The sequence below is a fragment of the Lycium barbarum genome, chromosome 5 (assembly GCF_019175385.1).
Source record: "Lycium barbarum isolate Lr01 chromosome 5, ASM1917538v2, whole genome shotgun sequence".
NCBI classification, from domain to species: domain Eukaryota; kingdom Viridiplantae; phylum Streptophyta; class Magnoliopsida; order Solanales; family Solanaceae; genus Lycium; species Lycium barbarum.
The window spans coordinates 127,708,602-127,821,732 of NC_083341.1; the positions used below are offsets into that span (position 1 = coordinate 127,708,602).

The 113,131-nt window shown below is 35.8% G+C and overlaps 5 protein-coding genes and 1 long non-coding RNA gene across 7 annotated transcripts; 1 reads left to right on the plus strand and 5 right to left on the minus strand.

Moving 5' to 3' along the window:
* Positions 1-24,203: 24,203 nt before the first annotated feature.
* LOC132639774 (uncharacterized) lies at positions 24,204-27,140 on the minus strand. The gene is made up of 4 exons (XM_060356197.1): positions 27,129-27,140; positions 25,886-26,606; positions 25,576-25,796; positions 24,204-24,971 (listed from the first exon to the last, which is right to left on the minus strand). The coding sequence occupies exons 1-4, from the start codon at positions 27,138-27,140 to the stop codon at positions 24,204-24,206; spliced, it is 1,722 nt and encodes a 573-aa protein (XP_060212180.1).
* A 2,025-nt stretch (positions 27,141-29,165) lies between these two features.
* Positions 29,166-30,161, minus strand: LOC132642707 (uncharacterized). The gene is made up of 2 exons (XR_009583308.1): positions 30,052-30,161; positions 29,166-29,513 (listed from the first exon to the last, which is right to left on the minus strand). It is a non-coding gene; the product is annotated as an uncharacterized LOC132642707 (long non-coding RNA).
* Positions 30,162-36,951: 6,790 nt separating this feature from the next.
* LOC132642708 (uncharacterized) lies at positions 36,952-37,932 on the minus strand. The gene is made up of 2 exons (XM_060359770.1): positions 37,836-37,932; positions 36,952-37,303 (listed from the first exon to the last, which is right to left on the minus strand). The coding sequence occupies exons 1-2, from the start codon at positions 37,888-37,890 to the stop codon at positions 37,014-37,016; spliced, it is 345 nt and encodes a 114-aa protein (XP_060215753.1). The 5' UTR covers positions 37,891-37,932; the 3' UTR covers positions 36,952-37,013.
* Positions 37,933-46,014: 8,082 nt separating this feature from the next.
* LOC132641496 (uncharacterized) lies at positions 46,015-50,274 on the plus strand. The gene is made up of 2 exons (XM_060358519.1): positions 46,015-46,580; positions 49,460-50,274. The coding sequence occupies exons 1-2, from the start codon at positions 46,132-46,134 to the stop codon at positions 49,905-49,907; spliced, it is 897 nt and encodes a 298-aa protein (XP_060214502.1). The 5' UTR covers positions 46,015-46,131; the 3' UTR covers positions 49,908-50,274.
* Positions 50,275-50,695: 421 nt separating this feature from the next.
* Positions 50,696-54,285, minus strand: LOC132641497 (thioredoxin H7-like). Of its 2 annotated transcripts, none has more exons than XM_060358520.1 (6): positions 54,046-54,285; positions 53,826-53,948; positions 53,413-53,539; positions 51,459-51,568; positions 51,128-51,250; positions 50,696-51,057 (listed from the first exon to the last, which is right to left on the minus strand). In XM_060358520.1, the coding sequence occupies exons 1-6, from the start codon at positions 54,187-54,189 to the stop codon at positions 50,896-50,898; spliced, it is 789 nt and encodes a 262-aa protein (XP_060214503.1). In that variant the 5' UTR covers positions 54,190-54,285; the 3' UTR covers positions 50,696-50,895. The 2 variants fall into 2 exon arrangements, with proteins under 2 accessions (XP_060214503.1, XP_060214504.1); XM_060358521.1 differs by having other exon boundaries at positions 50,696-51,036; positions 54,046-54,284.
* Positions 54,286-67,928: 13,643 nt separating this feature from the next.
* On the minus strand, positions 67,929-69,050 carry LOC132639775 (thioredoxin H2-like; the record flags this gene model as incomplete). The annotated part of the gene is made up of 3 exons (XM_060356198.1): positions 67,929-68,247; positions 68,355-68,477; positions 69,003-69,050. Coding segments are annotated over 3 exons (312 nt in total), but the record flags the coding sequence as incomplete, so codon positions are not given.
* Positions 69,051-113,131: the final 44,081 nt, after the last annotated feature.

Genomic DNA, 113,131 nt, shown 5'->3' on the forward strand with positions numbered 1-113,131 from the left:
TGTCCAAGTATGTATAAGACACGGATCCCATGAGGTCGGGTATGGTATGTAAATGCTATGTATGTGAAATGACTATGTATATAATATGAATATGAATGTGAAAAGACTATGTATAGGAATACGGATAAGGACATGTATACGAATATGAGCACAAGTATGGTACGAGTATTACTATGGGATACGAACGACGATGTATGCAAGTAAGCGACATGATGATGATATTACTGTCTCCCCTCTTATGTTATCTTCATATGATATCTATTATGCTCTTATATTGATGTTGATCATGCTTTACATACTCAGTACATTCTTCGTACTGACGTCCTTTTGTTTGTGGACGCTGCGTCATGCCCGCAGGTGCGCAGGGAGACAGATTTGATCCTTAGCTGTCTGTTCGGAGATTTCATAGAGAGCTCCATTTCCTTCGGAGCCATATCTTTTGGGTACTCATTCTTTTGTGTATATAATTATGGGCATAGCGGGGTCCTGTCCCGCTAATGTGATATGTCATACTCTTAGAGGCTCGTAGACGTATGGGTGTGTGGGTAGATGTGTTTGGCCTTGTCGGCCTATGTTTTGTATATCATTTTGTCGGCCACGTTGGCCCATGTACATTGATGTGGCATAAATGCCTATGATGATATAAATGTGCGGTTGTCCATATGGGACTAGTTGACGAATCAATGGAAATGCATGTATAATTATGTGGCTCACCTAGATGTAAGTAGAAGAGTAGGCTAAGAGGGTGCTCGGGTGGGTTAGCACCGGGTGCTCGTCGCGGCCCCGAGTCGGGTCGTGACAAAAGTGGTATCAGAGCAGTTCAGTCCTAGGATGTGTCTACGAGCCGTGTCTAGTAGAGTCTTGGTTATGGGTGTGTTGCGCGCCACACTTATAAATGAGAAGTTGAGGACATCTTAGGAATATATGACCTTCTTTCTTCATAAGAATCATGCGATAGAGCTCTGATGTAAGAAATTCTTGTTCTTAAATCGTGTGTTGTGTATTTCAGAGATGCCTAAAAAGAAAAAGGCTATAGCAGCCCAAAAGGGCAAGACGGTGGCAGAAAAGCGGGCCGAAAGAGCACCGCCACCGGTAGTAGAGGAAGATGAGTCCCAGAGTGCGGCTCAATCTCAGTCCTCCCAGACAGTGCCTATTACTGAGGAGCACGTGGGAGCCTCAGCCCCAGCTCCAGCTCCTCCACCGAATGCTTCAGGCCAAGATGTGAGAGAGGCCATTAATTTGTTGACTCAGTTGGTTGCGGCCCAGACTCAGAGGCCAAGCACAGGGCAAGGTGACAGGACTGTTAGTGCAAGGGCCCGTGACTTCATTGCTTTGAAACCCCCGGAATTCTTTGGGTCGAAACTGGAGGAGGATCCCCAGGACTTTATTGATGGTATGCTAAGGACGCTCCGGTTGATATATGCTTCAGACACTGAATCGGTGGAGCTAGCGTCATACAGATTGAGGGATGTCTCAATCCAGTGGTATACGGTTTGGATGGCTTCGCGGGGAGCCAATGCACCTCCGCCGGTATGGCAAGAGTTTGTCGATGCTTTTCTCCGTCACTACATGCCTCCAGAAGTTCGGCGAGCTAGGGCCGATAAATTCTTGAATCTGAGGCAAGGTAGCATGAGTGCTACAGAGTATAGTCTCCGCTTCAATTCCTTGGCTAGGTATGCTTCGGCCATGGTAGCGGATATGGGCGATCGGGTGCACCAGTTTGTGAAAGGCCTAGGGCCACACTTGATGGATAAATGTTTGACTGCGTCCCTTCAGGATGGCATGGATATTGCACGCATTCAGGCACATGCTCAGGAATTAGAGGAACACCTACAGCAGCGGAGAAATGAACGTGAGCAGGATAGGGGCCATAACAAGAGGGCCAGACCTTCGGGTTCGAGGAGCGAGTCCAGGGGCGGACACAGACAGCAGTTTCCCAGCCATTCGGGCATTTCTATGACCAGTACACCTCCACAGTTCACGGGGCAGAGATTTGACAATTCTACTCGTTCCGAGCCGAGTCAGGGTTATTCGGGGTCTCAGTTTAGAGGTGATTCAGGCCAGCCAAGGCCACCCGTACCACGATGTTCTCAGTGTGGAAAGTTGCATTGGGGTCAGTGCCGATCAGGTTCAGATGCTTGCTATTCATGTGGTCGGCCAGGCCATATTATGCGTGATTGCCCCTCAGTACATGGTAGAGGTAGGACCCATCCATCAGGGTCGGTAGCCGGATCTTCGGCATCTGTACGCCCTACGGGGCCAGGCTCACATGCGCCAGTCGGCCATGGTAGAGGTAGAGGTAGAGCTCCCAGTACTAGCGGTCCTCAGCACCGTATTTATGCTTTGGCTGGACGCCAAGATCTTGAGTCTTCTCCTGATGTGGTCACAGGTATATTATCGGTATTCTCTCATGATGTATATGCTTTGATTGATCCGGGCTCCATATTATCATATGTTACTCCATATATTGCGGGTCGATTTATAATTGAGCCGGAGTCTATCAAACCTTTTGAGGTATCTACACCGGTGGGTGAATCGTAATAGCTAGTCGAGTATATAGGAATTGTGTGATTGTGATTTGTGATCGTCGTACCATGATTGATTTGCATGAGCTAGAAATGGTAGATTTTGACGTTATTATGGGCATGGATTGGTTGGCTTCTTGTTACGCCAATGTTGATTGCCGAATGAAGATGGTTCGTTTCCAGTTTCCGGGAGAACCAGTCTTAGAATGGAAAGGGAATGCGGCATCACCAAAAGGTAGGTTTATTTCCTATCTAAGGGCAAGGAAGATGATCACGAAAGGGTGTATTTATCACCTAGTGCGAGTTCAAGATGTAGAAGCTGAGTCGCCGACTCTTCAGTCAGTTCCGGTAGTGAACGAATTTCCGGATGTGTTCCCGGAAGAGCTTCCAGGCCTTCCTCCCGAGCGAGAGATAGATTTTGCGATTGATGTGTTGCCAGACACTAATCCCATATCTATTCCTCCCTATAGGATGGCACCCGCAGAGTTGAAAGAGTTGAAGGAGCAATTGAAAGACTTGCTTGAAAAAGGCTTCATTCGGCCTAGTTCATCCCCATGTGGAGCACCCGTATTGTTCGTCCGGAAGAAGGATGGCTCCTTGAGAATGTGCATTGATTATCGGCAATTGAATAAAGTGACAATTAAGAACAAGTATCCCCTCCCGAGGATTGATGATTTATTTGATCAATTGCAAGGTGCCAAATGGTTTTCAAAGACTGATTTGAGGTCCGGGTATCACCAAGTAAGAGTTAGGGAGAACGATATCCCTAAGACAGCTTTCAGAACAAGATATGGCCATTTCGAGTTCCGAGTAATGTCGTTTGGGCTAACTAATGCACCGACAGTGTTTATGGACTTAATGAACAATGTATTCAGGGCCTTTTCTGGATCGATTCGTTTTTGTATTCATCGATGACATCCTAGTGTATTCTAGATCCAAGGCAGAACATGTGGATCATTTGCGAATTGTCCTTGGAGTTCTTCGAGCTCGAGAGTTATTCGCGAAGTTTTCCAAATGCGAGTTTTGGTTGAACTCAGTGGCATTTCTGGGCCACATTGTTGCAGTTGACGGTATTCGAGTGGATAGCCAAAAGATTGAGGCAGTGAATACTTGGCCAAGGCCCACGACCCCTACGGAGGTTCGTAGCTTTTTGGGTTTAGCAGGTTATTACAGAAGATTTGTTGAGGATTTCTCTTCTATTTCTGCACCTCTAACCAACTTGACTCAGAAGTCAGCTAAGTTTCAATGGACAGATGCTTGCAAGCGTAGTTTCCAAGAGTTGAAAGACCGACTGACTTCAGCCCCAGTCTTGACACTTCCAGAAGGATTGGAAGGATATGTTATTTATTGGGATGCTTCAGGCGTCGGGCTAGGTTGTGTATTGATGCAAAATGGTAAGGTGATTGCGTATGCTTCTAGACAATTACGGAAACATGAGCAGAATTATCCTACCCATGACTTAGAATTGGCCGCGGTGGTCCATGCTTTAAAGATATGGAGACATTACTTATATGGTGTCCACGTGGATATTTATACAGATCATAAGAGTCTCCAGTACATCTTCAAGCAGAAAGAGTTGAATTTGCGGCAACGACGATGGCTAGAGTTGCTAAAAGACTATGACGTCGAAATCTTGTACCACCCCGGAAAGGCAAATGTTGTGGCGGATGCTCTTAGCCGTAGGTCGATGGGAAGTCTAAGTGATGTACGACCAGAAAAGAAAGAGATGGCCTGTGATCTTCAGCAGTTAGCTAGCCTAGGAGTCCGAGTGGTGGACTCCGGTAGCAGTGGAGTTATTATTCAGAATTCAGCAGTTTCATCGTTAGTAGCGGAAGTAGAAGAGCGACAATATGAGGATCCCATGCTAATGCAATATAGAGATACACTCCCTCAGAAGGAGGAGTCATCATTTGACATTTCGGAAGACGGAGTTCTCCGATGTTGAGGCAGGTTATGTGTTCCCGATGTGGCAGGTCTACGCCATCAGATCTTGAGAGAAGCTCATTGTTCCCGTTACTCCATTCACCCTGGAGCGACGAAAATGTATCGTGATCTTAAGACTATATATTGGTGGAATGGGATGAAGAAATACGTACCGGAATTCGTAGCTCAGTGTCCTAATTGCCAACAAGTGAAGATAGAACACCAAAAGCCGGGTGGCTTATTGCAAGCTATAGAAATCCTAACTTGGAAGTGGGAAGTGATTAATATGGATTTTATTACAGGGTTACCCCGTTCTCAACGTAAATATGATTCTATATGGGTGATCGTGGATAGGCTCACAAAGTCAGCGCATTTCTTACCGGTCAGAACGACCTATATGGCAGAAGATTATGCCAAGCTTTATCTTAAAGAGATAGTGAGACTCCATGGCGTTCCGGTATCTATCATCTCCGATAGAGGGACTCAGTTTACAGCCAAGTTTTGGAGGTCTTTCCAAGAAGGTTTAGGGACCCAGGTGCGCCTAAGCACGGTGTTTCACCCACAGACCGATGGGCAAGCTGAACGTACTATTCAGACTCTTGAAGATATGTTACGGGCATGTATGATAGATTTTGGAGGAAATTGGGATGACCATTTGCCACTCATCGAGTTTGCTTACAATAACAGTTACCATTCTAGCATTCAAATGGCACCGTATGAAGCTCTATATGGGCGAAAGTGTAGATCCCCAATTGGGTGGTTTGAAACCGGAGAAGCTAAGTTGATAGGGCCAGACTTAGTCCAGCAAGCAATAGAGAAAGTTAAGCTCATACAAGATCGGTTGCTAGCGGCTCAAAGTCGTCAGAAGTCCTATGCGGATAATCGTCGAAGAGACTTAGAGTTCGAAGTGAAAGATTGGGTATTCTTGAAAGTGTCGCCAATGAAGGGCGTGATGAGATTTGGCAAAAAGGGGAAGCTCAGTCCCCGGTATATTGGGCCATACGAAATTGTGCGCAAAATAGGCAAAGTGGCCTATGAACTAGATCTACCTCCAGATTTGGAGTCAGTCCATCCAGTATTTCATGTTTCGATGCTTCGGAAGTGTGTTGGAGATCCTACGAGGATCGTCCCAGTGAATGATATTCAAGTGACAGAAAAGTTAACTTATGATGAAATACCCATTGCCATATTAGATAGGCAAGTACGGAGGCTTAGAAACAAAGAAGTGGCCTCAATTAAAGTTCTGTGGAGAAATAACAATCGAGAGGAAATGACATGGGAAGCAGAAGAGAATATGCGATCCAAATACCCACATTTATTTCAGCCCTTGGAAGAAGTCCAAGATGAGACGTCAAAATCATAAGGTATGCATATGTTCCTTTTATACATTCAGGTCGTGTGTGTCCAAATTTCTAGTGCTGTTGTATTATTGCCCTGTGAGGCATTGTTATTGTGGGTTGTTGTGACAGGGTGGTAGTGCCACATTACAGAGGAAACTCTGGCGAAATTTTTATAGAATTCCCCAAGCCTTTAACATTCGAGGACGAATGTTCCTAAGGGGGGTAGAATGTTACACCTCGGAAAATTTCCCGTTGGTACGCAAGTAAATGAACTAATGAGGTGTGCGAGGAGTGCGAGTGTATAATGTTTCATGGGAAATGTATGTAAAGGGATGTGGACGATTAGAATGAAAAGTCGAGAAATGAGAAAAATTGAACGTTGGCAAAACTGCCCAGTGGTCGTATATTGCAAAATACGGACCGTAAAGTGCAATACGGTCCGTAAACTGGCAGTCGTAAACTGCCATGCAAAAGCTTCAGTTTTCTGCCAGTGGTCGTAAAGTGCAAATACGGACCGTAAACTAGTATACGGTCCGTAAACTGCCAGGTCGTAAACTGGCATACCAAACTTCAACTTTCTGCCAGCTGAGGAAGAGGTATAATACGACCTGGTGGACGGACCGTAAAGTGATTTACGACCCGTAAACCATGGTCGTAAATCACCATGCATGCAGGCCAAAGTTTCTGGTTCTGCTTAAGCTTAAAAACGACCACGAGGGACGGTCCGTAAACTGAAATACGGACCGTAAACCTCCATGGACGACCACTGTTCACCCAGCACAGATTTTTCAATTCATTAAATATGAGGATCAAGACTTGTCTTATTTCATTTACAACATTACACCACTCCTCTCTAGAACTTCCCTCTACATTTATTTTATGAGTTTTCAAGGATTATAAGTCATCCATAACATTAAGACAAGTAAATCAAGGATAAGGGATTCATCAAGGATCATCCAAGTCAAGAAATCCAAATGGAGAAAAACTAGGGTTTTGCTCAAAGAAGAGTATTATCAACCAAAGCTTGTTCCTACAACTTCTAAGGTAAGATTCATGATTTTTACAAGATGTTTGAGGTATTGGAGAATTAAAATACATGGATTGTAGAAAATGTGGTCAACTAGGTCATGAATGATGAATAGTGACATTTTGAGAAATAGTTTGAATTGAGTTATGAATGTTGTTGTGTTGTGATATGAATGTGTTATAAATGGTATTAAGATCATGAACTAAACACTTTAGACGAATGGACGAAGATGGGTGTTATAATCATGAATGTGGGTGAATTAGAGGCAAATTGAGGAATTCTAGATAATGTGGATAATGTGAATGACTAATGGCCATTGTTATGATATTAATGAAGGTATAAACGCTAGCATTAGAAGGGAACGTGCAAGCATAGAATAGTTCGACGGAAAGGTATGTAAGGCTAACCCTTCTTTCATAAGGCATGGTTCTTGGCCAAATTCCTAAATTCCTCTATATGAGTATGTTGTCTTCACATGGTTGACATTCCGAGGTCATAAGCTCACGGCCCTTGATATGTACTATGCTTATACTACGTTCCTCGTATGACGAGTAAGTCTATAATGTAAATGTAACGATAATGATGAGGATAGTAATGATGATGAGAGTAAAATGAGACTAGAGATGCTTACGAGCTACGATATATGTGTATGTGTGCCTATGAAGGGCTATAATAAGACCCCGAGCTTATGATGCCGGGTAAGACTATATGTATATGACTATGTATAAAGTATGTATACGATTACGAAACGCGCGCACACCTCTGCAGAGGGTACGGATAACCCTGATGCCTTGGTAGGGCCAGGTATATATGACCTTGAGCCTTGGTTGGCCAAGTATGTATAAGACACCGATCCCATGAGGTCGGGTATGCTATGTAAATGCTATGTATGTGAAATGACTATGTATATAATATGAATATGAATGTGAAAAGACTATGTATAGGAATACGGATAAGGACATGTATATGAATATGAGCACAAGTATGGTACGAGTATTACTATGGGATACGAACGACGATGTATGCAAGTAAGCGACATGATGATGATATTACTGTCTCCCCTCCTATGCTATCTTCATATGATATCTATTATGCTCCTATATTGATGTTGATCATGCTTTACATACTCAGTACATTCTTCGTACTGACGTCCTTTTGTTTGTGGACGCTGCGTCATGCCCGCAGGTGCGCAGGGAGACAGATTTGATCCTTAGCTGCCTGTTCGGAGATTTCATAGAGAGCTCCATTTCCTTCGGAGCCATATCTTTTGGGTACTCATTCTTTTGTGTATATAATTATGGGCATAGCGGGGTCCTGTCCCGCTAATGTGATATGTCATACTCTTAGAGGCTCGTAGACGTATGGGTGTGTGGGTAGATGTGTTTGGCCTTGTCGGCCTATGTTTTGTATATCATTTTGTCGGCCACGTTGGCCCATGTACATTGATGTGGCATAAATGCCTATGATGATATAAATGTGCGGTTGTCCATATGGGACTAGTTGACGAATCAATGGAAATGCATGTATAATTATATGGCTCACCTAGATGTAAGTATAAGAGTAGGCTAAGAGGGTGCTCGGGTGGGTTAGCACCGGGTGCTCGTCGCGGCCCCGAGTCGGGTCGTGACACAAGTCTAGCCTTATATTTATCAATTGTACCATTAGGTCTCAATTTCTTTTTAAATATCCACTTCCTACATATGGGTCTAGAGCCTTTAGGCAAATCATGCAAGTCCCAAGTGTGATTAGAAACTATAGAGTCTAATTCACTTTTAATGGCCTCTTTCCAAAACATAGCATCTATTGACCTCATTGCTTCATCATAAGTTTTAGGGCTTCCTCCATTAAGTAGATTGACACTAATTCATCATTTAAAACATCAATATCACAATTCTCAGTCAAAAAAGCAGTAATAAAATCAAGACCAAAAGTTGTCTCAATTCTACGTCTTTTACTTCTTCTAAGTTCAATTTCATGCTCATTATCAACAACATTAGAAGAAGGCACAACATGAGAATTAACAGATATAGATGTAGAGGCATTATTTTGCACATCACTAGGCATATTATTTTTCAACGGGAAAACATGCTCAAAAAATCTTGCATCTCTAGATTCACAAATAGGATAATCATTCAAAGACATAAATCTATAAGCAGCACTATTTTGAGCATAACCAATAAAAACAGTGTCAAAAGTTTTAGATCCTACATTTACCCGTTTGAAATCAGGTAGACCAACCTTTGCCAAACACCCCCACACTTTCAAAAATTTCAAGGTAGGGGAAAACCCTTTCCACAACTCATATGGAGTCTTGTCTAACTTCTTATAAGGGACCCTATTAAGAATATAAAAGGCAGACAAAACAACTTCCCCCCACATGTTGTCAGACACCCGAACTTAAAAGCATAGAGTTCATTATTTCCTTAAGGGTTCAGTTTTTGCGTTCAGCTACACCATTTTGTTGGGGAGTATAGGGAGCAATAACTTCATGTATAATACCATTTTTCTCACAAAAAGCTTCTAGAGTATTGGTACTATATTCACTGCCCCTATCAGATCTAAGTCTCTTGATTTTCCTGTCTAATTGGTTTTCTACTTTTGCTTTGAATTTCAAAAACATGCTTTCTACCTCATCTTTAGACTTAAGAAGATATACCTTAGTGTATCTAGAAAAGTCATCAACAAAAGTAATGTAATACTTCTTTACATCTTTACTAACTGTGTTCTTAAAATCAGCTAAGTTTGAATGTACTAGTTCAAGCAATTCTGTCTTTTTACTAGTAACATATTTAAATGGTTTCTTAGCATGTTTTGCTTATACACACATAGGACACTTAGAAAATTCATCAACTTTTACTGTAGAGATTAATTTCATTTTTCTAAGTCTTTTAATAGAAGCAATATTAACATGACCTAGTCTACCATGCCATAAATCAATAGACTCAATAATATAAGCAGAACTGGAAACATTTTCATTATTGATAAGCTCTTGAACAATGTTCAATACAAATAAAACCCCACTAAGATACCCCTTCCCAACACAGTCTCCTCTATGAGAAATAATTATTTTATCAGCTTCAAAAACAAGTTTAAGGCTTGCTTTGTTGAGAAGTGCTCCAGAAACTAAGTTTCTACGAAGGAAGGGTACATACAGAACATTGTTCAAGGCTAAAGTTTTTCCAGAAGATAACTTAAGAAGGATTTTTCCTTTACCCATAACTCCAGCAGTCGTGGAGTTACCCATGTAGACAGACTGGCCATCAATAGACTCCTTAAAGTTATGGAACAGCTCCTTATTAGGGCAAAGATGCCTTGAAGCTCCCGTGTCCAGAACCCAATCAGTCTTGTTAGCCACCAGATTCGCCTCAACGACCACAACGACAACAACTGCATTCCTCTCAGAGAGATTAACTTGGACAGCACCTTGTCCTCCCTGTTTCGAGCTTTGCCTTTGTCTTTGATTACACTGAGTAGCCCTGTGACCAAGTTTCCCACAGACGAAACATGGTCCCTTGAACTTCTGGATTTGGCTCTCCGGCTTGTTGAAGTGATTCTTCTTCTTCTTCTTCTTCTTCTTATTCTTCTTCTTCTTCTTCTTCTTCTTCTTCTTCTTCTTCTTCTTCTTCTTCTTCTCATTTCCCTTTTTGGGGACTTTCTTCTGTTTGCCTTTGAACCTGTCTTTCACAACAGTACCAAAAGTTTCTACAAGGTTAGCTTTAGAAGAATTAAGGGAAAAAGCTTTCATCTTATCTTTGAGACGATTTGCCTCCTCAGTCCTCATGTGACTGATCAGTTACAGAAGGTTCAAGTCCTTCTTCTTATGCTTCAGTTGGTTCCTGTAATCACTCCAAGAAGGCGAGAATTTCTCAAGCAGAACATTGTCTTGAAAAACCTTACACATCTTCATGCCCTCGGTCAGAACAACCGCAGTCAAGTTCTCATATTCATGAACTTGCTCCATACTTGGCTTATTGTCAACCATTTGGAACTTAATCCATTGGCCAACAACATACTTTTTCTTCCCTGCATCATCAGCACTATAGTTCTTTTCCAAACTGTCCCATATTTCCTTAGCAGATTTGTTAGTAACAAATAAATCAAACAGAAGGTTAGTCATGTGGTTCAGCAGATGTCCTCTAACAGTTTTGTTATCTTTTTCAAATTTCTTTTTAATAGCATCATCAGTAACAACAGTAGCAGAACTATTTTGGACCAACTTCGGTGCAAATCGTCTAATCCGGTCGCTCCCCAAGGTTCCACAACACTTCCAAACACTTGGACTAGTGGCTGGAAGTTTAGAGTTTGCACAAAGTTTTTTTCCCGGGAAGAGAAACAGTGAAAGAACTTTTATAATGAAGAAGATTATTTGTTTCAGTGTATGTTGAAATAGAGATCACTACCTCAATTTATATAGGTAAAAGGTAAGGCGGTGATAACGGATAAATCTGAAACGTCTCATAACATTTAGGGAATTAATAATAAGATTTTGTAATGTCTCCAACGTTTAAGAAAATAAAGATCGTTGTTAATGAGGCTTTAACTGTTAATTCCGGTAAGCTTATATTCAGACAATTTCGGGTAGGCTCAAAACTAGCAAAAATAATAGTTAGCAAAACCGGAATGGAATTAGGCCTTAATTATACCTCGGGGGGGGGGGGGGGGGGGGGATTCATCACTTTTGCCTGCTGAGCCCAATTCTCATGTGCGCAAGGCCCATCTCTTTTTCTAGCCCATTTACCAACCCAACAACACACAATTCAATATAAGGAAGAAAGAAAGACTTTCCTCCACCTATGTGGGACATTTGCACTTTATAGAGGAGAAAAATATGAATAAGGAAAAGAGGAATCACAAAGAAACTTTGGTTTTGCATTACCAACAAAGAATTGACTAGAATAGCAATATATAACTCTCTCAAATATACAACCGGAATGGAATTAGGCCTTAATTATACCTCGGGGGGGGGGGGGGGGGGGATTCATCACTTTTGCCTGCTGAGCCCAATTCTCATGTGCGCAAGGCCATCTCTTTTTCTAGCCCATTTACCAACCCAACAACACACAATTCAATATAAGGAGGAAAGAAAGACTTTCCTCCACCTATGTGGGACATTTGCACTTTATAGAGGAGAAAAGATGAGTAAGGAAAAGAGGAATCACAAAGAAACTTTGGTTTTGCATTACCAACAAAGAATTGACTAGAATAGCAATATATAACTCTCACAAATATTATGCAATGATAATTGAATTCAAAGTGAAATACTTACAAATAATTACTCCCTCCATTTCAAAATGTTTGTCATACTTTTAATTCCCTTTTAGTCCGTTGAAAAAAGAATGTTTCTTCCCTTTTTTGGCAACTTTTTAAATTCAACTTTCCACTAAGGCATATTTAAGATCACAAGATTAATGAGCATTTTGGTACATTCTACACATCTTTAATTTAAGACCACAAGGCTCAAAAGTCTTCTTTACTTTTTTTAAATTTCGTGTCAAGTTAAAACCAGACAAACATTTTGAAACGAAGGGAGTAATAGATTTATTTATATATAATTATATATAACGATCTAAAGGGGTTGTGCATTCTAGAGAAATGGACATATCTTTTCGACGAATGAGGTATCGAGTTTGATTTATATTTGGAAAAGAGGTCAATGTTAGATGATATCAATCGAACGGCTGAATTATTGATGACATATATATAGCAAAAGATACTGAATTCATACATGTGAACATGTAATCAAACATTTTTAGATCGGCCCTGCATGAATTGAGATGGAGGAAGTGAAAGCATCAATTTGGCAGACTAAGCTTTCATTATAATAAGATAAAATATTCGAACATATCAGACATGTCTTAATTTTGTCTTAAACAATCTCTTATACATTAATAAAATAAAGAGACATTTGCTTTTACATTAATCACTGTAGCATTCCTCACTTCACGGGCACACAAGAAAACATTGTCAAAACAATTCGTAGTTTTACCTGTGCAAGCTTCAGGATTACAATCTTGTGTAGTTTGACACTGTGATTATCCCAACACCATTTATGATGGTGATTGGGTGAACGTACGAAACCAAAAGAAATGTTAAAGATCAATAATTAAATTCATGAAAAATATTTAGAAATTAATAATGTGGATCTTTTTTCATGTTACTAATTACTACTACTATATATATTGAGACAAAAACGTTCAATCTATTATTATCGATCTCTTATAAAATTCAAAAAAATAGCAAATGAAAAATTATGTATTTGTCTATTATGCACGGAGTTAGAATTGCATGATAATGTTGCAACAAGGGGTAGAGCTAGAGGGGTGGAAGGGGTTCATCTTAACCCCTCCATAAGAAAATCACATTATAAATATAATTTTATTTTATTTTTCAAAATGAATATATGATAGACAGTGAATCCTTTTGGAGAAAATACTATTGCTATCACTAGCTGAACTCTATTCCACACTACTTAGATGAAGAGAGAGGAAAGGGGGAAACCCAACCTACCAAAATGAACAAGACAATGAAAGAGAGCAAAATGGTTGATGCCTTCTCCATTTTCTAAGCTATATCTCAATGGACAATGATGTTATTTTTTTCCCTTTGTGTACATGTGTATGCAATGTTCTGGGAGATATATATGGTGCAACAACGACTTACCTAAATATTTATGGACTTACCTAGTTTACTAAACCCCAAAATCCGGGTAACAGAACTGGATTTTTTACTTCATCTCAGGGATTGAAGCAAGGGGACCCTCTCTCCCCCTCTTTTTTTATTCTTGGATCTAAATTGTTGTCAAGACTGTTGAACAACCTTTATGAGCACCCTAATTTTATTCCTTTCTCAATGAGTAAAAGAGGTCCTCAGATTAATCACCTTGCATATGCTGATGACATTGTCATATTTAGTGCTGCAAAGAGCAAAGTGATTAAACTTATTATGAAGCAAATCAAGACTTATGAAAGAAGTTCCAGGCAGAAAGTTAATGAAGACAAGAGCTTCTTTTGTACTTACCAGAAGACCTCTAATTCAAGGATCAATAGAATTATTGATAGAACTGGCTTCAGACATAAGCAGTTTCGTTTCAACTATTTGGGTTGCCCTCTGTTTGCTGGTAGGAAAAAGATAGAGTAATTTGATGATCTTGTTACTAGGATCACTAGAAAGCTCTCTGGTTGGTCTGGGAAATGTCTCTCCTATGGGGGGAAATTACTCTTATCAAAAGTGTGCTCCAAGCTATTCCCACCTACACCCTGGCAGCCCTAACTCCTCCCAAAGGTACCTTGCAGCTCATTGAAAAGCACTTGGATAATTTCTTTTGGGGGTATGAAGGTGACAAGAACAGGTACCACTGGAGGGCATGGGACAAATTATGTGTTAAGAAGGAAGAAGGAGGGATTGGAGTCAAACCGCTACAAGAGATCACTGACTGTTTCATGTGCAAAAGATGGTGGAGTCTAAGGACTCAATCATCTCTTTGGGCTAATTTTGTCCTAGCTAAATATTGTACTAGAGTACATCCAGTTGCTAAATCCATCAATCACCTAATTGGAGGAAGATGATACAAATCAGAGACAATATAGAGGGTAAGATATTATGGCAAGTTCAAGAGGGAAATAACAACTTTTGGTGGGATAATTGGACAGGGCCAAGGGCATTGGCTAAACTTTGCGCTACTCAGTCCATTTAACCAAAATCAAAGTCAAGAACTATATCCAAGATGGGAGATAGCTAGTTGACAAGCTTCACAATTGCATTCCTAGTCATCTGATCCAACATATTTTGAAAATCCACATTGGAAACCATAACAAGAAAGACTATGCTTTATGGGATCCTGCAGCAGATGGGAGTGTTTTTTTACTAAAACTGCATGGGAGGTCATAAGAGAGCATAAACAGGAGGAATTTCTAACTGGACAGGTATGACACTCTAAACTGCAATTTAAATTTTCTTTTCTTTCATGGAGAATCATCCATAGGAAGTTACCTTTGGATGATGCTATATGCAAGTTTAATATTAATATGGTGTCTATGTGTGTTTATTGTAATCAGTCCAAGCAGGAAACCTTGCAACTTTTATTTATGGAAGGAGCAGTAGCTCAAAACCTGTGGATTACCTTTGGAGCTCCTCTAGGAATCAGCATGAACTCAGATTGGAGCATCAAAAGGAACCTGAGATTCTGGTGGCAAAGTAAAGGAAAGAGTAGAATCCATCAAATGATCATGCACATACTACCAGTGATCATATGGGAGATATGGAAACAAAGGTGCTCATGTAGATATGGTACTCAAAGGAAGATTTGGCAAAGAGGAATGGAGAATCATGTTTGGTGGAATGTCAAAATGGATACTAAGCAAGCTTTCCCTAAGTTAGTTGTGCCGGACAATTGGACTAGCTGCTGTGAAATTGTCGAGAAGTGGAAGCCCATAATTAATTGGAAAATTATTAGATGGGTGAAGTCGGACATTAACAAAGTCAAGCTTAATACTGATGGTAGCTTCTCTAGCAATGAAGCAGGTATTGGAGACATTATTAGAAACTATGAGGGCAACATGGTTATGGCATTTGCTGTCCCTATTGATTGTAACAGCAGTAATTTGGCAGAAGCCTATGCTGTCAAGTACGGAATTAAATGGTGCTTGCAGAATGGGATCAATAGTATTATTTTAGAATTGGACTCCCTTATGATAGCTGAAATGCTTCAACCTAAGACCACCAACAATCTAAAATTCAAAGGTATTATAGAGGAGATCATGATTATGATAAACCAGGTGGACTGCAGCATTGAACACTGTTATAGAGAAGCAAATCAAGTAGCGGATGGGCTTGCTAAGTATGTTGCTAAGAGGGTGGATAGTCACATTTTCACTAATTGACATCAGCTCCCTAACTCTGCTAAAAGTGCTTATCAACTAGACAAATGCCAACTTCCTAGTATTAGGATTAGATATGATAAGGCTAATTTTTTTGTAAGCTAATCAGTCTTGTACATAGTCCCAGGGCCTATCCTGTACTAACTTTTGTGGGAGCTCCATTGAATTGATGGTGCATCATCTTGTAACATTTTACTAGAAGGAATAAGATGTACATCCACTAAAGGATATAATTTATTTTTTAAAAAAAAAACCAAATCCTATCTACAGTGCATATAGAGTGTTCTTCCCAAATAGAATCTAGTTTCCAAAGAAGACTCAAATTCTAGGTCCGATTATCCAAGCTGCAGTTGTTCGTCCTTGGAGTTCTACCAAGCTCACGAATCTTGTGACTATTAGAGCTGCGCTGCTGCTGAGCATTCGCCATCTGAATCGTCACTTATCTTCACGAATTCGGTAAGACCAATTTATGTTCTTCCAAGTAATCAAAGCTGAGTTCCACTTGATTAGAACTGTAGCTGAAATCCCTCTTCTTCAATATAATTTTGATTTGAAATTGTATGTGTTAAGTGGATCTCCATTCATCTGTTGATAACTTGAAGTTATTAGAGTAGATTGCTGCTATTGAATAATTGCTTGCTTCTCCTTGTGGTTAATATCATGTTAAGCACCTCAAGCTCACTAGGTACTATGACTCCTAACCAAATTATCTCTCAAGGATTAGCTGAAGCGCGCGTTCACTTTGACAAGCAATAGTTCATAAAAAGGTTTAGTTTCTTGTTCATTTGTTAAGTAAGGTTTCTCTATTTTCTCTCTTTTTCATAAGAATGTCTCCTTTTTTTTCTCTTCTTGTGATGGTGAAAAATGTTGGGAATCAGGGCGCTATGTAGAAGCTAATCATTGCAAACCTTAAAGTACGATAAATCAGATGATAAAAAAGATATACTAAAAAGACATAATATTATAATATGATTTGGTCAAATGACCTACATAGTGTAAAACTAATATATAAAGCATAAAAACCTATTGAGAGAATTATTTCCCCCTAAACAAGACTCTTTAATGACTACATTGTGGATGTGTGTTGTATTATATAAGAAGGATTCTTTAACTTATACAGGTCTAAAACCTTTTCATCCAAGAAAAGGACTAGACAAATATGGAAGAGAATTATATTTTCCTTCCAGAAAAAGTAAAGCGACTATGGTTATACTTTGACTTTCCTTCCAGAGAAAAGTAAAACTCAAATATGATAAGAAAATCAGGGCAAAACCCTAACAAAATATAGACCCGTGACTAGAATGAAAGTAAAAATAAGAAAGAATTATTTTGTGTGATTTGAACCTCATATATAAATGCTATAGAATAAAGTTGTAACCATTAACCTGCAATTCAATTTCACCAATAAAAGACATAACCCTCGCACCACCCCCATTCCCCCCCCCCCCCCCCGCTCCTCTCGTGGGGTCGCCACAACCCACTTCCACTAATTGCAAGCCCCACCCCACCCCACTCATCATCCCCCTTCATCCTATCCCCCCCACCTCCATCATCATATCATCATAGTGTTTGTCCAAATTATATATAAATGCTTTTGGATAATTTTTGTTTTTACTTATCGAATACCAAAAAATATATAACTAAGAAAACTCCTTATTTTTCATAAAAATAGTCTTCTTCGAGCCAAGTACGCCCTTAATTTCTATATATCATTTATGAATTTAACTGTTAATCTCTTAACATTATTTCTTATGGTTTATTCTCAGGTTCACCATCATGTATTGTACTGGGAGAACTTCAAAAGTGTAAAATGACACAAGATTGTAATCCTGCATCTTGCGATCTTGGCACTGTACTTTGTGTAAGGAGAACTTGTATATGCACTGAGACACCAAAGTACCTGGCAAGTGATGGTTCATTAAGGACGAATCCAGTAAATTAATTCTTGCTCACACGATAGTGATTTAAAAACAAATGTTCTCCCATATGTTCAGCAGAATGTTTTCATGGAGTTTGCTTTTGTAAAGGTTGTGAGTGTTGACGCCAAAATTGAGACATGAAATAGATATAAAACAACAATTTATCTTTTTATTTTTTTGGTTAAGCAAGGCAAAAGAAGAAGAAGAAGAAGAAGAAGAAGAAGAAGAAGAAGAAGAAGAAGAAGAAGAAGAAGAAGAAGAAGAAGAAGAAGACGAAGAAGAAGAAAGAAGAAATATTTCTCTTATTCCTCCTCTCTGTATCTCTACCCCTCCCCCTTCAGCCCTTGTTTTGTGTCTCTCCCTCCTTCACAATTATAATACAATAAAATCTCCTTATAATGACGTTGTTTGTCTGAATATTTTTTGGATTGTTATCGAGAAATTAATGCTATTATAAAATTTAACACAAAAAATTGATTCTAAAAAGAACTTGACCATCATAATGAAATATTGTTATAGAAAAGTTTGACGGTACAAGCAAAAAATGCCTCTTAGCGAAAAGGAATGTAACAAATCCATTTAAAACTTTATTGTTTGTAACTAGACACCTTTTATAAAGGTAAAAGGGCCAAATATACCCTAAACTGTTATAAATGAGTTAATTTTACCCTTCCTTACGTTTTTGGCTAAAACATTCGCTTACCGTTACGTGTTTGACTCAAAATGTCCTCCAACTATCCATTCAAGTACTGATTGAACTCATTAATGAATGGAACACACACTGTTCTTTCAAGCATATTTTAAATGATTACAAGTTCCTAATACATGCACCAGGCAATCCTCCAATTCAGCACGCATTCATTGAAGTGAACAAGGTGGCACATAATCTAGCAGCTTAAGCAAATTTTGGCATAACTGATATGGTATTGTTATGCTTGTGATAGAGGAAACTAATTTTTGGAATGTTCTTCCTAACTTTATTTTGGGCGCTCTTGTCACGCCCTGAATCATGGCCTGGACGTAACACGATACTCGATGCCTGACTGCGTGTGACCGAGCGAACCACATGGCTTACTGAATCAACATGGGACATGTACTAACGCGGAATATATGTTAAAACATGAAAAGTCTGAATAAAGCATGTGATATCATAATAATACTACAAATACAGTTAAAATATGAGTACGGAAGTAATCTGAAAACATGATAGTGTAGCCCACAAGGTTGAACATAATTGAGTACCCAATATAAAATACTGACTAGTCTATGAAACCTCTGACATGAGCCTGAATTACTAAATTGTTTCTGGGACAAGGCCCCTAACATACCTTACTATCTAACATGACATGACTACTGAAAAGTAAAGATCGCCCCGAAGGAAGTGGGGCTTACCAAATAGTTGATATGATGATGTCCTAACGAGCAGACTTGTCGCCTTGTAAATCAATGCTTGCATCGTGAAATACAAGCCCCGCAAAAAAGAGATGTTAGTACATTTGAATTATACTGATATGTAAAGCAACCGAATGAATAAACATAGAACATGAAATAATAGAGCTGAAACTGTAAATTGAACACGAATATGAGTATCATCTGACATGAGTATAATATAACATGAGTAAAACATTTTTAAGTACATATATATTTGTGGGAGAGCCTTAGTATAACCGACAACATGAAGTCACCACGTGAGCACATGGAGTTTGGTGCCTGGCCCGACCAGCAGAGCAATCCCATGCCTTGCCAAGTATGAGACACAAGCATGACATGAAAGGATCCAATCAATTGCCTAAATGTGTCGTCCTAACTGGGCGGATCAATCCTTACCCTACTCTGGCATACGTAGTTTCAGGGTGTCTGAGCCTTTTCGGTAATTTGTACTACTCCCAAAACATGAACATGAATATAGGTGGCATCTGAGCCCATGATTTGTATAACATGACTTGTAAGCATGACTTATAAATATGACTTGTAGACATGATTTGTAAACCTAACTTGTAAACATGATTGTATGTACAATCTAACATTTCTATAGATATATAATATAATTTGATTGAAACATGAAAACGTGTAAAATCTGTAGAACGGAATAATATTGATTTGTGACCTGTATCTGAGAACCCATGGAATTCAAAACATGGGTGTTCATGGATGATTACGGCCGGATTTATGACAACTAAAATGATATTCATGAATACAAATAATGGAAACATGGTTGAACATGATGGTATACATATATATAACCTTGCACGTAGGGTTCATCGTGAATTGAGATATAATTTTCCTTAATTCTGAGGAGAAAACGTATTTCATGGATTATATGTGGTGTGGAGAGGAACAATGATGTTCCCACATGTGGATAGAAGCCCTACATACCTTAGTTGCTACAAAACTTGAAGGAAAAGTCTGAACCTTTGAAGAAGAACCCCAAGAATCTGAACTTGAAACCTTCTCAAGGTTTTTCTTGAAAACCCTAAGATTGTAGTGTAGAATCTTATTAAGAATCCATGAATAAGTGTTAGAATTACTTAGTAATACATGGGAGAGACTTACCTTGATGTGGGAGGATGAGGAGAGGAGAGAAAAGTCGTGCTAGGGCTTGGAGAACTGAAAAATGGAATAAAAATTCTGAAAAACGACACTTTAATGAACCTCGGGCTGTCTGTGTCGGCATCTGCGTTTTAGATGCGAACATACTTTTGAAACAGAATGTTGGAAACTTTGGGATGGAAAATTTGGCTCAATGCGTTGGGAAATGCGTAGCATTTCACGTTCTGCCTCGCAGACGCTTGTCCGGCGGACTACTATGTGACTCTTCAGTAAAATGGCCATAACTTTTTGTACTGATGTCTGTTTGACCTCCACAATATATGGATGGAAAGGTATTTCAAAGTCCTACAACTCTAATGGAAGAGGTTTTCCTGAATTCCTAATTAATAACGGGGTTATTCTAGCTTGAAGTGAGGTCTTGTGCAAACTCACTTGAAAACATTTTCCGTAGAGTAGCTTCTGACTTTTCTTTGTCCGAAGCATATTCTTATAACTTCCTACACCTATCATATTTGTTCCATTATATTACCATATTACGGGTCAAACCTTATCCCAAAAGTACGGGATGTTACAACTCTAAATAATGATATTTTGGGAGTAGTATCGTTAGGATTACCCCAGCACAAACACTAATTTAGAGAATGCATCGTTAAGATATTCCGCCTCTCTGTACTGAATTTACTTTCAGTCTTTATTTATAAAATCCTTCGTTTTAGCAACAACAAAAAGCTCATGTAGAGGAAATATTCTTTACAGTCGATCCAAGAGTAAGGCATATAAATCTGGATTAGGCTCCCTTCCATTTCTTCAAGTTCATAGTTAGATAATCGACACTTGTCTTGTTTTTTATTTTAAAGGCTTAGATTGAATTATTAACTTAACAAACATCTTAACTATGTTTAATGAGATAAATTTGGGAAATCAATCTCCAAGAGAATCTCAACTTCCTTAAATTTAGATATCCATTAATATTAGTTTTTGTAGTTTTATCTTTCACATCTAGCAATAAATTATCTTAATAAAATGAGATTTTGTGACTAAAGAGTAATTACAAAATTATTGCTTTTTAATCATAGAAATAATATCCTTCCCGCATTTGATTTTCTTTTTTTAAACATGTCTCTGTAATTTTAAATTTAAAAATAGTTAGTTAAGGACCACTTACGAATTCAAACTGCAACGACCCATTTGGTCGTTATAGCGCTTTTGACCCATTTACCCCTGTTGACCCTTCCCCAAGCCCTATTAGTTTGATTTTGAACGACGGGGATGGTTGGCACGGTTCTCGAGGTAGTCAAGCAAGATTTATGATGACTTTTGTGAAATAGAGCCTTAAAGTGAAAAATGTTTGACTGATAGTTGACTTTTGGATAAACGAAACTTTTTAGCAAATCCGTCGATTTTGAGAGGTCCGAATGGTCAATTACTACTTGGTGGGATGTTCACTTCGATTCCCCAGGCACTCGGAAGCATTTTAGATTATTGGTTAGAAAGTTGGTCTTTGGCCATTGGGTGTTGACCTGGTCAAATAGACCTCCGTTGGGAATTCCAAGACCACGAGTAAGTCCGTAGCATGTTTTTATGTGTGAGTGCATGTTTGATTTGTATCTGGGAGGTCTCGGGTGATTGTCGGATTTTGGGTTTGAGTTAGTGAAAAACTAGAAGTTTTTTGGTGTCTGGTGCCTGGTGTCCGTTGTAGCGGCACCATATGCACGGTAGCTATTTTGCTGTAGCGACGCTTGGCCGTTATAGCGAGTGTCTGAGGTTCGTGGTGAGTCGCTACAACAGACGGAGATCCGTTGTGGAAGACTCGTGATAGCGAGAGAAGGGCCGCTGGCACGGGCCAGCTGTAGCGGACTCGTGACCAATGCAGCGAATGACATGGACCAGATTCTATTTAATGCTAAGTTAAAACCTTTCATTTCCTATTCCTACATTTATTGTTCCTAAGCATCTTTGAGGTGATTTGAGGAGGTTTCAACTAGATTTCTCTTGAGGGTAAGTTCTCTGACCTAGATTCCATTCATTTACCTTTCTTAAGCATGAATCCTTGATAGAACATCTATAGGACTTAAGAAGTTAGATGGGTTTTGATGTGTACTTCATTATTTGTTTTAGTCTTCCAAAATGAGATTTGTTGGTGGATTTGACTGATCTAAGCATGGAATTTGATGAATTAGTAACTAATAGGCTTGAATCTTTCTTTTATGTTGATGATTTGAATAATTGAAAGTTAGGGTTTACACCCAAATTGAGGGGTTTGACTCGAATGATGATATTGACCTAATCTCGAGTTAATCTAGCAATTGAATAGCAGAACTGAACCTCTAGAACGTTGGGTTACCCATTTCACCTTTGAAATACCCGTTTTTCTCTTGTGGGCCTGTTTTCCCCCTTTTTGTCATAGTTGATTTTGATTCGAAAGATAGTATAGCAATATGAGTATTGTTGCTTCTTATTTCTAACTTAGAATTCGATAATAGATAGACTTTTTAGTATTTGGAGGCTCTCCGAAAAGGCAAGGCGAAGGTTTGATTGTTCGTGGCACCCACTCGTCTGCTAGGTAGGTTATGGCTTACCTTATGGTTAGACTTTGGTTAGCGAAGCATATGTAGAGTTAGTGATTGTCGAAGAAAGCATGTTGTGCCTTCGGGTATGAAGTTGGGATGGATTAACTAGGTTGGTATTGTTGTTTGATTGTGGGCTTGTTGCCTTGTTATGATCTATTGGCTTCTTGTCACGTGTGTGATATTAGACTTGATACTTAGTCGCCTTATCGTGATTGTGAAACTGCTATCCCTCACTTATTGGGTATTATCTTGGATAGAGGAAAGAACTTGACTTATTATTGATATTGATATTGAGATATGTGTCCATATGTGGCATGATTGATTTGATATGTTATCCCTAATCATTGATATTATGCATAACACTCATTCTCATCTTTCATGATACTCTGCTATGAGCTGAGACTTGGTACAGAAGATAATGAGAGAAGTGAGAGGCCGATGTCCGAGGTCTTTACCGGGATCGAGAGAGTGTCCGATGCCCGAGGTCTTTGCCGGGATCGCAAGACTGGTACATGTACTTCGCGGGTCCCCCATGGGTCATGACTGTCGAGGAATGGAGGTATTCCGCCAAGAGCATGATAGTACGGAGATTACATTGGTCATTGCCTATCATTTCATTGCATATGCACTCATTATTACATTCACTTACTTGTTGGATTCGGACTTGATATTTTTGTACTTGAGTTGTTATTCTTGGACTGTGTTGTGTTTTTACTTGATTGTGAGCATGTCTATTCTTTAGTCTCTTCCTTTATATATGTTGGCTAACTGTTGTCGGCCTATGGTCAGTGGCGGAGGCAGGATTTTCATTCAGGGGGTTCAAAAAATAAAATAAGCACGCTTGTGTTGGCAAATGAGCGGGTCAGATCAGGAATAACTTAAATACATAAAGTATACTTAACGAAGCACATAGCAATGGAAAGTAAAAAAGCAACTAACTTGCATGAGAGAACCTTAATAGTCCAATAATATATAAAATTTGGAATATAATTAATACCTTGCAGGCTTCTATCTAAATCACGCAGTAAGGCATACTTCCTCTGTAAATGGTTCGGAAGAGCTTCTATATCTGAGACAATGTCATCAATGTAGCAAATTGTTAGAAATCAAAGCAGAACTACACATAGGAACTAATTCCTATATAATAAATCAAGCATCACTCTTGCACAGACAATACTAAATATCATGCTTGAAGCTAGAATAGTGTTGTCAAAGGCCTGCTTGAGGCGTACATAAACCTTGAAGCTGGGTGAAGGCACCTCCGCTCATGATGAAGAAAAATATCACAAGAAAATGCCACGATATAGGTAATAAACTAAGCAAAAGCTAATAAAGTAAGAAGTTTCCATTAACAAAAGTTTCCATTAACAAAGGCAACTTGAAGATGCCATATTACAAAAGTAAAAGCTTGGGAGCTTTTGAAGCAAAAACAAAGAAACTAAGTTAGACTACACAAGCAAGAACCATGGAGTTTTACAATAGTACTCTACGAGGTTTCATATCTTGAAATGTATTAATAATAGCATCATTAGAAACATTATCAAATACATCCTTTTCTAGATAAGGCACCAAACAACCACTAAAAAAATCATCACTCATTTGACTCCGCAAGTCATTCTTGATAAACTTCATTGCTGAAAAAGCTCTTTCAACGGATGCAGTGGCAACCGGCAGAAGCAAAGCAAGTTTCACTAAGCGGAATACAAGAGGATAATTTGAATGCTTCTTTGTCTGAACTAATTTTTTCGAAAGATCACAAAGCCCTTTTAGATTGGAGAACCTTTCATCAACATCACGAACATCAATAATGTAACCTGCAAGTTGATTCTCAAGAGAACCCATATTGAATTCATTAAAGTCATCAGGATGTAATTTAGCCATTTTCATTATTTTCCTGATATCAACACTTGAAAACAAGTCAATTGGATTCAAACAAGAAATTCCATGAAGCAAATCGGTCGTTGCTTCGCCAAAACGATCTTTAAGTTCTTGAAGTTGCCAATCAATAATATTGCAAAATACCTCAACATGATAATGATGAGAGACTTTATTGTCATCAAGTCTCCTTCGTGATCTTAAAGAGCTAACATATGACTCCTCAAAGTTAGGTACCAAAATTTCATGCTTGATACAAAACAAAGACACCCTAGCAATAAGAGAACCCCATTCTTCATCCCTATACGCTTGCAACCTTATTTTTGCTACTTCAACAAGTAACATGGCATTTGCCAAATCTTGCTCCTTTTTTTTTGTAAGCATTTATTAAGCTCATTTGTGATTGCTAAAACATCACTCATCAAATGCAACATGAACGCAACCTCATATGTTCGACAAGCTTCAAGATATCCCATTGCCTTGGCTCTTTCATCCAATAATCGTGCATCAAGAACAAGTGATTCAAGAACATTAAGAATAGAGCCAAACATAAGAATAAAATTGTTGAAAGATTTAAAATGAGATCCTCAATGCGTATCACAAGCTCTTGAAAGACCAAGTTCTTAATTCAAGCCACTACTGGTTGTAAGCTCACCCCAATCTAATGCCTCTTAAATTCTTTCTTTTTGAGAATCTCGAAATTCATCCATACGCTTAAAAGAAATCCCAATACATTCAAAATATTTGAAACCAACACTACAAGTTTTCCCACTTCAATACATTTTTTCGAGACCGCAACAAGAGTTAGTTAAAGTTGATGAGCAAAACAATAAAAAGAATGGGCTGATCTACTTTCTTGCCTAATCAACATTTTAAGGCCATTGATCTCACCTTGCATATTGCTTGCCCCATCGTAACATTGTCCACGCACATATGATAGACTTAAGGAATGTTGAGCAAGTAAATTAACAATTGCCCTCTTTAGAGATAAAGCACTAGTATCTTGAACATGAACAATGTCAAAAAGCCGCTCCATCACAAATCCATTTCTATCAATATATCGTAAGACAATAGCCATTTGATCCTTGCGTGACACATCAAAAGACTCATCAACTAGTAAAGAAAAGTAGTCACCATTTAATTCCCCAAGAATAGCTTTAATTGTTTCTATCTTACAAGCACTCACAATATCTTTTTGAATCATTGGAGAAGTCATTTGATCATTTTGAGGAGCATGTTCCAGTACATAATCACGAATATTATCACACTTTTTCGCATACCATGAGAGATTTGAAGAAAATTACCCCTACTAAGTGATGATTTAGATTCATTATGACCTTGAAATGTCAATCCTTGAGTTATAAGAAGTCTTACTACATCAACGGAAGCACTTAAGCGGACCAAATACACATGCTTAAATTGACTAAATTGCATCTCAAGTGCAAAATGAATAGACTGCTGTACCCGCAATAAATCTTGACATTTCTTTTTTGACTGGTTATGTGGGCTGTTCGGTAGACCAATATGTTTTCCAAGATTCTTCTTTTTCTGCCAACTCTTAAACCCAACAGTTGAAAATATTTCACCCCCACCTTGATTGGTGTTGTAGCCTTTAAATAGATAACAATACAAACAATAGACTGTATCTTTACTAACACTAAACTCCAACCAATCATGATATACATCATCAAACCATTCAGAATTAAAACGGCGCATTGATCCAGAAATATTCGTTTGAGGATACTCATGCTGAAGCAACTGAGGTTGACAAGGACCATTAATAAGGCATGCTCTTCTAATAACATCACGATGATTTGGATGATAGTCCAAGATTGGGGTTCTTTCACCCGGATCATAATTTAAAGTACTCAAATCAAATTCTTGAGAAGAAGGTAATGGTACTTCTGAATGGTTGGCATTTGCTTCCTGGTTAGGTTGACTAGAAGAAGCTACACTTGATTTCAGTACTTTGGTAAAATAGTTCTTCACTGAACGTTGAGACTGAATCGTAAAAAGTAAGAATTTTGTTAGAACTTAAAAGAAATAAACAGTTCTGTAGACAATTTTACTCATTTAGTTCCTTCTTCCTAGAATAAATTGTTCTTCCTAAAATTAGTAATTTAAACACAGCAAGAAATCTAATCTCTACACAGTACACTAATTAATTATACATGAAACTAAACTGAGTCATTAAAATATTTCCCAAAATGATTAACTGATTAGTAGAATGACATTTTCAACTATCATATCTCCAAATACAAAAAATACTTCATGGGTATAATCTAAAAAGCAAGAGAGAAAATTTTGCAACTGATCAATTCTCAGTCACTCCGGGCAATTTGAAGCAATTGAGCTAAACTTTATAGCAAATATACAAAATTACAACAACAACAACAACATACCCAGTATTTTATTCTCACAAGTGGGGTATGAACTATGAATAGGGTAAGCAATAAAGCAAATATATAGAATTGTAGAAAAGATGAAAAAACAAATAGAGAAAGGAGGGAACTAAGAACTTACCAAAGAAGCCATGAACGGAGACCAGAGAGATGACCGACGTTAAGGAGAGGACGATGTCGACAGCCATCAATGGCTTAATCAGCAAAAAAAAAAAAAAAAAAAAGGTGTGGACATTGCACAGTGACGGATGAGAAGAGAAAGAAAACCTTTGGTTTGACCTTTGGTTTGTTTAGTATTTGACTGAGGGGGTTCGGATGAGAAGAGAAAGAAAACCTTAGGGATTTGAATCCAATTAGACTTGTCCCCTACAAAACTAGGTCGTTTTGTCCATTTATTTTAAGTAAATATAACGTTACTAAACTACGTCGTTTTGTTTAATGAAACAGCTGAAATAAAATGTTCAGAAAATATTGCAAGCGGGGCTGGAGGGGGTTCGAACCCGCATGCATCATGCAACTCTGAACCCCCTGCACCACTGAGCTGCGCCTTTCGTTTGTGTTGAGGGGGTTCAATATTAAATATATACACATAAAATAAAAATTTGGCCTTATATAAACAGTATAATTTTTTTACTGAGGGGGTTCGGATGAACACCCTGGGATATACGTAGATCCGCCCCTGCCTATGGTACCTACCAATACATAGTGTTTGTATTGATACTACCTTGCTGCATTCTTTTATGAGTGCAGAGTACGTGACAGGTTCCACATCCACTCCTCGCAACTGATTCCCGAGGCCTTTGTTATCGAGTGTCTAGGGTGAGCACATTGATGGATCCGCAGCCCGAAGACTCTTCATAATTACTTGTCTTAGCTTGTTATTCCGAGACAGTATTTCATATTTTGAGACTTGTACTTATTCCATACCCGTTGATGTAGTAGTGGCTCTTGTACTGCCTTTAGACCAGATTCCTTGGGGTTGTATTAGTATTGTATTCTGCACTTATTTATATTTATGTTTGAGACTTATATTCCTATTGTCCTATTTAATTTATTGTTGTTGAATCAATGATTAAGGGATAGTTTCGCCTACTAAGGTGGGAAATGGTAGGTGCCCTCACGACTAAGCAATTTTGGGTCGTGACACAAACGCAAATAGAAAACAATTCATTTCTAAGAAGTTCAAGATGAGATAAAAATTGACTGCCCCAAAGTACGATGTATATTTTTTAAAATTTTGTTTTATGAATTATTAGTGATATTGTTGCGAATTAAAAAAATAAAAAAATGTCTAATCAAAAAGGGCAGAGAAAGAGAAGATGATGGGGGAAAAAGAAAAGAAAAGAGGGTTACGTTGAAATTTTACTTAGTTTCATTTCTTAAAAAAATCTGAATGGAAAACTTATAAAATGAAAGTAATGATAATAGCAAGTAACAATATTGATGGTTCCCAAATTTATGGGAGTTGAGGTTTATCTTACCATTTTTAGTGAGTATTTTGATAAAATTATCTCATTAACCACAGTTAAGATGTTTGTTAAGTTAATTCAATCTAAGCCTTTAAAATTAAAAATAAGACAAGTATCAATCATCTAACTATGCACTTGAGGAAATGGAGGAAGGGTGTAATGAAGGGGAGCCTAGTCCTATAAATCTTAAGCAGTTCCGGAAAAATTAAATTACCCTCAATATTTACACGTTTTGACCCTTTTAGCATATTAAAATTGGCAAAATGAATTGAAAATATAGGAGTGAAAGCATCGATTTGTCATATTAATATTTTCATTGCATGAGTTGCATTTTCAACCTTTGGAGAAAACGACGACATTTAGTTTGTCATATAAATAAATGAATATCCAATACTAGTTATTCCCTCCGTCTCAAAATTAAGAATTTACCAAATTGCTTTTGCTAGTTTTGTATAGGCAACTTTAGAAAATCACATTTCAAATTATGTCCTCATATAAATGGAAAGTGGCGTAACCTTGGGAAAGTTGTATCTCTTAAAACATGAAATACAAGAACTTTTTTTATAACTAGCCAAGATTGAAACCACATTTCAAAACTACCACAAGGTTCTAGTTTCATCCTTCACCAACCAAAAGTAATCGTTCATAAAAAATAAAATTAATAACATAGGGACGGAGTAGAAGAAGAATGATAATTAATACTAGTATTTCTTATTATCTCATTGACACAAACAATAAGATAAAATCTTCTCTTACACACCTTCTACCATATCTTAATTTTTGTTCTTAAATACATCCAGGAGGGCCAGTACAAAAGCAAACTCCAGAAAGACAATTTGCTGTACATTTAGGACCACATTTACAATCATCATCACGCTTGCATGAAGCATCACTTGCTTTGTATTTTGGTGACTCGTTGCATATACAATTTCCTTCTAAACAAACTAGATGTTCAGGTTTGCAAAATAAGATAGAACAATCTTTTACACTTTGACACTTCAAATCGCCTTGTCCCAACACCATACGTGAAGGTGAACCTGTATATGAAACCATAAAAATGTTAAGATCAATAATTAAATTCATTGAATATACAGAAGTTTAACATGTAGATTTTTTCATGTTACTACTACGTACTATATACTTATAAAAAAAAAGTCATGACGTTTAATTTTTCGATATCATGTGCTCTGAGACGAGTTTCTGAAATTCAAATAAATAGCGAATGAAAATATGTGTGTGCGCTTTAATTTTATTCATGAATTAATTGAAATTGCATGCTAATGCTTGCAACTCTATATGTAAGGTTCTGGCTACACCAATAGTTTTTTCTTTTTTCTGCCTTCCTTTCAGTTAGGGGCATATTCCCCACTAACACAATTGAGGCGAAGCCAAAACTAGAAATTTATGGGTCTTGGCACCGAAATTACAACTCATTTTACTTATTGGGTTCACAATTAAATACTTAAACAAATTTAATGAATTTTGTAATACAAATATAAGATCTAAACAACAATTATTGGGTTTGTCTGAATGAAGGAGAGAGAGAGAGGAGGAGGGAAAAAAAAGAAGCCTAACCTAGAAAAATAAACACACAAATATAAGAGAACACAATGGTCGATATTTTGTTCATCTTCAACACAATTGCTATATCTCAAAACTCAGTGATTAGTCTTTTTGTTTTGTACAAGTCACAACACTGGTCCTGGTATATATAGATGGTGCAACAACTTACCGTTTGGATGCACTGAATAAATTACTAAAATCTAATTAAAAGATATGGTTAAGCAACAACGGCAACTTTTAGTCAACTTCCTTGGAAGGTGGAAAAAGGAAATTAATTAACTGACATTTGCATTTATTAATAGCGCTTAAATAAGAATTACATTTCTATATCAGATGCATATTGAATACCGTAATAAAATACGAGATAATTACACTCAGTATCAATTGGGGTACCAATGCTATCAAATTTACCTCATATTTGAGTTTCTTGCCCACAATAGCCCATCTTCAGTTTAAATAAAATTACTTGTCAAAAAATGACTCATTCCCCTCTTCCTCCCCCTCTCTCTCCACTGCCTCCTTCTTTTTCGTTTTTTTTTTCTTTTTTCTAATTTAAAAAAAAAATGGAGTTCGCCATTGCTTCCTTTTTTTTAAATTTTTTATTATTATTATTATTATTAAAAAAAAATTGGAGTTCGCCACTGCCTCCTTTTCTTTCTTTTCTTTTTAATTTTTATTTCAATTTGTTAATTATTATTTTTTAATTTTTTTTTGTTTTTTAGTTTTTCTTAATTTCCCATCCTCTGTCACGCCGGATCTTTAATTTATTTATTTTTTAAAATTTTGTTTTCATATTTCCCCTCTCCCTCTGTCACGCCGGATCTTTGATGTTTGAACAGTTGGTTCTGGTGGTGGTGTTGGAGTTTGCCAGAGAACGGAACTCCGGCGATGACTGTATATGAGTGTATAATATTGTATGTCGGTGTACATGGGTGTATACGCCTGAGAACGGAACTCCGGCTATGACTATATATGGGTGTATATGAGTGTATATGGGCGTATAATATTGTCTATGGGTGTATATGGATATATGGGTTATAATAGTGTATATGAGTGTATTATATTGTATGATATTGTATATGAGTGTATATGGATGTATATGGATATATGAGTTACAATATTGTAGATAGGTGTATAATATTGTATATGAATGTATATGGGTGTATAATATTTCATACGGGTGTATATGGGTGTATATGGATATAAGAGTTATAATATTGTATATGGGTGTATAATATTTGTATATAGGTGTATATGAATGTATATGGGTATATCGATTATAATTTTTGTATAATATTGTATATGAGTGCATAATATTGTATATGAGTATATGGATTATAATGTTGTATAATCTTGTATATGAGTGTATATGGGTATATGAATTATAATGCTCTATTAAAAAAAATAAAAAAAAATAAAAACATTTTTTAAAAAAAATATAAAAAAAAGGAGGCAATGGCGAACTCCAACAAAAAAATAATTTTTTTTTTTTAAAAAAAAAACGAAAAAGAAGGAGGCAGTGGAGAGAGAGAGAGGAGAGAAGAGGGGGGTTTTGGGTTAGAGCTTTGCAATGTAAGTTTTGAACTATTTTTTTTGCAATGTCAATGACCCAATCGTATATTTACGAAATTTCCCCATAAAATACTAGCTATAATTTGTTATGTTATTTAAAGTCCTTTCCAAATCTTAAGCATTGTTCTAGATTACACGAAATATTGACGTGCACTAACCCTTTTAATATATTAAGATTGGCAACACAAATTAGAGGCGGATCCAAAATTTAAAGTTTATGGATTCTCATAGTGGTTTAATTTTTTTTTTTTTTTTTTTTGTCTTAATGGTAAAACAGCGGTTTCAAGTTAATATTCTACGATATCAACTGGACTTACAATTAAATATTTATAGATAATTACTGAATTCTTGACATATTATAGGGTTTGAGCAAAAATTATTGAATTCATGTAAACATGTAAGGCTGTAACCAACATTGTATATCCGCCCCACGTGATCAATTGATCAGATGAAGGAAGTCAAACCATCGATTTGGGCATACTAAGCTTTCATTATACTCCCCCCGTTCCATTTTAATTTATTTGGCCCTTATGTTAAAAGTGGATTTTTCTTTATACTTGTCCATTTTATTAAATCAAGAGAGATTTATTATTTTATTCCACTATTATTCTTATCATTAAACAACTATATAAAGAATAGTAGTCAAACTTAGATTTTCAAATCATAATTAATAAGAATAATTTAATAAAATAAACCCTTAATAAGTAATTTTTTTAGGGGAGTGCCAAGTTAATAAGGGCCAATTAATAAAATGGAATGGGGGAAGTAATAAGATAAATGTTCTCTTCTACGTCAAACATGTCTTGATTTTGGCTCTAACAGCCAGTACAAAAGCAAATTCTAGACAAACAATTTGCTATACATTTAGGAGGACATTTGTTTTTACAATCATTGTCTTGCTTGCACGATTCATTGATTCTCCTTATAATATTACCATCATTTGCAAGGTGCGTTGCTCCTATGTCGCAAAAGCAAACTCCTTCAAAACAAACCAATTTTCCATGTTTGCAAGATGCAGGATCACAACATACGCACATGTGTGTACGTAGTAAAAGAAAAGTTACTGGCATATGCAACAGGAAGAGAAAAATGAGAAAGAAGGAGAGACGGAGGAGGCAAAAAAAAGAGAAAAAAAAAGAAACCTAATCTAGCAAAATGAACACACAAATAAGAGAGAACACAATGGTTGATTCCTTCTTCATCTTCAACACAACTACACTATATCTCAATGATATTCACAAGTCACAAGTCACAACACTGGTCCTAGGATATATAGATGGTACAACAATTTACCAATTGAATGCGCACAATAAATTTCTAAATCCAGAAGATATGGTTTAGCAACAAAGGCAATTAGTCAACATCCTTGGAAGGTGGAAAGAGGAAATTAATTAACATTTGCATTTATTAATAGTGCCTAAATAAGAATTACATTTACATTTGTAGTTCAAAATAAGTCTTGGATATTTGTGTGGCTGTAAATCATTTCATAAAGTGAATTTGTTTCCAAATTAGGAAAAAGGTCATTTATTTTGGCACGGACTAAAAAGGAAATAGGTTCATATAAATTGAAACAGAGGGAGTATTATTTTATGTAGGAATTAGTTATGCAGAGTTTAGTCATTCATATATTAGTTATTTTATCTTCTACCCAGGATAAAATAATACATAAATGCCCACGTAACTTATACATGTATTAATTCTGCGAATTTCTAAATTGCAAATCAAACACTATATTAATTTTATACATGAGTAACTCACATCCTAACCAGCTACCAAACGATCCCTAATTCATCAACCTCAAACTCTGCTTTTTGAATCATACTTCTTATATAGTATCTATGATAGGGAGACTTGGAGTTGGCTTTTAACAAATTTTGGAGATGATTTAGAGAGAAAACAATCACCACAAATCTAGTCGACTGAGGGTATATTTTTTTATTCTTTTTTGTCAGAAATTGAAGAACAATCATGTTCTTTTAGTGAAATGTTACTCTATTAAAGACATTTCTTATGTAGCCAACCCGCGGGTCAAGAATTGGTCAGGTTTAGGATGGGTTGGGTCTTAAATAAATCTGAATATTGATTTTAATTTTTTAAATATTTTTCCTAAAAATTTACAGTTGCTACGTCACTAAAAAGGTACCGAATTGTATTTTCGACTAAGATGACTATAGAAGCTAACTAGACCAAGGTGAGTGACTTCTAGAAGACAAAACAAAATTGAGTGACTATATAATCACTACAAGAAAAAAAAATTGGCAACAAATTTTTTTGGCATAGATTGATTATTGTTGCAAAAAGTACTTTTGGCAACCAAAACAAAATTGTTGCATGAACTTTTCCCAACGGCTGTTATTGCAACAACGTGCATGATGGATATAAATTATTCATGATATTTTGTATATAAAAATAAATTTTTAAATAAAACATGAATAAATATATCCTATTCTCGCATATTTTCTGACAAATTCTACAGGAAAAAGAGTACTACAGAAGAATAGAGAAGAATCAAATTGTCAAAGAAGTAAGCAAAGAATTCAATAGGTGCAACCACGAATTCATAAGTCATAACCATGGAGTTTTACATATGGGCATCAAGAAAGAAGTTGCATAATCCCACACCTATCAAGTGTTGAAATTCACGGGTATCACCGTCACTTTCATGCTCACACTCGTCAACTATGGGCATCAAAAAAGAAGTTGCAAGTCTTTCACCTGTCAACTATTGTTATACTCACACCCATCAACTATGGGCATCAAGAAAGAAGTTGCAAGTTTTTCATCTGTCAACTATTGTTATACTCTCACCCGTCAAGTAAGGTCACGGATGTGAGCACTACTTCAAGGAATGCACCCGTAGGGAGGAGACACAACATTTTCCTATAAATAGAAGCATTATTTTGCTTACAAATCATCCAAAATATTACAAGACAAAGTGTTAATCTTGTTCTATTCTCTTTTCTTTCCCTTGTAGTAAAAATATTTCTCCAAGTCTTTCAATATTTCTAGTTTCTTAGATTCATATTTTCTCTTTTCTAACTCCATAATGGAGTAATCTCTTTTTGTTGGGATAGTTGAAGCAACTTGGTGTAATGTTATATTATCTTATTTTAGTTATTCCTCGTCTTGATATTATTTAAGTGTCATACTTTGTGTTGGAATGATATGTTCTACTAATCATTATCATTACTTAGTATATTTTGTGTTATGATTATAGTTATATTAATTTGTACTTCTAACAAGGAGGGAAATTAATATACTATAATAATCACATAAAATATATATGTAATAATAATTTTTAGTCATCTATTATTCCAAATCTTTGAACTTGCTTCTTTTAATCCTAATTCTCACGGAGGGGTTATTTCAAGTTAAGTCTTAGGTTTAAATATTTATCTTATTTCTTTCCGTCTTAATTCTCACGGAGGGACAGTTTCAAATAAGTTTATTGATTTGAGGATCTCTATCTTATTTCTTTCAATTCTAATTCTCACGGAAGGATTGTTTCAAATAAGTTTGTTGATTTAAGGACTAATCGAAGAGGTCTTTATTCCTCATAACACAAATCAAGTCTAGGAACTATTTCTACTATTTTGTGGAATTTACTAAAAAAAGGTTTTATTGTCATATATACACTAATTGGATTCAACGGCTCCCAACTCTCTCTTTTAAAATAATCTTTCGAAAGTTGTTTCTTTTATTAAAGTAATTTACAAATTTAAGTCAGTACTCTCCTTTCATCAATCTGATTCTCTCAAATAGCAGCAAAAATACTACAAGTCTGTAGCATAGATTTTTCAATCTCTGTGGGACGATATCTTAAACTCTATTAGAATTTGACAGAGTACGAGCGAAATTTCCTTGCACTTTGGCCTCGTCAGTGCAACAATTTTTTTTTTGTTGCCAAAAGTACTTTTTGCAATAATAATCAATACTATGACAAAAAAAATTAAATTCTTTGGCAACAAAAAAATCATTTGCCAACAATAAAATTAAGTTGTTGCCAAATATAAAAAAAATTGTTGCGATTTCTATACTTTCTTGTAGTGAATGACCAACTATCATAAGTTGAGTGATTATCCGGGCCACTAACTCTAATATTGGAATTAGGATTGAAAAAGTATTTAAAAATATCAAATTTAGATACTTGTACCCTGTTAAAGTAAGAAACCATAGAATACACAAGGATTATCTTTACGAAAAGGGTCAAATACTCGTGTACTAACAAAAATAGTTTAAATATATCCAACGTTATACTTTCAGTCCAAATATATCCTTCTCGTTAAACTTTCGGTCCAGATATACCCCTCCTATTACACTTTGGCACAAATTTGCCCTTAATTTTGACGGAGAGACACGTGTCAAGCTCATAATCAAATGACTCATTCCCAATTTTAAATATCTAATTCCTTTAAAAACTCATCCCTTTAACCCGACTCATTTTCTTTTCTTTTCATCTTCTTCTCTTAGAAGCCAAATGCTGGTGGGAGCTTGTTCAGCGCAGCTGATACTTAGGCTCGAGAGGTGGAACAGCTGGTAACTCCTTCTCTATCTCCTGCAAGTAAAACCATATTAACATTATAATATATGAAACTGAACACGAGACAACTATCATAGTGGTCTCAAATGCTATCCAATTTTGAAAAGACAACATATCATCACGAACTAAGCAAAAACTATCTTGCAATGGAGCAATAAATAAGATATACTATAAGTCACCCTAGGTAACTTCTGAAAAGACATTCCACGGATTAGTTAACTTGCGACAATTTTTCCATAAATATTGATTTTGGGATGACCAAGATCATCTATGAGTCTTGCCGTATTGTGTCTCCGTTTTTTCCGGCGAACTCATCAAAGAAATTCAGATTTGGGTCCAAAGAGAAGAATAAGAAAATGAAAAGAAAAGAAAATGAATCGGGTCGGGTTAAACGGGTGAATTTCTAAAAGAATTGGGTATTTAAAATTGGGGATCAGTCATTTGATTAGGAGCTTGACATGTGTCCCCCCGTCAAAATTGAAAGCAAATTTGTGCCGAAGTATAATGGAAGACTATATTTGGACCAAACGTATAACGAGAGAGATATATTTAAACCAAAAGTATAACGAAACTATTTTTTATAGTATAGGGGTATATTTAACCTTTTTCCGTGATCTTTATTATAGAGATGAGATGTCGAAAGATAGAGTTAGAATCGGGACAAATATTCTTTCTTCTATCTCTCATGTGAAATCCATCATCTTGAGTGCACAATGTGCTTGTCTCTCATGCAAATTAGAAAAAAGCAAAATAACAGAGTAGCTTCGATCGATAGGGTAAAGATATAAAGATGAGGAACAAGAGAAATATTTTTATTATCATTATTCTTTGCTTAAAAAAATTAAGATAAATTATTCTCTTATATCTGATTCATGTTTCCAGTACACTCAGGAGGACCAGTACAAAAGCAAGCTGCAATAATACATATTGGTACACATTTCGGAGGACATCTTGCGGGACAATCACTATCTTTCTTGCATTTGACATCCGTTCTTGAAGAACCATCACTTGTCAGGTAAATTGGTGGCTCGTCACATATACATTTTCCTCCCATACATGATAGAATTCCACGTTTGCAAGATGCAGGATCACAATCTTGTGCTCTTGTACACTTTTGAACTTGTCCCAACACCATATATGATGGTGAACCTGTGAATATACCATAAGAAATGTTAAAGAGACCAATAGTTAAATTCATTGACAGTATATAAAAATTGAGGGTGCATTTGGTACGAAGAACAATGTTTCCTGAAAAATAATTGATTTTCTTAATTATATATTTTTTGTATTTGGTAAGTAAATAAAAATATTGCTCCAAGAGAATTTATATACTATAATTTAGGCAAACACTATAATAATGTAGATATGGTAGGTGGGGCGGAGAAGGGAGTTCTGGGAGTGGGTTGGGGCAGGGCAAAAATATGATGGAGAGAGACAATCACCATGGGACGACATATTTTTATAATAAAATATATGTATATGCCTTTAACTGATGAAATTGAAATTGCATATTAATAGTTACAACTTTGTCCTATACCATTTCTATATGAGACCAAATCATACAAACAGTTCTTTCTTCTTTCTACCTTCATTTTAGTCATAGGTCTATTATTAACCACCACAAGAAAAGAAAAACAGGAGACACTCTTATGAAAGAAGAGAGAAAATAGAGAAACCTTACCTAACAAAATGAACAAGAAAATAAGAGAAAACAAAATGCGTGTTGCCTTCTCCATTTTTTATACAGCTATGTCTTGATTAAAAAAAATTATTTGTATACGAATGCACTAGATGTCATGTGATAAATATAGGTGGTGTAACAAACAACTTACCTAACTGTTGCCCTCCAAACATATTAAATCTTGAAGGTATATAGTAAGTAACATAAGGAAATTAATCTAGTTCTTTAGAAGGTGAGAATGGAAACAAATTTAGATTTACTTGAGCTTAATATTTTCATTTTATCGTAAGATATTAGAAATCAGATGCACTTTTCTTATATTGTCATTCTTTTTCATCACAAAGCTTGCATATATACAACATATAAATTGTCACACTCCAAACCATAGTCGGGGCGTAATATGGCACTGGGTGTTTGACTGCATGTGATCGAGCGAACTAAATAGTTGGCTGAATCAACATGGGACATATACTATGCGGAATATAATATATATATATATATATATATATATATATATATAAACATGCCGAGCTGCTGAAATATCTAACTGAATAATCATAAATGCAGAATTAGTCTGACGTGTGAAAACTTAGCCAACCTGACTAACATAAAAGCCTGCCTAAACACTGACTGGCTGTTGTCCTAGTCTATGAAGCCTCTAAACAATAATAAAGTACTGACTGTTTACCAGGACAAGGCCTCCGACATACCTGACTATCTAAAATACTGAAAGACTGTAAATAAGATAACGCCCCGAACGAAACTGGGGCTCACCAAGCAGCTGATATGAGAATCTTAACGAGCAAATCCGTCGTCCTGTAAATCAGTACCTGCATCGTGAAATGCAAACCCCGGGCAAAAGGAACGTAAATACATTTGAATTGTACTTGTATGTAAAACCAACTGAAAGAAACAAATAGTGTGGGGTGCTTAGGAAAGAGCAACCCAAATCAATAAACATGAACATACTGAAACTGAAACATACTGATAGCTGAACTGAACAAGAGAAGCATAGTCATAAGTACTCCCTATTTTGAATATAAAAATCACTTGTTTTAACTGAGTTATATTCTGTGGCCTATAACCTAACAACAGAGAGAGATGAATGCATACTCAAGTCACAACATAGCAAATAAGGGGACAAGCCCCAATCACATAAACAAGGCGACAAGCCCACAAACAACATCAGCCAACCTAATAGAATTCCATCCCAACTCCATACCCGAAGGCCTAGCATGCTTTCCCCGTCAATATCTAACTCCTACATATGCTTCACTAATTGGAGTCTAACAGAAAAGTAAACCGTAACCTACCTCGATGCTGAGTGGGTGCCACGAACTATCCAACACAAGCCATGCCCTTTCGGAGAGCTTCCGAACGTTCGAAGTCTATTCAACAACGTATTCTATATTAGAAATGGAGACTAATGATACCCATAAAGCTACAATGCTAATCGAACCCAAAAACAACCCTCTTTAAAGAAGAAACCGGGCCCACAAGGGTAGAGTAGCAATTTTAGGTAAAAATCGGTTAATCCATACTTAGAAAGTCCAATACTATCCCTCAAATTGCTAATTAAACTCAATCAATCATCAAATTCAAACCTTAATAAAATATAAATAAAACCCAATTTAGGAAAAAATCCTAACTTTCCATATTCATAAACCAAGAAATTTAGAATGATTCAACATAGTATCTACTCAAACCAAGAATTCATGACTAGGTTAAATAATATTTACCAACAAAACCCATTTCCAAAGCATAAGATTTCAAGATGACAAACTTAGAGTTTACAACTTACTTTCCAACTAACCCCTTTAATTCACCATATATTCTAACTTAGACAATAGATAAACATAAATTAGGGTCAAAGGAACTTGCTCAAAGATGATTCAACTCTAAATGCTCTTCAAATCGCCTCTAGAACTCTTTAGGTTTCAATTTGGTGAATGAGAGTAGAATGGTTCGAATTGGGAAATATAAGGAAATTCTGTTCAGCGGTCCCTGCTTACGCGGTCAAGGATCCGCTTACGTGCTCCCGCCTCGACAGATACTCGTCCGCTGAGGCGGACCTCATTAATGACTTGGCATCTCGCATCTGCGGTCCAAGTCCCGCATGAGCGGACCTGCAGAGGTCAACCCCCAAACGACCAAAACCAAGTTTCCAACCAAGGCTACAAAACGCTCCCGAAAGCCTCGGGAACCGAACGAAACCTCCCACCAAGTCATAACCGACCTTCCGGACCTCATGAAATCGACAAAATTTCCAAAAAAGTCCGTTTACCCAAAAGTCAACTATCTGTCAAATGTTTTTCACTTTAAGGTGCTAACTTCCCCAAATCCTATCAAAACTCTCCCGATGACCTCGGGAACCGTGTCGCCCATCCCCGCAGGTCAAAAGCACTCTAACGGGGCTAGGGAAAGGGTCATCAGGAATAAAAGGGGCAAAACGCACATAACGATCAAACGGGTCATTACAGAAGCATTGACATATAAACTACAAACACAGTTATGCATACGAGTTAGGGAGAATAGGAAGCTTTTTGCAGCCGTTTGTGCTTTATAAGAGTGATGTAATAGAAATTATAAATAGGATGTTCCTAGGTTTCTGAATGATGAGCCAGCTGCCTGTTATGGTTTGCTCTAGTTTTGGTATTGATTCTTGGTGATTAATGAAATGTTAGTTAATTGCCAAAAAAAAAAGAGTAGTAAGTACTTATTTTAGCTTTAAAAAAAAAGTAATAGTTGCTTCTTATTCCTGGAAAAATTTGTTAAAATTTGTTTTGTGAATGTCTATTAATTACATAAAGTTTTGTAGTTCGATTTCGGGACTAATAGGATGCTCGGCCAAAATTTTAAAATTTACTTATCTTGAAAAAGATATTTTATGAAATAAACACGTTGTTTTCTTCTTGAAAAAATCATGTACTTCTAATTTCCTAAAAAAATTGACCAAACAAATTATATACTCCTGTAGTTCTACGGAATTATCTCAATTGTCAATGCTTGCTTACGTGGACCCTTTTAGAATATTAAGATTGGCAACATGGATTTTTTGACAAAAGAAGTGAAGGCATCGATTTGGCATGCTAATATTTTCATGTACGTACACGAATTGATTTTTCAGTTTCAGGAACAAACGGTGGAAAAGAAATTTCAGAAAAAGACCACCCTTTATTTGTCACATAAATTAAAATTATAATATTAATTAGGGTGTATATGGACCGGGTTGATTCGGATTTTTTTAAAACCAAACCAAACCAATTGCGTCGTGTTTTTAAATTTATACACCAAACCAAACCAATAAAATTCGGGTTTTTCAACCTCGGGTTTTCTCGGGTTATTCGGTTTTCTCGAGTTTTTCGGTTTTCTCGGGTTTTTGGGGTTTTTTTTCGGAATAGTCTTGATACAAAACATAACTTTTACTTCAAATATTTCTTTAGTCCTAGTAAGATACAACTATATAATTAAGGTGTTTCTTAAGAAAATAACACAAAATGTGAGAAGAGTGATGACATTGTATTAAAATATTCAACAAAAGCCAATAGAATCGGTCAAAATAAATATTGCTAATTAACAAGCCATAATGAAAATGACCATAATCTAAAAATACTAAGTCATACTAAAATAAGTACGGCTAATAAGTATTAATTACATGACAAAGAAATAAAACTTAAGCTATGTTTTTTCACTCTCTAAATAAATTATGCAAAACTAAAGAATAGATATCCAACATTATTGTCATTGCTAGTGGTAAATTGAATTTCTTTTGTTAGCATTAGTGTTGAGTTGATTTTGGTTTGGACTTTATTTGAGTTACTAACATCCATAAGATACAAAACTTTTTGACATTCAAAATTCTAAGTTCAACCTTGAATAATATGATAATAGTTAAAGAGCTACGAAAAAATTTAAGAAATATTTATAAATTACATTACAAATAAATATTTTTATGTATATAATATTTTAAAAATTGAATACATATAATGTCGGGTTGGTTTGGTTCGGTTTGACTTTTTTTAGTTAAAACCAAACCAAACCAATTATGGTCGGGTTTTTTTGTTTCAACACCAAACCAAGTCAAACCAAACCACTAGTCGAGTTTTTTTAGCGGTTTGACTCGGTTTATCGGTTTGATGCGGTTTGTCGGTTTATTTTGTACACCCCTATTAATTGCTTCCTCCATCTCAAAAGAACCTATAACATCACAATCCTGGAAGTCATTAGTTTTTCTTTGATTGTGGTTTCTTTAATATAATCTAATGCATTTGACAATAAGAATTATGCTCGCGTAAATTTTATTTGAAGAAAATTGAGAACTATATTTGTTTACTCAGTACCCAGAGGCGAATTTTATATGTATATGTATACATACCTTGAAAAATGTATGATCACATATTTCGTTAGCTATCCTAAAACATAAAAGCTAGTTGGGGGCATTGATCGAATTCACTGCTTAGTGCCTTTGCTTGAATGTGACGATCTGGGTTCAAATTCCAATTGCTATTTTTTTTTTAGCTGGTCAAAGAGGAATTAAAAAAAGGAAAAATTTCAATTATAAATAATTTATGGGTCAAAATTACATATTCATAGCCCATATTTTAAATTACAAACCTACAGCCCAACATTTCATGGCACAACTTGAATATTCACCTTTATATAATAGTATACAACTTTATACACCTACTGTAGACAATGCATACACCTTGTATAAAAGTTTACAATGTATAAGACTAGTATACAATATTATACAACAATATATAACTTTATATATCTACTGTAGACAATGTATAAATCTTATATAAAAGTGTATAATAATGTATAAGACTAGTAAAAAATTGAAGAGGAAAAAAATGGCTATGGCGAGTAATTTTAAAAAAATGAGCTAAAACGAGTAAATATTTTACCATAATTCACATACAGTGTAAAATTCACATTAAAAAATGCATAAAATGGGTAGGTAGCAAGTGTTGCACTAAGGTCCTCAATTGTGCAAAGTGGCGCTCACGACTACAAACCACACTTAGTATGGATTTATAAGATTAAAAATAAAAAAGGTTAAAATGTAAAGTAAAAAATTATCACTCATCGAATTGTTAGATTTTTCAGCGATTGTGGCTTCTATGTTAGTAGGGTGAAAGTTTTGTGATTTTTTTTAATTAAAAAACATAGTTATGTGACTATGGTGAAAAGAAGTCATGATTATGTAACCATCTATGAAATTTACCCTCTTTAATTCATATTTATTTGTTAGTACATCAATTTTATGTGTCTTTAATATAAAATTTCGTGGAAGCGGTTCGACTAATATAGATCCTTTGATGATGCCCCTATCGTCTTTAAATCCAAGGTCTGCCTCTGTTTGTACCTGCTGTCATTCATTTTAAGCTTTGAACAAAAAAAAAATAAAATACACCTTTAGGAGGAGGGTTGCCGAGGGTCAATCGGAAACAGCCTCCCTACTCAGGTAGAGGTAAGGCTGCGCACATCTTACCCTCCCCAGACCCCACTATTGTGGGATTACACTGGGTAGTGACCAAGACCAAGACACCTTTAAAAATCCAGGTTCAAATTTTGTGTTCTTTACATCTTCTCAATAGACATGTGGTCTAATAATTGAGAATTGGCGTTACCTTGGGCGTGGTTACATCTCATTTGCAATTGTAAAGAGACCTCTAGGTAAGTGGACCAAATGTATAATTCAATTGGGCCACTTGAGTTAAACCGAACTTAAATATGGGCCACACTTTCCGTCTATCCATGATAGGTCCAAAACGTTCCAACGGAGTTAGTAAGAGCTCATTTGCACTTTTGCTCCTATCTTGTGCTAGTCTTCAATTTTGGTCCCTCGTAACAAAAACTCTATCCATTTCAATTTGTTTGTCTGGTTTTGATTTGACACAGAATTTTAAAAAGTAAAAAAAAATTTAAATCTTGTGATCTTAAATTAAAAATATGTAGAATATACCAAAATACACTTTAATCTTATGATCTTAAACATGTCATGTGGAAAGTTGGAATTAAAAAGTTGTTGAAAAGGGAAAGAGGCACTCGTTTTTTGAAACGGATTAAAAAGAAAAGTAAAAAAAATTGAAACATAGAGCAATTTTTCGTGGGGCATAAGTTTATATTTTTTCCATCGTAATGTTTCACAACTGGCACTTTTGCTCCTATCTTGTGTTGGTCTTTAATTTTTGTCCCTCGTAACAAATACTCCCTTTGTCTCAATTTAAACGTGTTACTTTTTTTTTTTTTGTCTGTCCCAAAAAGAGTGTCTCTTTCTATAGGTATAGGTTGACAATTCAAACCACATGATTTTAAACGATATTTTAGTACATTAGACACATCTTTAATTTAGGACCACAACATTCAAAAATTTAATTTTATTCCTTAAACTTTGTGCGTAAAGTAACTAAGACACTTAAATTGGAACGAAGAAAGTAATTCTTTCGCAGGACATAAATTTATATTTTTTCTTCAAAATATTCCACAAGCCCTTAAAGAACTTATGCCCCGTTAATTCGATTTTTGAAGGGAAAAAAATAAAAATCAGCTCATTTGAAGGGCAAACCGTGCAATTTCTTCAGTTTTAGTCATGCTACGACGTCGTTGAAAAGTTTGCCCTCAAGTCGCCAAATTGCCACACAACAACCCCAGAATAGATTCTGCAAACAATAAACATTTCAACGGTGTTGGTAAGGGTCATTTAAACTTTTGTCCCTATCTTTTGCAGGTCTTTAATATTTGCACCTTATGTATCAAATACTCCCTCCATTTTAATTTATGTGAAAAGTTTTCGGAATATGAGGCTCAACCTTTATAATTTTGATATAGACGTTTTAAGTTTGTAAAAATAAAATTTATATATTTAGAAACTACATAAAAATACTATAAGTGATGATAACTTATAATTCAAATAATTTTTTTTTAAAAAAATAAGAAAAATGTAACCACCTCGTAGACTCCTCAAATAATAATAGGTTCACATAAATTGAAACAAAGAAAATAATATTTTTCCAGATATAAATTTATATTTTTCTATCATAATATTTCATAAATTATATTATGTGTCCTTAAAAATTTATTCTCCGTTAAACATAATGTTAAGACGTTGAAAGTTTGCCGTCAAGTCGCCAAATTGCCCAACAGCGACGCCAGAACAGATTTCTGTTAACCGCACACTCTTTCCAACTGAAGATACGCTCTATTATGGTCCCCACTATCTTTACTCGCATGCACGTTCTCTTCGCCTACTACCTTACCAACAAACAGCTCCGTCATCAAGGCCATTTGTTACCCAATCATATACCAACACGTCATCGCCAAAATCTCCCACTTACTTTTTTTTTTTTTGGATACAATCTTCCACTTATGAGTCCAGATATAACTTTTTATTGGTTCTCACACTTGGTGTTCGGAATTTGCATCCAAACTTAATTATATTTGAATTCGCGTTGCATAAGTCCCGTTTGAGGGAATCATTCCCTACCAAATACTCAGACTCGAGCACGAAATCTCTAATTAAAGGAAGAACAATGTCATTTGCTGCATCATATCTTTTGATGATGAGTACAAATGTAAACTTAATTCACAAAGGGATAAATGCAAAATAATACTCCTCCGACTTAATTTGTCCTCCATATTTTAAGCTCCGTCAGACATAAAAGTACTAACTCTGTCCTTATTTACATGGCATGAATTTGGAGAATCAAATAATTTAATTTTGATCGTGATTCGAATATGGAATCTTTAATGAAATTTACATATTGACAACTGCGTAAAAAGTACTATAAATTACAATAATTGATAGTTCAAAAATATTTCAAAGATGTATGAAAAAGTTACGCTAAAAAGAAACTTATTTAAATCTCGAATCTGAAAGATACCATATAAATTGATATGAAGGTGTGCAAAAAAAAAAAGTAGGCTATAGTATGTACTCTAGTCTAGAGATCTATTAACTCAGTTAGTAACTTTCACCTTGTTGGTGAAATTCAAATCCCACGTTATAATCTCCTCCTCATTTTCCCTTTCCCTGTCCCTATGTAATAAAAAAAAAATATATATATTTTTTAAAATATAGTATGTACTCTAGTATGATTATTTTAGAGAATATCTCTCTTTTTTATGTCAGTTATGTAACAGCACAGTCATGTTAACAAAATTCGAATATAAAAAAATATCTGTCTCTTCATCCATTCACTCTGCGCGTATCTTAGCCCAACATCTTCATCTACCCTGCGCCCATTTCACAGAAAAACTGCAACAACAACAAAAACATACACATTACCTTACAATGGGAGTTGATTACTATAACATACTGAAAGTAACACGTAACGCTAGTGAAGAAGATTTAAAGAAATCATACAAGCGATTAGCAATGAAATATCATCCAGACAAGAACATTAACAGTGCAAACAAAATTCAAGCAGAAGCGAAATTCAAGCAAATATCTGAAGCATACGATGTGCTTAGTGATAATAAGAAACGTCAGATCTATGATATGTACGGTGAGGATGGAGTGAAGTACCATGATGAATGCGGACGTAATGCTGAGGATATTTTTGCTGAGTTTTTTGGTGGATCAGATGGGTTATATAATAGTAGTAGTAGCAGTACTAGTTCTGGTGTTGCTGGTAGGAAAGCAGTGGCAGTGGAGAATAAATTGACTTGTAGTTTGGAAGAACTTTATAAAGGATCTAGAAGGAAAATGAAGATTTCAAGAATTCTTCTTGATGAATCCGGGTAGGTATTATACCTTGACTTATACGTATATTTACAAGTATTTTGTACATTTTTTGGTTTTATCAAATTTGTTAATCCTTGTGTCCCAATTTGACTAGGCATGGAGTTTAACAATGAAATAAAAAATGTGAAACTTGTGGTTTAAAATAAGGCATAGAAATTTAAAGTTAATTTGCTACTCTATCTGTCCCAATTTATATGAAATTTTTTCTAAGAAAGAATGACATCTTTATATAACAATTTAACTTTAAGTTTATCTTTTTATCCTTAATGACTGGACACGGAGTTTAAGAAGATTTTTTTTTTTTTTTTTTTTTGGAATTTGTGGTTCAAAATGATTCGTGGCTGTAAATCATTTCATTAAAGTTATGATTTAAAATATTGATTAAAGTTCATGCGGTTTGAATTTCGAGAAGCGAAAAGTATTACAAAATTTGAGAATACATTACTGGTCTTTAACATCCTATATTTAAATGTCTTGATGATTTCGAAAAATGAAAATAGTATTGTAATATAGCACCACTTTTTTTTTTTTCAGTAGATTTCCTTTTCTTTATGCAAAAGTTAATTTCCTTTTCTTCTGACGTGTTTACCGAGATTATTGTAGTTTATATTTGCGCTTTGATGTATTTTTTTAAATCAAAATTGTACTGTAGCTGGGACAAATCTTCATTATTTACTATTAAATTGCTGAGATTTGGATGCGAAAAATTGGTAGCACCAGTTGAGAATATAATTAACTAAAGAGATAATGGTAAAAACACATTGAATTATTACTTTTCACGTCACCGGAACTATCACTATCTATGTATTAAAACACGCCTAGTTGAATGGATGATGATAGTTCAGGTAGGAAATTTCAAGATGTGTTTTAATACATACCTAAACTCGAGTTGTGTTTGATACATAGATGGTGATAGTTCAAGTAGAAAAAAAGAATAGCTGATAGTTGGGGTGTGAAACTCGCGAAAAAGTATTAGTTTAGGTGTGTTTTGACCATTAATTCATAATTAAATAAAGTGTGCTCTCTCTAACTGCTTAAACTTTTAGATGAGATAGTCACATAGTTCAACTAAAGCAGCAGTTTGGTGTTTTGTCTGGACTCTGGAGGATAGAAAATGATGTCCTTCAATTTCCCAATTTGCTAATAGCTGAATTGCTTATCACCTTTTTGGGTGTTTTAGCGAAAACTGAGGTCTTTTTATGCCTCTATGAATATAGATGTTAATGGTCAAGATTCATGCTGCTATTGGCCGAACTGTATAATTATGTTATGCATTTGCTGGCATAGTTTTAACTCTGCTACCTGATTCAACTGATAGAATTCCCAATAATCCTGTTTTCAGACCATGTCCTTGGTGGAGTATGGTAGAAGTTTGATAGTTCTTTGACATCCCAATGTGTATTAACCAGTATCTTGCTTGACATAGCTATTAAGAATATGCTTTGAACAGGCAGCAAGGTTAGAACACCTTGGTGTTGCAGCAAACTTTATTTGATAGAAATTGAGGGTGAAGTAGGATAATTATCCTATGTGTTTTAAGTTTCTGTTCTGAAAGATGAAATGAACTTGGCCAAAAGTAATTACCTTCACATTTTTGGATTTTAGTGGTTGAACTGTTGAAAACTATTTTCATAACAACTAATAGTTGAGGCTGGCCACAGGATCAATACCCATTCCATACTGATTGGACCTGTTTCATTCCATTACTCAATAATTGGGTTCTCAGACAAGAAGTTCTCTTCAATTACACTGGCATACAAATCTGTAAACGAACTCATAGCAACTTAACTAGTTTTATACTAGCCGTCAACCTACTATAAAGTTGTTTCTATGCCCATCACTTACAAAAATATTTGTTGGTGAGAATAATGTCTTAAATGCATCTTGACCAAATGTTTTTTAGCTGATTGAGCGTACTAGATATTTATTTTCTTAACTCTTGTGCTTTAACACATCCTCCATTGGTACAATAACAAAACCTGTAATTCTGTCATTTCTTTGTTACTTAATTAGTCTAACGGTTGAAAAAGAAATGTGATTGTTTTAGAGAAAACACATGGCAATTCTTTCTATTAGGGATCAAAAGCTCCTAAACCCTGCCCAATTTGCTGATGTTTAACAAAGTCACTGTTACTTAATGCTTATTTATGGTCACCTGGGAGGTAAATTAATCTCCTGAATGTTGCAATTCCCCTTTTCAAATATTAATTGTCTCATATTGGTTGAGAGGAATGAGTTGTTGTCTCCTTATATAGTCTCACTTCATAAGCTAGCTTTTAGGGTTAAGTTAGGCCTAAATTCCAGTTTCTTTACATGGTATTACTTATTAGAGCCAACCCTTTCCTTATTCTTGGTGTACCAACGTTGAGTCCCAATGTTATATTGTCCACACTCCAGATGTCCAGTTCTGGGTGTGTGGAGATGTTAATTGCCCCACATGGTTTAAGGAATCGGCTATTGTCTCCTTGTATGGTCTTTGGTAATCCCCTCATCTCATGAACTAACTTTTTTGTTGAGTTAAGTCCAATGTCCATTTTCTTTATAGATAAAGCTTATGATCACCCTCGCATGTAGATTGATTTGTGCTGAGTGTTTTGATTCCCTGGTGCAATGTAAAACTACTTTAAAAGCTACTGTTAAAGGGAGGCAAAAATTTTAGCTACTTGAAGCAATAATTCTTTCTTTTGGAGGGTCAGGGTGAGGGTAGAGGTAGCAAAGCAATTGCAAATATTGACAACAGTGTTCTGTGAATATGTGGATTACAAGCCATGAATATATTAAATCATGAAGTTTGACTCAATCATTCACACTCAGTGGCTCTAATCCCAAGTCCGAATGTACTCACTTTTCTTCCATGTGTGAATTGTTTTTGCAGTAAGCCTACAACCGTTGAAGAGGTCTTAGCAATACACATCAAACCAGGGTGGAAGAAAGGCACAAAAGTCACTTTTCCAGAGAAAGGGAACTATGAACACGGAGCTGCCCCTGGCGACCTTATTTTTGTGATAGATGAAAAGCCACATGCTGTCTTCAAGAGGGATGGAAATGATCTAGTCATCAATCAGAAAATTTCTTTACTAGATGCTCTCACTGGGAAAACTATCAGCTTGACCACTTTGGATGGAAGGGAACTCACAATACCAATCACAGAGATTGTCAAACCAGGACAAGAGCAGATAATCCCAAATGAGGGAATGCCAATATCAAAGGAACGTGGCAAAAAGGGAAATTTGAAGATCAAGTTTGACATTAAATTTCCATCAAGGCTAAGTGCAGATCAGAAATCTGATCTTAGAAGGGTGCTGTGCAGGAGCATTGACTAGTCCTGTGTTTAAGTTAAGGTGCCACTAACACTATCATGGAGGTGCAGCATAATGTAAATACTTAACAAGTTTTTCTGTAGAAATGAAATTGTGCATAGTAGGATAGTTTTAAGGATGCCTTTCAACATTTACAAATAGTGAGCACCAAAAAGGGAGCTACATGCTACTTTAGCTGCTTAGATTTTCTTTCGTTGGATGTAAAAGGATAAGTAGTTTAATAGCTGTGTTGTTTTATCTGAAGGTGGATGCTATATATCAAGTATTGTGGTTGCGAATAGTGGCACTGTGTTCTAATTGTGTATTCCATCTATGGTAGACCTTTGATGAATATATTGCCTGGTGCTTTTTGGCATTAGTATGGACGGAATCTCTCCTTCTGATTTTTCTTTCAAGTATATTTGCTTTGCATGAAGGTTTCCATTTAGCTTCTCGTCAGTGAACTCATCAGGATAACAGGTTTAATCGCAAATCGTCAGTTAGTGATATGGTCTGGAACCTCTTTATCTCATATTTGTGTGTGCCTGTGTATATGTGTACCTTTCCAAGTCTTTGATTAAAAGGAATTCTTTAAGCTGCAGTCCTCAAGAAAAGTTATTTATCTCTTTTTAATTCCATTTGTCTTGGTGACTTAATCTTGAAACCGCAAAAGGTGCACTGACTAAGTGCATTTTACTTACATTCATTTATATGGCAATGTCAAAGTTAATTTTGTATTTTTATATATATGATTCTTAAGGGGACTTCAGGAGCCTGGGTTATGCTGTTGAATATGGAAAAAACATTCCATGAACAGTGAAACCAGAAAGACTTTTACTTGTTCAAATCAATATACCAAGATTAGTCCTTAAATCATCCTCTTTGAATTTTACAATCAGAAGTGAGGAAGAACCGGAGATGAGTACATAGCTAGTTCTTAGTGATAAAGATATGAATTTTATTCTACACAGAGACTATCATTCCAGTAAAAACATATGTGCTTTTGGTTTTCTCAGATGAAGATAGCTCTGTGTTTCTGAATCTTTTTCTGTAGCCCATCCTTATCTGCTCCGACAATCTTGTCAACTACCTTGCCTTTCTTTATCAGCACAAACGTTGGCATTGCTTGAACCTCATACTCCTGAGCTACATCCTGTTTACAATTCATCCATAACTTGAGCGAATAGTATCAGTAAAAAATCAGACGAGTAGATAAAAAAGAAAAGGATGTGAAGTTCTCATACAGCTAATTCATCAACATCAATCTTGACAAACTCAACATCTGTATATTTGGCAGCAAAGTCATTGATAACTGGTTCCATGTATTTGCAAGGACCACACCATGTAGCTGTGAAGTCAATAACAACCTGGTAGCAGCAGAGCAAAAGGTCCCAATGATTAGTACCATCTAACATACAATAAGTTTAACTTTATACACGTGTAAAAAACTTTCTACACCATCGGGTCACTTAAATACAGCAATACTCTTTTACATATTCGCTGTATATAAGTTAAAGTCCATACACAATATCTCATTATAGAAACTAGCAGATAAAGTTGCTGCTAAATGCTTACCAGTTTATTTGTATCCTTCAAAGCATCAAAATGGAGTTTCCATTTTGTTGAAGAGTGGAAAGCCATGACTTGAGACCCCTTGATTTGTGGTGTGGTTGGCATATTATGAGCTTCATGCAAAGTTGATGAGTAGTTAGCACCCATTTTTCCACAAGTTTTTTTTAAAGGTATTTTTATCTTTTAACTTCTGGTTTTTGAACGATTATCGTTGGGTCAATGTTGGATCTTAGAGTTTTGCAGGGACCCTTTTTATAATAGTTGCTGATGTACAAACTTTTCTCTTTTTCAAATAAAAAACAACTTAAACTTGTATAGAATATGTTCTTCATTATGTCGATTATTCCTTCATATACTGGAAGATTTGATGCTATATTATCTTTTGTTTCTGTTGGTTCTTTTTCCAATATTTCTAATGCAGGATCATTACTATTTTACTCTCAGAGCTTAGTGCACCGGGCTGCCCTTTACTCTGTATTTTTAGCCTGCAACGTTGTTTATCACTTTATTATTAGCTTTAAGAAGTCAATATCCAAAGTTTCTCGAACAGCAAGTAGTCCATTAACAACAAAAGTAAGAGTTGACAACGTTGTTGTTATTGATGGAAACAATGTTCTGTTCAAGCATCAATTCCTACTTTTTGAAATAGTTTATGGCCTAAAATTAAATTTACATGATGAAAATTAGATGGTGTAACAGGAAGGTATGTTCTTGTCTTTGCACAAACCTTACATGTCTATGTGAAAGATATGATTTTGATTTTGCACAACTAGTAGTGATCCATTCAGCTAATCACATATTCTTTTTGCTCGAGAAATTAGTAACTTTAAAGCAAATGGAGCTCTTGTGGAACATTAGATTCTAGCGTAACAACGGAAGAACGTAACAAAATATTACAGCCGCCTAACACAATGGACAAAGAGGTATGGTAAACCCGGCCAAAAATGAAAAACGAAAGGGCCCAGCGCAGACATTCCAATCCTACTCAAGTGTGAGTTTACTATATGAATGAGACTTCATCCTTGTTACATTACAAGCCATACATCAAATACCTAAAATGTTCATCTAGTCCCAGGCTTTGTCCGAAAATTACAATCTAATCAAAATTATTTTTATATAAATGTAGTAGATGTTGAATCCACTTGTCATCTTCATGAGGTTACTTTTTTATATTTGAATCCACTTTCTTGGTTCTGCCACTACCTAGAAGAAATTTACGAGCCTAATAGAGAGTACTTCAAGTAATGTCAACATAGCATTTTCCCTCAAGAATATCTTACAGTGAATATGGTGTGCATTTCGTTTACAACTCAAAATGGAATCTTACCCTCTGTTTGGATGGTTGTTTCCCGTGGTTTATTAATGTACAGTATGGTATGATACAATATGGTGTTGTATTGTATTGTACTGTATTAATGAACACAATGTTTGAATAGACTGTATCGTTTGTTGTGATTTAATAACATTTGTATTATTTGATTTGATTGTATGGTACTGTATAATAACTTGTAAGTTTACTAAAATACCCTTAACTCTTAATTAGAAATTAGTTTATATGTATTAATAAAACTCAGTTAGAGAATAAAATAGAAACTTTAAAAAATAAGTAGGTAGTGAGTGGAGGTGGTGGAGGGGTGGGTGGGGGTAGTGGTGGTGAGGGGTAGTGGGTGGTTGTGGGATGAGGATAGGGGTAGTGCGTGGTAGGGTGGGGTTGGGTGTTGGTGAGGGGTAGTGGGTGGTGGAGGGGTAGGTGGGGTGACATGGGTGGTTGTGGGATAAGGGTAGGGGTGAGTGGTAGGGTGGGGGTAGGGTGGATGGTGGAGAGTGGGAGTGGGCGTGAGTGGTAGGGTGGGGGTGAGGTGGGGTGGATGGCGGAGGGTGGGGTATAATGGGGAAATGAAATATGTAATCACAAAAAAATCACCAAATTCATAATTACAAAAATAGTATAAGCTACCTCTGTGTTTCTCAATCTTCTTCTGTAGTCCATCCTTATCTGCTCCCACAACCTTGTCGACAACTTTCCCCTTCCTTATTAGCACGAATGATGGCATCGCTTGAACCTCATATTCCTGAGCTACATCCTGTTTTCAGCCATCCAAGATTTGAGAAATAAATTAATCGAAACTTCAAAAGAATGGAGGAAAAAAAAAAGATTTCAAGTCATGTGCAATGAGTATAACCTTGTTTACACTATAGCAATTTTATTGTGTGATAGTAGGTTAATTACCATTCATACCAGGTTACTGTTTAATGGTTATCATAAAGATTTACCTGTAATTATCTTGATTGTGTAAATATGTCAACCTATAGAACTTATACTTGAAAAAAAAAAAAAAAGGATTGCAAGATAAAGAGATAAGCACATACAGCTAATTCATCAACATCAATCTTGACAAACTCAACATCTGCATATTTAGCTGCAAAGTCATTAAGAACTGGTTCCATATATTTGCAAGGACTACACCATGTAGCTGTGAAGTCAATAACAACCTAGTAGCAACAGAGCAAAAGAACCCAATGATTAGTACCATATGATTTACATTATCTCATTAGAGAAAAAAACAGACAGTTGCTACAAAATGGTTACCAATTTGTTTGTATTTTTCAAAGAACCAAAATGGAGCTTCCATTTTGTTGAAGAGTGGAAAGCAATGACTTGAGATCTCTTTATTGGTGGTGTTATTGGCATATTATGAGCTTCAGGCCAAGTTGTTGAGTAGTTAGCACCCATTTTTTGACAAGTTTTTTTTTTTTTTGAAGATTTTTGTTCTTGAACTAGTGGTTCTTGAACGATTTTCGTTGGCTCAATGTTGGAGTTTAGAGTTTTGCAAGGACCCTTTTTATAATGGTTGCTGATGTACAAACTTTTCTGTTTTTCAAATGTAAAACAATTGAAACTAATATAGAATATGTTCTTCACTATGTTGACCGTTCCATTATATAAATAAAGATTTGATACTGGCATCACCACTTTCTCCTAATCTGTTTAATTTCTATACTGGCAATATATTCAGAATTTATACTATCAGGTTACCAAGAAGATAACTGCAGGAAACTGCCCATAATGAATGGAATTAATAACAGAAAAAATACAGCAGATAATCTACTACAACAAGTTAAATTACACTGATAATAAAATTCATTATATTGTTAATGTATACAAGTTAAATGCTATTCTAAATATCTGCTACAACTATTGTACTTTATTAGCTAACTTCATCTGGTAATTTTATGCCTCGAGCTATGTGAAAATAATAGGAACCAATACTTGAAGAGCACATTATGTCTGTTAACAACATTAGTACGATTTCACAACATTGTTATTGTTGATAGAAACAATATTTTGTTCAAGTATTGGTTCCTATTATTTTGAAATAGGAATAAAACTACAAGATGAAAATTAGCATAAAGTTCAATTTCAGGGGGGAAAGCTGGATAGCATTTCATACAAGAAGATGCCAGGTTCTATTCTTTTTTATCATGCAAAGCTATGCTCCTTAAAAAGGTAAATTCATTGGATCTGAAACCAACTTCTCCTGTTGAAAGGAACATTTAGCTACTACCCTGGCAAACATCAAATAATTAAGAGTAAAAACCTCGCATCACATGATTCAATATTTAAAATCACCAATTGACTAAATTTTCTTGGATATTGAGATTGATATAGATAATTAAACTTCGTCGGTGGCGCCAGATCAGAGGCAGATCTAGGACTGAAACTAAACGGGTTTAACCTTTGGTACGTATAAAAAATATTGGGGTCAGTTACACCTAGTAACTATAGCTAAATTTTCCCTGGCGCCCATCTGATTCACCCAAACACAAGAAGGGACGGATCTACACCTTTCTTTATGGGTTCAACAGAACTCATTAGTTATGGTCCAAACCCTGTAATTGTGTTAAAATTTTTACTTAATACGTATAAATAATCTATCCTGAACCTGGTAAGCTTGTCATGTCCTAAAATCTAGAACTCATAAACTTAACATCCATAATCCGCCTATGAACACAAACTAGGAATTGTTGAGGACCTAAATAATCAAAAGAATGTATCTTTAACAGTTTAGAATTTAATATACAGCCGGTTCATATATTTAATTCAACATATATATGTTCAGAGTAGTTAGAAGTTACGGATTTGAGTCTCACAATATTTTCATGTGTGAGGAAAAGAATTCAAAAAGAATAATATTATATACTATAAGAAATGAATCCAGTGGGGTAATTTTAAAGTTGCCTTGTTAGGATACTTAATTGTCTTTGTGCACAAACACAATAACATCTAAAAGACATTCACGAGCCAAATGGGAAAGAAATCAGCATATTACATTTTCCCACAAGAGCATTTCGCAATGAAAATGGTGTGCAGGTCATTTACAACTCAATAGGTACATTGTCAAAGAACAATATTTGGTGAAGAGAATCCAACTGGAATGAAGTGTTTCTTAACATCTGTTTCATTGTGGTCCTTTTCGTACACCTAATATGTTTCTGGTGATAAATATTTTACAATGAAATATGTTAGGTAAATCATTTGTTTAGTATTTAATTGAACCCAAAGTTGAGGGAATGTGGTCCTTTGGTTCTTCGGTTTTGATTAGTGGGTGCTGAGGAATAATCCTTTTGATCTATGTGGTTTCAAGTTCACCAAAATTAAAGATTTATGTGATGACATAATGGAGGGGGCTGATGAGGGCGGATTAAAGAGAATGATTGATATATTTTTAATAGGCAAGCTTCTGAAAAAGTAATGTTGCACATGACACCTTAAACAAATTCTATATAGGAATGAGAAAAAAGTTGAAAGACTTACAAGACATAACGCAACTTCATAAAAATATATATATATATATATTTTTTTTTTTTTTTTTTTTTTTTTTTTTTTTTTTTTTTTTGCATATGAAACATATTTTTCAATATGTCAAGTCTCCATTGAATATATGTACGTTTTTAGCTATATGTTTTCATTTTGTTTTGAGAACACAAAAAATAAGATTAGAAGTCAAGCTGGTCAAATGGGTCGAGTAAGTCTTTTTTTTTTTTTTGGAGGGGGGAGTTATCGACCCACCCCATGTGATCCCTCCCCACGACCTATTAAGAAAGGACCAGATTGTAGTGTCGCTTAAGTTTGCGTAGGAAATTTTAAAATTAAAAAATAACTTCAAAGCTAAAAGCCTTAAGCAAAATTTAGTACCTCGTTATTTGAGTTGTCATTGAGATCAACACCGATAAGTTTCATGTATCCAATAGAATCCAAAAACGAAAAAACATCCCATTCTGCAGCATCCCAACCCTTCTCCACCCACCCCGTATGTGATCTAGTTGCTTGAGCTTACTCAGAATTGCTATTGGCTTTTTCCTAATACAACTCCCATGCCGAATTGTGATAACGTTCAAATCCACTCCTAAAAGAGAAAGTGTACACTGTTGTATGCAATATAATTTACCCAATTATGAGTCGGGGTCGATCCCACAGGGAACAATATACTGGGCGATTAAGAAAGTAAGAAACTTTCACTTACTAAGCTAAGCCAAACGATAGATAATATTTTGGTTTTTTGAGAAAATTATAACTAATGCGGAAATGTAAACTAACCTAGAAAGCAAGTAAAATGATCAATGGCCACAAGCATAGATAATAGGAGATTACACTCAAGTAACGATCCAACGTATTTTACAATTTTACAACTAAGAATGAGGTTATGCTAATAGATAATGATTTCTAAATTTCATCGAAAGTTTCTCAACCAAATCAATAAATTTCACTTTAAGCTTTCTCAAGCCTTAAAGTGTGATATTAGGCACAATCAATATAATCCCAAGTGACTTTCCTCTCTCGAGCTCAAGTTATTAGATGAGGGTTATGCCTCAAATCCTTGTTAACTAATCTTTCCCAAATCGATTTTTCTCTCTCGAGCTCAAATCAAATTAAATGGGCGAGTCCTAGGGTTAGCTACTCCCTTTGAAAACATTCAAGAACGAGATTAATTAAAGAAACAATAATCCACTTCATTGGGAATAAAATCATTCAATACATAAGCAAAACAAGAGTTTCAAAACAAGATTCAAGTAATGTAATAGAAAGCTACACACTTAGATAATCAATACATAGCAAGGAAAAGAAGAAATGTGTAAAGGATTAAGAAATTTCTTATCAAGATCTTCAAATCTTCAATCCTCAAGTGTGGGTGCAAAAACCTAGCTCTCCAAGCTTGATGAAAATGACCAAAGATTAAAAATAAGCCTTCAAGTTTTGCTTTTGTAGTCCCAAAATTTTCCCACTCAAAATTAGACCAAAATAGCCCTTCATTTTCGTTTTTTGCAATTCTGCCCTATTTTTGCACTGGACAGTTTTTGCAAAACTGTCCAGTTTGGCCTCTTTTTTACTTTATTTTCACTTGGTTTCTTCCGACGCTCTTCTCAATCATATAAACCTATAAAATGGAAGTAAACGACATTAAATGCACTATTTTCTCAATCAAAACATAGCAACAATCTAAGATTAAAGAAGAAATAAGTTGGTAAAATACCAACTTATCAAACCCCCAAACTTAAACTGTTGCTTGTCCTCAAGCAAATCAAATTACAATTTCCTTCAAAGGACTCCATTCAAAAGTGCACCAACATCATACCAAGTCAAAAAGGTCCACTTTAAGCACAAAAACATGACTTTGATTGGTACAAATAATTAGGCTACAAGCATGTGAAACTTCAATCAAATAACTCCCTCATTTCAAAATACAATTTCAAGAATGCAATGGAGCTTCCAAACAATCGAGCGACAACACTCAAGCCTCAATAAGTGACTCAAAACCACTAGCTTACTAGATATGCTCATTGGACTCAATTTGGAAGTTTTCAGCATCACCAATCTATCGTAATCCATATGCCTTCATAAGAAAGAAAGTCTCAAAATCACTATATTCACAACAACAACAGAAGAGACATATACATAAAGTTACTCACACTCAACAAAGAAATTCTAGTGCTAACAAATATCACACCATAAGCTTGCCCATATTTTCAATCATCACTAACTCAAGAACATTCGGTTGGAGATCACATAGGGACTTTTTAAGCTTATAATATAGGCTTAGGGAAGGATATGATAAGTATTTGGGATACAAATGACTACACCCTCCTTGAACACTACATAATACCTTTTGTCCACTTTTCTCTTCATTTCAAAACATCACTCCTTCCTTTGCATACTAGTTTCCCCAATTATTCCAACTTCTTTTTGTGCAACCGTTTTCTTGATTTCTAATATATATTTCAATTCTTTATTTCACAAAGATACATTTTTTTGCACAAAAAGTTTGCAACCTTTTTGTATTTTTCAAATTTTCTTCATTTCTTTTGACTTTTCCACAACATCAATCTTCACCACTTCTCAAGCAACACTAACACCCCGAACTTAGGCTTTTGACCTCAAATTCACAATTTAACATTCAAGGAGGGAAAGGTTCAAAAGAGAGAATTTCATCAAGAAAGGTAAAGACTTGTAATGTGGTAATCAAAGAAAAGGTCATAGACTCAAATACGGTTACTAGTGATATTATTTATGCAATGGTAGGCAAGAAAGGCTAAAGAGGTTTTTTCAAAAATAAAAAAGATAGCCCAAGGTCATCTCTCCAACCAACATAATCAAAATTAGCATTGAAAGACTAACCGGGCAAGTTCTAGATGATAAAAGTAAGCACAAGAATTATTCAACAAACACTCACCACACATGGCATATGAACCAGTCAAGATGAAACACTTTCACTTCCTAAGCAAGAACAACAAGAGAAATATCTCATAATCCAAAGTAAAACCCAACTAGTAGGCAAAGAGTCACCAAATGAGCCAAAAAGTTGTCACAAAGTCATTCTTACCTATGCACCTTGCTTTTTAAATTTCACAAAAATTTGGAAGGGTATTCGCATTTCACACTTTACATGCAAGAGACTAACTCTATTAGTACCAAAAAAGCCAAGAGTTTCTATATTTTTCCTCAAAGGCACACCTACACCTAAACTACAAGGCTAATTAAAGAAGCTAAGAAAGAAAATAAAAGTGACTAATCCACAATATGCCAACAAAACAAAATCTTCAAAAATTTGAGCAAGTTCTATTTGCAACAACGTCTATCCACAGCCACACCAACAGTCACAAAACAAGCCCGGCAAGGGCACACAATATTCATACATAAGACAAAAGCCCGACAAAGGCACAAATCAAGCATAACCAAAATATAATGTGCTACCACATGTCACCCCAACTACAAACATTGCAGTGTCCTCACTGCACATAATCAAAACAAAACATAAAATAGTTTGAGGGTAGGAATTTTTTTTATTTATTTTTACTGTCAACACCTGTGAACAGCACTTGCGAGCCGCAGGCATGACCTGCGAAACGCAAGTGATGTCACCTGAAGAAGAAATATTTTTTTTTAACTGTTAGCACCTGCGAAACGCAGGTGATGTCACCTGAAAATTTGGTGTGGCTGTTGGGATCTATTTCAACAGTAGCTACTGGTTTGTGGCTGCTTTGAAACCCCGACCTGCTCAAAATAATTTCAAAAATTCTGAAACTTTGCAGATTAGTCAAAAACAATAAAATAAACTATTCTACAAAATAAAACTTCAAAAATGACTTAAAATTTTGAAAACAATGGGTGCCTCTCACCAAGCACTTAATTTAACGTCGCGGCGTGACGATTATCAACTTTACCACTTTTTCTTCCATTTGGAAGATATGAATTTGCGCCCCAACTTTGAATCAGGGTTCTGGTGATGCTCGTGAGGCGGTGGTAGGAAAGCAAAGAGGCCAACTCTCGAATGTCGCATTTTGCACTTCTTGGCCTTTAAGTGAGGAATGTCATTTTGTCTTCTTGGCATTGCAAATTTCAAAATAAAGACGATTTCTTCTTCATCTCCACAATCCTCCATAGGCTCGGTTAGTTCAACCTCCATATCATCAACCAAGCACAATGTGAAAAAATGGTTGGAATGTGATCCAACGCGTCCCAATTCCAAATTTGCCTCATCTTTGACATCCTCACCAAAAAATGAGCTAGAGTCTTCAAAAATTATTTTATGAACTTTTTTATGCAACTCTAGTATTATTTCTTCAACTTCGGCATCATTCACTATTGTTAGGTTGGTCGGTTGACAATTCACCATTAGCTCATGAAAATCAATCTTGACCTCTTCATTGGAAATCAACTCAAAACTATAATCCATTACCCTTTGATATTGAGCATCACATGCCTCAATCTTTGCATTCAATTCGGCCTACAATTTCCGGATAGTAATCTCAAGTAGCTCCACTTCTTGACTTTTCTCAACATACATTTTTAGAAATTCTTCCATCATCCGTGAAATGCCTTCACAATGATCCCATAGGCTTCAAGTTGTTGAGCTTGATTCATTAGCCAATCTTGGCTCAAAATTTTCATTTTGTCAAGTTTTTCTTCATTGTGAGAGTTGTCCAACTCTTGTAAAAATCCATCCATGGTGAGATACACCTTTTGGATAGTTTCATAATCTCCATGTTGAACTTCTTCCCACAATTTGGTCAAGACTTACCCATATTTTTCATTCCTTCCCATTATGCTTTTCAAAATTTCCTCAACTTCTTCTTTTTGAGAATTAGAGATTTCTTCTTCAAGCTTTTGCTCTTCTTCAAGTTGAACCACTTCTTCACTTTCACAACTTTCATTGTGGTCATAAGAACTCTCGGGCTCATCTTTTAAATTTGAAATCTCTTCTTCAACCATTTCATTTTGAGGAGTCGACACTTCCATGACAATTAAGAAATTTGCATCCTCTAATGAATAATTCATTCTTTTTCATAGCTTCTCCATTTTCTAAAATGGATTGTTGGATGAGTTTTCGCTCTTCCTCCATCTTAGCTTTCCGATCTAAGTATATTTGGAGCATTGCCATGATACCGTCAAATCCGGCATTTTGTCCTTCACTTTCCATGTCATTCTCCCTGTCAAACTAAAAAGCATAACTAGGATTTTCATTAGAACAACTTGGGGGAGGGGGAGCAAAATAATTGGGACAATCACCCCAATGTCCACCTTGACCACCACATATATTACAAATATTCCCATCATAGAATTGAGACGGTGCACACATCTCTCTCCCGGGAGCATTTTCATAATCTTGCCAAAAGTGGGGTCCTCCACAATATGGACATGGGTCATCAAAATATGGATTACAACCATCAAACCCATTTTCATTCCAAGATGCCATAGAGACAAAAGTGAAAATAATAAATAACAAAAATAAAAAATATTAACACAAAGAAACAAAAAAAATCACAAATACATTTTCACAAGTTTGGACCAAAGCAAGCAAGCTTAAAATCCCAAACTAACCCAAATACGTCAAATTGTTCCTCAGCAACGGCGCCAAAATTGATAACGTCCAAATCCACTCCTTAAAGAGAAAGTGTACACGGTTGTATGCAATATAATTTACCCAACTATAAGTCGGGGTCGATCCCACAGGGAACAATATACTAGGAGATTAAGAAAGTAAGGAGCTTTCACTTACTACGCTAAGCCAAACGATAGATAATATTTTGATTTTTGAGAAAATTATAACTAATGCGGAAATGTAAACTAACCTAAAAAGAAAGTAAAATGATCCAACGTATTTTACAATTTTACAACTAAGAACGAGGCTATGCTAATAGATAATGATTTCCAAATTTCATCAAAATTTTCTCAACCAAATCAATGAATTTCATTTTAAGCTTTCTCAAGCCTTAAAGTGTGATATTAGGCACAATCAATATAATCCCAAGTGACTTTCCTCTCTTGAGCTCAAGTCATTAGATGAGGGTTATGCCTCAAATCCTTGTTAACTAATCTTCCCCAAATCGATTTTCCTCTCTTGTACTCAAATCAAATTAAATGGGCGAGTCCTAGGGTTAGCTAATCCCTTTGGAAACATTCAAGAATGAGATTAATTAGAAACAATAACCCATTTTATTAGGAATAAAAGCATTCAATAAATAAGCAAAACAAGAGTTTCAAACCAAACTTTAATCAAGAATATTTCATAAACAAGATTCAAGTAATGGAATAGAAAGCTACATACTTAGATAATCAATACACAACAAGGAAAAGAAGAAATGAGTAAAGGATTAAGAAATTTCTTATCAAGATCTTCAAATCTTCAATCCCCAAGTGTTAGTGCAAAAACCTAGCTCTCCAAGCTTGATGAAAATGGCCAAAGATTAAAAATAATGCCTTCAGGTTTTGCTTTTGTGTCACGCCCCGAACCATGGCCTGGGCGAAACACGACACTCGGTGCCTTACTGCATATGACCGAGCGAACAACATGGCTTGCTGAATCATCATGAGGCATAACATGAGCGGAATATAACGTGAATGCATGATGAGCCTTTATAAAATGTAGTAAGTCATAATACTTAATAAAAATACTTGTTTAAACATGAGTGCGGAAATAACATGAATGAGCCAAAATGGCTATACGACTCCGAATGTCTGACATAACATAACTGACTTGTCTAGTCTATGAAACCTCTAACATAAGTTTGAACATGGAAAACATACTCGCTGGGTCAATGCCCCCAGCATACCTTAGATGCATAACTAATCATAAAATAAAAGTTGACTAAACCCCGAATGAGATGGGGCTCACCAATAAGCTGATACGAATGCTGTCCTACTGAGCAGATGTGTCAACCTGTATATCAGTACCTGCATCATGAAATGCAGCCCCCTGGGCAATAGAAAGGGGACGTCAGTACTTTGAATGTACCGGTATGTAAAGCAACTGAATGAAATAACATGGGACATGAAATAATAATGATAGGAATTGAAACCTGGTCATGAACATGAATACATATATATAAAGCATGGTAAAAATATCATAAGTAGGGAGGGCAATAACTTATAACCGATCCATGGTCTGGTGTTTGCATCCCGCCAGCAGAACACTCAGTCCTTGCCAGGGAACATGAGATTTAATAAAATATGAAAGGATCCAGTCATTATGAGAGATCGCCCGAGACATAGGTGGAGCGATCCTCATCCTATTGTGGCTATGTAGTTTCAGGCTATCTGAAGCCTTCCTCGGTAATTAAAGCAACTCCCAAAATCAGGAACATGTAATATAAGTGGCACGTGCTGCCCATGATTTTCATGAATATAATTTGCTTGTACATGGATATTATAAATTATAGCTTGCTTGCATAAACTTGTAAAACATGTATAGTATTTTCTTGAAAATAGCATAATATATCATAAACTAGCATGCATGAACCCATGGAATGAGATATATGGGTTTTTCATAGATTACAGACAGATTCTTAATAATCATAAAGAAATATTAAGAACTAAATGACGGAATTATAACAATTCATACATAATATAATCATGGACATGGACCTATGGTTATCATGAGCATGGTATAGAAACCCTAGTTTTCATAAAGAATCATAATTTATGGATTATGAAGCGTGGGGAAGAACAATGATATTCCCACACGTAGATAGTAACTCTACATACCTTAATCGCTCCAAAACTTGAAGAAAAGTCTGAATCTTTGAAGAAGAATTCCAAAGTCTTGAATTCTTGAACCTTGGGATGGGTTTTCTTGAAAACCCTAGTTTAGGAACAATGATTTCTTGCTTAGATTATTAGAGAATATATATTAGAATTGAGTTGGAAGGGTTTACTCAAGTTAGAAAGAGATTAGGGACTTGAATTCAACCTAGAATCATGATAAAACTTACCTTGGAGGTTTCTTGAGGTTTGGGACTTGTTCTCTATGAACTTAGGGTGATTTTTCGTGAATGGGGTGTTGGGGAAATAAACCCCAAATCTTAAATATAACTTAAAACGCGTAAACCCGACCTTTGACCTGAAACTCGACCTTTTATGCGTTGGGTCCGCGGCGCACGTGCATTGCACGACCCCCTGCAAGTCGATATTCAGAGAGGGTGTTTTTGTGCCATCGGCCCGCGACGCGGGGCCATCGCACGCGCCCTCACAAGCGGCATGTGTCGGTTCTTCACAGTGTTCGGTAAAATAGGCATACCTTCTTGTACATAGCTCTATTCAAGACCCATAATATACCTTTGGAAATCTATTTCGAAGGGCTACAACTTTCATGAAGGAAGTTTTCCCAAATTCCTAATTAATAAAGGGGTTATGGTCGTTGGAAGTAAGACCTTCTATAAACTCACTTGCAAACATGCCCCGTAGAATGATTTCCAACTTTGCTTTGCCCAAAGACATTTCTTATGACTTGATTAGTTTTCAAAACACTTCCTACAACCCTCATATTGGTTCCATTATATTATCATCTTATGAGTCAAACCTTCGCCCGAAGCTACGAGGTGTTACATTTTGTAGTCCCAAAATTTTCCCACTCAAAATTAGACCAAAACAGCCCTTCATTTTCGTTTTTTGCAATTCTGCCCTATTTTTGCACTGGACGGGTTTTGCATTTGCAAAATTGTCCAGTTTTGGAAAACTATCCAGTTTTAGACAACTGTCCAGTTTGGCCTATTTTTTACTTTATTTTCACTTGGTTTCTTCCGACGCTCTTCTCAATCATATAAACCTATAAAATGGAAGTAAATGACATTAAATGCATTATTTTCTCAATCAAAACATAGCAACAATCTAAGATTAAAGAAGAAATAAGTTGGTAAAATACCAACTTATCAAATTGGCATGCAACGTACTGCCAAAACAGAATAAAAAATGAGTACAAATGCTAGTGCAAGTGCAAGTACAAAATTACGAATTGTATCATGAAATATCAATAAGAGAAGCAATATTGCAAGAGGCCCCTACAAACCACCTATTGGGAAATCAAATTAGAAGACGTGTTAACGATGATTTGATGTTAATGTGAGATGAGAGATTTGTCAAACCTATTAACAAAAGATTTACTAGATCATCCGAAGAGGCCAACAATTATATATGGTCAGAACTTGAGTTAGTTAACTCAAATAAAAAATTCACAGTTTTTAGAGTTTATGGAGATTAGACAATTGGCCTAAATTTAACACCAATTATGCAATATTTAGTAAAAGATTAGCCATGGATTATGTTGGTGATTACAACCTGACATTAGGTAATATAAAGGACAAAAGCTTCATATGTATACAATTATGCATAGTAGGAGGGCCTATTGAACTTTTTCTGTAACATAAACTAAGAGACTGATTTTCATCCATAGTTTCAACCAACTTTTTATTGCTTGCACCTTCTCATGAAATCATTTCGTGGTATCAGAGCACCCATTGATCTTAATATGTAAGTTCACAAAGAAGAATAATTTTCAACTATTTTTAACCAATAGCTATTTTCAACAGTTTTTTTGACTCATGCTTATTTCTAAAGCATTGGCACCAATATCAATACTCAACTCATACTTATTTTTAATGCACGATAATTTTCAACAAATATCCACTTTCAATCCATGCCTACATTTAACCTTTTTTTCAATATTTCTTTGAATGCCCCACAATCCTTCACCGATGAGCTCCATTACATATACGGTGGTGGCCTAATTTACTTGTCATTCTTTTGTATAGTCAGATTACATCCCGTGTATTTATGTTATTCTCTCTAGTATCGCAAAAAAGATTCCTTTAGATTTCTTATAATAGTAATGGCTCGTTTTGATCTTGATTTTGATAAGTTATGTCATATTGTGTTCTGATGATTTGACAAACACTAGAGGGACTAGGTACTCGATCAGGTCCCCCGAGTGCAGTACAGTCAACGTGCCACAATTGTAAAGCTGTGGTACATTTACTGTGCCACTGGCAGAACCACAGCAGCACAGCTACAGCATGCTGAAGGTCAAACCTGTAGCTAAAGGCCAATTGTAAAAGATGAAAGGTCCCTATCCATGGTCACATGCTACTCACATGCTCCCCAATGTATATACAACATGTTACTAGGTTAAAGGACCACTTGCAAAATCAAAAAATATATTCTCTGAAGTGCAGCCGCCACTGCTCTCTTGGTGCTTTCAAGAATAAAGCTTCATCAAACTCAAGCACCAAATCCCAACAACTGAAGATTTCTTAAGTCCTAAAGTTTGTTAAGTCTTTGTTACTTTGTTCATACTTGTAATGCTACACTACTTTCGAGAAGTGTCATTGTAGGAAGTGTCTCAGCCTTGGTTATTTTGTTGTCTTGGCTAGAGTTAGTCAAGGTCAGTAGTTTATTAGCTAGAGTTAGTCAAGGGTTGTAGCTTACAATAGAGTTTTTGTAAGGGGGGAGGGATTAAGAGTTTAATTCCTAGGTTGCTAAGGTTGTAATCTGAAAGTTGCTCAGTTAGTGAAGTTGAAATCCTACTCCAGCAGGTCGTGGTTTTTAATCCCTTGATCAAAGAGTTTTTCACGTAAATATTGTGTCTCATTTACTTCCTGTTCTGTTTACTTGAGAGAACAGATAGAGAACCTAGTTCTCTGTTTACTTGAGAGAACAGATAGAGAACCTAGTTCTCTGTTTACTTGAGAGAACAGATAGAGAACCTAGTCCTCTATACTGTTTGGTGGACTCTTAATTTCTATCAATTATTTTTTAAATGAATTTTAAAAACAATCTTTTGAGTGGAAATCTTGAAGTTTTTTGCATGAAACACCAGACGGTTTTGAGGCGAAAGAGAAAGAGCCCTTAATATGTAAATTAAAGAAATTCATATATCAACTTAAGCAACCTTCTGTATAAACAAATCCATTTATTACTCAAAAACTGGGATCTCACAAGCTGTTGATAAATTGAAAGGAAATAAATGAAATAACTCGTATGAGAAGGCATCATACATATGAGTTGTCAAGAAAGATTCGTGGAAAGCAATCCAATTAATTAAAAGTGAAGTGTCACTTCTTTTACATCCGTACATTACTCTGAAAGTAAAGACCAGAAAAAAAGCAGGATCAGAAGAATGTTTGAAGTAAAATACTACGTGAATATATTCAGTCGAGACATTCTTGATTATATTCCAAATTTATACTTGTTTCAGCATGTGAAAGTTTCATTTCAGTGAAGACTGACTTGCCATGATACTCTGTGTTTTGTTTTTTCTCCCAATTTCATCCCCAACATGGTGAAGCTTTATGTTTGGCTTAGCTTTTATTTCCTAATGCTTATGCATTTATTTCTGTTAAGGAAGTATTTTTGGGAAAAGTACAGCCCAATGCTTTTGGGTGATCTAATTTACAAAATATGACCAAATGTATAGTTTTTGTAAATTTATACGTATAATATACATACCTATACATATAATCAGTGTATAGGTTTTGTCTCGGCCATATTGGTAAGTTTCCCAGTATTTTCTTTTATAACAACAATTTTCATATTTTTATGGAGTTTGTTTTTGGAGGGGGGGGGGGGGGGGGGTTGTAAGGAGGAGGAATCCTGGCTATAGGATGTGGGATTTGCAAAATACAATTTACTTGTTCAAACCAATATACAAAATAGTGCTTTAGTCAGCCTCTTTAATGTGGAGTTTACAATCATAAGTGAGTACATAAGCTAGTTATTTCAATCAAAAATTGATAAAGATGATGTGAATTTTATTCTACACAGGGAGACTATTATTCCAGCAAACTCTGCTCAAAACATTTGTGCACACTTTGGTTTGCTTAATTAGATGAACATAGCTATGTGTTTCTCAATTTTCATCTTTAGTGCATCTTTATCTGCTCCCACGATCTTGTCAATCACTTTCCCTTTCTTTATCAGCATGAACGTTGGCATGGCTTGAACCCCATATTCCTGAGCTACATCCTGTTTATAGTCCATCCAAGATTTGAGAAATTAGTATTAATCGAAACATCAGATGAGTATGAGAAAAATAGAAAAGGATTGTGATGGTAAGAATTATAAGCTCATACAGCTAATTCATCAACATCAATCTTGACAAACTCAACATCTGTATATTTAGCAGCAAACTCATTAAGAACTGGTTCCATGTATTTGCAAGGACCACACCATGTAGCTGTGAAATCAATGACAACCTAGTAACAAAAAAAAAAAAATCCAATGATTAGTATTTAATACCTTCTAATATACACGAGTTTAACTTTTATACACTGACAATGTAAAAGATTTGTTTATATTATAGGATCACCTAAAAGATAATTACATGTAACTTCAATAAAAAGTGAGATCAATCATCTGGAAAATAAGGCAGGTTACTTGCTACAAAAAGTTAAAATAGAGTGACAGCATAAGCTTTTTTACTCAATATTTGTATATAAGTTAAAGGAGTTTAGTTATATATGCCTTCGGTGCAAAAAGTACCTATCAGGTTATCCAAAAGATATCTACATGTATGCCTCCTTAGAATGTGGGGCTTATAATCTTAAAAATAAAAACAGATTACCTACTACAATAGGTAAAGATAACATGTGGTGCAAAATTTTAACCTGTGGTGTAAAATTTTCTTATATTGACGGTAGATGTAACTTAAACTCTAAGTTAAATCCATATACAATATCTCATTAGAGAAACTAGGAGAAAAGTAGCTGCTAAATGGTTACCAGTTTGTTTGTATCTTTCAAAGAATCAAAATGGAGTTTCCAATTGTAAGATTAGCGACTTAAGTATTTGTTAATTGTTAGATTAGCTATTTCAATTGTTAGATTGACTAATTATTTATTTAGTTTTTGTTAAGCCAATTGTTTATTTGTTAATAATTTGTTAATTGTTTTATTAGTTAGTTAATTGTTTATTTATTAATTTTTTATGCTAATTGTTAATTATTTGACTTATTAATTATTAATCTTTATATTTTAGTTGTTAATTTATTTATTTGCTAATTAGTTTAGGATTGAAAACCCGTAGTTTAGGATTGAAAACCCTTAATATAAGTTTCGACAAAAAATTACATAACTAATACTACTTGTTAATGATTGATTTAAAATGCGTAAAACAGATGGATCACCACAATAATTAATATAATTTTCGATAAAAGATTACATAGCTAATATTACTTGTTAATGATTGAAAACCATTATTTTAGGATTGAAAACCCTTAGTTTAGGATTGAAAAACCTTTGGTTTAGGATTGATAACCTGTAGTTTAGGATTGAAAACCTGTAGTTTAGGATTGAAAACCCTTAATATAATTTTCGATAAAAGATTACATAACTAATACTACTTGTTAATGATTGATTTAAAATGCGTAAAACAGATGGATCACCACAATCCTTAATATAATTTTCGATAAAAGATTACATAACTAATATTACTTGTTAATGATTGATTTAAAATGCGTAAAACAGATGGATCACTACAATCCTTAATATAATTTTCGATGAAATATTACATAACTAATACTACTTGTTAATGATTGATTTAAAATGCGTAAAACAGATGGATCACCACAATCCTTAATATAATTCGCGATAAGAGATTACATAACTAATATTACTTGTTAATGATTGATTTAAAATGCGTAAAACAGATGGATCACCACCCTCTTGATCCGGGGTCATTCGACCGAGAGGTACTATATCTTCAGTCGGAGCATAGGTCACATCATATATGGACATCCGACCTACAGCCTGAGGCTCAGGTCCGTACCCGGTTGGGGGACTCAGCATGGGAGATCTTAGCTGCTCAGCCCCCACATCCTCCCGTCCTGAATATACTACATTGGGGCGGTATCTACCGGTTCATCGAAATTGGTCGGGTATAGCATGATTGTTCGCTAGTGATAGCCTTGATTGAGAGATGGCGACTGGAGACGCACACATTACATCTCCGCACTGGTGAGGCTACCATTACCCTCCAGGATATGGAGGTCATTTATGGGTTACAGGTTGATGGACGCCTATTGTATATTGAGAAGCCTCAAGTACTGCCGCCTTACCGGGATGAGTTGACTAGGCTCACCAGTTTCGAGGCTCCGGCTGATGATTTTTCAAGCCAGAGTTGGGTTTTGATGTCGGCCCTTCATGCTCACTTGCGCCTCATAGACATGGAGCATCCGATTGGAGAGGACAAGCCTCAGGCTGATATTAACCGACGTGCGCGTCTATACCTACTCATCATATTCGGGGGCATCCTGTTCTCGAACACTTTGGGTTCGCATGTGAGCTTGAGGTATCTTCGGTATATCGATGATTTCGCCGAGTTAGGATGTTATAGTTGGGGCGCTGCTGTGCTGGGCTACATGTATCGAGTATTCTGCCGATGTTTTATGGTCACGAAGGTAGAGTTCCCTGCATTTTGTTCGCTCCTTCAGGTAATATATTTAAGTGTGTGTAATTAAACACAAAATATATATTTTTGAAACGACGACTGATAATGTTTTTTTTAATGACTATATCAGATATGGGTATGGACTAGGTTGAGACCTTTTCAACCCACACCTGCTCACCCTTCCGCTGACTATCTTGTTGTGCCGATGCATACGCGCGGAGATGGTCGCGAGGCGTACGCCGATGTGCAGAGACGTACCACAGCCTTCTCCTGTTTAGGGATCAGCTAGACCGCATGACGGCGCAGACGGTATGTTCATATTTCAGATCCACACGCTAGACCACATGGCTACTATTTTAGTCTTTTATTGTTAACTAGTTCAATTCTTTTTACATGCTTTTATATGGACGCCGTATGATCATATTTTGGATGAGCTGTCGGCGTTTTATAGGGCTGGTCAGCACATGTGGATGTCGCGGTGTCCATTGATACATATGGATATCGTTGAGTAACACGCGCCCGACCGCGTGTTACGGCAGGTTGGGTATGTACAGAATATACCCGCAGCTACAGATTGGGAGCATGAGCACTATGTGAGGGACGAGCGTTCGGGCGTCATTTATGCATGGCGGCTCCATATGCAGCAGTAGGTCCAGAGTTGGGATGCGAGGATGACGAGCCTAGCGGTGGTCGGACATGACACTCTGATCCATGTGTACATGGAGTGGTACATGCGGATCACTCGCATCATTATTGGCAACCCCACTAGGCGTCGTCCAGATGACCTAGGATATGTAGCTCTCGCAGGAGCGTATGAGGCGCTGGTAAGTTTTATTAGTCTTAAACTTAATCCATCGTCTTATGTACTACTTTACAAATTTATTCAATTGTTAATATTTACAAACATATGCAGGTACGGACCGTTCAGACAATGCGTTATGAGAGCACTGCCTGTACGGAGGCCCCCGAGATAGACGAGTATACAACACGGATGATTGAGCTTACCGAGACTGGTATGCTACAGGCACATGACTTTGAGCATCTCGGTGAGTGTGTCCCCGGTGCCCCACCTCAGGCAGTGGGTGGTCGTGGTCGCCGAGATGGTAGGGCTAGAGGAGCTGGTGGCCAAGGTGGTAGGGCTGGCAGAGGTAATGAGGCTCCGTCGGCTTTAGAGATCCCGCCGAGTTCTTACCGGCCGTCGACTACAGATATCCCATCGACTTCTTCCGCCCGGCCATTAACTTCATAGACACCTCTGTATGTGTCGGACCGTTTTTCAGATTATGTGCCCTGGCCTTCATTTCCACATCCACCAGTTCGTGATCCACAGGGTGAGCGATCGGTTCGTGATCCACAGGGTGAGCGATCGGTTCGTGATCTACAGGGTGGCCTACATCTGGACTTTGACGCCATGTTCGAGGACTTCGTGTTTGATACGGCACCATCTGCATCTCCTGCTCCAGGGGCGAATCAGGAGCCCTTTCATCAGGCATCTCAGGAGGCCGTCGACACACTGATTTGATTTTTAGAATAAAATAATTTATTAATTATTTTTTTATATGTTATTTCATGTTTAGTTTAGAATAAATCTAAACTAAATTGTTTATATGTTATTTCAGGTTCATTCTTCTGCGCCTGTGGACCCATTTTCGGCTCCAGCTATAGCTTCGGAGCCCACTTAGGAGACCATTGAGGAGCCAGCTCAGGAGCCCTCTCACCAGGCATCTCAGGAGGCCGTCGACACACAGGTTTGATTTTTACAATAAAATAAAATAATTTATTAATTAATTGTTTATTTCGTGTTTAGTTTAGAATAAATCTAAACTAAATTGTTTATATGTTATTTCAGGTTTATTTTTCTGCGCCTGTGGACGGGTCTCCTGATGAGATTGACGAGACTCCTGATGTTATTGTTCCACTCCCACCGCCCACCGTCATCTCCCATAGGAAGCATGTTATGAACCGGGGTCCGGGTCGAAAGAAGGGAAGGAAGGGAAGCAAGGATGATCATGCCATAGAGCATGTACAGATTAAGAGAAAGAAGGGAGATGGAGATGATGGTGAAGGTGGTGGGGGTGGTGGGGTTGGCCTTAGGCCTAGCCGTACTCTAAAGGCTCCCAGATGTGGGACCTGAGATTGTGTATTTGTAAATAAAGTGTACATTTTATGTTAATATTATATATATTTTTGGTTATTATTTTCTTAATGATAATTAGTTATCTTAGTCTTTATTTTCGATTAATAATAACTTGTGTGACGTCCTAAATTAATCAAAACCCTATAAAATATCACACTTAAACCTAAAGATAACAAGTTTCCAAACTAACAAAACTAACTTCGGGGCACTTTAGAACCTCTAAAACGACGATCCAAACGTTTAGGTGTACTTGATGTAACGAGCAGACATTATTGTACGCAAAAAAAAAAAGATATTGAGTTTTATATAAAATATTGACATTCCGGTATATTTTGAAACATGACTAATCTTCAGTCAAAGTACGGAAAAAACGTGAAATTTTTAAAAAATTGGCCAAAGAACAAAGGCAGGGGGGGGCAGTTTATGTTGCCCTCTTTCACGCACAAAATTCGTGCGTGAAACCTAGTTTTTTTTTTTTTTTTTTAAGTGCTATTTTGGTTCAACTTTTTTTTTTTAACCCACAAAAGTCGCGGACTCTAAGTTAAATATGATTTAAATACGCGGCATGCATTGTATTCCCACTCTGGAACTAAGTTTATATTACTCTGGAACTAAGTTTTTTATTAATTAGGTTGTTATTGACTTCACAACTACGAGTATTGTACTTTATTAGCATTTTGCATTTTCATCTGGTAATTTTATGCCTAGAGCTATTTCAAAATAATAGGAACCAATACTTGAAGAGAACATTGCTTCTATTAACAACAGTAGTATGATTTCATAACATTGCTGTTGTTGATAGAAACAATATTCTGTTCAAGTATTGGTTCCTATTATTTGAAATAGGAATAAATTACAAGATGAATATTAGAATAAAGTGCACTTCTAGTCTTCTAGAATGAATTCATTGGATAGTAAATTCCTATGTGATCATGCGAAGTTGATGCTCTTTAAAAAGTAATAAATTCATTGGATATGTAACCAACTTCTCCTAAAAAGTAATAAATTCATTGGATATGTAACCAACTTCTCCTATTGAAAGGAACATCTAGCTAACCACCCTGGCTAACATCAAACAATTAGCTCAAATGGTATAACTTATAATATCTGCAAATTAAACGTTGGAAATTGCGATTGACTTGGATAATTAAACTTTGTTGTTGGTGACACTCAAAAGCGTATCTAAGAATATTTAAACTTAATGAATTTAACATTCTATGATCTGTTACAAAAATATTGGGTTTAGTTTAGACTCAATATAATGCAAGCTACGTTCGTCTCTCGCCCATCCGATGCACTCAAACACAAAACTAGGAATTGTTGAGGACCTAAATAAATATACGAATGTCAGTTTTTAACGGTTTAAATATTGAGATAAAACCGGTTCATATAATTCAATATCTATTTTTTCATGTAGTTAGAAGATCAGCAGTTGTGCCTCATAATAAAAGGAATTAAAAAGAATAATATTATACTTCAAATGATGTTAACATATGGCATTTTCCCACAAGAGCATTTTGCAACGAAAATGGTGTCTGTTTCATTTACAACTCCGTATAATATATATGCGCATTGTCAAAGAACAACTTTAGTGAATAAAGTGAAGTTCCACCTTCTTTTTCCATTGTGGTCCTTTTCGTACAACTAAAATGTTTGTGGTGATAAATTTTACAAATGAAATATATAATATTTTTGAGGATTTGATTGGAGGAAAATTGATGAAATATATAATATTTTTGAGGATTTGATTGGAGGAAAATTGATGAAATGTGGTCCCCCTCTTTTTGTTTTATCTGGGTGCTAAGGATTTTAAAGAATAAACCTCTTATCTATGTCGTTTCAATTTCATCCAAACTAAAAGTTCAGAAAACGAGTGGAGCTATTATAGAATGAGATTGCAAAAAAAAAAAAATATATATATAGTGAAAATATTTGTTTGAACCTATTTGATTGAGTACATAATTTAAGAAAGATGAAAAAAATTGAAGCGTGTGTTCTTAAACACATGTCATATATGTGTGATCATAAGATTTTTGAAACTTATCATCATATTACACTAAAAGTGAGAAACTCCTACGTGAAAAGTTGAATTATCATTTTGCCCCTGTTATAAATTAAAATGTAATATAACATGAAACATCTAATATAATAAATATTTTATAATAAAGATACAAAAGTTCAGTTAATAAAAAAATTAAAGTGTGGAGCCGTTGAGAATGTGAGCTTTTAGTAAGGCCTTAAGGCTTCTTCTCAGATGGTGTTGTAAGCTCAATACTTATTCCAAATTTAAAATAGTAACCTCTCAAATTAAAGTGTAATTAATATAAAATAGAAAACCGTTACTCATCAAGTTAATGGATCATCATCCACCGAAGAAAACCAGCAGATTTATCTTTTAAGATCAAAGAGGATATATTGAACAAAGAGCTTTATCTTCCATAATAGTATACTTTTTTGTATTTTCCTCTGTTACTTCTCTTTTATTCACTCATTTCTTCATTCCACTGAATTTGTATGGGTTATATATTTACTAGTTAACTAATTCGCACTTTGCGCGGTCAAATGATTTTTAAATTTAATTGATATAAAATAGAAAAAAATATATTACTATCAAATATGGAAAAAAATTAAGATATACATACGAAAAAATGAACAGATATATTTCACATTAAACTCTAACACTCAACCTAATAGTACATCAATGTTCTAGTATATTGAACTTAATAATGCATGAACTTTAGATTATGAGAAGTTGAAACTCATTTTATAGAGAATTTCAACAATTAAATTATGCTATAATGATCTCTATTCATATTCAATATATTTTTAAGATAATTTTGTATAAATTATCAAACTTATTTAATGTAAGTCATGAACGTACGAATTGTTAAGATGTCTCAAATAAATAATTAAGTATAGGGAAGGGGAAACGTTAAGTAATTATCGATTTCAGATTTTTAAAATAAGAAAAATAGATAACTGAGGGGAGAAAAGGCAAAAAAAGATTTTGTAGCCTATGAGAGATTTTATGTCATGTTTACTGTGACCACAATTATATGTATAAGAATTTTGTTCTTTTTCCTTCCTTTTGTTTAATCTATATATAATATAAAGCTAGGCATAGACAAGGTGATGTGGCACCTCTCTATGGCCACCATTGGTAAAATCTTTTTTGTCAATTTTTTTGACATTTTACCTCTTTTTTCTAATTAAAAATGAAATATCATCATGGAAAAAAACCTAATTCAATACAAGCATTAAAAGATTACTTATTGCAATTTGATGCTCAATGTTCAATTCTTTAATTATGGAGAGAAAAAAACACACACCGTCAATACTGAAGGGATTGATGAGGCCTTTTCTTCCATTTTATAGTATTAATAACTCTCACTATTTACTATCTCAATTGTAACTTACATATCATTTAAGCCCACTAAACCTCTTAATTACCAAATACTCCATTTAACCTATTGTAACCTCAATTTTTTGCATTTTATTTCCATTTCCCTGTTTGATAACTATTTTCTAATTGCAAAACAAACAGATGCAAACGGTTATAACGGTGGACACCATGCATTTTGCTTCAATCAGTATTAAACAACATTAAAACTTAAAAGCAGTCCTCTCATAATCTCCACTAAAAAAAAATAACGACAAACCTCTTTGTCTTCCGCTGAATACATGTATAAAATGAAAGTATCCAAAGGATAAGGACAAACCAAAACCCCAAGGCCCCTTAGGCTTCAAATTAAATCGTTCTCCAGTTCCCTTTGGATCTCATTAGGTAATTTTTTTATTTTTTTTTGAAAGCCTCCAATGCTTTGTGTAATAAAGTGCTTCTGAGCTTGGTATAGTAAATTATGTGGTTCTTCTTCTATTGCCACGATGGAATAATACCATGTTGGATTTGTTTTCAGTCAGTAAAATGCCAATTCTTTGCTATTGATAGTGAAAATCTTTTTTGTGGTGGTGTTTAAATTTGTGTTAGATATATGGTGGTTTTGATTGGCAATTAATTTAGTATGTAATGTTATGTGGTTTAATCATTTTACAAACTGAGAGTTTCAGATGATGTATGACTTGAGCAATTCATTATACCGTTTCTCACTCAATCTTTTGCCCTTTTTCTTAGTCTCCTTTTTATTGAATATGTATTTGTAACCCCTTTACTTTTTTATATAATTATTTGTTTAACTTATTGGGCTGGTGACAGAAATAATTTAATGAAATAGTAGTAGGAGTTGTGTAAAGAAAAAAAAATATTTATTGCAGAAAATTAGGCTGAAGAAAAAGAGTAATAAAAAATTTAGCAATTTCTAAATTGTTCGGAGTTAAGATTAGGGGGCGGGAACAGAAGGAAGGATGAAAAGTAAAAGGAAATTTATCAGTACGGCCAAATATACAAAACCTACACACTGATTATGTATACTATATGTATATATATGTACTGATTATGATATTAGATGTATAGGTATGTATATTATATGTATAAATATATAAATAAAATACATTCAGTCAAATATTCTAAACTAAATCACCCAAAGACATTGGGCTGTAATTTTCCCAACAGTAGAAGGATGATAATAAAGGAAAGAGAAGGAAAAAGAAGAAATGTGTAGGGAGGGAGAAAAAAGTAATTGTAAAACTAACATAGAAATTCTCATGATTCTGCCAACGACGATGACAATTTGGCATTGTTTTCTTCATCTTTTTCTACTTTGATTGATTTCTTTTTTCTTATTTTAAAAATTTAACGAGTGAAAAAATCATGTAGTCAAAACATATTTGCATATTTATATTAGAAATAAATACACATATAACCAAATATCTACTAAACAAAGATAATATAACTAGCGTAAAGTTTCAAAAAATAATTTAACAAATTGTGTTTTTCATATGAATGTCTTGCCTCTATGTGTTAGTAGAAGTTATAAATTCACAAGAATTTTCATAGGATATATGAATTAATTCTTTTTGTTCTCCTAATCGCGCGAAGCGCGACAAACTTACTAGTTGTATCAATAAATTAAAACAGGTGTAGCCCTCCTTCAAATGTACATCTCTTTTGGTGGCAGTAAATTTTTTGCTTCTTAAACAGAAATTGATTCAATAAAACATAATCATATTGTTCGAGTGATTTGAATCCAATAACAAAGTTAATATATCAAATTCTTTTCGGAGGTCTGTCTTCAGCATGCATTCCGGAACCAGGAAACGCTCGGTTTCCATTTCGGTTGTAGGTGTAACCAACCTCCTATTAAGGATATGACAGAAAGAAATAATAGAAAAAGAGCACCATAGTGGTATCTTTCTTTCCATTACGAACGACACGCTTCGCCTGCTCCCTCCCCGTGTCCACTAGTCTACATCAAAACGTAATTTTTGAAAACAAAGATCATATTATCATATAAGTATTCTACACTCATTAAAGAAAAATTCTACATGCATTAGCACCAATCCGAAAGAACAATCACCTAAAAATGATTTTTTTCCCCCTCATATTATGTCTACTGATATTTTTTTATCACTATTTATATATTAAAAAGTAATAATCATTCTCATTTTAATCAGTTATTCATCAATCCCAATGTAGTTATCAGTTTATATATGAATTTTCTACATTCGTTTTTCTTTTACCCAAATCAATTCTTTTTCTGTACCAAATAATTCATTATTTAAGATAAATTAGGAATAGTCCAAAGCAGAAGAATTTAAAGCTACATATTATGTTACTTTGTTTATGTATAAACAACTTTGTCTACATGCACATGTGTATGTAAAAATACACAATATATCGCCGTAGAAAGAGGATGTATTTCGGAAAAAAAAAAAACACCTACATCAGATTTGAGTAAGAAGAAAAAAATTGAAGTAACACGCTATATCAGCAACATGCAATACTACATCGTCTATAAAATTAATTTTCTGCCACAAGTAAAACACTAAACCCTATACCATATACTCTAAATGTATATATAGGAAGAAAGGACATGTTTAAATAGTTGGGAGTAAAATAATTCGATCTCACATAATTGAGAGTTAAACTATCTTACAATTTAAAAAAAAAAAAGAATCTCCTATATATACATATACATTAACAATTCAAATAACGATTAAAATTATCCGACACATACCTATAAATGTTGAATCCTCTAGAATTCGGATGATCACTCTCATTTGTGAAAAGAAAGCATCGTATGACTGAGAGAGATGAAATATGTTCGATAGTTAGAGATGGATTTTTAGGTTATATTTGTCATGGCATCCCATCTGAAGAGTTTTTGCTTTAAATATTCACATTTACTCTTGCAATATGATTAGGTCATTTAAGATGGGATCCTAATGATAATACGGTTACTAACTTATCAAATGACTAACATCTATATGTTATCTTTGCCGTAGTACATTGGCATGTGAAGATTCTTTGGTGTAAATGTTCTTCCAATATTAAGAAATTTACTCAATTAAGTAATTTACTTTTGCAATAAAATAATTAATTTAAATAGCAAGAAATGTTTAAAAAAAGGAGAAAAAAAGATAAATGGGATTCTTGGCCATAAAGAGGTGTCACATCACCTTGTCTATGTTTAACTTATATTATATATAGATATAGATTTATTTCTGTACCAAAGAATTCATTATTTAAGATAAATTAGGAATAGTCCAAAGCAGAAAGAATTTAAAGCTACATATTATGTCACTTTGTTTATGCATAAACAACTTTTTCTACATGCACATGTGTATGTAAAAATACACAATATATCGCCGTAGAAAGAGGATGTATTTCGGGGGAAAAAAATACCTACATCAGATTTGAGTAAGAAGAAAAAAAATTAAAGGAACACGCTATATCAGCGACATGCAATACTATATCGTATATAAAATAATTTTCTGCCACAAGTAAAGCACTAAACCCTATACCATATACTCTAAATGTATATATAGGAAGAAATGACATGTTTAAATAGTTGAGAGCAAAATAATTCGATCTCACATAATTGATAGTTAAGCTATCTTATAGTTTTTTTTAAAAAAAAAAATCTCCTATATATACATATACATTTACAATTCAAATAACTATTAAAATTATCCGACACATACCTGTAAATGTTGAATCCTCTAGAATTCAGATGATCACTCCCATTTGTGAAAATGAAAGCATCGTATGATTGAGAGAGATGAAATATGTTCGATAGTTAGTACCTTCTCAAATGAGAGAGGTATTTTTAAATTTATAAATTTAATTATGGCAAAAAGATTTTATATGTCTACTTATAAAAGTAATTCTATAAGTTGATCAATAACGAATGTAAATATTGTAAGTAATTTTCAAATTTTATGGTGCAATTTACATATTTCAAGTATGATAACGTCCAAATTCACTCCTCAAAGAGAAAGTGTAAACGGTCGTATGCAATATATTTTACCCAACTATGAGTCGGGGTCGATCCCACAGGGAATACAATGAAGAAATATACTCGATAAGTGTAACACCCGACTATTAGTCTATATTTCAAGAGGAAAGGAAATATAATTAAAGTTTGATTGTTGTTTGTTCATTAAAAACTGAGAATGGTTATAGGATGTAAATAATTGGTAAATGGGACTAAGGTTGTGGTTCCAATGGAGAGTAATGCGTTTGGGTATTGATTCAACTTATTTATATACCTAGGTGCATTAAGCCAAGGGTCACGCGATTCTTGCCAAAAGTTTTCCAACCAAATCAGCAAATTTCATCCTAAGCTTTTCCAAGCCCTAGGATGTTTTATAAGAAAGCACCCATGTAACCTCAACTAGCTTTCCTATTCCTAGCTCAAGCTATTAGATGGATTTAATGACCCACATTGTTGCTATTAACTCTTTTCCTAACCTCTACTTTCTTTTCCAAGCAAAGTAATGGTATTAAGGCACAAGTAATGTTGTACACCATCACAAGACATTGATGCTTGAAGAGTGAATAGAAAACACCATTAGCATATAAACATAGTATGAATATGAAACCCAATCACATAACTAACACATTGGATACCACAACCTTAGTTGAAAGATTAGCTACTAATATTCATTAAAAGTAAAGCAATCAAGTAAAATGTATTCATAAATCTTACAAAAGTGTTGGATGAAGAAGATGACAAAGCTAAAAGAAATCTCTTAAATGCTTCAACAACCAACAGTAAATGACTCCACAAGAGTCTATGCCAAAAACTGCAGGATAAAATGAACCAAAACCCTAGCAAAACTATTTATAGCATGTCCAAAACGGGAACAATTTCCAGACGATAATGCCCCTGCGCGTAGGGTGCGATTCGCACATAGTGTCGCATGTTCAACCCGCGAGTCGCAGGTTTCACTAGACCTTCGCATGTGTCGCATCTTCAATTATTTGTTGAGCAGCATCCGCGAAACCATACGCGATTCGCATGTTACACCTGCGACTCGCATGTGGTGTCGCATGTGGTGTCACATGTGGTGTCTTATTTGGTCCTCTCTGTCAACAGGTGCTGCACCACCTGCGACTCGCATGTGGTACCTGCGATTCGCAGGTGGTGCCATTGTTCAGTTCTGTTGGGTTTTTGCTTCGTTTTGCTTCAAATTGCTACAAGTTGCTTCCGGCACATGTTATTCTACAAATTGACACAAAAACACGAGAAACGACATCAAAAGCACTTGGGGATTTACAAAAGACTAAGTAATTGGCGTCGAATGAGCCGTAATTTCACGACTCATCAACACCCCCAAACTTAAACTTTTGCTTGTCCTCAAGCATTTAAAACAGAACTACCATATATGCCAATTACTAAGTACTACAATGATGTTCACGATCAGCCAAAACATAATTGTTCAAAATACGAGTTCCCCTCCCTCTTGTTGCGAGACATGGTGCCTTTCCTCAATAGGCGAGCATTAACCAACTGATGCACTTGATGACACAATGTTATTCTGTCTTTTAAAAGAACCAGCTTCAAATGAGGCGTCAAGAAGTAATTCTCTCATTGAGCCTAGTAATCCATATGCCCTCACAATAAGACCAAAGCAAGTCCCACACACACATAGACATGAATAGCAACTGGGACAAAAGACGAGTAAGGAGAGAACCACTCACACTCAGAAAAGAAAATGTACAAGTACAAAAAAATGCGGTGTCATAAGCTTGCCCTTTAAGTATTTCTCCACTAATATAAACACACTTTGTTCAAAATCAATTAGGACTTGCGGATCATAGTTAAGGTTCGGGGTTAGGTTAGGGTGAAATTTGGGTAAGAGTGACTTGACGTCTCCCTAAGCATTTTCGAATACGCTTCCTTCACTTAATTCGTTCCTTCTTCAGCATTTAAGCATTATCCGCCAATTCGTGCCTCCTATTGCCAATATCATTATTTCTTCTCTATTTTTCCATTTATTTCTTACATCACAACCATTATTCACACCTTTCTCTACACAAATATCTACATATACAATTTTTTTTTTAGCTACCACCCCCAAACTTAAGCGCTTAGCCAATTGTAGCGTATTCCATTTGCTTAGAGAGATAGGATGCAAAAAGTTGGGTAAACAAGGGCAAAAGGAATGGGGCCTGTCACAAGGTTGTAATGAAAGAAAAGAAAAAACCAAGTTACAGCTCAAAAATGGGTTAACTAGGATATCAATGCAATGGGTAGGAATTTTTAGGTTTAGTGGCGGTCCAAAGAGAGCCTAATATTCTTTTTTAAACAAGTGTAGTTTAGTATTTCGCCTTGAGACACTTTCCGGGCAAGTTCTAGATCACAATTATGCACAAGACTAGAACAATAACCTTTCACACGCATGGCACATGGATTACTTTGCTATCTTCTAACTACTTCTCAACCCATCATTCTAGACTTTGCAAAACATTTGTGTGCCACCAAATGAGTCATGTTAGTGTTGCTCCTCCCCTCTGAGTACATATGCAAGATTTTTTTTTTGGAGGGGTGTGGTCAATAAGAGAAATTTATAAATTTAAAAACCACGAAAAACAAAATAAGAAAAATATCAAACATCACTATTATACTTGACAATGACAAACTACAAGTGTACAAACTTAAACATGAGCTATCCTAAAACAATAAAAACAAACATATGCAGCGTGAGCTTTCCTACCCCCAACAAAAGGAATATGCAGTGTCCTCAATGCATCAAAGTAGTACAAGGGATGAGTAACTCATGATGGACGCATCAGGCGTTCGATGGCGACTGATCATCAGGGAGGACCTCCAACGGAGGTACGATCAATGGGAGCGGTGTAGCATCATCCTCCTGCCCGGGTGTCAGTATCTCAGGCCCCACAGACGGGGGCAATGGTGTGTCAGCTGGAGGAGCGGTGGATGAACTGGCCTCACCCGCCCTTGGGGGTCGAGATGCCCCCCTGGCTTTCCTGCTTGCCTCTAGGGACTGCTGCATCGCCACATATGTGTCAATCTCATCCTCAGCGATACCAGCAGCCCAGGCGGAAGTACGTGCCTCCTCAACAGCTGGGTCGACCTCCAGCTCCTCATCAAACTCTTAATCACTTTCTTCCTCAGTGTCTTCTTCCTCCCCAGTTGGCTCCACCACCCCTTTTTCCGAAGGCATGGCAGGCGCTGTGGGCCCAGTGGAGAATAAGGAGGCACCGGAAGGTAGAATGGGTGCACTGAGCTCAATGTCGGGGACCTGTAATACTCGAATGTCCTCCTTGACCTTATCTAGGTCTGCCCGAATGGCTGAAAGGCCGCCTACACTGCCCCCTCAATCTGCTCTAACCGACGATCAATGCGGCGAATATGCTCCTTAATTTTGTCCTGCTCTGCCCTAATATCTGTGATCGCCTGAGTGTAGGGGGTCATGGCTGCCTCAATTGCCTCTTTCACAAAATTGGGAAGCCTCTCAACCAACCATTAACTTTAGCATCTGCTGCCCGGAGTACTCGCATACCCTCGGTAGACACTCCACGGGCTGCTGTGGTGGATGGCGGAACCGTGTCAGTGGGAACTGAAGTGGAAGAACATGGAGGGTCAGACCTCGGTACTTGAGGGGCAGTAGTGGGAGTTGTCTCCTCATCATCGGTGGCCAAGTCTTCGAGCTCAAGAATATGAGCATCAAGTGTTGTTCCCGAAGCTCTGGGCTCTGTGGTCTCCCGCTTTCGCTTCCTAGTCCCCGGTTCTAATTTAGTGTAATCAATCGTTTGATCTGCCGGTAAGTTCCTGTCCACCCGAGGAATATCACGAACCTCTTTCCGGCGGCATAATGTAGTGATCAAACAAGGAAAAGGGAGTGATGTGTTCTTTTGAGTGGACCTATTCTTGATCTCGTCTCGGATAAATAACCCCACATCGACAAGGTACCCGGACATGAGTGAAGCAATGAGAATACACTTGGCAATAGGTATGTCAGTGCTATGCTTGGAAGGACTCACCCGCGATGATACTAAGGATAATCAAAACTTGGCCTCGCGGTTGAAAGTGTTCTTCTCAATCAGGACAGATGGATCCAGCCATGGTGGAGTCCCTGAGGCAATCACTGAAGCTACCTACTCGCGTTGCTCCTCCGGGTTTTCCATCTTCAATTCATATTCAGAACTAACCGGAGGCCAACCTTCAACAGGGTCTGTTTCGCTGCACTGCTCATATAGGATCGATGTTACGGTATCGGCAGCACAATCAATCTCCTTCCCCCGAACCGGAACCCAACAGAGGTGCTCCAAGTTTTTCTTTGGTGTGCGGCGCGTCCTCTTTGCATTCAATGTAGCCGCATAAGCTGCATAGAATTCCATTACCAGGGCCGGGAAGTATTCAGCAGGCTGCATGAAATAGGTCCATTTCAAGGCTTCAAGCTTGCGAATGATGCCCGGGCATTGATTTTGCAGCCCCTGTAGAGTGACCCTCTTTTCGATAATGAGGCCCCGGACTGGATTCCCATCATGTTTAATTGTATTCCAAGTCTTATACAGCTCCCTGGATCCAGGCACGGTGAACCGTTGCTCCATTGCCTCCCTTCGCTGACCTCTGGTGACGGCATCCTCGGGCTCAGGAGAGGAAGCCCCATGTGTCCCCTCTTCAGACTGGGGACGGGATCAGCCGGTGCCTTTTCTTTTCTTCTAGAAGAGGAGGGTTGTCGTGTTGCGCGTCTTCCTCCACTTTGAGGTTGATTTTATCGAACCATCCTGCACAACATACAAAGATACACCCATTATTTATGGTGTTCGTTTAGCAACAATAAAGAGGTATATGTAAGAAGAAGAAACAAAAACAAAGTATTGAAGGGTGGCACCACCTGCGAAACATCATATGCGAGTTGCATGTATGACCCGCGACTCGCGAGTAATGTCGCGGATGATGCCAGAAACTAGTTCTTCACTGTCATCACCTGCTGCAATAGGTGCGATTCGCATGTCAAACATGCGAATCGCGGATGCTGCTCGCAGGTGAGACAATTGATTTCATTTTTTTTACGCAAACACAGATGCACACACACAAGAACATATTTACGTAACTTTGTCCCTTAAGAGCGCTATCACCCCGTCTATCATTGGGAAAGGCTATTCACTTACTCGCACCTATGTTCGATGGTTGTTCCTCAAAAAAAAAAAAAACAATGACATTTTGTGACTCAGAAGGTATCACGGGTCCTATTTTACAGGGAATGTGCCATGGGTACTCAAGAATTCCCCATTCTTGGCAACTGATCATATTTCCACAACAACCACACACTCACAGGGTCGTTTAGGCATTACATCACACAAGTTGTGAGTGTACCTCAATTAAAAGTTCTTACATCAAATGGGTACTCAAGAATTCCCCAGTCACTATCTAATTCGGCACCAACAATCACTTCCTAGAAGGACTACACAAGCATGGGTACTCAAGAATTTCCCATTGTTTATCAATTTCCAATAACCCATTTAACACATAAGATAAATCTACCCAAATAACTAATTACAATAAGTGGTATGGCATGATAATGACATGTAATTTGAGCAATTAGTCGATACCAAGTAATGTAAAGAAGAGAGCAGTCGACATACCTTGAGAGTAGATGAAAGTAGAAAACTTTGAAATCCTTTGTTTTTAAATAAGAAGGAAGTTAGGGTTTTGATGTGTGATTAAGGATGATTGTAGTGAAATAGCAATTATGGGGTGATATAGGAGTATTGAAAGAGAAGGGAGAGAGGGAAAGTGAAGATTATAACTGATGAAAATCAGTTACAATCATTTATTTAAAAAGAAACGAATCGCGTCGGGTCGGGTTGACCCGCGACTTTTCACTTACCTGCACAACATGCGACTCGCGGATGATGTCTCATGTGTGACATGTGAGTCGCATGTTGTGCCATTCCATCGCATATGCTGACAGAGAGTTTGGCTCTTATGGACTGAATTTTGGCATCACCTGCGATTCGCAGGTTAGTTCGCGGACATGACATGCGAATCGCGGATGATGTCACATGTCATGCTTTTTGTCCTCCTCAATTTTCATTTTTCAAACTCTTCTTCTTTGTGCACACACTCTATTCCTACACACTTGGACACACATCAAAAACATCACAAAAGTAAAAAAATAAAATAACAATACATGAAAATAAAACTTGGTTTGCCTCCCAAAAAGCGCTTGATTTTACATCGCAGCACGACGTTGATACCTATTCAGCCCTTTCATGGCTCATTAAGGAGGAAGACCTCAATAATCTTTGCTTCATTCTGAGATCCCCAGTAATGTTTCACCCTTTTCCCATTCACTTTGATTTTATTACCACTTGGGCAAACAAGTTCAATTGCTCCGGATGGGAACACTTATGCGATTTCAAACGGGCCGGACCATTTGGATTTCAACTTTTCAGGAAACAACCGGCCTGGAGTTGAACAACAATACGCGATCCCCGATGCTGAACTCTCTTTGCAAGATCTTCTTGTCATGGAAGTGTTTCATGCGGGCCTTGTAGAGTGCAGAACTCGCATATGCTTTCAGTCGAAATTCATCGAGCTCGTTAATCTGTTCCAACCTCAAGTTGGAGGCATCACCCCATTCTAGATTCAACTTTTTCAAGGCCCACAACGCCTTATGTTCGAGTTCCACCGGAAGATGACAAGCTTTTCCAAATACCAGTTGATATGGAGACATGCGAATTGGTGTCTTGTAGGCTGTTCGGTATGGCCATAGAGCATCATCCAATTTCCTTGACCAATCAGTTCGGTTAGCATTCACTGTTTTGGAAAGGATGCTCTTAATTTCTTTATTTGAGACCTCAACTTGGCCACTTGTTTGGGGATGATATGGGGTGGCAACTTTATGCTTAACCCCATACTTCTCAAGAAGAGTCTTGAATAATCGATTGCAGAAATGAGAGCCCCCGTCACTAATGATTGCTCTTGGAGTTCCGAACCTTGAGAAGATAACCCTTTTTAAAAATGCAGTGACACTTCTTCCTTCATTGTTGGGGAGCGCGACGGCTTCCACCCATTTGGATACGTAGTCTACTGCTACAAGAATGTACTTGTTGCTGTAGGAGCTTACAAATGGACCCATAAAATCAATGCCTCATACGTCGAACAATTCAACTTCGAGAATCGGTGTCATTGGTAGCTCATGCCTTCTTGATATGCCCCCATGCCTTTGACATTGATTACAAGCTTTCACAAAGTCATGAGCATCTTGATGGATTGTCGGCCAATAAAAACCACTCTGAAAAACCTTAGCCGTTGTTCTTGAGCTACTATGATGTCTACCAACCGTTGATGAGTGACAAGCTTCGATGATGGGCGTCATTTCTACTTCGGGTATGCACCTCCTTATGATGTTGTCGGCGCAAACCCTGAATAGATATGGCTCGTCCCAATAGAATTTCCGGGCATCACTCAAAAACTTCTTCTTTTGGTGGAAGTTCAAATCCACCGGCATGATGTCACTTGCATGGAAGTTAGCGAAATCGGCATACCAAGGGATCATGTCATGCGACCCCGCCATTACTTGCTCATCCGGAAATGACTCATTGATTTCTAGGCCATCCAATGGACGCCCACCCTCTTCAAGACGAGACAAGTGGTCAGCCACTTGATTTTCACACCCTTTTCTATCTTTGACTTCAAAGTCAAACTCTTGCAAGAGAAGGACCCAATGTATCAACCTCGGTTTTGCATCTTTTTTTGTCATGAGGTAACGTAAGGCTGCATGATCGGTGTGAACAATCACATGGGTACCCAACAAATAAGCCCGGAACTTCTCGAAGGCAAACACAATAGCCAACAACTCTTGTTCTGTGACAGTGTAATTAATTTGGGCACTGTTCAGAGTCTTGCTCGCGTAGTAAATTGGGTGAAAGATCTTATCACGCTTCTAGCCAAGAACAACCCCCATGGCAAATCCACTTGCATCACACATCAGCTCAAAGGGTTGAGACCAGTCCGGGGCAATGATGATAGGAGTCGATGTGAGTCTCTCTTTCAAAGCCTCAAATGCCTTCAAACAAGCATCATCAAATACAAACTTCGACTCCTTCTCCAACAATTTGCATAGAGGGTTGGCTATTTTCGAGAAATCCTTGACAAATCTTTTATAAAATCCAGCATGTCCAAGGAAGCTACGAACACCTTTAACGGAAATTGGAGGGGGAAGCTTAACAATAACCTTAATTTTAACTTGGTCGAATTCAAGCCCCTTTTCCGAAATCTTGTGCCCCAAGACGATGCCTTCTCTAACCATGAAGAGGCACTTCTCCCAATTCAGAACCAAACTTGTCTCTTCACATCATTTCAATACTTGGGCAAGATTCTGCAAGCATTCCTCAAAGGAATCCCCAACTACGGAAAAGTCATCCATGAAGATTTCAATGGACTCCTCAACTATGTCGGAGAAAATAGACATCATGCACCGTTGAAATGTTGCGGGTGCATTGCATAACCCAAAAGGCATTCTCTTGAAAGCAAAAGTCCCATAAGGACAAGTGAAGGTAGTTTTCTCTTGGTCCTCGGGGGCAATGGTGATTTGGTTGTACCCAGAATACCCATCAAAGAAGCAATAATAATCTCTGCCCGCAAGCCTATCAAGCATTTGGTCCATGAATGGCATTGGGAAGTGGTCCTTTTTGGTCCACTTATTCAGCTTTCGATAATCCATGCAAACACGCTATCCGGTAACCTTGCGAGTGGGAATCAACTCATTTTTATCATTCGCAACCACGGTGATTCCACCTTTTTTTGGCACGCATTGAACCGGACTCACCCATGAGCTATCCGAAATGGGGTACACAACCCCGGCATCTAACCACTTGATTATCTCAACCTTTACAACCTCTTGCATGGGAGGATTTAACCTCCTTTGATGTTCAACGCTTGGTTCACAGTCTTCATCAAGCTGAATTTTATGTGTACAAATACCGGGTGGAATCCCTTGAATATCTGCAATACTCCACCCGATAGCTTTTTTTTATCTTCTCAAGATCACCATCAACCTCTCTCGTTGCTCATCCGTCAACCGAGCAGATATAATCACGGGCAATGTGTTGTTGAGTCCAAGGAACTCATACCTCAAATGTAAAGGAAGAGGTTTGAGTTCCAAAGTAGGAGGCTCAATAATTGAAGGTTTTGCCGGAGGAGTTGCTCTGTTTTCCAGGTCAAGATCGAGTCTCTTTGGATTTAGGTGGTAAGACCCCATTCCAATCAATGCATTGACCATCTCCTCAAATTCTTTTTCGTTGTCCCATTCATAATTCATTATTACCGCAGCCAACATATCACCTATATGCTCATGTTCTATGGTTGTCTCCATTGCTTCATCAATTGTGTCAATAACCGACACAACACTCATATCCGTCGGTTGTTTCATTGACTTGCAAATATGGAAAGTGATCTCTTCATCATTCATTCTAAATTTCAGATCACCTCTTTCCACATCCACGAGGGCACGCCCTATGGCTAAGAATGGTCTTCCCAAGATTATGGGAACTTCAAAGTCAACTTCACAATCCAAGATCACAAAATCGGCCGGAAAAATAAATTTATCCACTCTTACAAGCACATCATACAGAATACCAATGGGCCTCTTTACGGTTCTATCCGCCATAAGTAATCTCATCGTTGTAGGACGGGGGGTGCCCAATCCCAACTTGTTGAATATAGAAAGCGGCATCAAATTGATGCTTGCTCCAAGATCACATAAAGCTTTAGCAAACTTGTATTTACCGATGGTGCATGGAATTGTGAATGCTCCGGGGTCTTCTTTTTTGTGCACCAAAGCTTTGGTGACGATTGCACTACAATGATGAGTGCCCCCCAATGTTTCGACGCTAGGACTCCTTCTTTTGGTGACTAGATCTTTCATGAACTTCGCATAACCGGGCATTTGTTCAAGTGCCTCAACCAATGGGATATTTATTGAGAGATCCTTTAATCGTTCGATGAACTTGAGGAACTTTCCATCTTCCACTTTCTTTGCCAATCGTTGGGGAAAAGGAGGGGGAGGCCTCATAACGGGCGGTGAAGCCCTTGGTGCCTCCTCCGCTGCTTCCTTGCTTTCCGAGGCATCATTGATTTCCGGAAGGTCCTTGTTAGCGATGGGATCTTCAATACCAGCCCGCTTATTTGTTGGGTTTGCTTCTTCTTCAATAACCATGGGTTCTTCAACCATTTTCTCTTCATCACCCAACACATTTTCTTTCGCCAACGCATTTTCCCCAATTGTTTTGCCACTCCTAGTAGTAATTGCGTTGCATTTATGTTCACTATCGTTCCTTGGATTTGCAACTGTGTCACTAGGGAGTGAGCCTTTCTGCCTTTGGTTTAGGATTGCCGAGATTTGGCTAAGTTGAGACTCCAATTGTTTAATGGAGGTGGAGTGTGAACTTACAACTTGACCCATGGATTTGACCTCATCTTTAGTCTCCTTGCAAAAGGTGTCGGTGGACTCCACTTTCCTCAGTACCTTTGACAACATATCTTCAATTTGAACTAGCGGAGTCGCTATTTGGCGGTTGACCAGTCCCTTTGGAGGGACATACGGATTTGTGCTCCGATGATTGTTGTAATTGCTATTGTACCCCCCTTGATTGTTGTCACGATTATCTCTCCAATTAGAGTGACCTTGTTCTTTGTTCCAACCTTGATTCCCTTGACCTTGCCGCCAAGATCTTTGATTTGGACCGTGGTAGTTCGGACGGGAACCCTCCCTCAGATTGTTGACATAACTCGCCTCCTCATCATACATTTGGAAACATTGCTCATCCGTAGGAACCCCTTCAAAGGATTCTACCGCGTTCACCTTTTTTCTTCCGCCACCCATGACATGTTTTGTCAGAAGGTCCATTTGGGTGACAAGTTTGGCCATGGACTCATCTCTCTCTTCCTCCTTCTTAATCATCTCACGAGTGAGCACATGTTTGGAGGAACTTTCTCCACCCACTTCCGAATCCCTAGTGTGCCATGCTTCATTAGTCTCGGTCAATTTATCCAACAATTCACAAACGGTGGCATAAGAGTTATCCATAAGAGACCCCTATGCAATGTTGTTCGCCACTGATTTGTTGACCGAATCTAGAGATCTATAAAATGTTTGTAGAAGCACACCATCGGGCAACACATGCTTGGGACAACTTTTGACTTTCTTTTTAAAACGAGTCCAAGTTTCATGGAGAGCCTCATCCGGAAGTTGACGAAAGTTGTTGATTTTGTCACGGAGTTGTAACATCCGCGATGGAGGGAAGAACTTCTTGAGGAATACTTCGGTCAGTTCCTCCCAAGTAGTGATGGACCCGGAAGGAAGATCATCTAACCAAGTCGTGGCTTCCCCCGTTAGGGAGTACGGGAAAAGCCGTAGCCTGACTGCTTCAATTGAGACGCCCGGATGGACATTGGTAGAACAAACCCCAAGAAAGTTCCTAAGGTGCCTATTCGGGTCATCTTTGGGTAGACCACCGAATAGGCCCTTAGTGTTGAGCAGGTGCAGCATTGTGTTGGTTATATGGAAACTCGAATTTCCAATCAAAGGTGGGGGCTGAATTGCAGCTGCATAGCCTGCCCCCACAACTTCTTCACCAACCGCTATTGGTGGGTTTTGGACTTGGATACCTTCCTCATCCATATTGCCTGCACAACACACAACAACAAAAAGGAAATAAGAAATGAAATAAAGACTAAGAGTAAAGTTTTACACTAGTTAGTAAATTTCTAGACCGTATTCCCCGGCAGCGGCGCCATTTTTGATAACGTCCAAATCCACTCCTCAAAGAGAAAGTGTAAACGGTCGTATGCAATATATTTTACCCAACTATGAGTCGGGGTCGATCCCACAGGGAATACAATGAAGAAATATACTCGATAAGTGTAACACCCGACTATTAGTCTATATTTCAAGAGGAAAGGAAATATAATTAAAGTTTGATTGTTGTTTGTTCATTAAAAACTGAGAATGGTTATAGGATGTAAATAATTGGTAAATGGGACTAAGGTTGTGGTTCCAATGGAGAGTAATGCGTTTGGGTATTGATTCAACTTATTTATATACCTAGGTGCATTAAGCCAAGGGTCACGCGATTCTTGCCAAAAGTTTTCCAACCAAATCAGCAAATTTCATCCTAAGCTTTTCCAAGACCTAGGATGTTTTATAAGAAAGCACCCATGTAGCCTCAACTAGCTTTCCTATTCCTAGCTCAAGCTATTAGATGGATTTAATGACCCACATTGTTGCTATTAACTCTTTTCCTAACCTCTACTTTCTTTTCCAAGCAAAGTAATGGTATTAAGGCACAAGTAATGTTGTACACCATCACAAGACATTGATGCTTGAAGAGTTAATAGAAAACACCATTAGCATATAAACATAGTATGAATATGAAACTCAATCACATAACTAACACATTGGATACCACAACCTTAGTTGAAAGATTAGCTACTAATATTCATTAAAAGTAAAGCAATCAAGTAAAATGTATTCATAAATCTTACAAAAGTGTTGGATGAAGAAGATGACAAAGCTAAAAGAAATCTCTTAAATGCTTCAACAACCAACAGTAAATGACTCCACAAGAGTCTATGCCAAAAACTGCAGGATAAAATGAACCAAAACCCTAGCAAATCTATTTATAGCATGTCCAAAACGGGAACAATTTCCATACGATAATGCCCCTGCGCGTAGGGTGCGATTCGCACATAGTGTCACATGTTCAACCCGCGAGTCGCAGGTTTCACCAGACCTTCGCATGTGTCGCATCTTCAGTTATTTGTTGAGCAGCATCCGCGACACCATACGCGATTCGCATGTTACACCTGCGACTCGCATGTGATGTCGCATGTGGTGTCACATGTGGTGTCTTATTTGGTCCTCTCTGTCAACAGGTGCTGCACCACCTGCGACTCGCATGTGGTACCTGCAATTCACAGGTGGTGCCATTGTTCAGTTCTGGTGGGTTTTTGCTTAATTTTGCTTCGTTTTGCTTCAAATTGCTACAAGTTGCTTCCGGCACATGTTATTCTACAAATTGACACAAAAACACGAGAAACGACATCAAAAGCACTTGGGGATTTACAAAAGACTAAGTAATTGGCGTCGAATGAGCTGTAATTTCACGACTCATCAAAGTACTGTATATGTTATAAGTTGTAATATTTCAAACTTCTATAAATGAGTTAATCAACTTATTGAAAGTCATTTTGTACATATTAATCATTTTTTTTTATTTCTAAAAACTGAAAAGAAGTTTGAACAATTATAATAGAATTGTTAAATATAATGTGATTTCATTGAGAAAAAGAACATGATAAATCAATATAGGGCGGGGAGGAGAAAAAAATTTAGCTCGGAATGTGGCAAGACTTTGTGTTATCCATACATGTGTAACCATGCTATGGAGTACATATATTAGGTATTCTCTTTAAACCTTGTGGGAAATAATATGACTCTTTGTTACCCTCATTTAGTATGACTCTTCATTGTCCTTCACAACTCTTTATTGTTACCTCTATTACCATTATAAATAAATTATTTGGAGGAGGGGAGATGACCCAAAAATGAAGAAAAAAACTAAGACCAATGATAAAAAAAAAATAAAAAAAAAAGTACCTTATCTTGGCCTATAAATTATGTCACATCACTTATTGATATCAAGTCGCGGCTATGAAAAACGTATCAATATTTGATTGGATATTAATGTTATAATGATTCTACTATATATCTTTTCATAGTTCCTTTAATAATCTATATAAAATTCTTTGAAGAAAGAAGATATATCTTTTTGTTATAATAGCGGAAGACTTAATCCTTAGTAGGGGTGTACAAAGTAAATCGACAAACCGCACCAAACCGATAAATCGAGTCAAATCGAGAAAAAAATCCGATTAGTGGTTTGGTTTGATTTGGTTTGGTGTTGAAAAAAAAAACCCGATCATAATTGGTTTGGTTTGGTTTTAGCTAAAAAAAGTCAAACCGAACCAAACCAACCCGACATTACATGTATTCAATTTTTAAAATATTTTATACATAAAAATATTTATTTGTAATGTAATTTATAAATATTTCTTAATTTTTTCGTAGTTTTTTTTTATCTATTATCATATTATTCAAGCTTGAACTTAGAATTTTGAATGTCAATAAGTTTTATATCTTATGGATGTTAGTAACTCATATAAAGTCCACCAAAACCAACTCAACACTAATAGCCTGTTTGGCCAAGCTTCTAAAAACAGCTTATTTTAAAAAGTATTTTTGGCTAAAAGCAGTTTTTGTTTGGTCAATTAATTTAAAAAGTACTTTTGAGAAGTAATTAGTGTTTGGCCAAGCTTTTAAAAAGTGCTTCTATGTGTATTTTTCTCAAAAGTACTTTTCTAAAAAGTGTTTTTGGGCAAAAACTATTTTTTTTAGCTTCTGAAAAACTGCTTCTGCTACTCCCCAAAAGCACTTATTTTCTCCCAAAAGCTTGACCAAACACCTCACTTTTTTAAAAATAAGCACTTATTGAAAAAATAAGTATTTTTGGGGGGAAAATAAGCTTGGCCAAACAGGCTATAATACTAACAAAAGAAATTCAATTTACCACTAGGAATGAAAATAATGTTGGATATCTATTCTTTAGTTTTGTATAATTGGTTTAGAGAGTGAAAATACATACCTTAAGTTTTTTTTCTTGTCATGTAATTAATACTTATTAGTCGTACTTATTTTAGCATGACTTAGTATTTTTAGATTATGGTCATTTTCTTTATGGCTTATTAGTTAGCAATATTTATTTTAACCGATTTTATGATCTTTTGTTGAATATTTTATTACAATGTCATCACTCTTCTCACATTTTGTGTTATTTTCTTATGAAACACCTTAATTATATAGTTGTATCTTACTAGGACTAAATAAATATTTGAAGTAAAAGTTATATATTTTGTATCAAGACTATTCCAAAAAAAAAACTCGAAAAACCCGAGAAAACCGAATAACCCGAGAAAATCCGAGGTTGAAAAACCCGAATTTTATTGGTTTGGTTTGGTGTATAAATTAAAAAACCCGATGCAATTAGTTTTGTTTGGTGTTTAAAAAAACCGAACCAACCCGGTTCATATACATCCCTAATCCTTAGATTTAGATAGAGAGAAAAATTACACAACAAAAATACAGAGCAATGAAGGAAGGAACAACACTACTAAAATACTGGAATGACTTTGAGGAGGCTTCCGTGCAATACCTTTTTCGTTAGAAAAATCTATGAAAAGAAAGTTCCACTATAAATTCTTATCATGTTAAAAAACTATAGATTGAAACATTCAGGTAAATATGAAACAACTCTTTAAATCATATATTTATATTTGAATATGTAAGACAAAAAAATATTATCAAAAAGATTTATAGAAAATACTAATGAAGAATATTAAGAACGCAAACCTAAGATGTCACCCACTTTTTTATTTTTCTTCCTCTAAAGCGTTCTTTTTACTAGTATTTTTTTTTTACGTGAACCACGCACAATTAAGTTAATATTAACATCATTTTCAGTCCCTCAAATAAAATTTATAAGAAAAGGACAAAAAAGACTGAAAAAGGTCAAAAAAAAACCAATAAACAATTAGTATATGTGTTCCGTGTTCGATGGAATCAAATTCCCTGATTTCTAGTCCTTACACCATTTCCTTTTATTTTTTATTTTTTATTCCATTTATTTCTTTCCTTTCTTTAATTAGTGTATTCTATTTTTCTACGTAGCTTAAGATATATCATTTGTTAATCATTTTTAAACAATAAAATCGAAAAGTAATACTACAAAACATTTTTCTATATTTCATGAATTTAACACTAATTATTAAATAATTAACATCAGATGGCAAGAGAATGGCAAGTATTATGATTTTTATTGTCAAAAAATTCCATTTACATTATTCATAGAAAAGAAAAATAAATAAAATTGAAAGAAGACCCAAAATTAAAGGAAAGTAAATTTTGAATTCCAAATAGCAGAACACGTCAATGACGAAATTAATTTGTAGCATCTGGCTTACTTATATTCCGTATACTTTCTTTGCTCTTCTTCTTTCTATTTTCTTTCTTTCTGTAAAATATTCCCCTCTATATTTTTTTTTCCTTTTATGTCTGTTTCTTCACTTTTTTTATTCCCTCTCATTAATTCTGTTTAAATTACGGACGCAAATCTTTTCAATCGTCATCCGTATTTCCTATAAAGTTCCATAATTTATTTTTTTTACGTTTATTAGTTTTCTTACCATTTTAGAATGGCCACCGCATACATTCTCTCTAAAAAAGAAAAGAAAAAAAAAGCGAAGAACGAAAAAGACATAATTTTGAAAGGCAACATACATAGTTTGTGTTGCTCATCTATCTCGGATGGTGACTTGGTGCGAATTCCTTGCTTATTAGCCACTCTGACGTCGTGGTAACGTTCCTTTCTACTCCACCCGTCCGAAGAGAATGAACACATCCACAATAGATCATGTATAACTTTTAGCTACTAATATTTTTTGGAGTGCTTTGTGATTCTTTACTTGATTTTATATAGCATTGCCCTTCAAATTGATCTTGTATATACAGAAGAGATAACTCTTGCTCTCCTCACATACATGTTGAAGCAGTTTTTTCTTTCCCTTTTAATTCTCAATCAATTACAATGTTATAACTCCAGCAATTAAAAATGTCATAACTGCAAATTAAAGGTCCGTTTCCTTCCTTTTATCTTCTTCTTTCAGTATTGCTTTTAAATCATAAAAATAAGGAAAAAAGGCAAAAAAAGGAGAAAAAATATAAATACAATTGCTAGTCATAGAGAGGTGTCACATCACCGTGTCTATGTCTAGCTTTATATTATATATAGATTTTGGACACGTTACATTTTTATGTTCCCCCTTGACAACTCTGTATTTGTCCTTTCTTTTTAAAGCTATTCATTTTCTCTTTCCTCTTCCTTCCCCATTTTTAAGTTACAGATGATAGGATGCACAAGTTTGAATTAGGCAAAAGGTACCTGTACGTGCAATTATAAATATATGTACAATTTCTACAAAATACCACTTTCATTCGGTAACAATTTATTGATATGTATGCGGTTGTAAAAAGGTGGAGGTTACAGTTTTTTAAAGACAAGGCACAAACTTTAACATGTGAAACATTTGTAACCATAATAGTCATAGGTGATCATATTGACATTAAACAATGTATTGTCAAATTGTCAAGAAATTCCAATTCGTCGATTGTGCACGATTACAAACTATAATAGTGACCTAACTAATTAAAAATAATACTGCTAAAGAAACATTTCTTTCTTCCTTGAAAATAAAGGATATTCTTTCAACTTCATTCGTAGCATTTTTTTGGAAGACTTCGCTATGACAATAAATATTAATCATATAAGCTCACTATTAGTTTGAGCTTGCTCTTTCTCTTTTAAATTCCGTATCACTCACTATAAACTTATTTCGATATTATGTAGTATATTGTTTTAAAAAAACTATACGGATTAATTGCACGTGTTCAAAAACTAGTAGTTCTAAACGAAATAAAAGGAGAAATAGGCTCACATAAAGTGAAATAGACGTAGAGATTAACTTACCAATTATGAACTTAAGTTCACACAGGATGTAAGGTATTTTCCTGATTGTTATAAGAATATATGAAATATAGTTAAACACCTAAAAGTGATAATTAATTATCAAGAATTTAGATCGTATCACATAGTGGCTAAGAACTTTTCATTTGCATGCGAATTTGTGACAGAGAAGCTAGAGATAAAAAGTTGGATGCTTCCACAGTAAATAATTTGCGGCTGAATTATAAGTACCGTTCATTATATACCACTAGCACAAGGAAGAGGCATTCTGTCTTTTAGGAATGTCTCTTCTTATTTTTTTCCTCCCTTCAAAACATTTGTTCTCTCTCTTTTCATTTTTGGTATCATTAAATCTATTTTATCTGTCGTTTCTTTATTTTTAAGATGTATCGACAATGTTTGATACCATTTTACTTTAATCCACCTTTGTTGACTTTCAAAATTTTATATTCATTAAACTATTCAAATTTTAAACTTTAACGTGATGTTTTCTCTATCAGCATAATTAATCACTTTATATATATTCCCAAAATCATTTATAAAAAATATATAATCAAGTTGACATGTTAAAATAATTGATAAACTTTATTGACTAAATTAAAATAATTATGATTAAATCTTGAAAAATAAAAAGAATAATTTGTTTTGAAGTGCATCAAATGGGATGATATAGCGGTCAATAAAGTTGGTGAAAAGTGTACACTATGAGAGATCATGATTCGAATCCGAGCTATCTTTTTTTGTTTGTCTAAATCTTGCAAGACAAAATTATTAGTGCATGTGTTATTGAGAGCCTGACAGGCATCAACTATCTCATTTGTGACCTAGTGGTTAATGAAGTGGGTTGGGAATCATGAAGTCTTAGGTTTAAATTCCACCAGAGACAAAAATACTAGGTGATTTCTTCTCATCTGTTCTAGTTTTGATGGACAAAGTTACCTAGTACATGTTGTTGGTGGGAGCTGGCAGGTACCTGTGAAATTAGTCGAGGTGCGCGCAAGCTGGCCCCAACACCACAGTTGATCACAAATAAAAAATAGTGGTCTCATTTGTTTTCATTAAGATTAAGACGTTTAAATTTGAATCCACATCTAAATGATTAGATGTTGTCTCTAGATCTGAACACTGAATGATTAAGATTGTTGGTTTTTAAACATCTGAATGTGCATAATGTATTTATTTAAACATAATAAATATACAATTCAAATAAAATAGTAACTAAATATTAGAAAATATTATGAATTTAATAAAAAAATTATTTGATAAAAAAAAAATATTTATGTTCGCTAGTGATAGTGGAGATGCTATGTAGTGGTGGTAGTGGTGATGGTTGGTGTTGGTGGCTAGTAATGGTGGTGGTGATAGTAGTGGTTGTGGAGGTGGTTGGTGTTGTAGCGACTGGCACGATGGTGGTGATTGGTATAGTAGTGGTGGTGGTGGTTGTGATGGTGGAGTTGGTTAATGTTTTTTTTCATAAGCCATCACCATGGTTCATGTGATCCCAATGATGCGGGGGGTTAGGCTTGACCCCTACCATGTCGATTAATCACAAAAAGTTACATATGTTAGAGGGGGACATGGACCAAAACCTCTAACCAAAGCATCTTCACAAAAAAGTATCTAAAGAGTTATGAAGGACTAGCCTATACAACATCCTTCACTATATAGAGTTTATAGACAATTAGCACAAAGAAGTTGCATTTCTCATATCTTCTCCTCATAGTAGGTAATTGCCACTTATCTAGTTGAATTAAACCTTTTACCTCTTGCGGTAGCATTTGTACAGAGGAAAAGAAAGTTTCATTTCCACTAGTAGTAGCTAGTTTTGCCAACGAGTCTGCAACCATGGTATCCCGAATTAGACTTTTCAAGTTGAGATTATCAGTAGACTTTTTGTTGAGCATGTTAAAGATAATCAATGAATCCATCTCCATAGTAAAATTGTTAAAACCTTCTGCCAAGCACCATTGAACTGCAAATCTAGCTGTTATAGCTTTAGTTTGGTTACTGCTGATGCACTGCACTGGTTTGGTGAAGGATTGACTAAAATTACTACTGTTGTCTCTAATATTCCCTCTAATACGAGCTTGACCTATTTGCTTGTTGAAACTACCAGCCACATTTAACTTGAATCTTCCCATTTCTGATTTTTTTTTTTTTCAAATTATTTGTTGAACAGTCTTGGGTTGTAGCCTTTTTATATTTTGACACATATTTGGCCAATTCCCTGATTTGGTGTCACGTCCCGAACCATGGCCTGGACGTAACACGACACGCGGTGCCTTGTTGCATGTGACCGAGTGAACCACAAGGCTTGCTGAGTCAACATGGTACATGAACTGATGCAGAATATAAGTTAAACATGCATGACTTGTGAAAACATGGAGTTAAATAATCATAAGTCTGAAAATACTATTTATCATAAACACAGAAATATAATTATGTAGCCAACGAGGTTAACTCAACTGAACATCTGAATGAGTCTGACTGCTAAACTGTTTACCGGGACAAGGCCCCTGACCTACCTCTACTGCATAACATGACATGAAATAAATAAAGATAACGCCCCGAATGAGATGGGGATCACTGATAGCTGATACGAGCAATATCCCAACGAGCAGATCCGCTGTCCTGTAAATCAATACTTGGATCGTGAAATGCAGGCCCCCAGGCAATAAAAGGGGACGTCAGTGCATTTGAATTGTACTGGTATGTAAAGCAGCTAAATGAAATAAACATGGTACATGAAATAATAGAACTGAAACTGAAATGGTAAGCTAAACATGAACATGAGCATCATCTGACATGAATAAGGTTATAACATGAGTAAAAACATTTTAAGTACATATGCATATCTGTATCTTATGGGAGAGTCGTAGTATAACCGATAACATGGAATCACCACGTGGGTACGTGGAGTCTGGTACCTGGCTCGACTAGCAGAGTAGCCCTACACCTTGCTAGGGTATGAGACATAAGTACGACATAAAAGTATCCAATTCAATTGTTTGAAGGTGTCATCCTAATCTGGGCAGATCGACCCTTACCCTACGTTGACATACGTAGTTTCAGGCTGTTTGAGCCTTCTCAGTTACCTATACTACTCCCAAAAACATGAACATGGGTATAGGTGGCATCTGAGCCTATGGTTTGTATAACATAACTTGTAAGTATGACTTGTAAACATGGTTCGTAAACATGGCTCGTAAACCTGATTCATGAGTATGATATAGCATGAATATAAGTATATAGTATAACTTGTATGAAAACATGGAAAACATGTAGATTTTCAAGAAAATAAGCATATTAGTTCATATCTTGCATTTAAGAACCCATGGAAGACAAAGCATGTGTATTCATGGATTACGGACGGATATTCCCAATAACTAAAATGGAATATCAAAAACACAATAACTAATTATAAAACGAACATGGTATGTCATGGTACATGTAACTTAGGGTCATCATGAATTAGAGTAGAAATCCTAGGTTTGTGGAACATTGTATTTTCATGGATGAACGTAGAGTGGGGAAGAACAATGATGTTCTCACACGTGGATAGAAACCCTACATACCTTAATCGCTTGAAAACTTGTAGAAAAGGTCTGAACTTGAAGAAGAAATCCAAAAGCTCTAATCTTGAATCCTTGAGATGGGTTTTCTTGAAAACCATAGGTTAGGAACAATGAATTTCTATTTAGAATTCATGGATATATGTTAGAATTCACTTGAAAGGCTTGGAATAGGCTTACCTGGGTGTATTTCGATAGTGGGAGAAGAAAACCTTCGTGCTAGGTCTTGGGAATATCAAAAATAGAATTTAGAACTAAACTTGCGTATTTTTATTTTCCACTGCGTCGGGAAATATACTGGCACCATGTACTGCCCATACAATGCGGCCGTACCTGGAATGTTAAATTCCAGTAACCATGATTTATACCTAGTGAGGTACGGGCTGGAAGTACGCCTTGTACAATAATGTACGGTGACAAGTACGGCTGATACAAAATTGTACGGTCCGTATAACTTGACCGTACCTGGAATGTCAAATTCCAGAAACCTCAATTCTTCCCTTATGAGGTACGTCCTTAAAGTACGATCCGTACAAGTGACGTAGATGTCAATTTACCAATCTGAGGCAAATTTTCAATCTGAGCACTTCCTGTCTTGGTCTCTAAGTCCCTGAATCATGAATAAGGCTTAGTTAGAAGGTATAAGGTGTTACATATGATTACTGTAGGGTAAATTTTATTCAAAGAAGCCAGGACATTCCACACAACCTGATATTCCTTATTGTTGGTGTACAGTTTCTTCTGGTCTCCAAATTTATAAGTTGTCTATTGTTTCTACATTTCCCAACTAAGGAAAATTGGGGCAATTTGCTTAATCATTGTATGAACATTGTTGTTGGTTTTTATCATTCACCAATTGCTGAAAATTCTGTTAATTGGACCTGGTTGATGGATTATTCCCATAGCTGCTCTAAAGTATTTTGTGATGTTGATGGTGGTGGCTGAATAAAGTGTGGTGGTTGATGATGGTGTTAGTGGTAGTTGGCAGCGGTGCTAGTTATGATGGTAGAAGTGGTTAGTAGTAAGGATTGACTACAATGGTGGTAGTGGCTGCGGCAGCAACGAGGGCGGTGGCGGCGACAACGGTGGTGGTAGCTGTTGATATAGTTATAATTATGGAGGTGGTAGGTCTGGTAGTGACTGAAAACTGAAAATAGTGATTGTTAGCGGTGTGGTTGTTAGCAGTGGTGGTCGTGATGACAGAGGTGGTTGGTGAAGAGTAGGTAGGTGGGGTAGAGGGTGGGATGGTGGTGGTAGTCATGATGACAGAGGTGGTTAGTGGCGGTGAGGGTGGGGGTGGAGAGTGGGTGGGTAGTGGTGGCAGGGGTAGGGTTGGAGGGGTGGGGTGGGGTTGGCGGTTGTGGATAGAGTCGTGGTAAAAATTATTCATATAAAAAAAACCTTTTAATGATATTAAGAGTTTGTTCAAGATCTTAATAATGAAGACTTATTCAGACCAAACAAGTGCTAATATCTTACTGTAGACAAATGCACTTAATAGCCTACGATCTGAACCATTTAGATTCAGACCTCCATTAAGTGCAAACAAATGAGGCCTAAAGTGTCGTACGACTTTGAACAAGATGCCACTGTTTAAAAAAAACGACTTTTTTATGTCCAATTTATATGATACACTTTCTTTTTTTTAATATGCTCCAAACGAATTTCACTTTCGAATTCTTAAAATAAATTAACTATAAAATTCACATTTTACTCTTAATAAAATAACTTATAATCACATGTATATTTAAAAACTTATTTTACATCACAATTTTCAAAAGACTTCCATTCTTTGTTAGTAATTGTTGTGAAGTTGAATAGCGTAAATGGATGGATCAGGCAACTCCAATAGGAAAACTTGTACTAAATGTATTTCAAATTTGACTATTTGTTTATAGTATCTCTCATTTTGTGTGGCTAAATGCGCCAGCCTTTATTCTTTTGACGTTGGTCATCAAGACCTGCAACTCAATGCTAGAAATAAAGTACATTTTTTCTTGGTTAAATATAATAAAGTACATCCTCCTTCAAAAAAAAAAAAAGAAGTGTATCATAAGCTAAAAAGAACCATTTGTTATAAAACTATATAATTGAAAATAAATAAGAGAAGCAAACTAATAGCTTTTGTAGAGAGGAGGGAGAGATTGTATTTCACTTGTTCTTGGTGTTGCAAATGAGAAGGTAAAACTCCTTATTTATAGAAGAAGTTTGCCCCTCAACCTACAATAGACAACTTGTACAAGTTGCTCTACAAGATATACAACTAAGATACAACTTGTTACAACTAAGATACAACTTGCAAGTGCGAGTTGTACTTATCACTTAATGTGCAAGTATAATTTACACTTAATAATACATCCAACTATCAATCTTGTAAAATAGTTCATAACACTCCCCCTTGGATGTTTTATTAATAGATAATGTGTCTCGTTAAAACCTTACTAGGAAAAACCCAGTGGGAAAAAATTCTAGTGAAGGAAAGAGAGTACACGTATCTAGTAATACGCATTGCTAGCTGCCTCATTAAAAACCTTATCAGAAAAACCCAAATGGGGACAAAACCTTGATTAAGGGAAAAAGAGTACAACGCGTATTTACTCCCCTTGATTAAAGTATCACATAATTCTTGAAGATGATGTACTCTGATCTTGTATACCAACTTATCATATCTTGAGGTTGACAGAGCATTTGTGATCACATCTGTCAAATGATCATTTGACTAACTGCTTGATGATCTGCATCTTCATTCCTTAGATAGAGTTACATCATCGTCATATAATATTTGTTGCAGTCACGCCAAGTACATTCTTGACTTTCTTTATAAACTACTGTTATCTTCCTATGATTTGATTGTCAGTAAAATAACATGGTATGACAGTAATCCTTCATGGAAATAGATAACATATCTGTATCGAACTCTTATGTAGATCACACGAATATCCTGTATATCCAAAACACTTGACAATATTTGTTAGGATAAACACATTCATGTCAGGGCTTTCATCTGCAATATGCAATTGATCTATTTCAATATCTCTATTTAGAAGTAAAACTATATCATGCTCGTAGTTATAGCAAGATATATAAATGCATCAATTGCACAAATATATGGTACTTTAGGACCAATCCAATTTTCTTATTTCAACCTCTTTTAGCAGATAATCTACTACTTTTGGAAACTCTGCAAGAGCTCCAGAAATATTTAAGTCATTAACTTGTACAATAATATGAAAAGTTCTGATTACCATAAAGAGACAAGGGTAAACATGGTCATCTTTGTACCCTTCATCAATGAATATTCACTAAGGTGATTAAAACACATTCATCTTACTTGATTTAATCGATATTAGGATTATGAACAAGTTCCCCAAGAACTTGTATATGCTTCAGGCATTTTGGATCATTCAGAATTGTTTTTGAATTTTATCAAGTAAGACATATAGATTATGACAACATCCATTTAGTATTTAAATGATGTGACATCTTCTGATGTTTGGACTGCAGGTCCAATAAGCTTTACGCTTACCAAGATGCACCATATCACTTGATAATTTATTTCTACGTCAGCATGCTTTAAGAAACGTAAAACTCTGATCCTCACAATCTTGTACAATATTGCGCGCCATATTGTATCAAAGATATAGTCGACGAGATATCATTTCGTATCGGTTCGTAATTCGACATAACTTACTGAGATTTCATCACTTCATTATTTTCAGGTACCTGAACCTCCCATAAGGTTTCATGAAGTGTTATGTCGTAGGCTCTTCAAGAGCACATTGCCTCCTTATTATGATCATTTGCTCATCCCCTTTTCAAGGATTATTACGTTTGGAACCGATTGGTCTACCATGCTTCATGCATGCTGTAGACTCTGTCCTTCAGGGACATTAAGAGCATTTTGCATATGAGATATGAAATAGTTAGTTCAGCAAATGCCTCCAGCATTTGACTTGAATTACTTGAGAATCATACTGATGATAATTCACAACATATTTCTTAGCTGCATATTCTCTCCCCCTTATGTTAGAAAAACTAACACATATCCTCATTTTCTTTGGGAAATCCATCTGTGTGGATCATGGTATATCGATTAATCATATATCGCACATTAAAAGCTATAAGATGGAAATATCTAGTCCCTGACCCTAAACCAATTATGAGGGAAGAATTTATCATATTTATCGGTCTGAAGCATATAAGTGCCTTTGTATGCAATGTATTATGTCTCAAACCAGCACATTGAGCTTTGTTCTCATAATTAATGGTTTAGCTATATATCGGAGGCATTCAACGTCAAACCATCTTGAATATAAACCAGTATTATCAAGATGAATTGTCTTGATTACATATTCTGAAAATTGTGTTCTTAACTCAATTATTTTGAGCAAGCAACTTTATAAATGTCAAACTACCGGTTGACATAAACGCACATGTGACTGTCTCATAGATGCATCTATTTAATACATCACATTGTAGGTGAACGGACCCATATTCACCTTTTATATTTTTCAAAATTTAGGGGATTCAGTCCCAACATTAGCTAGTGTAATCAACTTATCATGAGAACAAGCAATCACAAAAGAAATCTTGAAGAATCTTCTAGTTCTTCAATATATTCACAGAATACTCAATTAGCACATCAAAATCAAATCAGTACAACCATGTCATGTCAACTAATAAAATTATTTGTACTCCAAGTTTACTATGACATGTGCTATTTAGTTTAGTGAACTTCTGATTTACTATTGCATGAGATTTTATATCAATAAACTTCTGGTTTATTGCCGTATGTGAGATCTTTACATGCTCGGGTAACGTTTCACATACGTATTTCTTATTTGGAGTAACTTGAAGATATTCAATCTTCCAATCATTTGTAATCCCAATATGATAACCAATTTTACTGCTAGTAAACTTCAGGTTTACTATAATCTGTGTTCTGATCGTAACGATTACGATCTAGGAAAAATGATGCTATCATAAATATCCTCTTCGAGAGATTTTAATTTATTTACCATAATCAAATACTATTTGGACACTGCTGGTGTCATAATACTTATAGATAAACAATTAGCCCTTCTGGATCCCTTGATCATTAGTTTCCACTACCAAATATTTTTTAGATACTTCTGGTATCACAAAAGAAGATTTGGTTGGACACTACTGGTGTCACAAAAGAAAACAGTAATCAAATGGAAATTTAAAGACAATTTAAACTATAAATTACAAAAAATAAATGTTAAGCTCTAAACTTTAGTATTTCAAATATCTTCTTCAAGGAGATTAGCTATTAACATCTGAATGTTTTGTAAAGTGGCAACCATATAGTAATCACATCCTTTAGGAAGAGATACATCAATGTTTATTTCCTTCAAGGAAATCAATAACAACTAACCATAATGTATCAATGTGTTTATAGTAGAAAGCATTCTATTATGTTCCCTTTAGAATGATCCTTTGATAAAATTATTCAATATGTTTCTACGTACGACAGGTACATGCTGCAACGACTTAATTTCATGCCACACAAATAAAATGTATATTCCTTGTATTTTATCTCTCTAGGAGATAGGTTGTGGTATTTTTTTCATTCACTTCAGGAAATGAATCCTGATTATTCAAATGTGCTTGCAATACGACATTCATCAATAGCTCGTTATTTTGCTCAAGCACAAGAAGACATTACTTCAAAATATTTCTCAGATATTTTGTCAATTCTTTCTGCTTCAGGAGTAAAGTTTAAAGTTTTACCACTTCGGGAGTAAAGTTCAAATGGTTACTACTTCGAGAGCAAATTTTAAGGTCTTACTACTTCAGGAGTAGATCTCGGAGTTATTTACTACTTCAAGAGTAAATTTCAGAATTCTACTACTTGGGGAGTAGAGCTCGGAGTTTACAACTTCCGGAGTAGAGTTCAACGTTTTGCTACTTCGGGAGCAGATTTATGAGTTTACTACTTCGGGAGTAAAGCATAACATATTCGAAATATTTCTTCTCAATTATTCTACCTCTTCTGGAGTTGAGTCGTGATTTCTTCACAACCAAGAGCACGTCCATATTTATAAGCTTTACTATATATTGTCACATTCACTTCAGGGAACAGGTCTGTATTTGTAACATTTATCAGAAGTTCTCATTCTTCAGGAATGAAATATATTTGAACGTGGCTTAATCATATCAAATAATGATAGCTAGAACCTCCTTTAAGATTGCTACTTCAAAAGCAAATCAAGGCATACATATAATATGTAGAGAATTTTTCTCTAAAATATCTTCAGTTGTAGCCACAACAAGTCTATGAAAATATTACCACTTTTGGTGGTTTGCATAAATGAATTTAGCCATAACGAGACTTGAAAAATATTGTCACTTCTGGTGATCACATATTTCTTGCAAAATTTGCTGGATATTAAGTGGGTCTATCATATTATCCACTTTATAATCTTGTTACGATATTACTACTTCAGGAGCAAATTGAAATATACATATAATGTAGAGAATTACACATCTCCAGTTACGAATTTGAGGTATCAACTACCATTAGCAGCAAATGACAAAAGACATAAGGTATAAAGGAAATACTAACCTTTTGTGTCAAACTATTAATGATGGCAATTCCATTTGTTCTATTGTTGTAGACTTTCACTTACTCATCTTTTCCACAGAATTAGTAACGATCAAATATATATAAGTGCAAAATGTTGAGAATTCTCTAATCCTTTTCTAGTTTCAACCAATCATGGAATTACGTTATTTTGTTAATATAGAATGTAACCAGTATGCTAAAGGAATATCACTCCTTTATAGCCACTGTATAAACGGTAGAATTTTATATAACTATAACAAATTGGTACTACTTAACTTACGAAGATCATGGCTCTAGCTTTGCTGGAACAGTTCCAAACAATCTTATAAAGCCACCATAGCATCAACATTAAAGCACGTTAATGAAAATATGTCATGTTTCGTAATATATCGTTATGTTTTGTAAATAAAAAAAATTATCTATATATTTTGTAATAAAGAGTCTTAAGTAGGTACCCTATGTAATTTTCTCTTTTTTTTCTACTCAGGTAGAATTTTGCAAACCTCTGCCTTAAGGCCTAACTTTTACCCTAATAAGCCTAATTTTGCTACGAAACTCTGCTTTGTGAAATTACTTTCTTTTTTTTTAACTGAGCCGGGGTTCGAACCCAGAACCTCGAGGAATTTTAGGCGAACGGAAAAAATTAAAGACCAGCAATTTGAGGGGCAAGGGATTATAGCCCACCTTAGCCTACATTCTTTTTTTTTTTTTTTTGCGCGGATTGTCCTTCATTTGGGGTGTTCTTTAATTTTTGTCCTTCAAATCGGTGGTCTTTAAGTTTTGCCCTTCGCCTAATACCCCGAGGTTGTGGGTTCGAACCCCAGCTCACTAAAAAATAAAAAATTGAAGGCAGAATTTTGCAAATTTGTCCATGTAATTTGGGCCTTAAGGCAGAATTTGCATGGCCAAAGGCAGAATTTCTGCCCATGCAAATTCTGCCTTAAGGGCAAAAGTTAAAGACCACCAATTTGAGGGGGAAAAATTAAAGACCACCCCCAGCGAAGGACAATCCCGCAAATTGCCCAAATCAGTTTCATTAACGTATACAAGGCAAATATTTATACTAGTGAAAATCTCATTTCTCTCTCTTCTGTAACTAATTATTAATAATGAGTATAATGTTGTAAATATTTTTGTATGTCAATTAATAACTTGGAAAGTAAGTAAGTTTCTTGGTCACCAAGTAAATTATTTGGCCACCAAGTTCACTAAACTTGGCCATCAAGAATTTCCTGTTATAAATAGGAAGTTCATTTACTCATTTGTTGACAATGGAAAGTGACAATAAAATATCTCTCTCTCCCAACTTCTTTGGCTATATCTCTTGTGTCGTGTACTTTTGATATTATTTTATAACACGTTATCAGCACAAGACTCTGTCATTTTGAGTTTAATTTTCTATCTAGCTTGTTGTGCAATTAATTACACGTGTGAAAGATTATAAATAAGATGTTATGATATTAGCAAAGAAGCTCTAGTCTTTGTTAACTGTAAGGCTCAGAGGTATAAGATCTTGCAATGCTTCATATTAGCAGTAATTGCTCCGAAAGCCAGGTGAGTAAATTATTACTCCACTTGTTTTTAATCTTGTAATACTAATGATATCACTTTGTTGGATTCATCGGATCTGAGAGGACCTAATTGGTTCCAGATCATTTATGCTCCAAGTTTGTTCTCGAAGAACAATAATGTTACAAGGGATTATGATGTTAATTTCATATCCCTCAATAGCTAAATGAATGGTCACCAGAAAGTGACAATATTTCCTATGTATTGTTGTGGCCACAATTGAAGATGTGTTAGAGAAAAATTCTCTACATCATATGTATGCCTTGATTTGCTTAAAAGAAATTCTAAGCTATCACAATTTGATATGCTTATGGCTTGCATGTTGAGATGATTGTGTTCCATTTCTGAAGAATGAGAACTTTTGATGAAAGCTATAAATATATATCCATTCCCTGAAGTGAATGTGATAATATTTAATAAAGCCTATAAATATAAACGTGCATTTGGTTGTGAAAATATCGCGACTCATCTCCAAAAGAGGTAGAATAATTGAGAAGAAATATTCTGAATATTCTATGTTTTACTCCCGAAGTAGTAAACTCGGAAATTTGCTCCCGATGTAGCAAAACTCTGGACCCTACTCCCGAAGTAGTAGAACTTTGAACTCAACTCCCGAAGTAGTATATCTTTGAAATCTACTCCCGAAATAGTAGAACTTTGAAATTTATTCCTGAAGTAGTAAGACTTTAAATTTTGCTCTCGAAGTAGTAAATCTTTAAACTTTACTCCCGAAGTAGTAAAACTTTAAATTTTACACCCGAAGTAGTTAAAATTTTAATCTTCAATCCTGAAGCAGAAAAAACAGGTAAAATATCTGAGAAATATTCTGAGCAATGTCTTCTTGTGCTTGAGCAAAATAACGAGCTATTGATGAATGTCGTATTGCAAGCACATTTGAATAATCAGGTTTCATTTCCCGAAGTGAATGAAGAAAATACCACAACCTGTCTCTTGGAGAGATAAAATACAAGGAACATACATGTTATTTTTGTGGTATGAAATTAAGACATAGCAACACGTACTTGTCGTACGCAGAAACATCTTAAATAATTTTATCAAAGTATCTTTTAAAGAAAAAAGAAAGCAAAATAGAATGTTTCTACTATAACCACATTGATACATTATGGTTAGTTGTTATTGATTTCCTTGAATGAAATAACAATTAATGTATCTCTTTATGAAGAATGTGATTATTATATGATTGACGCTTAGATACAAAATATTCAGTTAATGATGAATCTCCCTGAAGGAGATGTTTGAAATATTGAAGTTTAGAATTCAATGTTTATTTCGTGACACCAGTAGTGTCGAAATTTGCTTTCATAGTACCAGAAGTATTTAAGAAATATTTGGTAATAGAAATTAATGATCAAAGGCTCCAGAAGAGCTAATTATTTATTTACAAGTATAATGACACTAGCAGTGTCCAAATAATACTTGATTATGATAAATAAATTGAAGTCTCTTGAAGATGCTATATATGATCATACCATTCATCGTAGATCGTAATTGGTACGATCGGAACACTGTAGTAGACCTAAAGTTTACTAACAATAAAAATGGTTATCATATTAAGACTACAAATGATCGGAATATTAAATATCTTCAAGTTACTACGGGTAAGAAACATACACATGTGAAATGTTACCCGAGCATGATGAGATCACATACCACGATAAACCAAAAGTTTATTGATATAAAATTTCATGCAATAGTAAACCTGAAGTTTATTAAAATAAATAGCACTCGTCATGGTAAACTTGAAGTTTACGGGTACGGATAATTTTATCAGTTGACAAGACCATTTTGATCATCATGATTTAAATCTGATGTGCTAATTGAGTACTAAAAACATATTGAAGAACTAGAAGATTCTTCAAGAATTTGTTTGTGTTACTTGTTCTCATGATAAGTTGATTACACCAGCTAATGTTGGGATTGAATCCTCTAAATTCTGAAAAATATAAAAGGTGAATGTGATCCCGTTCACCTGCAATGTGATGTCCTAAATAGATGCATCTATGAGACAGTCACATGTGCATTTATTGTCAACCTGCAGTTGACATTTACGAAGTTACTTGCTCAAATAATTGAGTTGGAAGCACAATTCAGAAAATTCATCTTGATAATGCTGGTTTATATCTAAGATGGTTTGGCATTAGATGCCTCCATAATATAGCTAAACCATTGCTTATAAGAACAGAGCTTCAGATGTTGGTCTGAGATATGATATATTGCATACAACAACACTTGTATGCTTCATATCAATAAATTTTGATAAATTATCTCTCATATTTGGTTCAGGATCAGGAACTAGATATTTCCATCTTATAGCGTTTGATGTGCGGTATATGATTAATGGATATACCATGATGCACACAAATGGATTTTCCCAAAGAAAATGGTGATATATGTCACTAACATAAGGGGGAGAGAATAAGCAGCTAAGAAATATATTGTGAATTATCATCAGTATGATCCTCACATAATTCAAGTCAAATGCTGGAAGCATTTGCTGACCCAACTATTTCATATTTCATCAGCAAAATGCTCCTAAAGTCCTTGAACGACAGAGTCTACAGCATGCATCGAGCATGGTAGACCAATCGGTTTCAAATATAATAATCCTTGAAAAAGGGAGGAGCAAATGATCATAATAAGGAGGCAATGTGCTCTTGAAGAGCTACGACATAACACTTCATAAACCTTATGGAAGGTTCAGGTACCTGAAAATAATGAAGTGATGAGATTTCAGTAAGTTATGTCGAATTGTGAACCGATACAAATGATATATCGTCGACGATATCTTTAATACTATATAGCACGCAATATAGTATAAGGTTGTGAGGATCAGAATTCTACGTCTCTTAAAGCATGTTGACGTAGAAATAATTAGCAAGTGAAATGATGCATCTTGGTAAGCGATTGGACCTGTAGTCCAGACATTATAAGATGTCACAATTTATAATGATGGAAGTTGCCACAGCCTATATGGCTTACTTGACAAAATTTATACGAAAATTTCTGAAGGATCCAAAATGCTTGAAGCAGATACAAATTCTTGGGAAACTGGTTTATAATCCTTAAATGGATTAAATGAATCAAGATTGATGTACTGAAATCCCCTTAATGTAGATTCATTGACGAATGGTACAAATATCCTATGTTTATCCTTGTCTCTTTATGATAGTCAGAATCTTTCATATGAATATTATTGGAGCTCTTGAAGAGTTTACAAAAGCAGTACATTATCTGCTGAAAGAAGTTGAAATAAGAAAATTGAATTGGTCCTAAAGTACCATATCATTATGCAATTGATACACTTATATATCTTGCTGTACTACGGGCATGATATAATTTACTCCTATATGGAGATATTGAAATAAGATCAATTGCATACTGCTAATGAAAGTATGGCATGGATATGTTTCTCCTAACAAATATTGTCAAGTGTTTTGGATATACAAGGCATTCATCTGATCCACATAAGAGTTCGATCCAAATATGTTATCTCTTTCCATGAAGGATTACTGTCAAACCATGTTATTATACATGACAACAAACTATAGAATGATAAC

What these genes read in the sequence shown, in the direction of transcription:
- LOC132639774 (XM_060356197.1), bottom strand. An exon ending in TTTTCTTCAAATCTCTCATG is followed by an intron (nt 25,797 to 25,885) that starts GTATGCGAAAAA and finishes TGATTCAAAAAG; the next exon opens with ATATTGTGAGTGCTTGTAAG. An exon ending in TATCTCTAAAGAGGGCAATT is followed by an intron (nt 24,972 to 25,575) that starts GTTAATTTACTT and finishes ACAAAAAAAAAG; the next exon opens with GAGCAAGATTTGGCAAATGC.
- LOC132642708 (XM_060359770.1), bottom strand. Translation starts at nt 37,890, where the DNA reads ATGGAGAAGGCAACACGCATTTTGTTTTCTCTTATTTTCTTGTTCATT. An exon ending in TTTCTTGTTCATTTTGTTAG is followed by an intron (nt 37,304 to 37,835) that starts GTAAGGTTTCTC and finishes GTATATTCACAG; the next exon opens with GTTCACCATCATATATGGTG.
- LOC132641496 (XM_060358519.1), top strand. Translation starts at nt 46,132, where the DNA reads ATGGGAGTTGATTACTATAACATACTGAAAGTAACACGTAACGCTAGT. An exon ending in ATTCTTCTTGATGAATCCGG is followed by an intron (nt 46,581 to 49,459) that starts GTAGGTATTATA and finishes TTGTTTTTGCAG; the next exon opens with TAAGCCTACAACCGTTGAAG.
- LOC132641497 (XM_060358520.1), bottom strand. Translation starts at nt 54,189, where the DNA reads ATGGGTGCTAACTACTCAACAACTTGGCCTGAAGCTCATAATATGCCA. An exon ending in TGAAAAATACAAACAAATTG is followed by an intron (nt 53,949 to 54,045) that starts GTAACCATTTTG and finishes TGTTGCTACTAG; the next exon opens with GTTGTTATTGACTTCACAGC. An exon ending in TTGATGTTGATGAATTAGCT is followed by an intron (nt 53,540 to 53,825) that starts GTATGTGCTTAT and finishes GGCTGAAAACAG; the next exon opens with GATGTAGCTCAGGAATATGA.